This window comes from Panthera tigris, chromosome F3 (assembly GCF_018350195.1).
Source record: "Panthera tigris isolate Pti1 chromosome F3, P.tigris_Pti1_mat1.1, whole genome shotgun sequence".
NCBI lineage: Eukaryota > Metazoa > Chordata > Mammalia > Carnivora > Felidae > Panthera > Panthera tigris.
In genome coordinates, this window is record NC_056678.1 from 66,637,139 (window position 1) to 66,746,029 (window position 108,891).

The window sequence follows — 108,891 nt, forward strand, 5'->3', positions numbered from 1 at the left end:
TCTCCCTCTCTCTCTCTGCCCCTCCCCTGCTCATGTTCTGTCTGTCTCTGTCTCTCAAAAATACATAAAAAAATATTACAAAATTTAAAAAAATAATGATCTATTATCATTAATAGAATGATAGATAGAATAGAATAGAATATCTATTAATAGGCCATGTGACTGGACACCTACAGTTTTGGATAGTTCATGTTCTCCGGAACAATCCATTCTGTCTTTAGATTTTTTTTCATGATGAGTTGAAAAAATATATTTTCCTGCAGTTTCCATACGTAGGTCTTGTTACCTCTTTGGGAAGCTCACGGACCAGTTTTACTCTTAATGCCAGAGGCCTGTGCTTACCCTTCATCAACCCCAAGTCCTCCATCCTGGTCTTGAATTCCTTCTCAATCCTGGACACTGTGCTGGGAGGGAGGCAGATAAACACGTGAGAGGAACAGAGGGGGTCAGTGGTGGTGTTTACGGGTGTTTACAGATGTCTACAGGGAAGAGTAGCCGAACCCACCCCAATCCTGTTTTCTAGATCAATTACTTTTAGAAAATCAGCCCAAGACAACCCCAGCCATGTTGACAACCATGTCAGAATGCCAGTCCTTACCTTCTCTTCCCAGAAAGCACAGCCCAGTGACCCTCACCAGTGGGCTCTGTCTCACCTGTCCTGAAGCCAGACCTACGTAAGACGAGAGCACACGAAAGCCTTGTCCTCCAAAGACTGAGTGGGATGAATCTCCTGGAAAAATAATGCGTCCATCATCATGGTGGTGGATTCCCATAGACTTGGTGCCTCGTTAGCTCTTCAGATCTTCCTTTGATCACACAAACTCCGTGTGGACAGAGTACTTATGTCCTGCCAGTTTTTCCTCCTGGAGACCCCATGGCCTCTCTCCCCCAGCCATGTCCATACAAGGCAACGTGGACATAATGGGAAGGGCACGGGGTTCCTGATGGTTCTAAAGATTCCGTGATGTTCGCTGGAATGTAATCATTCATTCGGTCAGAGTCAACAATCACTTATTGTGTGTCAAGCTCTGGGCTGCCAAGGAGGAACAAGGCAGGCGATTTCCTGCTCTCGCAGAGACCGCTAGTAATGGGCACGCTCGTTACTTGTAGAGGGGCTTTTGCCTTGATGCTAAACCAGCAGAACAGGAGGCTCGCCCTTTGATGGCGTCCCCAGAGAGCATCTTCTGTGTTCTGAGGCGTGTCGTGGATGGATGACCTCCAGACGACGATCTACGTCCACACAGCTTTGGGCCTCCCCACCCCCTGCGCCCCAGCCCATCGTCCCCATCCGGATGAGCCTCTTACTGCTAACCTTTCCTCAATCTCCGAAACTCCCACCTTCGCTGCCACCCGATCCTGTGGCTCGGGTTTCATCGTTGCCCAGGTCTGCTTCTCCTCTAAGACCCTAAACGCCGCATTCCAAGTCTCCAGTGCCTTCCCATCCCGTGAACTTCCCAACACGGGCCTTCCCTGGCCTTCCTCAGAGACATCCCTTTTGCCGCGGCTCGTTTCTGTTCTCACTTTTTCCCAGCCCATTTCCCGGCCTCCTCTGCATCTTGCAAGACATTTGGGTCGTTCTGTCGGCCCGAACCCCGGCATGGTCACCTCCCAGCGTGTCTTCCCGATTAGCCTCCAAGTCCGGATCTGTTAGGCCCACACCCTCACCCCCACCCTCTGACTGCAGAGAGGGCCTCGCGGCCGGGCACAGGCTGCCTCTCACAGATGTGGGTGTCCAGCCACATGCTGAAAACAGTGCTCGCCCTCATGTGGGTCTCCTTCCTCTTTGTGATGGTTTCAGCTCTGACCACTTCTCAGAGGCCCCTGTCCAGTCCAGCCTCCCTGGTTCCCCAGAAGTGACGTATCCCCCATGATACACCCAAGGCACCGTGACTGTGACTGACGTGCTGTCCTTCACTCTCCAAGTGCTGACACTTATCGATATTTTCACCCTCTGTCACATTTTTCCCTTCCAGAAATCTGAGAATTACCTTACACCACCAACATTCAAAGAGCAAAGCCTTATAGACCCTATAATTAGTTACCTCTCGTAGCCCTCCCCTTGCTCAACAGCCCTCGCCGGCTCCCCCTGGACCGGAGCCTCCCTGGGGCCACACTTCCTGTGGCGCCTGACGCGGCAGTCAAAACACGAGTGCCACATGCATCACATCACAGGGCGGCTCTTTGCATCCTTGGGGCGATAACCTTCCTTTCCTTTCTTCACGTTCCTGACTCTGCTAGTAAAATATGTTGGCAGGAAAGCTTTCGTCTTTATTTTTCCTCCCTTCTCTTTCACCCGATGTCCCACATGATGGGGGAGAAATATCTCTGAGCCCGGAAGCCTGAGCTCCTTGCTGGTTGGTGGGCTCCTGGGCCACAGCAGGTCTTTTCTTCTCCAAGCGTAAACTCTGTAGGGCAGGTCTGCCTCCCAAAGGTGAAGGTAGATGCACAGGGTCTGGGATCCCGGTCACAACCTGACGGAGGGTCATCAACAGGAAAGCTGATGCTTTGAGGCTTTTCTGCATTCTGGGTCTGCTACTGCATCATTTCAAGATTTGGAGAGTGAGGGTGTGAGTAATTAGCATTTACGGACCCATTTGTGATAGACCCTCCACCACGTGTACCTTTCAACACCAGTATCCCTGGCACCCGACTGCCACGCGGGCTGAGACCCAGCCCTTCCAGACCAGCCTGTGTCGCTCAGGTAGGTGATTCTGTTCTGTCCACACATGCAGAGCAAAGCCTTTCCCGCTCCGGTTCTCCGGCCCCCTTGCCCTTCACCCCTGTGAAGTCCCTGATTAGCCCCAAGTGCAAGTGACCATGTCTTCCACTGTGCTCCCAAAGTGCCGTATACTTTGCTCCCTCAGGTGTTCACAGACCCTGTCGCAGCTGCACGACTGTGTCCCGCATCAGTGCCTTTCCTGCGCCTGTCACACTCATCCGGCTCTCTCGCTACTCAGAGCTCTTTACCGGATGCAGTGATAACCAAGCGAAGAAAGACAGGATGAAAGAGCAAAGCCCAAAGGAGCCAAGCTTTGTGCAGAGTGACGTGGACATTTCAGGGAAGCAGCGGCAGGAGTGACGCCGGCCTACGCAGCTGAGCGCTCCGTAGTCCAGCGTTGAACAGCTCTGGATGCGCGGCTGTGCTCGATAGCAAGGCGGGAGGCTGGGGAGACCAGGGATCTTGCTACTTAAGTGCTGTCTATCACATCCTGGTCCTAGGAGTGACTTGATTTCATGACCTCTTTTTTGCTCGGCTTCTGAAGATGGGCATAAACCAGGACAGGTAGAGAAGAGCAGATCCGTGTACTAAGCCCTCTGCTCTGTACCGGAATGGCTGGCTTGAAGGAAAAGGAGCCTCGGCTGCAGAGATAGATGCCTTGACTCTGAATCATGGAGCCTCCAAGGGCAAGTCTGGGTTCACTCTACTCTCCTTCTCTATTCTCCTGGTGCTTCCATCTGGGGCGAAGGAATCAAAGTTGGTCTGTCACCCCCACGAACCCCACACGGAGGTCAAGGGTTGCCTGATCTTAGCAGGTGAAATGGCCCTACTCTTGGTCCCCGCCTGCCCTCGCGGGAGCTGGTTGCCGTGGTTACGCAGTGAAGGGTCTGAAGCAGAGGTGGTTGGAGCTGAGATTAGAGCAGAACCAAGTCAGGGCAGCTTGGGGGTTTTGTAGTTTCCTTCTGTTTTCGCTATCTTTCTGCCAGTTCCGGCCACCTCCCTTCCTCTGGGGATACGCTGAGCTCAGCAAGCCCGGCTCCACCAGCTCTGCCCCCTGAGCCCATTGGCTTCTGGTCACCTGATAATGCTCTTGCTGCAGACAGGACCTCTGTCCTGCGGTGCACTTGTGCCCAGAACTCTCCGTTGCTGCCCTGGGGCCTCCTCGCAGCCTCGGATTCCAGCTCAGCCTCTCCCGTCTCCTGGCTCATGGCGCTACTCTTCTCCCTAATCCTCGGTGAGTATCTCGGGCCCTGCTGGCTGAGGCTTCAGACCCCCCCCCCCCCAGAACCCCCTGCCCAGCTGGTCCCACTCCCTCTCAAGGAGTGACTTCTGCTCTCCTGCCCCTTCTGTGTCCAACAGTGTTCTAAACCCAAAGCCACTCAGTCCACACCCAATTTAGAATCCACTGTGATCCCCAGAGGTTTTATTTTTTTTTCCTATTACTTTCTATTTGCCCTGACAAATTTATAATAGTCTATCATTTCCCCTGTTGCATAAATTTCCCCAAAGGCACTTTTTTTTTTTGAAAAAGACAAGTGAACCATGCGTAGCAGCAGGTGGGGGAAGAAAAGGAAGTAGAACCACAGGCAAACACCTTACACAGGCCACGCTGTCCAGTTTCCTCCAAAAAGTGTTCATGCGGGGTTTCCCAGTTTCTTATCATCCAGATTCATTTATAGTAAATGGGATTTTGGAGTCAAAGGGACCCGAGTTTCATTCTCGTCCTTTGATTTCTTGGCTGTCTGAATTGTTCAATTACCCTCTCTCTCTGGAATCTTGTTTTCATCTATGGAATGAGGAGAATATTATGTTCTCTAGAGGCCTGTGGGAGACTTTTCACGAATTAAGAAGCTTGGGGCATCCAACAATGCCTACTAGGTCCCTTCCCTAACTAATCACAGCCATTTTTAAGTTTTATTTATTCATTTGGAGAGAGAGAGGGAGAGATGGAGAGAGAGAGGGAGAGAGAGAGGGGATCCCAAGCAGCCTCTACTCAGATGCAGGGCTCAGACTCATGAGCCGCGAGATCATGACCTAAGCTGAAATCATGAGTTGGACGCCCAACTGCCTGAGCCACCAGGCATCCCAATCTTACCCACTTTGTCTTGTCTTGATGTTCTGGTGCATCACTGGAGCCTGCACTGGGCTCTCAACCGGGCATCGACGTGCTCTGTGCAGGATGCTGGCCACTCTCCTAAACTCCAGTGTGTCCCCGTATCACCCAAGAGCGGGCCAGCCCATCCCATGCATCCTACCCTGTCTTCCCGACTTTCCTTTGGCCCCACCTCCTTGGTGAAGCCTCTCCGGTCCGGTCCCCCGCAGTCGTCTACTCTGCCCCAGAGTTTTCAAGTCACTCTTGGGCTCTGTCACTTTCACACCTGCATGTCAGGGTCGACACGCTCAGTTTCCTCTCTGTGTGCACATGCTTCGTGCTCTTTACTGGAGATGTGGGGGGTTATGTGTGATACGATCTGGAGTTTTAGACAGCTGCAGACAAGCGGCCACATCCTGAAGGCCAAGGGCTTAGGATTGTTAAGAAACTACTTGGCAAATAGTTCAGAACAAGCCACTGAAATTCTTGGATCTGCCTGAAAGGCTCTAGACCAAAGATATTAACTCCTTCACAAACATTCCACAAGATGTGGGGAGGGAAAAACTGTTCTGCACTGCAGAATGCCTAGGGCCTCGGGGACCACAGGTGGACACAGGGTTCAGGACTCTTGGCAGCATTAGAAGGGAGCCCAATGCGTGGAGGATCCTGGCCCCCCAGAGGTCTTGCGGGAAGAAACCATGATGTCCTAAGACGTGCCGGTGCTTAAGGCTGGGGATTGGGAAGCAAATACAGAACTGCTTTCCGACCTGTTGAGCCCCCGGGGGCCAGCAAACAGCCTCCAAGCTAAGGATGGTGTTTACATTTTTCAACGGTGGGGAAAAAAATCCAAGAAGAATGATATTTTGTGCACCGAAGTCTGAATCTCAGAGTCTATGAACAAAGGTTGGTTGCAACATGGCCATGCTCTTTGTGCTCGTTCGGACACATGGCAACTCTCACGCTACAGTGACAAAGTTGAGTAGTGGTGACAGAGACCGTGTGTCTACAAAGCCCAGATTATTTGCGATCTGGCCCTTTACAGAAACAGTACGCTGGCTGTGGTCCCAATGCAGCGCCAGTGAACGTAGACGATCCCTCCCATTTCCCCCGCTCTGAGCTGCCGTGGTGGTGTCGCTGCCTTCTGCACCAGAGCCCATTCCAGGGACCTCTGACACCTCTTCCTGTGGAGCCCAGAGGCTGCACAACACCCCTGGGGCAGATCCAACGTTGCGTGTTCGGGGAACATGATGGGCTGTGGCAGACCGGTCTTTGTGGTTCCCAGCCACTGTCCGTGTGTCCTTGCAGGGGAAGGTCCCCACAGGACTGAGTCTGGAGGCTCTGTACCCACACTTTAGCTGCCCCACAAAGTCTAGCAAAAAATTTAGAGACAGTGGTGTTGTTTGAACAAAGCCTTGGAAATGGACTGTATGATCTCACTCAACTTCCTTCTTCTCTCCCCAGCCATTTGCACTGGACCTGGCATTTTAGGTAAGACTTTTTGAGGTCCTTGAGAGGCAGGGGGGTGGGGGACTCTAAGCTCCAGAGATGGAAAATTTGAAGCTTCCTGGGGCATGGAGAGAGGCTCTATTCGATACAGCCCTGGTAGATTTCCTTCCCAGTTTCTCAGTCCGCCCACTCAGTCTTATGTGGATGGCTTCCCACCTCCAGAACCTGGGAGGGATTCGGGTGGCATTTCCCGAAAGGGGATTCCCTCCCACTTGGCCTCTGTGGCCCAAGACTCTTGGGCACCTCCAAGCAGCAGATGGCCTTGTTTGGGGCTCGGAAGGCACCTCACCTCCTCGCGAGCATATCTGGGTGAGGAGCTTCCTCTTGCCCTGCTGGGCTCTACCACTGGCAGGACCCTGTGTCAGCCTGCATGGCTCCTTTGAACTAGAAATGCGTCAACTTGTATGCAGCCTGTGGCTCGACCGGCAGCAGGCGGACTGGATTTCAGCCTCCACCGGCCCCTCGAGTGAGGCAACATACGAGGGGAATGGGTCTCTCAAGGGGAAGACTGATGTTCCAGACTCTAGGGGGTTGGTCGTGGACTATCAGCTCCTTAGATATTACCCCATCCGTCTTCTTTGTCTTGACGGTAGAGGCTTCGCGAGAGAGGGGCAGCCACTAGCCTCTAGCCTCTTTACTAGAGAGGGGTCCCACATCTGCAGGGTGCAGTTCGATTCCTTCTGGAGTGCTGCCTGGGGTTCTCAGCCTGACGCTCAGATTACACGGGCCTTTTCCTGTGGCTTCCAGGGCTGTTCTTGCTGCTGGCACAGGGACCACTGCTCTCTAGCTTTCCATGGCCCGGGACATTCCCCCTCCACCCCAGGGTTCTTCTCTGGAGCCATCAGCCAACACAGTAGGTCGAGGACACTGCCGGGGATGCAGCTGCCTCGATGGTCCCCCAGCCCTTCTCCCTGGCTTTCAGATCTCTTCACAGTTGGGTTTCTTGGACACTAACGCTGTTTCTTTCTTACATATTTCTTCTTTCCTAGGAGGTGTTCTACACCTCCTTTCTGTGGAAAGGAAAACTCACTTAGAGCCAGAATTTTACAATTCAGAGTCAGATAATGTGTGCAGCTAGCATCCCAGAGGACACAATAATGCCTGTCTAAACGTTAATCTTGCAATGAAATGCTGTTTCTGGGTGACTCCTCTAGGGTTATCTTTATTTGTAGGCTGCAAACTTAGGTGTGCAAAAATGAAAACCTTGCTTAGTTGTTTTGTAGTTACATTTAAATCTCTGTCTCTAGCCTCCATGCCTCACATTGCTTCCCTCAAAAGACACATGGAGGAAAAGGAGAGACACAAAAGCAAATGAGCAAACCAAAGGTCAACTTCCAAAGGTCAACTTTGAAGTCAGCCAGCTCAGAGCTTTCCCACTCAGCCACATCTTCTGGGGTTGAATGCAGGTTCTAGAGGATTTGTGTGCCGCAGAGGCAGTGGGAGATCTGCTCCTTCGAGGTCATATTCCATTCCTGCAGGTGCCTGAGTCACCCACGTGTCCCACGTGGTCATAGGCGACAATGCTCGCATCCTGGTTGGTCACAGACCAGCAGGCACGTGCGGTCCCACCAGGTGCCCCAGACCTCTCTAAGGTCAACCGCCCCATCCCGTGGAAGCAAGGCTGACTCAGCTTTTCTGTGCCACGTTGTCACTCGGAGGCTGCAGGAGACCCGCTGGGGTTGCCTCAGATGTCTTAAATATAATGTCCTTGAGGACACAGTGTGGACAGTCTTGTTGGTCACTGTTCTTTGAGTTCATGAACATAGTATGTGCTCAATAAAAGTGTGTTGCCTGATGAACGCGTTTCTGTCCTCCCCACAGCCATCACTCTATGTCTATGTCTTGCTGGAAGAGGGAGAGGATTTCAGTTATTCTTTTCCACCCTCAGAGTTGTAGCCGGGAAGCAGAAACAGGTTCTGGATTCCTCAGAAATTATCTGGAGGCTCTGGGGAGGCTGCCTCCTACCCCGGCTGCTGGAACCCTCTGGACTAATGACCGAGGTTCAGATGTGCAAAGGCTTGGCCCTTTGCCTACTTCTCTCTGCATTCTTCTGAGCTGTGTTCTCGGACATGGGAAGATGTCATAGGGAGCAGCAAGGTAGGGGAGATCGTTGATGTTGGGAGAGAGAGAGAGTCAGGTTGTTCAGCCCAAATTATATCTAAACATCCTGCCTCATCTGGTGGCCATGGGGAAGGACAGGGTCAAGAAGAAAGAATGCAACAGGGAACACCTCTACGTTTGTGTTCTGACCTGGGGCTTCCACCGTCTGGCCACGTGAGCATGTGTTTGTAGGTGTCTTGCCGTGGAGTTTCTTGGCAGGGTAAATTAAAAGGGAGCAGAATCAGAGCTTAGGGATGAGGTCCTGAAGCTCCTCTCCCCCCGCCCCCGCTTCCCTTTTGAGCCCTCCTTTCCCATCCCCCAGCTTTCCAAACACCCTCTGTCAGTGATGGAAGTTTCCTGAGATGCCTGCATCCTCTCCGGGCTCCTCCGGATGCCCAGCCAGGCTCCCGTTCCTTTGCAGGGTCTTTGTCCAGAGTGCGGCTAGTGGGAGGTGACCACCGCTGTGAAGGTCGTGTGGAGGTGCAGCAGGATGACGAGTGGGTCACCGTGTGTGATGACTACTGGAACATGGACGCTGTGGCCGTGCTGTGCCGGGAGCTGGACTGTGGAGAGGCCAAGAAGACCATGAGTGGCACTGTATATGGACCAGTGACACCAAAGGACCAAAAAGTCTTCACCCACTTGTTCAGATGCAATGGGATCGAAGAAAGCCTGTCTCAGTGTAAGAAGGAAGATGCTATCAGATGCTCCCATACTGAGGATGCGGGAGCCGTGTGCGAGCGTGAGTACCACAGCCCCTCCGGCCAGTTCACCTGTCTGAGCCCACTGTGGACTCGACACGTGGCTAACTGGCTCCTCACCCTTCGCGTCTCACCTCTTCCTGATCGTGGGCCCTGCAGGTGAACACTACCCTCACTTAGTATTGCCCAGGCTCTTTGGTTGAGGTACAGCATTCACCTTAGTTTCAGCCTCCGTGAAGGGCTGCTTCTCCCCTTTGTGCACGTGCGTGCGCGCACACACACACACACACACACGAGCACGCACAGATCCATCCACCACTAAATGTTGGATCAAGAGTATAACCTGTGTCTGGATCTTGGCAGGAGGTATGGGGAAGAAAAGAGCTGGTGAAATACGACGTATGCTTCCCGGGTTTTGGTGCTAAAAAAAAAAAAAAAGTACAGGGGCACCTGGGTGGCTCAATTGATTAAGCGTCCAACTTCAGCTCCGGTCATGATTTCGTGGTTTGTGGGATCTAGCCCCGCATCGGGCTCTGTGCTGATGGCTCAGAGCCTGGAGCCTGCTTCGGATTCTGTGTCTCGCGCTCGCTCTCTGCCCCTCCCCCGCTCATGCTCTGTCTCTCTCTGTCTCGGAAATAAATAAACATTAGAAAAAAAGCAAAGTATGACGCATGCTCTTCCAGCTCTCAAGGAGTCCACCATCTGGAGCGTGGACGAGAGCCGTTCCTAGGAAACCCACACAAGCCTGGTGTATGTATGTATAGTTGCCGTATTTCTTCGCCCTCTCCACACACTTGCTTCCTGTGCGCTAACAGTCCCCTCTCTGTGTGCACTTCCCCCCCATTAGACTGTGGTTTGGTGGCGGTTAGGGTTAGGTTGCTCTGTGTCCTCTCTTTGTCACCCTGCAGACTGTAACCAGGGACACAACCACTCAGGCTGCCTAACGCTGGAATCTCGTTCCTATTTCTTGGAGAGGTGGAGGGTCAGGAGCGCTAACCCACGATACTTGGGTGATAAACACTGAAAACAAACCAAAAAGCTTTTGGTCTGGGACACAATGTGTAGGTGACTATTGCATTTATCTTGTAAAAATCTACGCAATGCCTCCGCTTGCCTCTTAGGAGGAACAAATGAGAATACGAACGTGAAAATAACTTGAAAAACTAAAAAATGTTACAGAAATAATTAACTCACTTGGAACTGAAAAATGACATTCACTCCATCGACTCACTTGTCCATCCTTTCCACAAGCACCCACGAGGCAACGCTGAGCACTCTAGATGCGTCGTACTAAGCGCCAAGAGCACAGGGACGTGTCCGTGGGGCTCTATTCTGGGAGGATCGTGTTGTTGGGTAAGCAGACACCTGCTCTTTGCTTCCCCACAGAGAGTGTGAGGCTGGCCGATGGCCCCGGGCGCTGCCAGGGCCGAGTGGAGGTGAAGTTCCGAGGGGAGTGGAGCTCTGTGTGCCAAGCAGGCTGGAGCTTTGCAGTCGCCAAGGTGGTGTGCCGGCAGCTGGGGTGTGGACGGGCCACCCTGACCCGGAGAGGCTGCAACAAAGCGACCCAGGGCCAAGGGGCCATCTGGCAGAGAAAGGCGTCATGCTCAGGACAAGAAGTGAGCCTTCAATATTGCCTTTCTGAAGTTTGGGAACACAACTGTACCCACAATGAGGACGTGTGGGTCGAATGTGAAGGTAATGCCTATGAGTCCAGAGGCAGGTTCAGTCATGAATTTAGGTCAATCGGATTCACTTTCACCGAGGCTCTCGGAGAACCCATCATCCATCAGATGACGGTAACAAAGTAACTTAGCTGTGCCGCCCATCAATTCTCTTGTTTTTAAAATGGAAACAATTGGAGAGTCTGGGTGGCTCAGCCGGTTAAGCGTCCAGCTTCGGTTACGATCTCACGGTTCTTGAACCGGAGCCCCATGTTCAGGTCTGTGCTGACGGCTTGGGACCCGGAGCGGTCAAATTCTGCGTCTCCCGCTCTCTCTGCTCCTCCCCTGTTCATGCTCTGTCTCTGTCTCTGTCTCTCTCTCAAAAATAAATAAAACATTAAAAAAGTTAAAATGGAGACAATAATATGTGCCCTTGTATACGGAGGTGCTTTAAGCCATCTTAAACACTATATTCATATGAACTATTATTATATTGAATTCTATTTAGTAGGAACAGGCACACCATTCCAGGTATTGTTGAGCTCTCCAATTTTTTAAAAACTAGTGGAAAGTCATTTAGTAACGTTCGATTTTTTTTCACGTTTTTGAAAAAATGTGTATTTTTGAGAGAGAGACAGAGTGAAAGTGGGGGACAGAGGATCCGAAGCAGGCTCTGCGCTGACCACAGTGAGCCTGACGCGGGGCTCAAACCCACGAACCTTGAGACCATGATTTGGGTCAAAGTCGGAGGCTTAACTGACTGAGCCACCCAGGTGCCCCTACTAACGTCACATTTTAATAAACTAGATGGGGAGGTGGGAAATCCTGGTGAAGGAAAGGGACCGGGGCCGCGGGGTCAGGTCCAGAGAAGGGGATGTATGCTTGGGAGCCGGGTGGAGAGTCTCGGGTGCTGATGGGATCTGAGTGCCGGCTCAGAGGAGCTTACCCATCATCCTCCCTGCCTCCCGCCCTCCCCCCTGTTCCTCCTGCACCTGCAGATCCCTTTGGCTTGAAGCTGGTAGGAGGACGCAGCCGCTGTGAGGGGAGGCTGGAGGTGCTGCATAAGGGCGAGTGGGGCTCTGTCTGCGACGACGGCTGGGGACAGGAAGCAGACCGGGTGGTGTGCAGGCAGCTGGGCTGCGGGGAGCCCCTGTCTCCACCTGTCAAAGTCCGGAGAAGGTTCGGCCCCGGGGCCGGCCGCATCTGGCTGGACGACGTCAACTGCTCGGGGAAGGAGCTGTCCCTGGAGCAGTGCCCACACAGGTCCTGGGGCTACCACAACTGTAACCACAGAGAGGACGTGGCTGTGGTCTGTGAAGGTCAGTCCTGGGTGGATGGGCCAGCGTGGCGGGAGGGAAGGACAGGGGGGCTCCCTCTGGGGGTGAGACCCCGGCTGCCACGCCGCTCCCCCACTTGACGCTTTCTTCCAGGGACACGAATGAGGTCTTCCAGCAGTAAATAGAAACAATAACGATACTGATTATTGATAAATCCCAAACCGTCTACCTATTGATGTGAGAGCAAGAGAGGTTTTAAAAACGGTTGGATCAACACCCTTAGATCAAACACGAAGAGAGTGAGGGTCAGAGAGGATAAGCAACTTTCCAGAATCATAAAAATCGCTTGGAAATGATAGAGCAGAACGAAAGTGCCGGGTCCTGACTCTGAACTCAGGGGTCATTGTCCCAGACGACCCCAACCCTCGCACCCTGACTTTAAACTATGGGAGCCTGTCCCACCTCCTTCTACCTGCGTGACTCCCTTATTTGAGGTGAACCCTTGGGAACGGGGCTGGGGTAGGGGGCTCTCTGGCAATGCCCGGGAGACAGACTCTTCTCAGACAGCTGGCAGACCAGCCCCGAGCTGCAGGCGTCTTTGGGGGAGGGAAGGAGGAAGCCGGAAAAATGCAGGCGAGGCCCCTGGGGTCCAAAGCTCCGCTTTGTGAGCAGGGTAGATATGCAGGCCTGCTCGGGTGAAACACCGCCGTGGGGCCAGGTAAGGGCCGACGGGGCCGAGCAAGGCGGTGACCTCTCTTTCCTCTCCGGGGACCCAGTCTTCTCTCTGAGCCTCTTAGAGCTTGCATGAAGCCTTCCTTCTGGATGCGCCCCCTTCTCACTGTACATGCTTCTTCTTTCTGCAGAATAGCAGCCTGGCCTACTTGATGCTTGACCCACAGGCCCCAAGCGCCCTTACTTCTCCTGGGCCTTGATCGGCCCGGCCTGAGCCCCCCAGCCACAGGCTGTACCCACAGCCCCGCTCTGCCCCCAGGAAGAGTCTGAACTCTGCCTACGCCTTGCTCCAGAGCCAAGCGCTCCCATGGTCGCCCGGAGTTACCGGGTGTTGCAGGCCCTCCGCCGGGGAAGATGGGCCCTCGTCCCCTTGCCCGCACAGCGGCCCCCCTGCCCCGGCTGGGGCCTGTCCTGCCTCCCCTCGCCCAGCCCGGCGCTCTTTGCAGCACGGGCTGTTGCCCCGCCCCATCTCTGTGCCTGCAAAGAACGTGAAGGGAGCAGGACAGTTACGTGGAACTTGGGGGGAAAGCTTAGAACCTTTTAAACTCTTTTTCTCACGCTTCGGACGACCACGACGATGCATTGCACCTCGCCGCCCTCCTGCTCCTTGGTGGCAACACGTCCTTTCAGCAGCAGAGCAGCGTCCTGGAATTCTAGACCCTTTCGTGGCACCTGGAAACCATGTTGCACCCCCTGAACGCCTGGAAGAAAACGGCTCTGGTGACCAGCCAGCGAAGTTGCGGCCGATCGAGCCGCTGCGCGCACACACGCGTCCTAACGGGTCCCAGGAGACGCGCTGGCTGTGCGGCTGCGACCAGAAGGAGGGAGAGGCCCGGGGCCGTGCCTCACGCCAGTCAGATGGTGCCTCTCATTTTAGCCTCTCACACGCTGGCACCTGCAAGTCTGAGGCGACGCGCGAGGCTGGTAAGGAGAGAATCGAGACTTGATTCTAAAACTCAAGCCTTAGACTCTGAGCACCTGTAATGTGCCTGCATTTACGCCGCCTAATAAAGTCGATCTCACGGTCTAAACGTCTCAACCGTTGGCTCCTGTGCAAGGTGCTTTTTTTTTCCGCCCCGGGGAAGCAGGTGCGTCAGCGACGGCCTTTGGGGCAGCAGAGACCCCGCCAGCACTTAGGACCCCGTGCCTTCTACAGCCCTACCCTCCTGCCTCTTCCCTAGGGTGGGGACAGGGAACAACCTGGTTCCAGAGCAGAGAAGAAAAGGCCTTATCACACATTTGGGGACCGACCCTGTGACTCAAAGAGACTTGCCTGCATTTGCTCAGCTCCCTTTATCAGATGAGGTCTTCCTGATTTCCCCCACAGACCAGTACCCTGTTCCCGTCACCCCATAGGAGCTGGAAACCTAGAGCTGCCTGCACCGAAAAGCTGTTGTATCCAACGTAGAGCAGAAAGGGTTGGAATTTCACAACAGGAACTCTGAATCTCCCTTAATTTCTGCATTAGAATTTCGTTTGTTTCCATGCCGGCCAAGTCCCCTGAGAACCCATCAGATCAAAGTAACAGCACTTGGAAGAGACGGGGTGGATCCCACCCGGAAGCAAGAGCTGGCAGGAGCCTAAGTGGTGTCACCGAAGGAGAGAATACGGAGGTGACGCTGGCCTGTTGGAAACGTCGGGGAGGAGGCCACCTCGATGTCCACAGCAGGCACGGATGAAATAGCGAGCCAGGGCCCGAGGAGATTCACGTGTGACAGTGACTGCCCGCGCTCAGACTCTGCTGTGTCCTCCGGGACACGTGGCTAGTCTCTCCCAGGTGCCTCTTATCAGAGGACACAGCGGCCAGCGCCCCCAGCCCAGCCCCGGCAAAGCAGTCTGCTCCCCTCGAGCTCTGCCTTCGGGGGGAATAGTGCCTGCGCAGGTCAGGGGTTGTGAGCTGGCTCACACCTTTTCCTCCAAGAGACCCTCCTGAGACCCGACCCCTCCTCACCCTTGTCAGGGCCCTTGCCAGGGCACTTCCTGGCCCACACATGCCCGTGTGCACCCCCTCATCTGGCCTGGGGCAGACGGGGCCCTCCGGGCCTGTGGGGCTGGGGACTGACCGTACCACCTGCACAGTCTCCCACATAGAGGGGTCCCGGGCCCCGAAAATCACCCTGAGGCAGCAGTTACAAGTCTGTGACAATCAGCACCCTCTTGCAGCCTGACAGGGTCCGGGGCCTCGCCAGCAAACAGGGCTCCCAGATCTGTCTTAGTAGGAGACACTGTGGGCAACCCTCTGGGCACTCGGGCAGGCGGGCCACTCTCCCGCCACTGTGCCTTCAGTGGACTATCGTCCCCTGGGAAGGTGACTTAGGGCTTGCAAGCTGCCATACGCCTCGTTCCCCAAGGACCACTCTTGTGGCCCTGCCTGTCCCACCCTCGACAGAGGGTCCCGATCACGGCACCCACACCTACACCCAGCCTGCGCAGCCAGCCGGGGCAGAGTCCCCAGTAGCAGGGGGCCACGCCCTGAAATCACCCTCAGGCAGCAGCTACAAATCGGCTGCAGTCAGTCAGTCCCCGCTGGGACCTGCCACCTCTTGGTCCCGGCTTCTCCAAGCAACCGGGGCTCCCAGCTGTCCCTTCTGTCGCGATGCAGCACGTGGCCGGTTCTCAGAACGGACAGGACGCCTTCCCACCGGGGCAGTTGACACAGCTCGCTTCCCCCGGGGCCGTCTCTCTCTGTCTGCCGGTTGGCGGTTGGAGACCCTGACGACGTGGGGAGGGCAGAGCCAGAGCGTGGAGGGGCCCGGACACCCAAATGGCCCGGTGGCATATGCACCTCATCGGGTCTCTGCTGATAAGAAACAAATATGGCTTGTGTTAAGCCGGGAACACCTTTGGGTGTCTCATTTACGGCCCTCAGCTGATTCCGGCTCCCACGGACATAAACAGTTTTTACAAAATCAACTGCATTGCTTCCGGGCTCACCAACACACTCTCTGACGTGACTTCGGCTTCCTCGGAAGCCTCTAGAACTTGGCGGTAATCAGGAGACGCGCGACCTGGCCCACTGGTAATTTCATAGTTAGTGTAAATTTGTAATCTTTTATTTTTGACAGTCTTCTGAGCCTTTTTGTTTGTAAACTATACCCAGCCTGTCCATTGCAGCCATCGTTGTGTGTGTGTTTTGGGACTTTTTAATTATTCATAAAATACTTGTTATCATTATTAATATTTTAATATTAATATTATTAATATTATTATTAGCAACTATTAATTAATATTCATCATTAATCGGGCCAAGAGAGAGGGAGGCACAGCGTCCGAAGCAGGCTCCAGGCTCCGAGCTATCAGCACAGAGCCTGACGCGAGGCTGGAACCCGAGAGCCGTGAGATCGTGACCTGAGCTGAAGTCAGATGTTTAACCAACTGAGCCACCCAGGCGCCCCTAGGACTTTATTATTTTTTCAAGAACAGTTTTAGGTTCCCAGCGGGATTGAGAGGAAGATACGGAGGGTTCCCATACACCCGCTGCCCCCACACATGCACGGCCTCCCCCGTTACAAACATCCCTCTTCAGCGAGTGTGTTAGTTACCACCAAACTGCTGTGACACATCGTGACACATCATTATCCCCCAATTCCATAGGTTACACCGGGGCTCACTCTTGGTGCTGTTCTAGGGTTCGGGCAAATTTATACACACGTATCCACCGTTATAACGTCACACAGAGGAAGTTTATCCCCCTACAAACCCTCCGGAGTCCTCTGTGTTTGCCTAGTCACCCCTCAGCCTCTGGCGACCACTGATCCTTTCACTGCCTCCATTGTTCTGCCTTTTCCAGGAAGTCATAGAATTGGAATCACACCCCACGGAGCCTTCTCAGACTGGCTTCTTTTACGAAGTGATATGCGCGTAAATGTCCTCCATGTGTTTTCACAGCTTGGTCGCTCATTTCTTCTTAGCGCTGAGCAATATTCCGCAGGCTGGATGCACACAGTTTAACCTACGGAAGGATATCTTGGTTGCTTCCAAGTCTGCAAACCCATGAACAGAGCTGCTTATATAAACATCCACACACAGACTTTACTGTGGACACGGTTTCAGCTCCTTTGGGTAAATACTAAGGAGCATTTTCAAACAACACCACCCTGTCCTCCTGGCCACAGTCCATCGGTACCATGAGTGGGCATCGGTCTGGAGCTGGAAGGATCACCCCTTCCTGAGAGATGGGAGCTGTCACTGAAGGAACATTGGTTTCTTCAGGTGGCTGGGTTTGTAGTAAGTTGTCCCAGGAGCAGTGGGAGGATCAGAGCACCAGAAGCCCTTCCACAGAGATGCACTGAAATGTAGGAAACAGAGGGGAACACAGAGGAGAGACAGAATCCGGACAGCACTTTCCGTTTCTGGTCCTTGTCTTTTCCCGTCTCATTCCTAGCGTTGCGCTCCGTGACAAAGCGCTGTATGCTTATCGTATACATTTTATGGATGTATATGTCCATCTACAAAAATATACGCTTAAATTTTGATCGACTTACCTCACTGGTTCTTGCACGGCTAACCAAAATAACCCTAACCAGTTTACGTGCTTAAAATTAATGCGGCGATAATTTGCGCATCTCGGGTGAGGTTCGTTAGGTAAGCTCGTGTGTTAGTAATGAGTCAATTCTCACCGCACTTGAAGCATCAAACCTGGGAAGGATCTGAAAAGACAGAGATGCCACAACAACAGGTGCAGGTGGCTGTGTGTCCCGGGGTGCTAGTGTTTCGTCCACGCCTGTGTGTCCCGGGGTGCCAGTGTTTCGTCCACACCTGTGTGTCCCGGGGTGCCAGTGTTTAGGCCACACCTGTGTGTCCCGGGGTGCCAGTGTTTCGTCCACGCCTGTGTGTCCCGGGGTGCCAGTGTTTCGTCCACGCCTGTGTGTCCCGGGGTGCCAGTGTTTCGTCCACACCTGTGTGTCCCAGGGTGCCAGTGTTTCGTCCACGCCTGTGTGTCCCGGGGTGTCAGTGTTTAGCCCACGCCTGTGTGTCCCGGGGTGCTAGTGTTTAGTCCACGCCTAAGGTCATGACCTCTCTGAGATCGTCAGAGCTGATGTCCCTCCAGCCATGTCCTGTCCAGCCTCCTCTCTCGGCCTCTTTCAGGCAATGGCCTGAAGCCATCCTGCTCTCGAGTGACACCAGCCTTCCTGCTGTGTCGGTGGGCGCTCAGTATACACGATGTGCAGTGACAGCCTGGAAGGAGCCTCCCAGGAGGAGAGAGGGCATCCTGACCTCAGTGGCCCTTCTACCGGACTCTGTCCCTGTGAGAACCTCCTCATGAGGTTGCCCCAGAGACACAGGAGGGGAGTCCCATCGGGGTCAGAAAAGCAGGGAGGAAAACACTGCAGATGGTCCCTGGTTGTCTGAGGACGAAAGAGGGACAGTCTGAAGATAGGAGCATAGAGACGACGTTTTGCTGAAGTCATAAAGCTTTGCCCGGGACAGGATGGTTGATGTCCGCTGAAGGTCAGTTAATTTCCGTAAGTAATTTCTAGTGGACACTTCCATTCCCCAAAGTGTCCTGGTTTCGCTGATAAATTTTGTGCTCATTTTGGCACCGAGGGATGGTTAGTACTTGAGAACTGCATTTGACACGACGGGGCCCATCAAGAGTGGGATGTCATTGCCCAAAGCTCAACACCCTCTTCCCCACAGAGCAAACTCCCAAGGACCCAGCAGGTAGATGAGCGAGTCTCATGCCTCGGCCACTTCCTCTCCGTGACCTCGTCTCCCTTCCCAAGGTCTTTCTCCCGCTGCTTCTTCAGCAGGACCAGCCGGTAACCTGTGGTGGGGAAGGTGGCCCAGACCATGAGGGTTCAGTGGAATTGGCCCACAGTTCGATTTGAATTCGCGACAGTGCTCTGAAAGTCGGGAGAATGACCTCCTCTTGTGATTTGCTCCCGACGCACGACCCCAGACCCAGCATGCTCCTCGGACATGCTACCGTTTCTACTCTTCCCTGAACTCAGGCTTTCCCTCTTAGGGTTTCTTTCCTTCTACCCTGAGGTGAGGGCATCACATCTTGTGGGGACTTGACGGGCAACGGCCCGGGTCCAGCTGTTCCCTGCAGGCTGGCCGTGGGCGGGATGAGAAGGCATCTTGTCATTGAGAGTCATGGTCGAGTCAACTCTGGCCGGTGGAAATGGAATGTAGAATGTAGAATTTTCTAGTAGCCATAGTGGAAGAAAGTAAGAGAGAAAGAAAGAAAGAAAGAAAGAAAGAAAGAAAGAAAGAAAGAAAGAAAGAAAGAAAGAAAGAAAGAAAGGAAGGAAGGAAGAGAGAGGGAGGGAGGGAGGAAGGAAAGAAAGAAAAAAGGAAACAGGTTGGGGGGGGACGCGCCTGGGTGGCTCAGTCAGTTAAGCATCTGACTCTTGATTTCAGCTCAGGTCATGACCTCACGGTTCGAAAGTTCAAGCTTGTGTTCAAGCTGACAGCACAGAACCTTCTGTCTCTCTCTCTCTCTGCCCCTCCCCCACTGTGCACACACACGCTCTCTCTCTCAAAATAAACATTAAAATTTTTTTTAAATAAACTTTTAAAAAATTGGTAGATTTTATAGAAAATTCCAAAATCCTGGCTTCTGTGAACAATCAGGTGATGGAACAGCATGTCCTTTTACCCTCAGGGCAATGACCTTCTGCTCCCCGAGGGGGGCGGTCCCTCCTCCAGCCCCTGGCGCCCCCGCTGGCCCAGCTCCCCGTCTGAAGGATCCCCACGCTCTTCGTGCAGGGTGTGCTCCGTTCCAATCTTCCCTCCCTCTGTCCCTTCAGCCTCCCACTGGGCCAGCACTCCCTCAAATTGTGTTCCAGAACCTCGGCAAAACGCCTCTCCGTTCCGTGACTTGGTGCGTGCGTGCACTCTTAGCCCTGTGTGCGTCCCTCCTCACCCGGGCTTCTGGAGACTCCCAGCCACCTCGGAGGCCGGCTTAGACCTCAGGGCACCTCTGGAGCGCCCCCTCTCCCGACACCGGCTCCCTCGGGCTCTCTGCTCTTATCTCTCCCCCAGGACTCCCGCAGTCACGGTTGTCGCAATGCCCTGTGTTCCGTTTGCCCGCGAATCTTTCTCGCCTGCCACACTGTGGGTTCTCGGTGCTTAAGGAACGTGCGGTTCTCACGTCCATATATACGTGCTCAGAACGCAGCCTAGTGTGTGGCACGTATCGCCGTTTTCAGGGGACGGGCAATGCTCCTTCATCCACCCAAGCGCAGGACGGACGGAGGGTAACGGGAGTCCCAGAGAGGGGAGCAAACTTGAGCTTTCCACCAGTAAAAATTGCTTCGGAGGAACTGGCTGTGCTCTGTGGCCTCAGTGGTTCTCATAAGTGACCACGACACTCGGCAGATTTCCCATCGTGGCCACAGGCAGTGTGGACGGCCCGGGCCTCTGCAGCAGGGACAGAGCCCGGCGTGTGTGGGGGGGGGGTGACCAAGGCGACCGCACAGAGGCCTGCTTCTCAAGGACAGAGCCCACGTGGCACCCAGCCACACAGGCTCAGCTGCTGCTCCTGAGTTTATCGGCCAGATAAGTCACATCCCCTTGATAATTTTCTCCCTGAGGTACAGTGAAGAAAGTCTCTCCCGTTTGCGGAAACACGGGGACCCTTGGAGGCGTACCCCTAGCGGTCCGTAAATAGGTGAGTGACACCACTTCGACGGTGAAATGATAAATGAAGGTGAGAACGCATGCTGGCGCCCGGCCACGAATCTGTCGTGGACCCGCGTCAGCCTCTCCTGCGGCTGTTGCCACGGCGATGTCGCCGGCTCCCCGCTGACGGTTACTTCTTGCCCAGCCGACTGAGGTTTTGCCGGGCTCAGCTGGGCTTGAGCTCGAATTCCCTGTGTCTTCTCATGCTGGAAAGCGGGTCAAAGGGCAACCAAGAGACACCGTGCGCCCACGGCCAGTGTCCGATCGCATGCGGCTGTGCCTCGCGCACTTACACCCGCCGGCCAGCGCAGAGCCGAGCCGGAGCCGGTGACACGGGGACGTCACTCCTCCCCAAAGATGCTTGAGTGGGTCACTTGATAATGAGAAAGCATATGCAATTCCTTTACGGGAAGGGAGCCAAGGGGCGCCTGGGTGACTCAGTGGGTGAAGCGTCCGACTCTTGATTTTGGCTCAGGTCACGATCTCCCAGTTCGTGGGTTCCAGGCCTGCGGGGGGCTCTGCGCTGACAGCTCGGAGCCTGCTTGGGGTTCTCTCTCTCTCTCTTTCTCTCTCTCTCTCTCCTCCTCTCTCTGCCCCTCCCCAGCTCTCTCCCTCTCAAAATAAATAAACACATTTAAAAAAAGGAGGGAGCCAATAGTTGCAAGCTATAATCTAGTCTGAACAGTGACGGCAAACAAGTGTCTTCACACTTCCCCCATTTTCCTCGTCCGGAAGGGATGGGAAGGAAGAGTCGTCCTTCCAACCACGTATCTGGGCCCCGTGGCCCAGCAGCTGACACAAGATTCACCGTCCCAGCCTGCCCTACAGAAGGCCAGCCCCCATTCTCTCAATACGGCGGGTGAGTGCTACAGATGTCTCCTTTCTGCCACGTGCCGGCCACCTCCGTGTCCTCCTCGCTGCTCCCTGGACCAGAGTGGGGGTCTCCTAGGAGAAGCACAGACACACCCCCCCCGGGAAAAGTCTTACCCTGATTTCGGAGCCCCCGTGACAAAGTTCTTCCCACATTCCTCTCCTTGCTGGAGGTGCTCCCTCTCGCTCACCGCCTCCACGTCAGACCTCGCCCCTGTTTACCGCATCAGAATCTTGGTGGGTTCAAATTTCATCATGGAACCGCATAGTTTATATGCGTATAATTCATACGAATGTACTTCTTGGTGTGTGTCTGTCAACGATGTTATAGAGACACAAGCGTGAAAGAGCTTAACGAATCATGTACAGCCTTCACCTGCAGAGGAGGGGAGAGAGATTTTTCTCCTGAAGGAATTGTGAAGGCACGCACCCCAGCACGGGCAAAGGGCATGTGTGCACACACACAACCTCACGCACTGGGCCGAGAGGACGCCACGTTCCTCAACGAGGGTGGAGCCTTGGTCCTGAAACTCTACACACAGGCTTTCCTGAGCCAGCAAACAGAGTTGGGGCGCACTGTCCCGTCTCTGGGATTCCAGGGGCCCTTCGGTCAGCCTCCGGCACTGTTCCCTCTTCCTCCAGGTGGCCCCTCGCTGGCCACCCTGATCACCTGCTTCTCTTCTCATGCCTCTTCCGACTCTATACTCAGACTTGGATGTCATCGCTCAATGGCGTCTTGCCATGTCCCCTAAGAGCTTTGCTCCCACACGTTGTTGGGTTCTTCTTAACCTTAGATACTCAAAGACTCAAGAGCTGTTGGAAATTAGGATGGTTTCTTCTCCTCTAACCATAATCTGAATTCCATGCAGGCTCTGGGTGCCCAGGACTGGATCCCCTGCGTGCTCGAGGCAGAGATGACGCTGACTTGGGGAAGGGGAGGAACACCACCACAAGTGCCAGGCCAGGAGCTAGTGGCGAATGTCCCCAAACACCCAGAAGCTTGTTTGCATATGCCTCTTTCCTGTGTTTCACTGACAGACATCCCCCCCACCCAGGCAGTAGTTTCCTGTGATTCTGTTTTCTTCTGTTTCTGGTTCACTGACCGCTACACCCTGCAAGTTTAAATATGGGAGCCGGCACCTTACAAATAGCCTGACTCTGTACAAATCATCATCCACAATGGTTCTCCGATGCTGCAGGGGACCCGGGTGACAGCCCATTGGTCTCTGGCTTGGACATTCGTGCCCAGAGCGGCCACAGTGCAGGCTGTTGAGAAACGAGAGTGTGTGTGGAGCAGACGTGGGCCAGGAGACATGCTTCCCAGTGAGGAAAACCCGCCATTGAACTTCCGCGGGACCGTGGTCTGAGGAAGGCTCATCGGGGTCAGAAATTGCCTCTGGGAAAGTTCCCTTGAGATACCCCCTGCGCTCCGGAGGGAGGCCCTGGTGTGCACCCTCTTCACGTCGTGGACAGTCAACCAAATACAGAAAGGAGCACCTTTGCTCATCTGGGACCCCACAGGACAGGAAATAGAGGAGGGCCGTCGGAGCACCCTGGTTCGTCTTCTATTTCTGTAAATGTGCTGCAGCGTGACTTCCGCAGCCCTCTGACAAGCTGCTGCCTCTCGACTCGGAGCTGGATTCTTCCTCCGATGAGAAAGCATCTCCAGTGACAGCCCCCGACCTGGTCCTCATGCTGCTGGGGCTCATGCTGTTGATGTGCGGTGAGTAGGGCGTCCGAGCAGGTGCGGGGCTCCGGCCCCAGTGCCTCCCGAGGCCTCTGCCTGCGCCCGCGGGTGCTGGGATCTCTGCCTCCAACCGGCAGCTCAGAGTCGGTCAGCAGGTGGTAAATACTGGGAAGGCAGGTGTTTGAAGGGAATGTTCATTTCGGTTTTTACCTCCTGGGAAGTGTTCGCTGGCTGTCTTTCCTTCCAGTGTGAATTCTGTCTGTCTGCGCTGTTGCTGACAGCCACGGGGATAATTCATACAACAAACTGGGCCTTCGTTCCTTGTCTTACTGTCAACACCTTTCCCTTTATCGTCTGTCCTTGGCCCCCTCATTCCTACCATCAAACCCTAGAATTTATCACCAACAACTGTTCGCTTTCAAAATCCTTGTTTTGGGCACCCCCCACCCCACCCCTGCCGAGTGGCCACTCTTCAACCCCCGGAGCGACTTTTCGTTGCCAGGTACTGTCCTCTGCCTCCTCCCCACCTTAGATTCTGGGGCGCAAGGCTCCCGGCCACACCTGCACCTCTCTCCTCGTGAGCAGCCCCCGATCAGCATACTTCTCTGCACACATCACACGAAAGGCACCGTCCCATTGACTCACGTCCCTTTCAAGGTAGGGCACGCGTCTCCAGTGGTCCTGGCAGGGCCGGTGACCTCCTACACCTGCTAGTCTGAGCCTCACGCCTGGACAACTACGTCCCAGCTTCTCCGCCTCCTCAAACTCCTCCCTTCTCACACTCAGCTTATGACCTTGCGGCCTATGTCGCTGAGGACATGAACACTATCAGAAGAGAAAGTCCTCGTCTGCCTGCGGCCGTGCTCGGATCTCCCCGACACCCCTCACACGCCCTCCTTCGGGACTGCCCTATTCCCGTCCCCACGCAGGGGCCCTCCCTCCTCACTGGGTCCCAGGCGCTCCTGCTCCCTCAGAACCTCCACTCTGCCATCAGCACGACTTTTCCTTCTGGGTGAGTCCCGTAAACATACAAACAGCATAACGTCTTTCCCCGGAAACCACGGAAATGCATCCTGACGGCCTCTGGCTGGCCTTTCGCAAAGTTTCTAGGCCGTTGCTGGGCTTTGCTTTATCTCCTGCCATCGTTTTGAGCTCATTTTTAACTGACGGGACAGTAAGATTCGCTTTTCTGGTACGCCGTCTAAGATTCTCCGGAAGGATTTGCAGCCACGTGACCACCAGCACGCTCACCACATTTCTAACACCTCAACCCCTTTGGCATCACACCTGCCCGGACCCTAAGCCCTGGGACCGTTGGCCGGTTCTCAGTGCTTGCAGGTCCCCCTCGCCCTGTCCTGGGCCGCGGCCGTCTGTCTTTCGTCCCCAGTGCTGTTCCCTCCGGGACCAGCAGCCACCTGCGCGTCGCCCCGGCCTGGACTCCGGGTCCCATCTCCTTGCACTCGGCCTCCCAGGGATGGTCCTCTGCTCCCTCTTCTGGAAACGCTTCTTCCCGTGGCCTCTGGGCCACCACGTTCTGCTGGTTTTCTTTCTAACTCAACCCCCGTTGTTTCCTGACCTTCCCAAGGTTTGACTTTCCCAAGGTTGCTGCCCAGACCTGGTTCTTCCCCACCCACCCCTACCTCGCTCACTTCCCAGCTGCACCGTTCAGGTGCTTTGTGGCCACTTTAACCTTGAACTCAGGCTAATTTTCCCCAGCGCTGGTCTCTCCTCTGAGCACCTTCCATGCAGTCAACGGCCGCCCAGCCTCAGCCGGCATCCTCAGGCTTCCAGACTGAGTTTCCACCCATGTCCTCCCTGCTTGTCCTGCAGGACGGTGGTCCGTTCTCCTCCCCGCATGCGTGAGAGTGATTTTACAAACGTAAGTTCAGTCAGAGCTGTCCACGGCTCCCAGCACACCTGGAATGAAATCCAGGCCTGGCACCACGTCCAGGAAGCCCTCCGTGACTGGCTCGGACTGCCTGTAGGTACCACAGCAGTGCCCATCGCTGCCCCTCCCTCAGCTGCAGGGGCACTGCCTTCTCCTCCCTCCACAGATGAGCTCACTCCTTCTCAGGTCCTCCGCATTTGCTCCTTCTCTGGCCGGGGTGCTGGTCCCGAACACTGGGAAGGCAGCTCTCTGATTTCGTTGTTTTCTACCCAACTGACAGCTATCTAAATAGTCAAGATCGTCCGATGATACTCTCTAACTTATTTCTCAGCTTTATCTTTTTCTTCAGTTTATTTACTTATTTTGAGAAGGAGAGCAGAGAGAGAGAGGGCACGAGTGAGTGGGGCAGGGGCAGAAAGAGAGGAAAAGAGAGAGTCCCAAGCAGGTGCCGTGCTGCCAGCCCAGAGCCCAACACGGGACTCGACCCCACTGAACGTGAGGCCGCGGCCTGAGCCAAAATCAAGGGTCAGACGCTTAACCGACGGAGCCACACAGGCGCCCCTGGGCTTTATCTTTCCTACACGCTGATCACTCTCTGAAATCAGATTGCATATTGGTTCTTTAATTGGCGCTCTCCCCCTGAACAGCAAAGACTTGGTCACATTCGCTCTGGCCACCCGCGTCCCACTCACAATGAGTGACGCACAGGAGGCCCTCAAAATGCTTTGTAGGACGGATGAATGAAAACCGTGATGGTCATGCCAGCCCCCGTTGACTCCACTCTCCTACCCGAGGAACGCATCATTCAAATAAGCATTTAAGCTAAAAAGAAAAACCAGACTAAATATGTCAGACCAAGTATGGGTTCAAATAGATAGTGATAATGAGGTAATATTTACTGAACGTGGAATAAATTCCAGGCATTTTACGGATGTCAACTTATTTAATCCTCATGAAAACTCTGTGAAGTAGGTCCAGTATAGCCTCCATTCTACAGAAAAGGAACATAGAGCACAGAGAGGGAAAGCATTTTCTCCGAGGTAACACAGCTAGTGGGGCAGGGCCAGGGTTCAGGCCCGTGCCTTCTGGCTGAGAGCCTGCATCTCCCCAGAATCTCCTGTCCTTGGTCATCATGTCATAATACTCTGGTCAAATCCTTGGGATATGAGCGAATCTTTGGGGAAATCAGAATTCCTTCTCTGGACCTGCTCTGCTGGGAAGTAGGTGAATAAAGGGCACAGTGTGTGTGTGTGTGTGTGTGTGTGTGTGTGTGTGTTGGTCAGGCCCCTGGCCGTTGTCACTGCGAGTTGGCCGGGCCGGGGCAGGGTCCTCTGGACTTTTGAGGGAGGGATAAGAAGGAGGTGCGGTCACCAACGAAGGTACTGAGTCCTAACAATGGATGGGGGCAGTGATCAGAAATGAATGCGGGAGAAGGAGCGGAGGCCAAGAAGGAAGCAGAGAGGAGAAGGAAGAGGCAGGAGTGAAGCGGAGAGGGAAGGTGGGGGAGGAGGGGGGGAGGGGGCAGTGCTGGGGGAGGTACACCCAAGTCCAGATCCGCACTGATCTCTCCCGAATTCTCTCCTAGCGCCGCCCTGCGAACTAACTGGTGAGTAGCTCTCTTCCCCTCCCCCTTTGCGGTCTGTGGGAATCTTGTCGCAGCCGTGGATGCTGTCTGACATCTGGTGACAGCGGCTCCCTCGGGGCCCCGCGGCCTGTGTTCAGACCAGTGTCTGCACCTGACACGAGCCTGCTCCGCTGGGGGTGGGGCGGTCTTGCTGTGACCTTCTCAAAACCACGGTCCTCTCCGCTCTCCGGAAGGGAGATGCTGTTTCACGGGGAAGTCACAGACTGCCGCAGATGGATGTGAGAAGACTGTCCACCCTCCCGGCCTCAGGGGCCCCAAGGCCCCCGTGTCTTCCCCGCTGGGTGCTCCCCCAGGAGCGCTGGAGGAGTCTCGGCCGCCACCCATCCGTGGCGACAATGACGGTGGATGCCGGGCCTCGGGCGAGCCACGCGTCACTCTGCCGCCTTCCTCCTGCAGTCCTGCTGTAGCCACAGCGGTCGGCCCGCACGACTTCTCTCCCAGACCCTGCTCGGTGCCACCGTTCACTCTGATCCTGATCCAAAGTCTTACCTTTACCAGAAGAGAAGAGGAAGTTTCCCCCAGAAGGAACCTTCCACTAACGTGTGTTTACATCCAGGAGGCGTCAGAACTGCTCTCCTCTATGCAAAGTACTGTCCACGGGGCTGGAAGGGGCCCTCTGCGTCCTCAAGAACACGGGCTGCACGTACAACCGGGGGGGAACAGGCCTCTGATGCCAACGGTCAGGGGTGTTCGGGACCAGCCCAACCTTCTGGACGGCTCTTCTGAGGTTCATCCAGGTGGAACGCAGGCCATGGGCTCATGGGCTCAATCCGAGCATAAGCAGAAATCCAAGGCCACACCCAGAAGAGACGAAACTCCCGCTACCAGGAATCTGCCAGGTGTTTCTGGGAACACCCGAGAATGATCTGGGGCAAGCTCTGAGCTCGAGGCTGAGCTCCAGCCCTCGCAAACGGCCCTGTCCGGGTCCTACTCCACGCCTGCCCTGCCCCATTCAGAAGCATAGGGCCCAGCTGCCTAGATGCCTTTTTTATTCCTTCCTCTGCTCAGCTCAAAAGCTGCCCTGTCCTCGGCCCACTGGGACTGCAGTTTTCCAAGGACAGAAAATGCCTCCCGGCGCACAGGTGTTCCGTCCAGGCCCCAGCACGGAGCAAACATTCTGGTACCGACGTCGGGAGCGAGTTTTTTTGAGTTCCCAGGCGAGGCATTCCGCGAGCCAGGCTTGAGGTGACAGGTGTTGGAAGGGCCACCGCCTCTCTGTGACCTAGATCACGTGGCATTTTTCGCTGGTGAGGGGAGACAGGCTTCTCTTAGGAAAACTCCTAAACTTTCCTGAAAAGCAGAGGCTCTGAGACTTCCACAAACAAATGTCGCAAGAGCCAGTGGGCTCAGGGATTCTGGGGTTTCCCGGGCGCTGACGCTGGGCAGAAGGAGGTGAGGGGAAGCAGGACCCAGCTTTGCCCACCCGCCATCCCCGTGGAGAAAAGCCTTACGGTCCAAGAGGGAGGCATCCCTGAGCTCAAGGTACGGAAATTGCTCTGCACAACCTTGCCTTCTACGGAGGTGTGCGCACGGTCCCAGAGCAAGGGAGCCCGGTGCGTGCGTGAGGCATTTTCCGGCAGGTGCGCCCCTGTTGCTTCCAGTGGGAAGGAGAGAATCCGTAAAGAAAGCATCGAGCGCCTCTCAACCTTTCCCTGACTGGCAGATCCCCCGGTGTCACGTTCCGTCCTTGGAAGAAATAGTGTGGCTCTGGGACGCCAGGGGAACGAAGCAGAAGAAAAACGACTGCCCTGATTTACAAGAATGAATGAAACCCACTCACTTTTCCTGAAGCGTCAGGCTTCACCGCCTCCAATCACAGTCGTCAGTGCCCTGCCCTGTCTCCGGAAGGGGTGTGTTTAGTTCGTGGCTAGAAATGTTGAAGCGTGAGAACCAAGTGGCAGGCAAGGGTTGTCTTATGGATGGAAGCGGTGCTGCGCGGGGGGGCGCCGGGGTGCGGGATGGGCTCTGCACCCCACTGGGTGGTTATCCGAGCCTGTTTCGGATGCTGAGAACACCAAGTGCCTCCACCCGGGGACTCTGAACCCCTGGGCCCTGGAACATATGTGTTTCGTCCCTCTCTCCAGCCCTGCTCCTGACCGCCACGCCCTCTCGGCCCGTGGAGGGAGGCTCAGTGACCCTGACCTGCAACGTTCTGGTCCCTTCACGGAGGCTGGACGGCCCCCTCCAGTTCTGCTTCTTCAGAGACAGCCGGGTCCTGTGGCCGGGCTGGAGCAGCTCCCCGGAGCTCCAGCTCCCCAAGGTGTGGAGGGAAGACTCAGGATCCTACTGGTGCGAAGAAAAGACCATGGCAGCCAGAGTCGCTCGGAGCCCGAGGGTCCAGATACAGGTGCAGAGTGAGTGCGGGGGCCTGCGGTGGGGGGCAGACACAGGCGGGGGCACGAGGCTGATCTCCCCCAACACTGGGGGCTCGGCTCCTGCAGGAAAGGAGGTGTACCGAGCTTCTCTCCTGGTCAGAGTCCCGGAGGGATCTTCCCTCATCCTTGCTAATCCCGCTCGAACGCGCAGAAGGGTATTTAGGAAGCCCTCACTGTGCTGGAGAGTGGGGCCCCCCGATTTCCAGGAGCCGCAGCTCCCGCGGCGCCCTCAACAGCCAGGGAGAGATGTGTGGCCATGGTGGGGGGCTGACGGGAGCCACAGAGAAGGGAGAAATCAGAGCCGCACGGAAAGGGGAAGCTATTGGAGGAGAGGTTGGGGTTTGGTTTTGAGAGAGAAAAAGAGAAGGGGGGTGTTTTGTGACTCTGAACCGTGCTGCCCCACGTCAGGGTGGACACGCCGACGTCCTCCCCCCATTCTCGGTCCGAGATGCATCCTCGGAGCTGGGAAGCGGGTGTCGATTACCTTCAGAAGGCCGGCTTTCCCGCCTTCGCTCACAGCCCAGCCCTGGTGAGGCTGGAGACACGCCGGGCAGCGGGCCGTGCTCCCGTCCTGTCGCGCCACGTAAGGGAGCCCTCCCGACGACGGGAGAGAGCGATTTTTGCCCGCTCCCCTGTGCAGACGGGAAATCGAGTCCCAGGGAAGTTAAGCCCTTGGATCAAGCACACACAGTAAGACCAGAACCAGCACCCAAACCCAGGCAGCTTGACCTTCGATCTGCACCATGGCCTCCTTACCGTTGTGCCTTGCAGAGTGAGGGTCCTGGGAGCCCCACTGTCCTGGGGCGGGAGGGGGTGCATGGTAACTGGATGGCCTTTGTCACACTGCCAGCATCCGCTGGATGGACCAAGGCAGACCCAAATCGGCAGAACCCCCCCACCTCAAAACGGCCCCCAACATTAGCCATTCAACCGCATGAACTGTTGACTTCACCCAAGGCCTTTGGGTTCAGGACAGTCACCCCTCCCGGGTCACATTGTGTCATTGTGTGTGTGTAGGAGTCCCCGTCTGTAATGTGAGCTTGGAGACACAGCCTCCCGGCGGGCAAGTGCAGAAGGGAGAGAGGCTGGCTCTCGTCTGCATGGTGGCCAGGGGCACAGGAGACATCACCTTCCTCTGGTACAAAGGGGCCCTGGGTTTGAACCTGGAAACAAAGACCCAGCGCTCTCTGGCAGCGAAGTATGAGATCCCGGCGGTGAGGGACAGTGACACGGACAAATACTACTGTGCGGCCGACAACGGCTACGGCCCAAGCCTCAGCGAGCTGGTGAGCGTCACCGTCAGAAGTAAGTTCTGCGACCCACCAGTGGCCCGCCAGCTGGGCTCCCCGTTCCCCTGGGGCACCCCAAGGGAGCTCAGCGGGGCTGGGCCTCCATGGGCTGGGATTACCAGTCCGTCCCCGTGTGGGGACCCTCTCTGACAGCCCCCCTGTCTCCCTCAGTTCCAGTGTCCCGCCCCGTCCTCACCATCAGGGGACCCGGGGCCCCGGCCGAAGTGGGGGACGTGGTCGAGCTTCGCTGCGAGGCCCAGAGGGGCTCTCCCCCCATCCTGTACCGGTTTTATCACAAGAATGTCACCCTGGGGAGGAGCTCAGCTCACGCTGGAAGAAGAGCGTCCTTCAACCTCTCTCTGACCGCAGAACATTCTGGAAACTACTCCTGCGAGGCCGACAACGGGCTGGGGGCCCGGCGCAGCGAGGCGGTGCCACTCAATGTCACAGGTACAGCCCAGGGCATAGAGCTGTCCTGGTCACTGCCTCTTTCCAGCATCCTGGGAGAGGTTGTGTTAATTTTACTTAAATTCAAGTTAGGTAACATACAGTGTAGTCTTGGCTTCAGGAGTAGAACCCAGTGATTCATGTCTCTTGTTTTTAATTGGTAGAATTATTTTTTTTTATGTTTATTTATTTTTGAGAGAGAGATTGAGAGAGAGAGAGAGAGAGAGAGAGAGAGAGAGAGAATGAGCGGGGGAGGGGAGAGAGAGAGGGAGAACAGAATCCGAAACAGGCTCCAGGCTCCGAGCTGTCAGCACAGAGCCCGACGCGGGGCTCCAACTCGCGAAACTTGAGATCATGACCTGAGCCGAAGTCGGACGCTTGACTGACTGAGCCACCCAAGCATCCCCAGTGATTCGTCTCTTACATATGACACCCAGTGCTCGTCCCAACAAGTGTCCTCCTTAATGCCCATCATCCATCTAGCCCATCCCCCCAGCCACCTCCCTCCATCAACCCTCAGTTTGTTCTCTGTAGTGAAGAGTCCCTTATGCTTTGCCTCCCTCCTGGGGGAGTTCTCCTGACCCCGCCAAGTTTCTGGCATCGTGCAACCAACGATGGGCGTCTGTGGGCGGTGCTGTCCTGGGAGGTGTATCTGAAGGGCACGGAGGCGACGAAGGCTTGAAGGCTGGTGCCTCTTCTCCTGTCATCAGTGTGAAGAGCTGTAGGCCCCTCGATACAGAAGTCAGTTCACTGTCCCCCCGCCCCATCCCTGGGAAGGGCAGACCTTGGCCTCAACCCACAGCCAGGATGTCTGCTCTCCAAAGGCCAGCCATCCAGCACAGCAGTTCATGCGCTGACCTCTCCCTCCAGTGCCCACGGAGGACAGGAAAGAACTTCTCGCCTCGGGAATCCTCGAGGGGATGCTTGGCGTCCTTGGTCCCGTCATTCTGGCCTTATTCTGCTGTGGGCTCCGGAAAAGACTAGGTTAGTATTTCAGAGACTGGTATTTTGTGACCGTGACCTTTGTTTTCACGGACACAGGCTGGGCCGGTGACGAGTACACGGAGGGATGGATATGCCCTGCTGGCCACCCTGCCCGCAGACCTGCTCCCAGCCCCCCGCACGGGAGCAGCACCCGTTAAACTGACACAGTGTCTTAGGTCAAGTTTTCCATCTGCTACGTGTTATCGGTTCAGGTCCCCCCAATATCTCGTGTTCGTCTGATCTAATATTTACACCAAAATGTAACTCTATGTAAACTAACTAGTCAGCGCCTGGAGGAGACACACGGTTAGCAATCCCAGCCCTGCTGACCATCTCCCAGGTAAAGTCAGTGCCTCGGTTCTTATCCCCCCTCCCCCGAGCATGGTCACGTGCCTTTCCCGCTTTCTGGAATGCTTGTCCACACATCCTCGTGTTCCACTCACTGCAGGATCCCTCCTGCTTTCCAGCTTAAGTGTCACTTTCTCCGAGAGGCTTCCGCTGGCCACAGCCCGTGTTCTCTCATTATTCTCCATCAGGGCAATAAGCTGGTTAGCCCCGCCGTGCTCACAACGGGTAATTACATATGTATTTGTGCATTTGATCTGGGACTCCTGTTCTCCGCCGAGCAAGATGGGGACAACGTGAGGTTTTCACTTGAATGCCCAGCTTTTCTTGCCTCTTGGGGCACGTCACCCCGTCTATAACGTGGCTGTGGCAGTGCCTGCTTCTCAGGACTTGTCATGACAACATTAGGGGGTGTGGTTGTTAAAACCCGAAGCAAACAATACAAGAGGTGGAGGTGTAAGGGTTCAGAGGTGGGGTTCAAGTCCTCGCTCTGGTGTGAACCGTCTTTGGGAAGCTCGTGTGACCATTCTGCACGGAACCTCCTCACCTGCAGGATGTAGGATCTGTGCAAGCGAGTGCCAGCTTGTCCTCTGGCACGCGGTGGCATTGTGAGGGGCACCGTAGCCCGGGGTGCAGTCCCCACACGAGGGCCACCTGAAAACAAGTGGTGAACAGATTCCCCCTTTGACATGTCTAATCATCTGCTTGACTTGTAGGAAGACGTCCCTCCGGGAACCCACACAGGTGAGGCTCTACTTTCCCTGTGTGCACGGGTGCGGCAGAAAAATCCGTCTTCCCGGTTTTGAGTTATCTTCTCTCCTGTGCTTGTTTCATGTTATTATAACCCACCCTGCGCACCCTCCCCCCGCCCCAGAGCTCTCCCCCTGGTAGCTGAGAACCTGCTTGCCACCCTTCTTCGTTGTACTTGAATTTAAATCCTTGCATCACTCTTCCTAATTTAGCTCCCTCGACAAACTACTTTGACACGTTTCACACATTCACCAATGAATTGATGCATTCAATCAATTCACTAGTATCTGAGGGTCTGTGAGTCGTTCCGATGAGGAAGGAAAACGGGATCCTAGGGTCTTAAAGTATCTCAGAGGCATTAAGATACGTGCACATTTCGGTAATTGAAGCCAGAGAGTGATAACCATTGCTGGTGAAGTTCTTTAGAAGTTTAGGGGGGTGGGGGGAGTTTTTTTTAAATCCTTGCATCTGGGGACATCAATGTTTAGTTGACATATTTTTATGCCATGTTGTTTTTATGCCGACAAAATACAGATATTTTCCCCCAGATCAGGGTAGCACTCTTTCAGGGGTACATGCACGCACAAGCCCACTTTCTTCTCTCCCTTCCTCAAGCTGCTTGTTCTGCCTAACAACCTGTTTTCTGTCAGGGGGGAATCAATATTGCTTCATTCAATATTCACTGAGCGCGTGTGATGTGAGGGGCACCGATGCGGGTGTGGGCGACACCACCGTGAGCCCTTCAGATGGGGGCCTGCGCTCACGGGCTGTGTGCCCCAGCACTACCCGCTGCACCCTGCTGGGTCAGGTCAGGGCGTGGGCGATGCAGCCGTGCCCGGGACTCTCCCCAGGAGTCAGTATTCCGCCCAGGACCCTCCCTAGCAGGCTTCGCTCCTTCAATGTCTTGCTCACAATCGTCGAGGGAGATGTGCGGGGCATCTGGGACGCCACCCCACGCAGATGACGTGTGTTTCTGTGTCTGCAGGAGCCCTCCGAGCCCTGTGCCATCAGCATCCAGCTACGTCAACTCACCTGCCCCGCTGCAGGGACAGTCTATGTACGAAAACGGTGAGGGTCCCGAATGACCTGGCCCGAGGAGCTCGAGTGAGCTGGGGAAGGGGCGACGGGGTGCCGTCTGCCAGCCCCACCTGTGTCTGCTGTGCCCCAGCCACCGCCTCCGTGAACAGGTGGCGGGTCTGTCCACGTGGCCACGGGGAGTCGGCATGGAGTGGGAAGAAAGGGCCGTGTCACAACGCCTCCTTTCTCCCCTTCCAGCGAATGTTGTACTCGGGGACGAGGTTTACTCTTTGGTGTACCACACGCAGCAGGAACGGCCACCAGCAGGTGAGACGCGAGGGAGTGAATTTGTCTCTGACTTTGTCCCTCCTGGAACCAAGGGGATAATCAGGGGCCGCGAGCGGCTTCGGTGCTACTGCTCTGCCTCCCTGAGCTCCTGCCTTGGGTCTGGGAGCCGCCCCGAGGAGAGCCCAGTGCCGGTGCCTGCTTAGTGCCCCCAGTCGGACGGCACACGGGGGTGGCGATGTCGGCCTGCGCTCCTCGAGGGGCCCCGTGCTCTCTCTGAGGCCCGGGCGTCTGCTCACCTGCCGTTGTCCCGTCCATACTTGGTGGCTCCAGAAATGCCAAGTGTGTAAATGCCCAGAGGGACCTACTCACCCGTCCGCCCCCACGAGGCTGCGATTGTCCTGGGAACGGCAAGGCAACCGTGTTTGTGAAAGGCAGAAAAGCAAGACCAAAAACCGAGGGCAACCAATAAACCACAAGTAGCGTAAAGAAGCATATAAAAATTTACATTTAAATATAAATGACATCTTACAGCGCACATCTTCTCTCCCACAGTACCGCCCCCGAGGACACGCGTCAAGGACCAGGTGAGTCAGAATCCCCATCGTACTTTCCCTCCTGCTCGTCTCTCTTTCTTCTGCCGACGGCTCCTCAAACTTTAAAATTTATGGCCACTTAGCAAAACCCAAATGCCTCCAGGGTCTGTCTCTTCCCTTATCTCCCCACACAGTGGGATAAAAACATTTGGTTGTAACAGTAAAGCGTCACTGTGCAAGGGAATTTTGGAGGCTTGCGTAGACGTTTCCTTTGGCCACAGACACATGGATGATTTGTAGTTACACTCTGGCACGCGCCAAGTCTAAACATGCCATTCCTTGAAAATCCTTGTTGTGAAATACTGTTCAACCACACACACACACACACACACACACGCACGCACGCACACACACACACGACTTTGTGTTGTGAGGTTAACCAAACAACCCGTGGAAAACTAAATTAATATTGAACAAAGCTAAACTGAGAGGGATTTGTGTCATTGAAACTCAGTGATCTGTCAACCTTGAATAATTGACGACATCACTGATAATACGGAAATACTCTCAGAAAATTGCGGGAATCCCAGCTCGGCGTGTGTACAAAGACAGTAGACGCTTTGTAGTTTTGTCGAGTGAGGTGGGGAAGCCAGATGTGTCACGACAGAACCCATGTCCTTGGGAAACTCCAGTGACACACTGAATTTAGTGCATGAGTGTAAAATCCTGAAATCCTGCAAAAAACGCCAGCCCGCGGAACTGCCTAGCAGTGGCCCCTCCGAACGGAAGAGGGGCTTACATGTTTGGATCCACGTGCATGGCCCACCGGGGGGATGGGACGCAGGCCCTTTGAAAATGCTCGCCCAGGGCCGCAGTCTTCCAAGAGGCTGTGCTGCATGTGCGTGGCACGTCATGATAGGACGTGCCCCGGCTGCCTGGGGAAGAGACAGGCCCCATGTGTGTTCCCTGCTCTGGTCCTGTCTATGTGCCTTTGCTTTTAGGATGCCTCAGCCATCTATTTTAGGCTGAAGAAGGCAAACGTTACAGATGAGGACTATGATGACGCTATGTAACGTTCCGGAAGATTCTGCCCTTTGGAAACCATCCATGACCCTAAGCCTCAGAACCAATACGTTCTTCACAGATCCTGGGGTAGTCAGCCCTCCAGTACTTCTGACCCAGGTGCTTTCCTCCCAAGACTATTCCTAAAACCAGCCGAGAGAACCAACATGAATGTGGGGGCGGGAAGGACCTTGTTACCAGGACCCCATACCTACTGGTTCTTCTAGGCACGGGTCGAATTGTGCTCTACCTTCTTATAAGAGGACACAAGGTGGGTGAAAGAGCTTGGGATCTTGGGGTGGAGGGACAGTGCAGCTCACTCAGCGGGCTGGGATGCAAGGTCAGTGACTCCACGGCGCTGCCGCACACGGAGATGGGTGTCGTCACCTCGTAAGTGTAGACGGACTCTGTACTGATCTCCAGAACAGACGTCCAGTCCTGCCACTTACGTGCAGCCTGCTTCTGCGTCAAATATGTCACTCGGTGCATTTGGGGTCACTGACACCAAATTAGAATTCAAACAAAGTTTTGTAAATACGTACTGTGGGTGCACTCAACTTTGGCGACATACTTTGTGTGCATAGGCCAGTCTAGATGCCGCCATATTTGTAATGAGATAGAATCTTGGTGAGTTTCACCACATCCAAAGTTCTGTGCTTGCTGCGGCTTCTAGAAGCTTTATGAATACAGTTTTTCTTCTTTTATTCACAAGCCTTTTAAAAATGTGACAATATAATTTGGAGTCTGTATTTTCATTTGAAAACAATTATTCACCACCTCTTACAAATTAAAACAATTTAAAAGTATACAATGTAAAAACTAAGGGTCTTCCCTGTATCTAACACCACAAACGGTGCTCGTTGCTTAAAAACTTAGCTGCACAGATATTTTTAATTCTTCATACAAACTCTTGTACATGCAAGTAAATATACAAATATTTAGAAATATGCCTACCTTTAAAAATTGCAGAATATTTTCAAGTCTTTACATAGACATCTACTATTTTAAAAGGCTATATATAGATAAATCATAATATATACTTTTTAGTTTTGCAAACTAGAAGTAACATAAAATTTGTCACAATGACCATTTTAAGTGTACCATTCAGTGCTGTGAAATACTATCATAGTATATTGTAGTCTTTTCAACCACTGATGGACATGGGGTGGTTTCCCAAATTTTTATATTATAAAAAAAATACTAAAATAAATGTCCTGGGGCACCTGGGTGGCTCGGTCGGTTGAGCATCTGACTTCAGGTCAGGTCACGATCTCCTCATTCATGAGTTTGAGCCCCACGTTGGGCTCTCTGGGTTGTCAGCACAGACTCCACTTTGGATCCTCTGTCCCCCCTCTCTCTGTACCTCCCTCCCTCACTCTCTCTCTCAAAAATAAACATTAAAAATAAAATAATAAAATAAAAGTCCTTGTACAAATATACTTCTCTGTTCCTGTTAATTCATCTGAAGGATAAGTTTGTAAATCAGGGATTAGGACATTTTAGGTTGTGCACATTTGATGTTTTTGTTAAATACTCTTAAACTGCTCTTTAGTAAGGCTGGATCAGTGCACACGTCGACCAACAATGCGTGAGATAATCGACCTGTGAGAGAAAAGCACCATTGTCATTTCAATTAAAAATTTTAAAACTACTAATGCAATTGAGCATTTTCCCCATAAAGGGACTGTTAATTTGTAGTTCTTCCAAAAGTTTCCAGTGCTGACCCTTCGCCTATTTTCTCAGTGTTCATTTACCTTTTTCTTATAGCTTTTGTAGGAACGATTTATAATTTGTATACAGTGAGGTGCACACATTTTATGTGCTTAGTTCAGTCAGTTGGACAAAAGCACGCACCCAACTAACCCAAAGTCTTGTCAAGATAGAAAATTTCTCCATCATTCCAGAAACTTCCCTCACATTCCCTCCCCTGCGATTATGTTATAAAAACATTTGTACATTTTAAAATGCTTTCATAATTTTGATATATATTCACACAGTGTATCATATGCATGTTTGGGGTGAGGTAAGAATCTGCCTTTTCCTATTCTGGTGTTTCATATTATATTTATATTATGACTTTACTTTTTGGAATTAAAAAAATCATATGAGCCAGAGATCTGTTTTTCCAAACAGGTATAAATTATCTACTATGATTGGTTAGGTCTATTCTCTTTCCTTTTATTTCCGTGCTACCTTAACACGCCTGACATGAAGTTCCTTTCTACTGCTTCTGCCTAGTGCTAATCTCAACGATCCAGAACGAAGTGAGGGTTCTGGAGGGAAGAGGGTGGGGGATGGGCTAGATGGGGGATGGGCACTGAGTAGGGCACTTGTTGGGATGAGCACTGGGTGTTGAATGTCAGCGATGCCTCACATCGGGTTCTGTGCTGTCAGCTCAGAGCCTAGAGCTTGCTTGGGATTCTATGTCTCCCCCTCTCTCTGCCCCTCCCCTGTTCACACTCTCTCTCTCTCTCTCTTAAAAATAAACATTAAAAAATATAAAACTCTCTTCATGCTTAAAACTGGAATAGCAATCATATCTGATACATCATGCTGCCTTGCTAATTATGTAAAACCATTTGGTTAAAATGCTTCAAGCTGTACACGGCACACATTAAACACTCAAAAAAATAAATTATTATTATTATTCCATCTCAAATTTCGCTTTTTATTATTTATGGCATTTTACTCTATGAGTGCCCTACTTTATTATTTTAACAAACTTGAAATAGTATAAATACATTTACTTTATTGTAATTCTTAGGTTATTCTTCTGCCTGAAGTTTTATGTAGTTAAGCCTGCATTTGTCACATTTCCTGAATCTTGGTCATTGTAACTTGGTGGGTTTTGTGACTGCAGATTGAGACACTTCCTGTGCATTATAGGAGTCTCATGTGGCCGGGGCTTCTCACTCTGTCCCTCAAAAGCCATTTTGTATGTGCTTCCTCCAAGCCCTGGGGGTGTCAGTGGCCCGGGACCACTTTTCATGATAATTCTTCCTGTGAAGCTTCCCAGAGCACCCACAGGAGTGGCCTCGTCTTGGGGTTTTGATATTTCAGGGGAAAGTCTATTTTCCCCCAGAGCTCATAGAAAGACCAGGTTACTGTCATCTCTGTGCTGGTGGGTGAAATTTTTCCCCACCAAACCACTCTTTTATTAAGAGGAAAGCCTTCTGATGGCCCAGATTTTATGTGTTTTAGTTTCAAGCTTCTGTCTTTCACAGGCCCATGATTTTGTCTCCTGGTTCCTCCTGGATGAAATGCTAAGTTCATAAAAATCATCTCATGTAATATTTTCTCCTCATGGCACCAGAAATGTCAATTTACATGTGTAATACTCTGTTTTCACTTCCTCTTTATCTTCTTATCTGTAATGGAGGAATTTCCCTTTTCTTTTACCTGTTTAATGATGCATTTAAAAAATTATGTAATATTTATCCATCACGGAATGAAGGAGTGAGTGAATGCACACTTCCTTGGACTGGTCAATCATCATCTCCTGGTGAGAAGGAGCTGTTAGCAGGGCACGTGAGATGAGCAAATCCCTTGGCAGGAAATCAGGACCAAAAGCCGGAAGTACAATCAAAGGGTCAGTGTATTCAATGTCCCAAGGGGGTCCCCTGTGGTCCAGAGTTCCCCTTGGTTGTTGGTCTTTCTGCCTGGAAAGTGACAAGTGACAACCATCCACCTTCTGGAAAGCCCACACATAGGCAATTAAAACAGAAAATAAAAGCTTCAAATTGAATTGTCTTTGATCCCCAGGGGCCCCTCCACACCTGCCACCCCTCCCCCACCCCAAGCAAACCCAGGCCACCAAGCAGGAGGGATTTTCACACACCGAGGAAGGTCTGCTCCCTGCTGCTCAGACATCTACCAACAGCCTCGCTGAGTCTCCCTGTGCCTCTGTCTCCTCTCAGACACCAAGATTAGGCTTGCCTCTACTCCCCATCATGGGAATGGCATAGCCTCATTCAAAAGGGGTTTATAATAGCTTCTATTGACCCTGAAGAAGATGATCTTCCTCATGAAGAAGAAAAGTTTGAGCTCTGAAAAGTCCAGTCTCCCAAAACAATCACTACCTGAACGGAGACTTACCCTGTCCTTCTCAGATTGCCTGGAGGAGACGCGTGGGTGACTGAGATTGCCTGGAGAAGACAAGTGGGTAATTCTGGGAGAAACTGGGTCTCTGGGACATCTTCACCTTCTAATCTGCCAGGAAGGTAACGGACGGCAGTTTCCAGGCATTGTGGGTCTGAATTCCCTGCCATGCTCTCTGGACTATGGAGGGCCCAGCAGAATTCTAGGAACTAATGAATTGCATTGTAGAGACTCTTCTGGGCAGAAGAGTCTGCCTAATGTCTGGAGAATGTCTATACAGACACCGTCTAGATCCCCACCAGCCAGCTCTGCTGCAACAAACATTAGCACCCCCAAAAGAATATATCTCTTACCCTGGATATAATATTTCTAAGTCAAACCCCATCCAACGAAGACGCCATGTTGTTCAAGATGATTATAGTGATGGTTGAAACGACTACCATAACTCCTACCACATGATGATGATGGCTGTGAGTTATGACCATGTCTCCCACCATGTGTACAACAATTCCTGTGATAAGAGATCGCATACGTGGTGACATTTCATTCGGTCATCGCGGCCTTGTGGCCCCAAGGTCAACCAAATACAACAGAGACCTCTGAAGTTATCCAGCTTCATTTTCTTATTGTGACTATCCTAGTAACTTCCTCAAATGGGAGATGGTATTTATTTTGTTCTGAGTTGTATTTCATGAAGACTCTGTCTCTGTCTCAATCCCTACACACCCGCCTTGGCATTGTACCTGACGTCCCTTCCAAGACACTGGACAGAGTTGACAGGGACACTGTTGCTCTGCGTCTGACAGAGAACCCTTGTGTATGCTGCAACCCTCGGAATCTCCAAGCCAAGAGTCTACCTGGTCTATCCGAGAGGATTTCGAGTCTTTATAGAACTCTGCCTCCCTGTGGCACCTGTGACTCCATCTTGCCAGTGGCCAAATATCCTCGCACAAGGATCTTTCTATCTCTCCTTTTGGCCAATGTCCCCCTCCCCCCCACGCCTCCCACCCAGTTTCATTTCCTCCACTGTAACCTTGAACATGAATTTACTTTGTTCTCCAATGAACCACTGAGCTTCTCACCTCTGGCTGCGGCCCCTAGTTTGCATCTGAGTTTAGATGTGCCTCTAGGTCATGGCCGCCCATATGCAAATGTCTGCCATCTGTCAGCTGTGAGAGCACCCAGAGGCCTATCATCTTAAGGACTTGCTGCCGCCCCAAGGGCCCCCCTACTTCACTGTGACAAGGCATATTTCTCTCCCCTGCATCACTCACTGGCACACAAACCACACCCCCTCCCGTTTGAAAATGCCGTGGAAAAGAGCTAATTCTCAACTCCAGAGGCCCCATTCCCATACAGGACAGAATGGAATCGCAAATATTTTGAAAAATCTGCTCAGAAGTCTGAAAAACCAATACCTATCACCAGTTCTTCCTCCACCTTTTGCAGACACCTTTTTCTGTATTTTCTTCCTTAATTCACTGTCGTCCTTCAGAATCCTGTGCCGTCCTGACTGGGCAGGACAAGGAGGAGCCACAGACCGTCTAGAAGCCCTTCCACAGGCAAGGGCTGGACGAGCAGCTCTGTCCCAGGGAGAGAAACACCTTCTTCCAAATACAAGTGGACCATTGGCCCTGCAGAAAGCTAAAGTAGCATTGCTTGATACACTTTGAGGCGAGAGAGGCCAAAAACACTGGGCCTTATTTTTTACGAATTTTTTAGAAATACATAAACAGCATATGTTTACTTTATATAATGTATATTATATATTAATATGTAATATTTATTTTAGATGATATATATTAACTATATAGTGTTTACTTGCTTTATTATATATTATAACATATAACATTTATTTTAATGTATATTATCTAAAATAAATGTTATATATTGGAATTACACATTACATAATTATAATATGTATTAATATACCATTAATGCATAATGTAAAATAAACATATGCTTATATATATTATATAAGAATACTAGAACACTAGATATATAGAAGACTAGAACATATAATGTTTTATATATATATACTAGAATATTTATTATATAGAACATAGAATATATATTATTCTATGAATTATGTTCTGTAAATATATAGAATCTATAGTAACATATTATATATCATAATATTCCATATATAATATTCTATATGTTCTATATACTAAATAATAATATATAATAACATATAATCTATCTTATATTCCATATTATATTCTAATTATATTCTATATATGTAGAATATAAATTATAATCTATATATTATATAAGAATACTAGAACACACTGATAAGCAAAATGTGGAGGATAAAAGCCACCTTTAATTACATTATTCAAATATGATTATACCAACTTTTGGTGTTTGTAGTCCCACACATTTTTATTGGACAAATGAGGGGATGATAATGTACAAGTAAATCGCATTCAGCAGCCCTTTTTCCTTAACAGTATATCATGAACGACTTTTATTGCTATTCAATATTGTACAAAATGATTTTAGTGGCTGCTCGGTAGTACACGGACATATAATTTATTTTTTTTACCTGCCTTTTTGGGCGTTTTCAGCACTTTTTTTCCACTGCTATAAGCAAAGCTTTGATGATACGATGTATGACATCACATACGACACCAACGTGTCCCAAAGGGAAACTATGTTTGTGGTCAGTGATAATGTTGAGTATTCACCTGAACAGATGACGTTTATGGTGAGTGACAATGGTGAATATTCACCTGAACAGAGGACGTTGAGCCTATGATCGCTTCACTGTCAGTCAGCCCACAGGTTACAAACAGCTATGATTTTGTGATTTAAAGTTTCAGGCTACATATAGTCCAAAAAGGCAACGTACACCTGCCTGTCCAGCCTGCCCGAGGGGACTGTTACACACAACACCTGTGGGGACCACCTCTGATGAGAATGGGAGTGACAACCGGCTTTGGGGATGCGTGCCCTGGAGGGTGTGGCTGCATCGGGAGCAGTATGGATTAGAAATAGGGAAGAAGACAACGTTTTCAATGATACCAGGACAAGCGGTTTGAATCTTAGCAACATCCCGTTCCGGAAGGCTGAAAAAATCTTTGCCCGAGAACCCCGCGTGGCTGCAGAAATGGCCCTACTATCCTAAGGATCATTGAGAAGCATGGTGTCACAGTAAGATGTGACAGCGTTTGAGAGCCAGACTGTGGAATGGGCCCTCCTGAGTTTGACTCCCAGCTGTCGCTACTGGAAAGTGGCCATGCTGATCTTGGTCAATTGCTTGCCTTCTCTGGGGCCTCAGTTTCCCCAGTCATGTAACTGGGATAGTGTGCACTTCAGAAGCTTGCTCAGGGCACCAAATAACTCTGTGAGCATAAAGCACTTACAGCCATGTCCAAGGCACCAGCAGACAGAAGTTAAGTGTAACAGTCATCAGCTTCAGGAGGAGGAGTTTCTTTGCATCTAGAGGGACCATCTGCATTGTCTCAGCGCCTATAGGAAAGAAGACAGCGGCCAGACACTGACAAGCCCTTCTACTTCCTTTTTTTGCTAATTGTATACAACTTACTTTGAAAAGCCGTTTCCATTCCCTGCACACAGACTCCAGCGGGTGGCCAAAGGGACGTCTCTTCTCGGATAGCTGACCCAGGTCCTCATGCTGCTGTGGTCACTGCTGGTCATCTTTGGTGAGTCCCATAATGTGCATCAGGACTGAGGTGGCAGCTGACGGGGTCTCCAGCCCCTGGACGCCCTAAGGGTTTATCAGAGCCCGGGGATCAGTGGAAATGCTCAGGTCTCTGCTTGCAGCTTAGATAGCAGAGTCCGAGGGGAAAGTCAGACGGTAACGCATCCTCGCCCTTAGTGTTCAAGGCTTATGATCTTAGATAATTAGTAATTAGGGATATGTTCTCATGAATCCAGTTTTCATAATTTCAACATTTACTACTCCTCCCTGAGAACTACTCACACACATCTCTCCAAGACTGGGTTCAGAGACGCGTGGACACTCTTTGCTGAGGCCCCTCCGTTAGCCGTCTGCTACCAGGGAAACAAGAGTCCTTTCTCCACATTCAGGAGGCGCTAACATTTGTTAATGAGTAAAAGGACTCTCACATAAAACGTGGCCAGGGAAAGGGAATCTGCTCAAGGTGGGTTCGGCTTTCAAAACTGTGTGCTGCTCTCCGCCTGTCGGTAAGCAAGGTTATGGCCGGTCCAGCCCTCGTGGGTCTTATTAAGAAGGCAAGATGCCCTTCGGCATAAATGGTCAGGAAGCTTTGAAAAACGACAGGTTTGTTACTTCCAGGGCCGGGCAGTTCCACGGCACCCCGGGACCGCACAGCGAGGTGGAGGGGAGAGACAGAGCCTGGGTCCGGGGTTCTGCTCGTCCTGGGGTGGAGGCTCACTCTTTGTTGGAGAATTAAAACGAATGAGTGGGAATTTGAAGCATGAGAAGACAATAAACCAAGTGGCCCACATGGTCAGTTACGGAAATCAACCGAGCCCCCAAGAACAGAAGAGCCTCAGAGTGGGGGGAGGGGACCGGCTCTTGGCCTGCAGCTTGTGGCCGTCACTGTCTTTGAAATGGGTGCCTTAGCATCAAAGCTTAAGTCAGGCACAAGGTCGGGCTTTACACAACAGAAAACCCCCGCCTTTCAGGGCTCACACTACTCACTCTGACTGGGCGTGTTTCCCTATGGACTCTTGGTGACTCGGGATGCCGTGTCATGGTGTAGTCGACACACCGGGTGTGGAGGTGGTCGACGGGGACGGGGGAAGGACAAGGAAAAGGAGAGAGTCGCTGGATACCCAGCGTCCATCCCTGGGACGTGCCTCGGGTGGTCCCTTCGGTCCAGGGATGGGTTTGCACCTGCCTTGTGGATGTGACATGAGCGGGGGGGGCCAGTTGAGGTTGGGGGGGTGGGATTGTTGGTGATAATGGAGTACAGGACAGAAAAGGGAGTGATGGGAACTTTGGGGGCACTCTAGCCGAGTGATAATAGATTTCTAAATTGTGGGGGCAAACGCTCGGGGCTAACCTCAGGTTTCTGATGTCCCCACAGCTCCAGTCGATGGAAAATCAGGTGAGTCACCTCTGGCCTGTTGTTCTCGGGGTCCGGGTGCCACGAGGTCCTGCAGAGTAGGACAAGGAGAGGCCTCAGAGACGTTCCGGTGTCACTGTTCCCCTGGGACAGCCTGCCCCGTGGCTGCTCTGCTTGGCCGGGTGAGGAGGGTGTGCCCGGCCTGCCCAGGCCCGCGTGCGCCGTGTGGCCGCAGCCCGCAGGGAGGGAGGCGTGTGGAAATGTGCAGGCTGGACACGGGCCCATGTGGGAGGATGGTTCTCCAGGCCCTGGGACCCCGGCTCCTCCACAAGGTCCGGCTGAAGGTCCTCACAGCTCTGGCTAAGAGCTTCTGCGTGGTCGGACGGTCCTGTGCCATCATGCTTCTCCGGCCGGGGCCACCACCGGTGGAAGGGGCTCTCGGGGCCCCAAGAAACCGTCCTGGGATGACAGACTCTCGTCTGTCTTCCCCCGACAGCATTCTCCCCGGGGAATTCTTCCAGTTTCTGGATGAAGTCTGTACCCGTGGTTTAAGAATCAGCTTGATTATAAGTCCCACAGCCGAGTCCCCGGGGGATCGGGTCCCTGTCACTGCAGGAAGGCAAACATCTCCAATTAATCTAATAGTTTCCGCAACCCACCTCGTCTGCCCTTCTAACTCCACGTCTTATAACCCAGATGGTCCCCCAGTGCCCAACAGGTAAATCTGGTTCTCCGCCTGGACAGCCAGTCACACGTCGTCCAAATTTCATCCAACTCCTGTGAAAGGGCTCGGGTTCTGGTTCCGCGTTTCAGGAGACGCTTCGTCTCTTACGTGACCGAATTCTGCCTCCTTCCACTGCACCTCCAGATTCTGCCAGTCCTGCTACAGTTGAACAGCGTTAGAAGATTTGTGTCGAGATATAGCTTAGTTTCTCACCTGGAGGTCGGAATCCTCAACTACAACCCTAAAATATAATGCAAATGCCCCAGACGCTGAACGCGGTCTGGTACGGAGAAACGGCCCCAGGGGACGCTTATTTTTGGCAATGACTTTTTTTCTCGTGAAAGTCAGTCACCTAAGAGCTGACCCTTGGATTAAAGGTCAGCTCCACCTTATTACTCATTGAAGGGATGGGGAAATTTTCTGGAAAATGCTCAAGGGGGCAATTTCTGAGGATTGAGACGCTGGATCCCATTCCAACAGCCAGTTGACTCCCCCGTGATCTGGGCCCCCTGGCGGTTTCCTCCACGGCAAGGCGAGAAGACAGGGCAGAATGTGAATTCAGAGCACAGTGCGGGGGGGCCCTTAAAGGCTGGATGAAAGCAGAGGGGGCAGGAAAGCAAAGTGTCCCCTGAGGACAATGGTCCCCCGGGTGACATCACCAATAGACAGAGCCGGGCAGGAGAAGCACCAGCAGGACGCTCCCGCATCCACGTAGAAAAAGAAGTTTACGCTGAGACCTCTGCAATGGGCTGAATGTTTGAGTCCCCACCCCCCAAATCGCATGTTGAAACCCTAATCCCCAGCGGATGGTATGTGGGGGTGGGGCCCTTGGGAGGTCATGAGGTCATGGAGGCGGGGTCCTGGTGATGGGATTAGTGCCTTCAGAAAAAGAGGCCTGCCGGAGAGCTGCGCGTGCAAACACACAAGAAGTCAGCAGTCTACAGCCTGGAAGAGGGACCCCACCAGAACCCAGCTGCGCCGGCACCTTGGTCCTGGACTTTTAGGCTCCCGAACCGGGAGAAAGAAATGTCTGTCATCGAGAAGACACCCAACGCGTAGTATTTTGCTACAGCAGCCCAAGCTGACTCAGAGACCCCCTCAGGACAAACATAGGAGGCGGCCCCGAGTAATTAAGGCGCGGGTTGGAACCTCCATCCTGCCGAAAGGGGAAGGGGCCACACGGACACCCTCTCGCTGCCCAACAGCAAAGAGACAGGTCAACATCTGCGTCCCCCTCACCCCTTCTCTTGCAGACTGGCTGACCCTCGTGGCTCCCTCTGCCGTCTTTGAAGGAGACAGAATAGATCTGACATGCCAGAAGAAAAACGACGGGTGGAAAGTCAAGAGGGTGTCATATTACAAGGACGGAGAAGAGTTACAGTTTTTAAGCAAACTCTCCAACTGTTCTATCCAAAGAGCAGTTTTGAGTGACAGTGGCACTTATCACTGTGCTGTTTCTCTTGTTTGGTCTATCTTTCCTTTCCAAAAGGAAAAAACCTCAAGAAGTGTAAGGATTGAAGTTCAAGGTACAGTCTTCCCTCCTGCGGGACAGGGGCTGGACGGGAGGGTAGCAGACAGAGCAGGGCAGGTCCTGGGAGGGGCACCTGACCCCCCACCCCCACCCCCGCACGCCGACCAGAGGGGGACCCGAGTCTTGTAGTCCGACAGCAGGAAGGGAGACCATGTGTTGGGTGACACGGCTGGTCTGAATGTCTTGTTTGCTGGGGTGGCTTTTCAGCAGGAACCTTGGACCTCACTGTGACCCTTCTTTCCAGAGCTATTTCCGCGCCCTGTGCTCACAGTCAGCCCCTTCCGGGCCATCGAGGGGAACCCAGTGACGCTGACCTGTGAGACCAAGCTTTCTCCACAGAGGTCAGATGCCCAGCTCCGATTTTGCTTCTTTAGAGATGGCAGAGCCCTGGGGTCCGGCTGGAGCAGCTCCCCAGAGCTCAGGGTCCCTGCCATGTGGAGTGGAGACTCAGGGTCCTACTGGTGCGAGGCAGAGACAGTGACTCCCAGCGTCAGAAAACAGAGCCTCCAGTCGCAGATTCACGTGCGGAGTAAGTGGCAGTGGGTCTGAGCACCGGGGGACAGGGGTCCTTCAGCCCCTCTCCGGACGCCTAGTCTTTCGGGAGCTTGTGCAGCTCCTGTCCCTCTGGAAAGTGGGAACTGAGCTAGAAAATGGGCATTTCGTAAAAGTGACAATCGGACAAAGCCCCCGTTGAAAAACGGAATCCAATGGAGCAAATACAAAGACTGAATTGGCTTTATCAAGCCATTCGTGAGTCAGCTGGACCCCGGCCAGCCTGTGGAGAGATGCTCAGAGATGCGCAAAGCGGAAGGTTTTTATAGGCAGGAGGTGGGGCCAGGGAGTGATGAGAAAATTTAAAAAGCATCGTTTCAGGTCCGGGACATCTTTGTGGGGAGGAAACTGCAGGGGTTTTTTTGGTTTTCGGTTTTCGTTTTATCATGCAGATGACCTCGTGTGGATCCAGGAATTTCAGACTGACTTTTAGAAGGTCACATTGCCAGGGCACCTGGGGGCCTCGGCGGGTTAAGCGTCTGACTCTTGATTTCGGCTCAGGTCATGATCTCACGGTCTTGTGAGTTCGAGCCCCCCATGGGCTCTGCACTGATGGTGTGGAGCCTGCTTGGGATTCTCCCTCTTTCTCTGCCCCTCCCCTCGCTTGCACTCTCTCTGTCTCTCTCAAAATACAGAAACTTAAAAAAAAAAACATTAGAAGGTCACATCCCTAGGATTGGCTGAAACCATAATTAAGTCTCAGTTGGCCGTCAGTGAAGGACAAATACTCCATTTGGGGCTTTTCTTCTTCTCTTTTAAACACTCCTTATAATCTTTCTCTTCTTTATTAAAGTAATGTCCTTCAGTCATGCCTTCAATGATCCCTGGGTGCCTTTGCATTTAGCAGTGGGCTGGGCACATGCTCCACAGTGGCTCTGTCTACAGCCCCACATGCTGGCTTTCAACCCAAGCTGGTTTATTAGAAGGCACCACGGTGCTCCAGTGAAGGCGGCTAAGCGAAGCATCAGAGAAAGCAGAAATCAGAGTGAACTAAGCAGTCGGAGGAGGGGTGGTGATTCGTGTTGAGCCTTGAAATTGGGAATAACGAAGGAATGGTCACAGATATTGTTAGTGGGAGCAGCGTCTCTTCCAAGGTAGGACTGATGCTACCGGGACCCCCTCACTCTGTGCTCAAGGCATTGGTCTGGACAGCGACTCCTCCCCCCCGCCCCAGAAATACTTCCTGTCTCGTGGAGCAGATGACACGTTCTTTAGTGACGCCCTGAAATTAGGTGGGACTGGGGTTGGGGCATGCAGTGTCTTATCCACATTCTTCAAGGGCACTCGCTGCGGATCCCCCACCTTTCTGTACTTACAGTGGATTACGGGGGCAACGCCCGTGCACCCACTTCTTGCGCCACCTGGTCCCAGAGTCCTCCGCGGTCAGGTTCTCACCTGCCATCTTCTGTCCGTCTAGGAGTGCCTGTCTCTAACGTAAGCTTAGAGATGCGGGCCCCCAGGGGCCAGGTGATCGAAGGAAGGAACCTGGTCCTGCTCTGCTCGGTGACCGAAGGCACAGGAAACATCACATTTTCCTGGCACAGAGAGGCCACAGGAACCAGCGTGGGGAAGAAGACCCAGCGTTCCCTGTCGGGGGAGCTGGAGGTCCCAGCCGTGCAGGAGCGCGATGCTGGCCGTTATTACTGCAGAGCGGACAACGGCCATGGCCCCATCCAGAGCAAGGTGCTGAGTATCCTTGTGAGAAGTGAGTTGCGCTCTGATTCAGCCCAGACAGAAATCCCAGAGCCAAGGCCACAGTCCTGGGGGTCCCGAGGAAGGGGCTGGAGGGTCCAGGGGTCGGTGCTATGCAACACCAACAGCAATGGAAGGATGGGTTACCCTTGCAAGTTAAACTGTGGATGTCTTTCTTTTCCTAGAAGGGAATTACAAAGGGGGCTGGACTGGCATTAGAAAAACACACGCTGAGAATTACACATGACCGTGTCTCCAGATAATTCCCCAGAATTGATTTTCTCCCAAATTCTTAAAGACGTTGTTGAGGGTCGGAGAGGCCAGGCCCGTTGCTGAGGTCCTAGTCTGGGGGTCTGTGTCCGCCACGTCCTCACAAACCCTGTCCACGGCTCCCTGTCTCCCTCAGTCCCAGCGTCCTGCCCAATCCTATCCATCACAGCACCCAGGGCCCAGGCCGTGGAGGGGGACGTGGTAGAGCTTCGCTGCGAGGTCCAGAGGGGCTCTCCCCCCATCCTGTACCGGTTTTATCACGAGGACGTCCCCCTGGGGAACAGCTCAGCCCCCTCTGGAGGAGGAGCGTCCTTCAACCTGTCTCTGACCGCAGAACATTCTGGAAACTACTCCTGCGAGGCCGACAATGGTCTCGGGGCCCAGCGCAGTGAGGTGGTGCCACTCAGCCTCTCAGGTGGGTTGATGGTCCCTGGATACAGGAGCATTATGACCAGTGGCTCTGCCCCATCCATCTTCATTGGTACCATATTGGGGTTTCGGAAGGTAGGTGGAGGTCTAGGTGGTGGGAGGTTGGAGAAGGTGGTCTCGGTGCCTGGCCGCCTCTTTTTCTCCACACTAACCTGGAAAGTGCACGTTACACTTAGATAACGTTGCGTGACCACCATTCCTGCATAGTATTGATGGGGATTCCAGCCTTTACCCTCTGAGGCTGACGCGCTGGTCTCTTCCCTCAGGGACCAGCAGCTACAGAGAAGAACATGTCACAGACAGAGCTCTCGGGCTGCTGGGTGTCCCTGCTTGTGTTGGTGCTGCTCTGCTGTTTTACTGCAGGTTCCACAAGACACCCGGTTGGTCATCTACTGTTTGTTTTCATTGTCCTTTATTGCTGTGAACTTTTCCATTACTGATAGAGATTGGACAGGAAAGGAGAATTGAGAAATTAAGAAATTAGGAAGGAAAGAGAGAGAGAGAGAAAGGAAAAGAAAAAAAGAAAGGAAGGGAGGAAGGGAGGGAGAGAGGAAGGGAGGGAGGGAGGAAAGGAAGAAGGAGGAAGGAAGGAAGGAAGGAGGGAAGGAAGCTCCCCAAATCTCATCAATTCTTTTTACACGTCACAGTTTTACATGGTGGCTTCTGCTTCAGAAGCAAGTGTGGTAGTGAGTCTGCAATGTCTTTTTCCAACTAATTTCAGACCCCAGTGTCACGCATGTCCACCACAATCTCATCAGGTCCCGTACCTAACACTTGCCCGGATGCAAGGGGAGAGGGCACAGTCTCCACTCCAAAGACAGCTCTAAATGTTAAAGAACTCGCAGCCATGTTTTTTAGATTTCCACACGAATCACCACCATGCCAGTCCCTGCCTTCCTCCCACCAGACTTCCGGAAGCAAGTGCCATGGGGGGCCAGCAGTTCCAGACCTAGGCCTCTCTCCTGGAGCATCTCCCCTCTCCAACCTGGCCTGGGAGGCTCTACCCTGTCCTGTCCCCTCTTCAACACCAGTACATAGACTTCCACCAGGATTTTGTCCAATATCTCCAGTTCTCAGAAAAAAGGCCAGTTCCATTTCCTCCACCATCCCTAGAAGCACGAGACCCCACCTTCCATAACCAACACTCCCATAAAGCCTCTGCCGTGTTAGCACGACCGTGCATTATCTTTGTAACGTTATTTTTAAGACCAAGAATTTAGGAAACTCCTCGAAGGGGTAGCTCATACTGATCCCTACCAGCATACTGCTAGCCAAAACACGTTGCCAATGACCAACTATTGCATCTGTTACGTATGACGAGTTTACACATATTATGTGTAATTATAAAAAAATCATTTGGAAGTGTGCATCATGGTCCAGGTTTAACAGTCTTGGGGAAGTTGAGTGGGCCGAGGTGCTCACATCCAGTAGAGGGCAGAGCTAAGATCCAGTGTCAACACTGGCCTGGTCAGAAAGCCTCAAGCCTGCACATAGAGACTCTTGACCTGAACAATTCTCCTCTTGCAAGTTTCCCCAGCTCCAGCGGTGTCATTTTTTTCTTTAAAATTTTAAAAAATATTTATTTTATTTTTGAGAGAGAGAGAGAGGGAGACACAGAATCTGAAGCAGGCTCCAGGCTCTGAGCTGTCAACACAGAGCTCAAGGTGGGGCTTGAACCCACGAGCTGTGATATCATGACCTGAGCTGAAGTCAGACGCTTCATCGAGTGAGCCACCCAGGCATCCTGAGGTGTCATTTATTAATCTGTAAGATACAGGACAAGCATAGACGACAACAGAGTCGCAAGATAAACTTTTTAAGCTCCTACAAAATGTTCCCTTAGACCTATCAACTACCACCGAGTGAGAGAAATTTTGGAAAGTCATCAGTCATTCCTTTTCCAGATGGTGAAAATGTAGCTCAGTTTTTTCAAGTTCAGCGGAAGTTATATTTTTAAACAGACCATCTAAGACTAAGGAATTGTGATATTGTTTTTTCTTTCGCTATGGTTTTTAACTGATAAACATATGTCTATGAAGAGGGAGGTTGTTTTTCTAAAATAATTTCTAATTCATCCACTGTGTTGAATTCTCCCACTCTTTCAAGTTATACACCAATATACTATTGTTTTTTTTTAATATAGAAACAATCTACAAAGCAATAAAACATTTACTTTCTCTTTTCCAATTTTTAAGCAATTTATTTTTCACATCTAATTATATGCCCAAGGGCCTCTGAAATGTTATGTTACGTGGATGCGCTTGTCTAGCCCTTGTTTTTGAGGGAAATTTTTCTAGTATTTCTCTGCTATATACTATATTCAAATACTCCTTCTAGAGAAGTTCCAGTTTTCTTATTTTATCAAGACTACTTCTCAGAAACAACTTTTAATTTTTGCTAATACCTTGTTAGTGCCTGTGAAGATAATAATATAATCTTTCTCTTTCATCTATTAAATCAATTAATTAAATTATACCAGAATACTTAATGTTGACTCATCTTTGCACTCCTGATAAAAACCCCAATTTTGATGGTGCATTTTTAAGAAAAACTAGCATTCTTTTGAAGTTTTCTTCCTTGATGGTAATGTGTGACATTTGCCAGCTTTGTCGTTATCGTGATCTTTTCCGGGTTTTGTACTCCATGTTACTCTATTTTTGCAAAAGGAAGCTCAACATTATCCTACTTTTTATATTTTTGTATGTTCTAGAATAGTTTACATAGCAGTCTAATTATCTGTTTTTTAAAGAGTTTACATGCTCCCCTATGGAACCTTCGCCTGGTGGGGCTTTGGGGGAGCAGGTCTTCTGGAACTTTCTCTGTTTCTGCTCTTGTAACCAATCTTGTGAGAGACGCTGCTAATGTTCACCCAGCCCTCCTTTACTTCCAGGCATGTGGACAGTCTGTGTTTCCCTGTCTCCTTGAAGTTCCATGTGGCCAGAGACAGGTCCGCAGAAGCAGTACATGTTGTTTCCTGTCAGAAGTATTTACGAGTGAGGCGCTGATGCCCCTTCTCCTTCCCGTGTGACGGTGACCAGGCACACACATGCTGAGCGGACAGTGTCTCCGGCTGGTGTGGCCTCTGGCAGCCTCAGTCCCTGAGTGACTGTGGTGACAGACACTCCCCCACCAGCAGACTTCTGACAGGTCTGCAGCACAAATGGGAAATTTGCAAACGCAAATCCCCCACAAGTTGAGCCTCGCTTGTTAATGCAGCAGAACACACCCCATCCTGACGCCACATTCTGTTCACGTTTCCTTTATCTTCTGGGGACTTTTCCTAGAAAAGTACCTGTTTTATCCAGGCTTCCAAATTTCCTTCCTTGGAACTGAATGAAGTCCTGTGCTTCCCTGTGATTCTTCTCGCTTCCCGTCCTCTGTTCTTTCTCGTTCACGTTCTTGAATGGCACAGCATATCCATCCTCTGGATTGCAAAGTGAAGCTCCTAGAATCATTTATTTCATCTACCAGTTTGCTTTCAAAATCTGAAATTTCTGCTTTTGTTAGTTGCAGCATTTTTCCCGTTGGTCCTATTCTCTAGAACAAATCAGATATTTAATGTATTTGCTTTCCTCTGTCTTATATATTTATCCATGCACTCAGCACCTTAAGACTTAATTCCCTTAAATGTACAAGTTATAGACACATCTAGGTTTCTTCATGGTTTTGTTGTGAATTATCTGCTCCACTAAGATCTAAGATTGTTGATATCATACTCACTTTATAGACTATTTTTGAAGTTTTCTTTGGAAGCCAAGATTTCATCGACTTTTGTTAATATTCAAAAGTGCTTAAGACGTCCATTTTAAATCCATTTTTAAAATAATGTATTCAGTAAGGAGTTGCTAGGATCACACACCCTGATTTCATACTGTTTGAAGATATGTGTGCCTTGCCTTATGGTTGAGTGACTGTTTGGCTTGGTAGAAAATCCTGAGGTCATTCTTCCTTTCCTTGAAGAAAATAAATTAGTTCCTCATTCTCTTTGGAGAATACACTTAGGTTAGCCTTCCAACACTGTCTCCTGAAATCCTGATAAAGTTGGAGCGCTGGCTGTATTATCAGGCGAGGTTTTTCATGTTTGCTGAGCTGCACTTAAACCAGAAGGGCTCTGGGTGGGATTACAAATGTTTGATGGGAGGCACAGTGGGCATACCCCCAAGTGCAATGCAACCCTTGAGACTAACTGTGTCCCTTGTAGTGGTCCCTGCTCCCATCCATGTGGACCTGTCCCCTCAGCTCTTAGGTGAAGGACCAGGAAAGAGTTTCTTGACACTGTAAAGACTCCCTCTGGTGACACAGCCCATACTTCCATGCTGAGACGCCATGTTTCTTGTTCTACATCTCCCCGAAAAGCTAAACGGTGCAAAGGAGGGCCCATTGGGTCCTATGAATGTCTACATCAAGCCTTACCCCAAGACCACTGCTTTAGACTTGGAGTTGCTAATATCAGAACATCTAAAAAGTGAGAACCCTCAAAGTCCAAATAAGGAAAGCAGTAAAGTCACCAGCAGTTAACATATATTTTTGCAACAATCAAAACAGCAATAAAAAAATCCAGAAACAGTGACCCATGCCCGTGGGGTTTGCCGTCTGAAGTGGTATGTCAAATCAGTGGGGAAAAAAGAATGGATTGTCCAACCGACAACCGACCACGTCGGAGGGAACAAGTAGTTATCAGGACACAATATAACTGGATCCCTACTCTGTGTCCTACATCCTGCCGGTAACAACATGTGATTAAGTTGGGTGAGAGTTTTAAGAGCTAAAGCCTCCTCCTCTAAAATGAATGTTCCTTCATCTGATTTTCAGGAAGACACTCTGTCACTAATGCACTCAGGTGAGAACTTTTCCTATTGAAACTGGGAACTCCAGAGACCTTCCTCATTCACAATTTTAAATACTTTCTGCTCCTTCTGCTTGCGCAAATTACACAGTATCTCTCTGTGACACTCACCCGTGTCTATTCACTACATTTCTGCTATCAGGGTGCTGTCTCAGGCCACAATTCTAGGTGTTATCTTCATAGGATTCGGTATTTCTTGTTTAATTTTTTTATTTTGAGAGAGTGAGCATGAATAGGGGAGGGGCAGAGGGGGGGTAGAGAGAGAGAGAGAGAGAGAGAGAAACAGAATCTCAAGCATACTCCAAGCTCAACGTGGAGCCCAACACAACCCTGGGATCATGACCTGAACCAAAACTAAGAGTTAGACACTCAACCAACTGAGCCACCCAGGCACACCAGGATTCGATATTTCTAAGTGAATTTCGTAATTCACATAACCAAGATTATTTATGGAGTACTTACAATGTATGAGCAAGTTTTTGTTAGATATTTAAAGGTGTGAAAGTATGCATAAAATGAGATTTATTTCCACAGGGGACATATTGTGTCATGGAGAATATAAGATGTGTACAATAAACAAAAGAGAGAGAAAGAAACTGATAAGAAAGACACAGATGAAGTTCTAAGGAGAGTTTATAGGAAAAAAAAAATTAAAGCAGGGGCAATATCATTATCTTACTTATAACTTTTGAAAAAGCTAAAGACGAGGAATAGAATATTTTTGCCAGATCAGAGTGGCCATCTTATTAAAGAAGTACATTGTGGGGGTGCCTGTTTGGCTTAGTCGTTAGGAAAGGACATTGTGATTATGTGGCCTGTCTCCGCCTGCCCCCCTGAAGTGACGCCTGAAAGACCACCCCTGAGAGTCTAGACAAAGGGCCACCAAATCACCAGAGCCAAGTGCTGTATCTTCCTGGCTTCTCCCCAGTCTCTCCCCAGCCTGCCTCCTCTCTGTTCTTGCTCTTTCCCTGGAAACTGTCATGTAGTGAGTTTCCTTTCTCTTAGAGGTGTTCCCAGTGCAAATTCTCAGGCGTCCACCCCCTCCAACCCATCCCCAGCCATCGAGGACCTGCAGCCAGATTATGTCAATGGTGAGTCTCCCCACTAGAAGGGGCTCCAGAGCTGCGGCTGGGAGGGAAGAAAGCAGGTGGAGAAAACCATGGGGTGGTCTGGACGCCCTGCCTCCAAGAGGCCCAGTCTCAATAAAGAAGCGACCCTCAGAATCATGCTGGGGTTGGGAGGACAGTCACGGAGCAGGGGACTGGGAAGGCACATATGAAGTTTGAACCCTTGTCCACGGACACCTGTGAACCATTGTCTTCTCCCTGCAGTGGACCCTGGAGATGGGGATGTGGTTTATTCCTTTGTCTGTAGCATCCAGCTACCAGAAGACTCAGGTGAGAAACTCCAGAGTGGTTCTTGTCAGATGCATCTTCCCAAGAAAGTGGGACCGGATGTGCAGTGGAGGCTTTAATACAATCCTTGCCCTTGATGTGAAATCTGCAGACCCAAGAGGGAGCAAGAGATATTTGCAGGAAGGTTCTTGTGGAGAAGCTGAATTAAAACACACACACACACACGCACACACACACACACACACACACACACACACACACACACACAAAAACAGATGGTCAGTTGAGAATAGACAATTAGGGAGGATCTGGGATACAAAAATCAAGTCAGGTAAGAGTGAGAATATCTTTTATTTTTTTATTTTCTTTTTTTAAAGTTGAGCATAATATGACCATTATCCATTTCAACAAGTCAAATTTCATTATTAATACTAACGAAAGTACTCAACTACTCAAATTTCAATCTTTCTTTGGGGACTTTACATACTTATTTATATCTTTATTTTTTAATTTATATCCAAATTAGTCAGCATATAGTGTGATACTGATTTCAGGAGTAGATTCCAGATTCCTCCCTTATACATAACACCCAGTTCTCATCCCAACAAGTGTCCTCCTTAACGCCCCTTGCCCATTTAGCCCATCCCCCCAGCCACAACCCTTCCAGCAACCCTCAGTTTGTTCTCTGTATTTAAGAGTCTCATGTTTTGTTCCCCTTCCTGCTTTTATATTATTTTACTTCTCTTTCCTTATGTTCATCTGTTCTGTATCTTAAATTCCACACATGAGTGAAGTCCTATGATAGTTGTCTTTCTCTGACTGCTAATTTCGCTTAGCATAATACCCTCTAGCTCCATCCACGTGGTTGAAGAGTGAGGATCCCTGAAGTATGGTAGCTAAAGCCCAGGGGGAATTGTCCCAGCTGAAGAGGGTCATTGCAGAGCCTCTTTTAAAGGACCTGCCATGTGGAGGTGACATGGAAGGTGTTACTGAACAAATCATCCTAATCTAGAGAATGTGCGTAGCCACGGGCAGCCTTGCAAGGATCGAGACAGTGGTTCTTTAGCTGTTCAGAGCCATGTCCTTCAGGCTGCAGCCACAGTGCCCTTGAAGCTGCAGTCTTCAAACATGGGCTTTGTGCTCCCAGCTACTTCTGTAGGAGCCAGTGGCCACCAGCAGCACAGCCGGTTTCCCTGCAGGTGTTGATGGGTGACCAAGGGCAGGGAGGAGATTCAGTCCCACACTGCCCACCTGCAGTGAAGGGAGAAAGAAGCAGCCACCATGCCCTCAAGCTGGTGTGACTCAGGATCTCCCCACCCCCCTTATCTGGGTCTTCTGGTTCCTTCTCTATGGAGCATGAACCACTGTGGTTGTTATCTGAAGAACATAGAGAGATGACGGGAAAGTGAGCCCTCACAGAATATTGTCAATAATCCACAGAAGTTGCATCAAAGAGAAGAAGGATTTTGTTCAGCAAGGGTTGGTGGAGGGCTTAGAGCATGGGTGGTCTTAGAAGGACTTCAGAGGGGACAACATTAAGGCATGGAGTTTACATCAGAGCGGAAGAAGCTGGAAACCTACACGTTAAGAACAGCCATCCTGTGCTCTGGTGCATCAAGTCTGGGAATGAGGTCTAAGTGGAAACCCAAGAGCTCAGTAATATTTTTTCCTCCACAGAAAACACCAGAAGGACAATTTTGGAGAACAAGGTAAGCTCGACTCCTGGAAGGTTCCCCATCTTGTCTCCCTCCACCGTGTTCCTTCTCTTCCTTCACCTGTGCATCTCTCCTAGGACCCCCACGTCATCTACTCTGGCGTGAAGGAGATGTAACACTTGGAGGAATGCGGGGCAGATCACCAACAAAGATGGAACAGCACTAAAGGCTACATAAAACCTTATAAAGACGCCCAACCCTCATGACCTCTCACAGACAGAATGTGCTCCAGGGGATGAGCAGGCTGCCATTTTTGTTATCATGTTCTTTCCCAATGTCTCCTTCTGTTCATTCAACATTGGTTGAAGTGTTATTGTACCCCAGATACCGTGCAGTGAGATTATCTCTGTTACCTGCTCTTAAGGTTCAATGTTCGAAGAGTTGAGAAAGAGAAATGAACAAGAGAGACGAGCTTTTGCCTACACCTACTCTGAGATGATGTGAACAGAATCCATTTCTGGGCTTTGCTTTCTCTTCCAAACTGGGACCTCATTGTCCTTTGTCTCCACAGACCTCTCAAGTTTTAAATGAATCCTCTCTTGCTTTTGTGAGAATGTAGGGTTGAGTTTGTGGGAGGGAACAGCATCTTGAATGAGCTTGCTTTATTTGTCCATTCTTGAATGTTTGGTTTGTACTCTGATTCACATTGATGTAGAAGCAACAAGGGTATTTACCTCTGTTTGAAATGGTCAGTGGCCGTTACATTCATTGTAACGTAATCAATTCACATTGATGTAAAAACAACAAGGGTATTTACATCTGTTTGAAATGGACAATGGCCATTACATTCATTGGCACCCTCATATAAGGGGTAAGAAGACCACAGCCCTTGGGACCCTTTGCCTGGGGCAGTGTCCCAACCCCATCCCCCACTAATCACATGGTCTTGAACCAACCACTTAACCTCCCTGTGCCTCCATTTCTTCACCTTTAAATGGGCAAAACCTACAGGTTATTATGAGGATTAAATGTTCATAAATCACCTGGAACAGTGTCTGGCATTGTTAGCACTAAAGAAGTATTCCTTAAATAAAATATGCATAATGATCACTTAGCCTCAAGCCCGGTACAAAGAAAGTTCAAAACGTTGAGATGAGAATCTCTAACAAAATAACTATCAAATACAACCAGAATCTTTACTGAAATACCTCCTCGGTTAGCATCTCTTATAATCCACTCCCTGAAAAAGGTAGGTCACCAACGGGAAGGACATAATTGACTGCAGGCTTGGGTTTGATCGTTAATCTACACAGAGATAATTTGGAATATTTCATAAGCCACACACATCAAATTTGAAGCGTATCAGACAAAAATAAATAACTAAGAATGGTTACAATGATTATTTCAATTTTATGCTGAGACAACGATGCAATCTTGGCAAGACCACCAAACTACTGAGCTCTGAGCATCAGGGACTGAGAATTAGCATGATCCCAACAATCTAATTGTGACAGGGTGAGGGTAATCTCAGTCTGACCGTTAACCCTGGTACCATTTTAGCAGTGATGAACCTCTCCTCGCTGTTCTTTACACCCAACTATCCCTGGAGGGTATACACAGCCTCGTGATTAATAGTAACTCTGGTGTGAAAACTTCTAGGGAACATACCAAGACTATATATAGGGACCTAGGTAATTTGATGTATCTCTGCTCAGCCTCCCACTAAGCCACTCTAAGTCACATTTATTCATTACAAGTTACTTATCTAGCTATTTCTGGCTTGCGAGAACCAGTGGGAAATTCTAGGCAGTCAGGTCAGGAATCCCTCCATGTTACCAGGGTCTGTTCCAATGGCTAAGTAGCCAGTGGCCACGCTGATCCATAGACGGGGACTGCCTGAGTAAGAGCTGACACTTAACGCTCCTCTGGTCCACACACTTCACACACATGCCTACGACCTGTTCTGCAACCTGAGGGGCTGACACTTGGAGCTGAAGGGAGCCACCAAAACCTATGGATTTTAATACATAAGGTAATAGATCTTCATTGTAGAAAAACTGGGAATACAGACAATGAAAAAGATAACCATTAAACTCACTCCTACTTCCATCACTCAGACAATTTTACTAGGGTTTCAAGATCCATCAGCCAGAATGTCTTCTATGGATGTGCTCTCATATACCTAAATAGGTGATTTTACTGATTTAGTTTTAAATGTTTATTTATTTTTGAGAGAGAACGTAAGAGCATGTGAATGGGGGGGGGGGCGGGAAGAGACGGGGAGAGGGGAGACACAGGATCCTAAGCGGGCTTTGCACTGTTAGCACAGAGCCTGAACCGTGAGATCTTGACCTGAGCCAAAGCCAGATGCTTAACTGACTGACCCGCCCAGACGCCCCCATAAATATGTGATTTTAAAGGAATCATTACTGTCATCGGTTTTTAGTCAAAAAAATTCTGTGATGTTTTCATACTAATAAATGATCAAAGATCTTTGTGGCATTGCTTTGTACGTGTGGATACATGGTAATTTGTTCTGTAAATTACTCGTTTGGGGTAATGACAGTCACTCACTGTGATAGACACTATTGCAGTGAATATCCTTGTTTCTAAGTCAACACTTTGGATAGTGTTACAGTTGAGAGAGATCAAAACCTAAGGCTCTATTCAGAGTCAGACCATAACCTGGCAGAATTTTTCCCGAGAGATCCCAGTGGTCGTGCGAAGGGCCCATCAGCGTCCCGGGCACCGCATCACAGAGCACAAGGGAAGCAACCTCGCTGAAAAGAGTAATCTTCGTCGCCCTTGCCTTCTAGGTGAGGAAGCCAGGATCAAACCCAGAGGGCCCTGGCTCACAGACCTCTTCTGTTTCACTAGCGTTTGGGTTTTGTTTCTTTTCCATTAAAAACTTCCCATTTGTGGACAAGATGGCTTCAGGCTCTTCTCTCTAATCCGCACCTTGGAAATACATAAACGGGCGGAAAGTAGGTGCCTAACAAAAGCTTACAGTAACGATCATAAATACACACTGCTGAGACAGGAAGAGGCAGATTGGAGGGCGGAGTGCTCTCTGGGTGAGACTTCTGCCCCCCAACACTGCGGTGAAGCGTTGACTCTAACACCCAACGGGTAGCCTTTCATGCATTTTTTTAATTCTTTTTTCTTAGTGACTTACAGGGTCTATTTTCAAACTACTATAAATACTTTATGAATAATATCTGGCAGTTTCCTAACCAATTGAGTATGTTCTGTTACATAATAAGCTCCCTCACGTCTTTCAGCAAGGAAAAAAACCCACCAAATTTGAATAAAGACATCACCCAGTGAATCAGGACACAATTAAAGTTTGCTTTACATCTTTTCTTGGGGGGAGGGGACACCACACTCCTTCTGTTCAATTAAGAGAACCAGTTTTACAGTCTTCAGATGTTCTTTTTATTTCATTTTTTTTTACACTTATGTTACACTTGGATTCCTAGGAAGCGGGTTCCCCGCAGCTCAGGCTTCTTTCCACGCGTTCTCACGAAGCGTGCTTCCCTGGAAAGAGCAGGCTGGCGGCTCCGTGGAACCCAAGTACCTTTCTCTTTGGCCTCCTGGTCTCCCTGGCCTTTTTCCCTCATGCACTTCAGGAAGCTGGCCCGGCTCTTTGAGGGCTTAATCCACTCAATACGCACGTTAATCCTCTTGGCGAGAAGCTTGCCCTTGACTGGTGTGTTTACAACCATTCGGACAGCATGCTGGGTGACACAGCAGACTCTTCCAGATTGGCCATGGGAACCTTTGTGGGGTGCTGCTGTTGGGGCATTTCCGTCATGGCCACAGTATCACCTTCCTGATGGACTCGCCCGTGGGCGGCCGAAGGGACCACCCCACGTTTTCTAAAAGGCCTGGAGAACATGTCGGGGGCGCCCTCTCCTCTTTCCCTTGGCGAGTTACTGGAAGACGGCAGTTCTGCTAGAATTTGGTTGCTCCAATAAACAATTGCTGAATAATAGAAAGAAAACAACCAAAAAGAATTTTCAAAATTCTGTTGTGTAAACTCAAGAGTCTGATAGCACGATTGAAGGGTGGGAGGGAGTTGTTTCGAAACATAGAAATGAGTGTTGTCGGTCATCCTTGTAAGTGAGTAACGGGCAGCAGAAAACGGAAAGAGAGCATGTGACTTTCGGGACAGCCTGCCCCCGAGGCCACGGCCACCACGGACAGGATGGCTGTGCCCCATGTGTGCTGGGCTTGGCAAATCCACCAGGCTGTCTTCAGCAAGGGCTATAAATAAAAAGGCTATTAATGCAATTTGACTTGGAAATGAAGTCTTAGAAAGGACTGAAATTTACCAGCCAAGGCTCAGCCGACCGTGAGACCATCACAGCCAAGGGCAGCGTAGTAGCAGGTGCAGGTGGACCAAACAAACAGAACACAACCACACACTGCCCACCGAGACTATCGGGGAAGATGAACTCACACGTGCAGGGAAGGTGGCTTCTGATTCGTGCTTCTCCACTCACGCTGGGGCGGCGGGGACAGCTGAACACAGGACAGGACACCAGCCGGAGCATGTGAGCCTGGGCTGCGATGAGAGTCTTCACCTCGCTGGGCTCCGGGGTGCTCGGTGCTGAGTTTGGGGGGCTGGTTGGCTGGCTAACAAACGAATCACGAAGCAGCAAAGTCCCAAGTGACCCAGAGCAACTTTGCTTGGCTTTAAGACTCGTGAAGTCCAGACACAGAAGTGAATAGCAAGGCGGAGTTTGGTGGCTCTATTTACCAGAAGGTGAAGCCGAACAAGCCGTTGGGTCTCCAGGTTAAAGATGCTTCATCTCAGCAGTGTTACCTTTCCAGAGGTACGGTTCCCAAAAATTCCAATCTCCCCCCCACACACACACACACAAAGAAGAAAAAGGTCCTTTCAGCTAGCTCTAGAGATCTGGGATAAAGATCAGAATTATAAAGATCAGGACGCAAAAAACTTGGGGGGCTGTCATGCCCTGTGGCATTATGGGGAGGGGGGGATGCCCATGTGAGAATGATGCTAAGGGACTGAGCTGAGATCGAGGTAGCCTTGTAAGGCTGACATCAAAAACCAAAGTCTAGGGTCTGTGAAGCTCCGGCAACCTGGGAAACCACCCTCCCTTTTGAGTGGGGACCTCAAAGACTGCCAGTCTTAGTAAGAGGGAATCGGAAGGAAGCGGGCCCTCCTACCGACGGGTGCCTGGTTTCAGGTCATCTGGTTAAATCCACGCTTGGACGTGGAGTAAGGTGGTCCCATACTGCTAGTGCCTCCAAAAGACCGATTTTTCCCAAAATGGATTTTAGCAGCTAAATATGCTTGGGAAAAAACAAAATCAACTGAGTCTTCAAATCAATTCTAGAAATTATTTTCCAAATGCAATAAGCACACAAAGACAGGCCCACAAGGAAACAAGACACCATGAGTCACACTTGGAAGAAGGAAGGAGACACAGGTCACGCCTGTGGTTGGCTGATCGGGACCGAAGTAGACAGAAGGCCCCAATAACCAATATATGGAATGAAGAACATGCCATGATTATATATTCTGGAGTTATTAAAACTTGCAACAAGGGCCACCTGGGTGGCTCAGTCAGTTAAGCATCTGACTCTTGGTTTCAGCTCAGGTCAGGATCTCACAGTTTGTGAGTTCGAGCCCCACGTAGGGTTCTATGCTGACAGTGTGGAGTCTGCTTGGGATTCTCTCTCCCCCATTCTCTCTCTGCCCCTCCCCTGCTCATACTCTCTCTCTCTCTCAAAATAAATAAATACACTTAAAAAATTAACACGAGAAGATAATACACAATCTTAGTAAAAATGAAACTTAGATGAAATGGACAGTTCCCAGAAAATTTTTTTTTTCCAGGAAGAAATATTGAAGACAAAACTGAAAAAGACACCATCTGAGAAAGAACACCTAAGTACTGCTGTAAATTACGAACAAAATTGAACCAGTGGTTTAAAACTCGCGACAAAGGAAACTCCAGGCCCAGGTAGTGTTGCTGACAACCCTACCAAGTGTTTTGAAAGAAATAATAGCAATTGACACAAACCCCCGCCAATATTCGAACCAGGGAATGTGCTCCGTGAGCGACTGTGTGAAGCAGGTGTAGTTTTTATCACATCTGTTGCCCTTTTCTAGAGGAGCTTGTATAGTTTTTTGCAGGTCTTTAGGGATCTCATTTCCCCTGTGGGGCCGACAGAGCTCTGGGAGTTCCCAGCTGCACTCACGACTGCTTCCCCAAGACCAGCCCGGCTCCTGTGGGTATCCTCATGGCCACGTAGCCTCGTGGCAGGCTGTGAAATTTTCCCAAAGACTCAGGGAAAAAACCATTAATTCAGTAATACCAATGTCATTTGGGCATCCCAGGGTGAAAATTCGCTTCTACTTCTATTTTCCATCCCCCAATTCAGCCCAATACACTGAATGGTTTCGGCAGTGAGGGGGTTCTGGGTTTCAGGGTTTCCGCAATGAGATTAAACAGTAACCTAAGATCCTCCAACAGTATAATTACATCGGATGCCACAGATTTTCCTGTACACTCCTTCCCTTGTCGGCATCCCTAGGAAGAAAGTGAGGTTCAAAGATCGGATCCCCCTGTAAGAAAAATTCCAGACACATTAAATCGAAATACAGTAAAACCTTGGATTTCGAGTAACGTGTTTCGAATACATTTTAACTTGATAAACGAGCGACGTCTTGCAATACGAGTTGTACACGATACCCCAGATCACACGATCCCAACTGAGCCAATGGGTCCTTGAAATTCGCTTTGATATACAAGTGCTTTGGATGACAAGCATGTTTCCAGAATACATTATGCCCCCGCACCCACAGTTAATGTCTCCAAAGCCCCTAACGCAGACCCACTCACATATGAGGAAGGAGGCCAGGTAAATTCTCGTTGGCACTGGTAGGATGCCAGTCGGTTAACCCAGAACCTTTGGACATAAACTCAGTGACGAGAAACCTTCCACCAAAAGGTTAATGTGGGCACCAAACACTTACTATTTTGGGAGCTGGTGGGAACCACTTACTCTGTGCCGTCCCCCTGGCTTTCACTTCCCCTCTGAGTAAGATATGACACTGTGGTTGTGGACCGAGGGGAGGTGTGAGTGACAGCGTCCACACCCTCCACCAAGCAGACGGGCTGCTGCCTGGGAGGGTCTGCACCAGCCTGAGGAGCCCGGGAGGGGTTTTTGCCTTGTGCCGCACACTCAGTCCAGGCGGAACACGCGTCTCAGCGGGTTCTGGAAACTAAACTGCCTCGTGTGTTTCTGAAGCGCATGCCTCGACCAGTCCAGTGAGACTCGATCGTTCCTACGTGTGCACCCCAAGAACCTGAACTTCCTCCCCCTTTTTTAACTTCCTACATTTGTTGGTCACGTCCTCAGAGGCACAGGCAAAGCCCTGCGTGCCCATTTATAATAACTATATGATCTTGACCCTTACCCACTGGTTCTTCAAATACGTTCACCCCTGAGCCTAGGGAATACCGCAGGAATTCAAGAGTGAGCCTCCAATTTGCATCGTGGGCCTTCACGCAGGGTGGAGTTTGGGGAGACTGATGCAGGAGACTTGCTAGGCCTGACATGAGCAATTTTTTTTTTTTAACGTTTATTTATTTTTGAGACAGAGAGAGACAGAGCATGAACAGGGGAGGGTCAGACAGAGGGAGACACAGAATCCGAAACAGGCTCCGGGCTCTGAGCTGTCAGCACAGGGGCCCGATGCGGGGCTCGAACTCACGGACCGCGAGATCGTGACCTGATCCGAAGTCCGCGCTCAACCGACTGAGCCACCCAGGCGCCCCTGACATGAGCAATTTGAAGCTAGATTGTTCCTGGTGTTTTGTAGCTCACAAGGAACCTTACAGCTCCAAAATATTCCGGTCACCAGGGCCTTAAAAAGCTTCACAGATTTCTAGTTTGACTGAAGCATGCCGTAGCGCTGAAGCTGTGAGTGCCCTGGAAAGTTACTCAGGCTACCCTGGCCTCTGCGGCGTCACCCCTGAGCCCCCCAAGGCTCCGCTGCCGGGCAGACCCCGTGGTCATCCCTGTGCCTCCTGCCCACAGGTAAAGCCCTGCCTCATTCGCTCCTGCTCAAAGGGATTTCCCCAACTCTCTTCAGGCCCCCGATGAGGCTATTGAACCCTTTCTTTACTGGTGTCCATGGGGTAGTCCTGCCCTGTAGAAGCATCCACTGGTCTATTTCATAAAAGCACCACAAGCCGATGTCACGTAGCAAGGTCACAAAGCCATATCATATGCCTCAAGGCTGTGGGCTCAGTAAACTTAGAAGGGAGGTTCAGTATGAGCCTCTTTCTTCTGCAAATGCCCTGCTCTCACTAAATCCCAACGCTGAAAGCCCACCTTGTGACTATGCCGCTCCTTTGTTTTTCTTCCTGTTCTATCTAAGCCTATGCTCCAACTTTTGTGTCTCGGAGAATTTGCTCTCAAAATTTTAGATTCCCTCCAGGGCAGGGGAAAGTCTGTGCCTGCACGGAGACTAGACCTCTAGTCTTGCGTCCAAGGCGGAAAGTGTGCGGCTGACTTGGCATGCCTCATTTATTACTCGCCCAGATTTACCAGGTGAATCATTTCACTTCTCCCGGGATGGAGCGAGCCGAGGAGACAGCCACGTGCACACACACGGCACGGAACCGGTGCCCCCGACGCAACGCTCACGAAGTTATTCACGCACGTCGGAAGTGATCCTGTCCGGTTAGGTCTGCCATAGGTAGCAACTAAAAGTACAAAACTTCTAGTTACATTTGAATTTCAGACACACAAGGACTGCTTTTTTGGTGTGAATTTATCCCAAATATTGTATAGGACACAGTGACAATAAAAATCATGCGTTTTTTGTGTGCAATTCAAATTTACTGGGGACCCTGTATCTGGCAACACTACACTTAATGGCATGCGTCGGGCTAGAAGCTGAGACTATAACATGCACACGATGTGTCCTCGCCTTACGGAGGGGAAGATCGGAAATCCAATATTTTTGGCACCACGTGGCAACAGCATCCAAAAGGCTGCTTTCCGAGCACCTCTTTCCAGGCACAGGAAACGATGGTTGGCAAGAATCAGCATCACCTCCGCCTCTGACCGTGGAATGAATTGTATTCGTTCACGTGTAGAGTAAGTCTCTCTCGAACACACTACATCTCAGAGCTACATTCAATCGACTCTTTCTTCTGTTGACAGTTGTGCCGGACAGAGAATTCAAAGCTGAGCCAGCGCCATTTCCCTCCCCAAAGGTGCTCACACTACTGGGGATATGGTCAAAGACACAAGACATTGTGCTGCACCGTCCAAGTGCACGCTCTGCAGAGGAAATCGGGGTGTTATTGAAGCACCCACGGTGAACACCCAGCTCAGATTCAGTAGGGAAGACCTCTCAGAAGAGGTGGCATCCATACTCTGTCTGATCAATAGTTTACAATAACCCCACACTACACGACAAATGGAGTGCAGGTTTAATAAATAGTTTAATGTAGTTTAGAGCGATGTAACTGATACCTCATCTCCAGACTATCGCAGGGACCTTTAACTGGGAGTGACTAAGGAAATATCCTTTAAAATTTTTTTAATGTTTCTTCATTTTTGAGAGACAGACAGAGACAGAACAGGAGCCGGCGAGGGGCAGAGAGAGAGGGAGACACAGAACCTGAAAGAGGCTCCAGGCTCCGAGCTGTCAGCACAGAGCCCGACGCAGGGCTCGAACTCACGGACTGTGAGATCATGACCTGAGCCGAAGTCGGAGCCACCCAGGCACCCCAGGCACCCCAGGAAACATCTTAATGTCTGAACTTCTTCAATTGTCAGCCTGCGCTTTGTCGTTCATTGGTCTTCCACTCATTCAGCAACCACTTGTTGACGAATCACCATATGCCAGAGCTCTGGACGTGGGCACTGAAAACACAGTGGGATTTGGGATATGAGCAAGATTGTAGCGCGGGGAGCCCTGCACGCTCCTTCTTCCCGCAAACACACCAACTCAGGAATGGCTCACAGACAAATTCCCTTTGTGAGAGAAATCAGAAACTAACAAAAGGCTTCTACGTCCCATGAGAACATGAACTGAGACCCACCAGAGCCAAAAGGGAGATTTGAGTCCAGAGGGACTCTGCCTCTGACACAGCAGCACGAGAGCAGGAAGAGAGTCCCTGCAACCCAGCTTCACCCAGGGGAGGTGGGGGTTGGCTCCTGCATTGGAGCCGCTGTTTCCTGCCTTTTGCCAGTCTGGAGCACCAATGGGTCCAGCCACTCAGGGAAGTGTGGGGAGTCTGCAGATGGCACTGGAAGGTGTCAGTGATCCTCCCCCCTGCTCAGCATATAGGAACAAGGCAAAAATCCCGGTTTTCAGCTTCCCCCCAGGGAGTCATAGAGTGCCCCAGAATCACTGATGGGCTGATTGGTAGGGGTTTCCTCCTGCATGGGGCCAGTCTGCGAAGACCTGGGAAGGTGTCTTCTTTGTCTAATGAACAGACACCTACCCAGAGAGTCAAGGAAAATGAAGAGCCAAAGACATGACAAACACAGTAACACTTTAAATTTCCACGGGGCGCCTGGGTGGCTCAGTCGGTTCGGCATCCGACTTTGGCTCAGGCATGATCTCGCGGCTTGTAAGTTCGAGCCCTGCATCGGGCTCTGTGCTGATGGCTCAGAGCCTGGAGCCTGCTTCGGATTCTGTGTCTCCCTCTCTCTCTGCCCCTAACCCACTCGCATTCTGTCTCTGTCTCTCTCAAAAATAAATCAACATTAAAAAATTTTTTTTTAATTTTAAGGGGCATCTTGGTGGCTTAGTCGGTTGAGCGTGCAACTTCGGCTCGGGTCATGATCCCGCAGCTTATGAGTTCGAGCCCTGCGTCGGGCTCTGTGCTGACGGCTCGGAGCCTGGCTCCTGCTTCGGATTCTGTGTCTCCCTCTCTCTCTGCCCCACCCCCACTCATGCCCTGTCTCTCTCTGTCTCTCAAAAATAAACATTAAAAGAATTTTTTTAATGTCCAGAAACAAATTCTAATAAAGTAGAATTATAGGATTTACCTGACAGAGAATTAAAAATAACCCCAGAAAGACACTCCCTGAGGTCCAGAGACCCATGCATGCACAAGCAAGAGCTACAACAAAGAGATAGAAACCATATAAAAGAACCACACAGGAATCACAGAACAGAAGAACACAACTGACCTGAAACATTCAGGGAAGCGACTGGACAGCAGACGAGACCCCGTGAAAGAAAGGGCCAGACAACCGAAGACAGGTTGACAGAAATACTTCAGTCAGGGGAGCCAAGGAGAAAAGGTGAAAAAGAGTGAAGAAAGGAAAGGGAGAGGCCCAAGAGGCTGAACAATGCACTATGAGAGTTTCAGAAGGGGGAAAGGGCCAGAAAGATAAGCAAATAATGGCTACAGATGCTGCAGGCCTGGGGAGGGAAACGGACAGTGAGAGATGCAGGTGGGGCTGAAACAGGAAATAATCAGGAGGGACCCTTGGACCCTGAGGTTGGGGAGGGCGTCTCTGAGGAGGGTCCGGGCCAGACACAGGGCCTGTGTGTGAGCCCACAGGGGGCGTCCCGCCTGCAGCTTGCAGTTGATCTTGGCGGATTTGGGTAACCGACCATTTAGACCACTTGTGTTTGTTCTTCACGCATTTACATTCCTGCTCTTATATTTTAAATTCACTGATAAAGAGTAAGCCCATGAAACCCTAAGTGCTCCCCCCACCCCCTGGACCCCAGTGAAAGCAGAGGAACCCCAGGCCTGTGACCTCGTTGTGTGGCTGCAGGCGCATGTAGTTTCCAGGACATGTAAATAACAAATCTTTTCTTTCCCCCACGTTTCCTGAGGGTTATTGCTGGAGGCATCTTGCCACAGCAAGAATCATGGGGGCGGGGGAGGGGGTCCAGCCACTGTCACCTGCATGAAACAGCTTCCTGTTTGTGTGCTTGTCCATTCACCCCCTCACCGTGCAGGTCTGGGTGGGACTTAGGGAACCCTCTGAAGAGGGTTATGTTTTTTGTTTCTTGAGTAATCTCTGCACCCAACGTGGAGCTGGAACTCACAACCCTGAGATCAAGAGTCACATACTCTACCGACTGAAGCCAGCAGGGCGCCCTGCTAAGCTGCAAATTTCCATTAGGTTTTTTAAAGTTGTTTTTTTTTTTTAATTTTGAGAGAGAGAGAGAGAGAGAACATGCATGAGTGGAGTCGAGGCAGAGAGAATCCCAAGCAGGCTCCGCCCTGTGGGTACCAAGCTGGATGCAGAGCTTGATCTCATGACCTTGAGATCATGACCTGAGCCGAAATCAAGTGTCGGACATTTGACCGACCGAGCTGCCCAGGTGCCCCCGCAAATTTCCATTATTTTCCTCTTCAGCAACTTCAGCCCGGTGTATGCAAAGGTCAAAAAGGGTTTTACATCTGCTTTGATGCCTTGACTCTGTGGGGCTCACACTCCGAAACGTACACACACAGCACACTCCCCACCTGTGTCTATATCGGTACCTCACGTGACACTCAAGTTTGTGTGAACGTAAGATAATGTAGGGGGTTTCCATCCGAAAAATGAGGACAGTGTCGTTTGAAATACTAGGAAATCTACAGCGTGGCATTTTCAGAGAAGCCGGGCACGGCCTCAGACAGTTTCCCTGGCAGACGTGAACCGGTGGAAGGAGGCCACCAGCATCTAAAACTTCACAGCGGCCAGCCCCGAACGACAGACAGGGAGGCGGCCACACTTATGTTCTGCGAACACAGGCAAGCTAGGATCACTTTGCTTCCTCTTCTTTAATTCTTGCAGACCTTACCTGAGTCCCGCTCTCCATACTTCCTTCACAGATGGGACAGAAGCCTGGCTTTTGGTGAGACTGTCTTCCCCTGCCCTCGGCCAGGCCCGGCCCCCATGCTTCTGTGGCTGCTGCTGATCCTGGGTGAGTAGAGCCCAGACTGGGCTGGGGGCCCGACGTTCCTAATGCCAGCCGGGACAACCCCGGGGTGGGGGGGGCCAAACCCCCGGGAGGCTTCTGTCTCCGCTCTCACCGGACTTCAGAGGCACAGCAAGAGGTGCAAAACGAGTAGAGCTGGTGCCCAGAAAGACCCACAGCGTCCGGAGACCCCCAGAGCAAGCCAAGTGTGGGACCCCAGGCCTCCCCCTTGTGTCCTCTCCCAGCTCCCGGGAAGCTGGGGCTTTCTCCCTGCCAAACCACACCTCGAAACGCGCAGATAAACAGTTAGGGCCCACACGGGCAAGGGAGGGAAGGTCTGCAGAGCAACATAGCTCCCTTCCTGAGAATTTAAGTCAACGTTTCATCAGAGGTTGAAGAAAGTAGGGGGATGGGGCCCAAGCAGCGAGGTGGGGTGGGGTGGGAGGGGCATTGGGGAGGTGTGGGATGCGGGCCAGGGAATGGGAGGAAGCGTCAGAGAAGCAGCCGTGGCCGTGGCCGGGCTGCGGGGAACGGTGGAGTCTAAGTGCAAAGGCAGGAGCCCCATCGCCCGGTGCTAACCTTTCACCTTGGCTCTCACACAGCTCCCGGACGACAGCCGGCAGGTCAGTCTTCCCTTCTCTCTTCCCCCTGCTCTCGGGGCACGGGTCCTCCCCCGTACATGGGGGCTGCGGGGAGTGGGTCAACGTCAGCGGTGACACCTGTGACCATGGCGGGCGCGCCGAGCCTCCTGTGGTCTCTCCAGCCTTCGGTTCTCTCCCCGCTCGCGTGAGTGAAAGAAGCATTTGCAGAGGCAGGAGGCTAATGCCCAGAACCTTCCACGTGTCTCCTCTCTTCCCTAAGGACCCCCTACCCCCACCCTGTATGTTCAAGCCAGAGCCACCATCGAGGGACAGAGAGATAAAGTGCTGCAGCCTGTGTGGCTGTCCCGCTTCAATTTCTGGTCCCGTTGGTCAGCTACAGTTTTATCCACAAAGATGATTGCGCAGGCAGCCCGTGCCCCTCCATTCCAATTCTTTATATCCCTCCGTTTTGTATTGTGTCTGACTTGGCTGGAGAGCGGACAGAAGTTGCCTTCCCCGTGAAATCTCAAGGGAAGCAAGGTTTAAAAATAACGAAAGTGGAAAAAATGTGTATTAATTATGAGCAACCAAGTAGGAAGTGGTTTGTCAGAGTCTAGAAAGTGCTTCCGAGGCTCATTCAGCCAGGCCCACCTGTGCCTTGGCAGGAATGTCGAGGACAAGAGCATCTCAGAATCAGCCCGCCCCCAGAGGCCAGCACCGTGTCTGCCCAGCTGCCCGTCACATCTCCTGAGCTTTTCTGAGCCCACACCAGGGACCTGAGACCTCTCCCCCGTGACACCCCCCTGCCCACCCCCAGGCTGGGCAAAGAGTAAGGAAGAGCAGACTGCGCCCCAAGCAGGTCCCTGGGTCCTGTCGGCTCCCCTCCCACTGGCAACCAGCCCTGGTCTCCACCCACGTCCCATTCACCTTCACCTGCCTGACCCTTTCTCTTTCCTGTTCAGGAGCACTTCCAAAAGCTTTACTTCTCCTCAAACCTCCATGGTCCACAGCCTTCGAAGGAGAGACAGTGACTCTCTTCTGTAAGGATCACCATTCTCTAGCCTGGGAATACGTATCTTGGTATCACAATGAGACTCCCTTGAGAAAACAATCCGGAAGACTCCAAATAAGCAAGTCTGGACATTACAGATGCAAGACCCAAAGATCTTCCCTCAGTGACCCCGTGCATGTGCAGTTTTTACCTGGTGAGGAAAGAAGGGGGTGGGTCTCTGAAATCAAGCCCCTGGGCGGCACGTCTGGAGCTTTGCAGCTTTGCAGGCTTTGCAGAAAGAAATAGATGGGATATGTCATGTTCGTTCACTCTTTGCAGACTGGCTGGTCCTCCAGGCCTCACACCCTGCCTTTGAAAGAGATAAAGTGGTTCTGAGATGCCGAGGGAAAGAAGAAGAAGATATTATGGAAAGGACTTACTACAAAAATGAAGAAAAAATTGGAAGTTCTTATAACTCAAACATCACAGTATATCCAGCCTTCAACGATGATAGCACATATCGTTGTACTGCTTCTGGGATGTATATTTTGGGGATGTCATGGACAGAAACTTCAAGACCTTTAAAGATCCAAGTTCAAGGTAATGGCTACACTCCCATGGGTAATAGGGCTTGGCAAGGGACCAGCATGTGGGATGGAAGAGGGGTGCTCAGCGGTGGGGATTTCATGAGCGGCCTCTTCCGAGCAGCCGTGGGAGGGAGACAAGAGGTGGCTCCACCCGCGTGGGTCCCTACCTCTGGTCCTGAGGGCACAGGTCCACCTCTCCAGGAGCTCGGAGCCTCACTGCCCCAGGAACTACATTTGTTCGTCTCTCTAGAGCTGTTTCCGAGTCCTGTGCTGACAGCCAGCCCCTCCTGGCCCATCGAGGGGAGCCCCGTGACCCTGACATGTGAGACCTGGCTTCCTCCACTGACATCGCACACTAGACTTCAGTTCTGTTTCTTCAAAGAGCACCGGGCTCTGGGGGCCGGCTGGAGCAACTCCCCGGAGCTCCAGATCCCCACCATGTGGAGTGAAGGCGCCGCCTCCTACTGGTGCCAAGCGAGGACGGTGATACCCAGGATCCTGAAAACAAGCCCACGATCCCAGATACGTGTCCATAGTGAGTGTCTGCGGGGTCGGTCTTGCCCCCTGCGATCACGAACGTGCCTGAGAGTAACAGCCAGGCATCCTGCCACCCTTTTCTCCTGTGCTTGGCATTGGCCTAACTTCCCCGCAGCATTCTCTTCCCTCTGAGTTAGGTGATAGTAGTTATTGATCATATGTGGGGTGCCCAGCCCTGTGGGGGCCACAGACACATACAGGATGTGTTTCCTTGTGGGTCAACAAGAACAAGAAGCTCTGATGACCGCACGCAGCGCATAGAAGCCCCTATGGTGCGTCCATGTGTTGGTCGAAAATTATTCCAAAATCATAAGAAAAGGGGAAGAGAAACACAAACCAGAATAGCCAGAGCAGGATGTGGGGAGAGACAGGTGAGGCTGGAGGGACCTGTGGAGACAGGTTTGGGCTCTGATCAAGTCACGTCAGAGCCCACGCAAGCTTCCCGTGTTCTCACTTGCTCTGCCGTCCGGTGATGCATCAGAGATGCCTTAGACATAAAGGTCCATAAAACTTGACTGTGGTCAACATTAGGTTTAAAAGAAGATCATAGGCACGTGCCCACATTTCCCGAGGGTGGGAATTGGTGTGCGGGGGACAGGCTTTGCTCCCTTTAATAATCACGTACACAATCAATTCCTCAATTCCTCCTTTAAAAGACCCCTGCCGGGCACCTGGGGGGCTCAGTCGGTTGAGCATCTGATTTCGGCTCAGGTCATGATCTCACGGTCCATGGGTTCCAGCCCCATGTCGGGCTCTGTGCTGACAGCTCAGAGCCTGGAGCCTGCTTCAGATTCTGTGTGTCCCTCTCTCTCTGCCCCTGCCCTGTTCTCACTCTGTCTTTCTCTCTCTCTCAAAGATAAATAAATTTTTTTAATTAAAACAAATAAATAAAAGACCCCTGCCTATTGCACCTGCTGCTATTGGCTTATTAACGGCAATACCAGCCTTCTCCTTGGCCCTGCAGCACCTGCCATGGAGACCCTGTCATGTCCTCCTCTGTCCTCCTAGGGGTCCCTGTGTCTGATGTGAATCTAGAGACGCAGCCCCCTGTGGGCCAGCTGATTGAAGGAGAAGACCTCGTCCTTATCTGCTCAGTAGCTGCGGGCACAGGGACTGTCACGTTCTCCTGGCACCGGGAGGGCTCGGAGAGGAGTTTGGGCAGGAAGACCCAGAACGCCCTGTCTGCAGAACTGCGGATAGCCTCCGTGAGGGAGCAGGATGCCGGGAGGTACTACTGTGCGGCCGACAACCTGGATGGCCCTGTCCTCAGTAAACGGATCCGAATCACACCGAGAGGTAAGTTCCTCATTCCTGTCACTTGGCCCCATTGCCAAACTGGGGTTTAGGCTCTCTGTCAGCCACGAGGATCTTCTGACGGAAGCAAGGAACGGAAGTTTGAAGATTTAATGGCCAACCAAGGAACAGCAAAGATGCAAAGTCAAAACAACTTGCTTCTTGTGGAGAAGACTGAATAGCAAGGAAAACAAATAAAAATTATCCAGGATTCCTCCCCATGGCTCAAGGAGCACGTCTACTTTTAGGGGCCTTGAGTGGAGCCATTAATCTACCACAGTGTCACAGTGTCAGGGACCTTCTCTGACGGCCCCCTGTCTCCCTCAGTTCCAGTGTCCCGCCCCGTCCTCACCATCTGGGGGCCCAGATCTCAGGCCGTGGAGGGGGACGTGGTGGAGCTTCGCTGCGAGGCCCAGAGGGGCTCTCCCCCCATCCTGTACCGGTTTTATCACGAGGACGTCCCCCTGGGGAGCAGCTCGGCCCCCTCTGGAGGAGAAGCATCCCTCAACCTCTCTCTGACTGCAGAACATTCTGGAAACTACTCCTGCGAGGCCAACAACAGCCTGAGAGTTCAGCGCAGTAAGATGGTGTCCCTCAGCATCACAGGTAAGCAGGATATGCTCTCAGCAGTCGCAGCTAAGAACAGATTATGTCTTCTCACAAACAGAGAGGCCCCTCTAGGCTTTTGGCTGGGGTGGCGTCCCAGCAAACTCCCCACTTCTGCCTCTGCCTGAGACCTCCTGGGACTCTTCCTTGTGACCACACATTCTGAAAGTCATTTCTTCTGTCATTGTCATTGACAGCCATGTATTCCACTCAGTCTTTCTACTGGAGGCTCACAGACTCTCCAAAATACCAAATGTATGATGGCTCAGCAGATAGAAAGCTTTATCTCCAAATCCCTTTGTCCAAGAACGAATGACGAGATTGGTCCTTGCCCACGTGCTCCTCCACTACTCCCATCCCATCCCGAATACTTCATGTCTGTCTGGATTACGAGACAGCGTGTCTCCTCACGGACACTCACGGGAACCAGACCTACAGAGCTTCCTCATGGCTTCCAGACTCTAAGAACCTCTGTGGCCTTCTGACTCCTTGAACGACAGGCTATTTCATCTGTTGTTCTCAGTATCCCCAAACAAAATTTTTCCTCGCCGGAGGATCCAAGGCATCTCACATCTCCCATTTTCAGTTAGCAAAGTGCTTGTCCACTTAGGGGAGACCCCTCATCCAAGCCAGGATTACTCTGAAGTGCCCAGCATTTGGGGGCTGGAGTGGAGCACTGGGGCATAGGAAAAATGGCAGGATAAAAGAGATATGGCAATGACTTCCAGTGACTCAAACCCTTACATTCTCTGGATTTTTCCATGACTCCACATCACTGGCAAAAGTGTTGGACATGCACCCCAAATGTTTGTTTATTAACTATATACATGCACAACTTTACTAACTTTAAATGCATGTTGTAAAAATGAGACTCAGAGAGATTAAAACTTCCAAAACATCAAGATCATAGAACTGATAAAGGGCAGAGACAGGACTCAAAGTTAGTTGGGTTCTCCTGATCCCAGGTCCATGTTCCTACCACTAAATCAGGCTGGATATTTCCTTTATTATCTAGTATGCATACTCAATACTGCAAATGAACTGTGTTTCCTCTTTCAGTTCCAGTGTCTCACCCTGTCCTCACCCTCAACCCTGATGTGGCCCAGGCTATGGTGGGAGATGTGTTAGAGCTTCGCTGTGAGGCCCAGAGGGGTTCTCCCCCGATCTTATACTGGTTTTATCATGAGGATGTCATCTTGGGGAACACCTCAGCCCCCTTTGGAGGCGGAGCATCTTTTAACCTCTCTCTGACCACAGAACATTCTGGAAACTACTCCTGTGGGGCTGACAATGGCCTGGGGGCTCAGAGCAGCGAGACGGTGTCACTTAACATCACAGGTGGGTTGGGGGTAGCTGGCCTCCAGGTTACAGTTAAGGTCAAGAAAATATTTTTCCCTATAGACTGTACAAATTCTACAAGCATCAAAGAGTTTTTGAACATGCACACAAGGCTTGGGACTTCCAGAGATTGGTGCTGATTTCATGGGGGAAGGATAAGGGAACTATTCAACCTTAGATGCTGACCCTCATGTGCTGTTATTTTGAAAATTACAAATTATCATGGAGATAATCAACCAAATGGAGAAATCAGAATCCGGGAGAAACCCTCCCTGAGAGATCTCTAGCCCCCACCGACATGTTGTCTAGATTAAAAACATTTGCCACTGGGACTCAAATATAGCTCTTCCCGTGTAGGGCTTTGCAAGAACAAAGTAACCCATATCACTGTGGGAGTCATCGGGTGCTTGCTAAGCATGCTTGGTCTCGCTGCTACGGCTGCTCTGGTGGGTCGCTTCAGAACCCAAAGGAAGTCAGGTGGGTGTCTATGTCTTGCCCTTTGGCACTGTGACTTTTGCCATCACTATGATAATTTGGATTTATGCGATGCATCCCATTAAGGTCATTATTCCCTTCCAAATACTAGACCCTCTGTTCTACTCACTGGCACTCTGTAGGCAAGTGACAAATAAGTTTCTCAATAAGGTTGCTACTCCATGTGTTTAATTTAAGATTTAAATCAGGTAGCAGAGTTTGCTTCCAATTAAAAATTACAACGGTATTTACCATTCCACCCCTGGTCCTAAGCTTACTGAGAACCAAAGGCATAAAAAAAGAAAAAAGTCTTCATTTGTAACAAAAAATAGACAACAAACCATAAACTCTGAGATATATCTGAATGCCAGTCACATATTGTGAAATTCAGATAAAATTAACACAGGTGCTGAGAATGAAATTAAAATTTCAGTTTCTTATTGTTGCTACTTGTATAGAAACACAACTGATTTTTGTATATGGGTCTTGTACCCTGCAACCTTGCTACATACATATTTATTAGTTCCAGTCTCTGTTTTGTAGATTCCATCAGATTTTCTACATAGATGATTCTGTCATCTGCAAATAAAGATAGTTCTCCTCCTTCCTTTCCAATCCAGGTTCCTTTAATTTCTTTTTTTGCCTTAATGCACTGGCTACAACCTCCCATACAATGTTGAATAGAAGTGGTGGACGAGAGCAGACATGCTTGACTTGTCCCTGATCTTTGGGGAAAGTATTTGGTCTCATCATTATGATAATATTAGCTGTGGATTCCTTCTAGATGTTCTTCATTAGGCTAAGGATGTCCCCACTATTTGTAATTTGCTGAGAGTTTTTATAGAAAAAATGTTTGTCAAATGACTTTTCTACATTGATTGAGACGATCATAGGATTTTCTTTTCTAGTCAATTGATATGGATTTTGAGTTTTGAATGTTAAACCATCCTTGCATTTCTCAAGTCAGCTTCACTTGGTCATGATTGTTGAATTTGATTTGGTAAAATTTTGTTAAGAATGTGTGCATCTATGGTCATGAAAGATATTGCCTGATAGCTTTATTTTCTTGTCATGCCTTTGTCTGAGTTGATGTCAAGGTAATGCCCACTGAGTTACTACTTCTAGTGTTTTTCATTCTTTTTCATATTTCCATATGGTATCATTTTCTTCCTGCCTGAAGTACTTCTTTCTTTTTCCTTGTTTATTTATTTTGAGACAGAGAGAGAGACTGATAGAAGGACAGACAGAATCCCAGGCAGGTTCTGCGCTGTCAGCACAGAGCCTGAGGCAGGACTAGAACTCACAAACCATGAGATCATGATTTGAGCCAAGGTCAAGAGTCAGACGCTCAACCAACTGAGCTACCTAGGCGCCCCACTGCCTGAAGTACTTCTTTTCACATTTATTACAGTATGGGTCTGTTGGGGAACCTGACGGATAGTGTTGCTAAAGTCTACTCTATCCTTACTGATTTTCTACTTGGTCTATCAACTACCAAAAGAGGGGTATTGAAATCGCCAACTATAATTGTGGATTAGCCATCTCTTCTTGCATTCTATTAGGTTTTGCCTCAGGTATTTGGAATGTCTTTTATTAGGTGCATAAGTGTTTATATTGTTTGTGTTTTTGATGAAATGACTACCTTATCCTTGTGAAATGGTAACTTTATCTCTGTTAGTATCATTTACTCTGAAATAGTCTTTGATATTAAGGTAAGTACTATTAACATGGTATTTCTCTATCCATCTTTTTACTTTTAATCTATTTGTGCCCTTATACTTAAAGCATTTTTTTATAGATAGCATAGAGTTAGTTCTTGCTTTCTAATCCAATACGTCAATCTCTACCTTTTAACTAAAGTGTTTAGACCATTTACATTAATGTGATTGTTGATAAGGTTAGATCTAAGTCTGTTATTTTGCTATTTGTTTTCCATTTGTCCCATCTGTTCTTTGTTTTCTTTTCTCTTTTTTTCTACCTTCTTTTCGAACAACTGAGTATTTTTTATGATTCCATTTTCTTCCTTTATTGGTTTATTAACTTTATAATTCTTTGTTTTGTTTACTTTATTGGTTGTTTTGGGTTTATAGTGTAGATATTTAACTTACCACAGTCTATCTTCAAGTGACATGGGATCATTTCACATATAGTATAAGAATATTACCATTGTGTCCTCCATTCCTTCCTTCCTAGCTACATTAACGTTATTTTTGTAAATAATCACTTACCTGTTAAGTAGACTTCAGTATAATTTAAGAATCCTACATATTGAATCAAGTAGTTACCACTTCCAATGTCCTTCATTCCTTTTTGTATCTCCATATTTCCATCTGGTATCATTTTCTTTCTGCCTAAGAGACTTCTTTTGACATTTCTAATAGTATGGGTCTGCTGGTGATGAATTATTTCAGCTTTTACATGTCTGTAAAAGCCTTTATTTTGTATTCCTTGTGAAAGACATTTTTGCTGGCACAGAATTATAGGTTGAGATTTTTTTCTTCTTTCCGTATTTCAACGATGTTGCTCTCCTGTCTTCTTGTTTCTACAAGAAATCTGCCATCCTTCTTTGTTCTTTGTTCTCCTGTGACTGCGTTTTTCCTCTCTACATGATTTTTCATGGATCAAGGACTTTTGAATTAATGGACTCTTTTATCCAATGCCTTGGGTGCCTGTAAAGTTTCAATACTTTGTCCTTTGGATTTACTAAAACCTTACTTTCTGTCTGCCACTCTGCTTGGCATAAAATGGCATTTCCTTTTCTATCAGGCCAAATGTTTCTGTTCTCCTTTTCTTAGGGCTCATACTGAAAATCAAGCAAACAAACAAATAAAATATCTGGATCTAACTTTAATGAAAAAGTTTACATATTTTTCTTAATGATGCTGGTCAAGCATTGTCCTTTTACCCTTCTTTTCATGTCAATCAATGAGCCTCTGTCCAGTTCTTTGTATGAAAAATAACACCAACACTTTATGACTGATATTTAAATTTTTTTAACGTTGATTTACTTTTGAGAGACAGAGAGAAAGCACGAACAGGAGAGGGGCAGGGAGAGGGAAACACAGAATCTGTGTGAGAGAGGGAGACACAGAATCTGAAGCAGGCTCCAGGCTCTGAGCTATCAGCACAGAGCCCGACACGGGGCTCGAACCCACGAACCCATGAGACCAAGACCTGAGCCAAAGTCGGACACTTAACCGACTGAGCCACCCAGGTGCCCCTTATGACTGATATCTTAAAGCTACCTAGTATTTTCATAAGTAACATTACCTATAAAACTACACGTGTATATCATTTTTTTAAATTTTTTTTAATGCTTATTTATTGAGAGACAGAGCATGAGCAGGGGAGGGGCAGAGAGAGACGCAGACACAGAATCCGAAGCAGGCTCCAGGCTCCAGCTGTCAGCACAGAGCCCGACGTGGGGCTCAAACTCGCGAACCGCAAGATCATGACCTGAGCCGAAGTCGGACGCCCAACTGACCGAGCCCCCCCCACAGGCGCCCCTCATTTTTCTTAATATATAAGGGGAATAAGAGCACTAACACCAACAGTACTCATCATAAAATGTGTCATTCATTGAGAGCCCACTAAATGAAATGTTATAGCTTGTCTACTTCTCCCAATCGTTCCATAACTACATTCAATCCAATCAATATTATTATCACCATATTAGAGTGAAAAATGAGGCTACTTCATAAGTGAAGTCATCTTTCCAAGTTCATGTATCTATTAAGCATCAGTTGGGGTTCACCTGGGGATCTCCCTAGCCCTTGACTCCATGTTCTCTCCACTGCACCCTGGTGACTTATGGAAGGCTGGTTACACATTCTACTTGCCCTACTTGTTCGATGTCATCACCTATGTGGGTGGCACTTATTAATTAGTAACATACTACAAGTGCAGACATTTAAACCTTACTGCCGAAGTTGATAGTGTTCAAAACACCAGCTGGTTCAGTCGAAGCAACAGCAAACAACACACGGGAGGCAAGATTAGCACTCATCGCTTCACGTGCTCCATGGGGACAGGAGCCCGAGAGTTTCTGACCTCCAGATCTAGAGGAGGTGTTGTTTTACATAGCGAGCTCAGTGAGACATTCTGACAGTCCACCAATCGGGGGTATCTGCCTTTCTCATTGCAAAATCTGGCTGACTGGCTGTGTTTCCCTCACAGCAAAGTCTTCCTTCTCATTATCCATCAGTCTTCTCAGGGAGGAGCTCAGCCCTTGCAAACTTTTCTAAAAGAGAAGAGCTCTGCTCCTTAAGCCTGAGTGTACCCAACCCGTTACCAAAGGCGACGACAAATGTAATGACTCTACGATTGAGCTGCCTGGATGAAAATTCCAGTAATGTTACTTGCCAAATACTTGCTATATGGCAAGTAAATTAACCTCTCCAAACCCTTTCTTTGTGGTCAATATAATAGTATCTACCATTGTGGTGCTGCTTAGTACTGTGCCCGGCCCCTAAATCTTCAGTGCTATTAGCTTGTGTTATGTAAATAGCCACCTTCTGGGTCTGTTTTCTGTTTTAAAAATGAAGAGATAAACTGACTTACAGATGCATCGTGGGACTTAGCTAACCTACCCGCAAGGGAGGACGTGGGCTGTTGACTGATGTGAACTGCAATTGCTCTAAGGAGGGAGACTTGAGCCGGGATCACGCACCTCCAGTTCAACTCAGGGTTTGCAGACATCAGTCAGTTATTCTTCATGAGTGTGTTTACTTGGGGCAATAACTCGTGGTCTGTAGGCCCGGTGAGACAGATAGAGAGCCACAGATAAATAGGCAAAGGTCAGAGATGGGAAATTGGGAGGAGTCTGGCATGGGGGCAGGCCAAACAGATTTCAATATTTCAGTGATGATGGAAAACTGCCGTATTTTCAAGGCCGATGGAGTAGCCTTCCAGATTACGTTTACATGGAATCACCTATTACAAAATTGTCAACTTGTCTTTTTTTTTTTAGTCCTCAAAGTGCATACTTCAACTTGCTCAGTTGTTTCACAAATCTTTACTGAATATCTTCGACATTCTAGCCACTGAGAATACCAAAGTAATTAAGACAGCTTGCAGCCTCAATTAACACACTCTTTCATGGTGGAGAGATCGAGGGAAACATACAAATGGGTAATTACCATCCAATACAGCCATTCTAATATGGCAGGGCTCTCCATGTGTGGAGAGAGAGGTCATTTCATACAGCTTGCTGGGACCAGGCAAAGTCCTGGAGGAAGAAAGATAAGTTGGAATCAGCCAAGTGAAAGAGAAAAAGGGGTGTGGAGAAAACAGTATGTACCCACAGTGGGTTGGGTCTGCCAGGGCCCCAGGGACACAGACTTCTGAGCTTGTTATGGGGGCCCTCCTGATTCACGCCGTGGGGCACTCTGTCTCACGGTCTCTGTCCCCCAGGGCCACAGACAGGACAGGAAAGAGGAAGTGAGGAAGCACCAGGCCCAGAGTTAAATACTAAGTTGTCTCTCTTGTGCTGCTTGGCCATACCTCCTTAGAGTGCATGCTGTTGTTACTCGGTATGATTCTGGACAACTATCTTTCAAGATCCCGCCTTCCTCACCTGTAATACGACGTGGAGGGTGGGGCCGGATATTCCTTAAGATCTACTGTAGCTGAGATCTAGAATGAATCTGATTCCCAGGAAAGGACATTCTAAAGTAGGGCACATTACCGACACAGCTCACCCGCCATCAGCGATCCTTTGTTTCTCTGGAGGAGTTTCGGCCACTGAAGCACCCAGGGGAGGTCTCGGCTTCTTGTGTTGACAACATCTGCATGATTTATTTACGCCCACAAGATAGGGGCACAGAATTATGTGCATTCAAAGATAGTTGACTGGACTTCTCATTAACCTTTTCAAATTCTCATGAAATCCATAAATGGGATTCGCGAAAGCCGCTTTCAGTCGTATTTGTGGATGCTACTCACTTAGACCTACGTGTCATTTGCTTACCCATGTTAATCTATTTCCTTAAATGTGTTCTGGCAGAGAGCTGACCACTGGCACCTTAATGGCACCCTCTTTCGGCTCACTTGGCGCCTCACTCTTTCCCCGGCTCAGTCCTCCAGTACGCAGTCACTCAGCACATCATTTTTGAGTGCTATCGGTGTTAAATTCAAAATATTAATCACGGAAGGAAATCAAATTGGGGGGAAAAAAACAACCTTTTTCCCGTAGAGCCTTCGGGCTACCTTATAGGAAAGGGAGATTATTGTAACACAAGCTGGAACATTGAAAGGGACCTTTTACAAAAAACCAAGGTCAGGTTCTATGGGAACGCAAAAGTCTTTGTGTGTCAACGTCTAAGCATTTAAAATTTTGAGAACAATAGGAAGTTAGGCAAATACTAGTGTTTCGTGTGTCGGAAAGACCTTGAGACGGTGCACTTTCGCCCTCTGACCTTGCCTCCGTCCACCTTTTCTGCAATGCTGCCTTGGGTTGCATCTGGCATCACGTGCCTTCTGGGTTTTCTTGAGGGAGCCACGCAGACTCTGGCAAGCAGCCGTGATTTTATTACGTGAACCGCGCTGGGCTCCTCCCGGACGCTGGCTTCCCTGAGACTCGGTATGATCCGCCAATGCTTCTGTCCCTTGTGCCTCTCCCCGTCTGTCACAGGGGCAATCCCAAGGAACATCGGGAGCGTTCCTGGCCCAGACCCTCCAGCACAGGCCCTCCACAGCCCACCCAGTCTGAGCCGGCCAGCCCTAATGGAGCTACAGCCCTTGTACAGCAACGGTGAGGGTTCCCCAAGGAGCTCAGGGCTCCAGGGACGAGCCAGGCTGGGAGGACAGACTGAGCGACAGCCCGTGGCCGAGCCACACGCCATTTAGTTTTAAAGTTTATTTGTTTGTTTTGGGAGAGAAAGAGCACACGAGTAGGGGAGACACAGAGAGAGAGAGAGAGGGAGAGAGAGAATCACAAGCAGGCTCCACACCGTCAGCCCAGAGCCCTACATGGGGACTCAATCTCATGGACCGTGAGATCATGACCTGAGTTGAAATCAAGAGTTGGGCACTTACCCGACTGAGTCACCCAGACACCGCAGAGTCACATTCAGTTTTAAAATGACATTCCCGGCACTGTGTCCGAGACAGTAGGCGGTTATGAACTTGGTGGCTGAGAAGAATCTAGAATGTGGGCTCTTGACTACAACTGGCTATGGTCTCCTCTCTCACAGTCAGTCCTGGCGATGACGACCTGGTTTATTCCCAGATCTGGATCAGACAGCACAGAGAACGAAGTCCAGGTGAGACCTCTTCGCGACACACAGAGGGGAGGCGGCAGCGTGCGAGCGGATCCGCAAGGGGCCTCTGGTCAGGCCACCCGAGTAGTGCGACTCGGAAGGCAGGCATCGTCTGTTCCTCTCGTGCTGCTGTTACAGGACTGCGTCCCTTCCCGCTTACCCGTATGCACTACCACCGGAACCCGATAAAGTCTCTGAGGACAGACGCTGTCATTTTTTACTAATGTATCAGTAGCATCTAGTTCAATGCTTAGAAAAGTGTGGGCCTCTTCAAATATTTTTTGAAAGGACGCATGGCCAGCAATTGCTGGCATAAGCCGCTCATAACCTAAGGTGTAGACGATCATCATTCTCCTAACTGGTCTCTTTATTCCTGATCTCCTCCCCGGGCCCCCAGCACTCAGTTTCCAGCACGATCCCTCTGAGATCCCATGGCCGATCACACCCTTCCTAGAGTAACTGCCTCAGCGGCTTTTCGTTCCAAAGCCAGACCCTTGCCTCCCGCCTCCTCGAAGCTCTGTTATTACTCTCACCTCGCAGACCCTTGCTGTTTTCCTTATCAAACTCGGCTGTCACATGCTTCGGTGCTCACGTGTCTTATTTGTCCTGGAAAATCCCTACCCCCACCTAGTGCACCCGGTGAGCCCTGCTCCCACGTCAAGACATAGTTCAGGTTTGACTGAGAAACTCACGGTGCCTCTGTCAGCCCTCCCTGTGTCCAGCCTCTGCAACAGCAACAGAGTTGAGTCTGTACCTCGGTCTTGGTGCGCATAATACTTGATGCGTTTCTTCCACGCCCGTTTTCCCCCCTAAAAATTATAGGCTCTTTGAGCATATGGGTTCATTTCTCTGCCCTTGTGGCTCACCAGTGCTTAATAGAAGGTCATTGTGGGGGCGCCCGGGTGGCTCAGTGGGTTGAGCGTCCGACTTCAGCTCAGGCCATGATCTCACAGCTCGTGAGTTCAAGCCCCACATTGGGCTCCGTGCTGACGGCTCAGAGTCTGGAGCCTGCTTCCAATTCTGTGTCTCTCTCTCTTTCTCAAAAATAAATAAACATTAAAAAGAATTTTTTTTAAAAAGGTCCTTGCCCACTGAGCATACTGGCTGAATAAATACAAGAAAGAGATCCTGAGGACCCCTTGGAAGGATAGAAGAGACGCACACACTGAGTTTTCTTAAGGCTTCACCGCGACTCTCCACTGGGAATTTGCCGTGTGGCCTTAGGATCCCAACCCCCTCTCCAGCCTCCTCCACTTTCCCCGTACAGACTAAACCACACGTGCCACCTTCCCCTAATCAGCGTGGCCATAGAGGCCCTGAGCGGGGGTGGGACGGGGGCAGGGACCCACTTTGCCGGAGCGATGAGCAGCGGAGAAAGAGAGAAACGCCGGGAAGCCACTCTGGGCATTTGGTGGGCAGGGGAAAGGCTTTATCAGTGTGTGGGGAAGGGATGCTCTGTCTGAGGCTGGGAGGAATCCAGCAGAGCCAACAGTCAACAGCTCAGGCAGCAGAGGAAAGACTTAAGTGCATCATGAGGGGCTTGTTAAGTTGTCACCCGCAGTCTAATACTTTTCTTTCCTCCTCCCACCCAACAGCACATTCACCAAGGACGCATCAGAAGGGTGAGGTAGGTCCCCTTTTCTGGCTCTCTCTCCCTTCTGCTCTTCCTCACCCGTCCTTGGGTACTTACTGTTTGTAGGTTTTCCACCAGGAACCTGCAATCGTCTATTCAGAGGTGAAGAGGGCAGACCCCTACGACCCTGCACGGCAGGACCGTGAGGAGGCCGCAGAAGGCTATGAGAACGTCCCGTGCACGTCGCTGGCCTTGGACCACTAGCCCCATACCCAGGGCGGCCCCCAGATGCCTTCTCCCCATTCTCTGCAACCACTCACCTTCCGTCTGGGAGGCTGGGTGAAAGATCCGTCCCACTGCTCCATGCCTGAGTCTGGGGGTTCTGTGGGAACAGAAGGGGCAGGATTTCAGTAAATGCTGCACGTTTTCACAGTAGAGACACATGTGAAGGCAGGGCAGTTGGGCCTTCGCCTCCTGGGCCCGAGGAGCAGAGGAGGAAGGAGGGATCGTCTAGCCGGGATCACGAGGGCACAATCAATGGCCACGTGTTCCAAGCATGATCAAAAGCCTTCAATGCACCATCTCTGAATAAACAGTTTGCTCCAAACACCTTGCTTCCTTTTTTAGGTAGACAGATGGTAAGTGATGATGCTGATGCTGATATTAATGAATAAGATTCGGGGGCACCTGGGTGACTGAGTCGGTTGAGGGTCCGCTTTCGGCTCAGGTCATGATCTCGCAGTCCGCGAGTTCGAGCCCCGCGTCGGGCTCTGTGCTGGCAGCTCAGAGCCTGGAGCCTACTTCGGATTCTGTGTCTCCCTCTCTCTCTGCCCCTCCCCTGCTCATGCTCTGTCTCTCTCTGTCTCAAAAATAAACGTTAAAAAAAATTTTTTTTAATGAATAAGATTCGGGGATGCCTGGGTGGCTCAGTCAGTTGAGCGTCCGACTTCAGCTCAGGTCATGATCTCACAGTCCGTGAGTTCAAGCCCCACGTCGGGCTTTGTGCTGACAGCTCAGACCCTGGAGCCTGCTTTGGCTTCTGTGTCTCCCTCTCTCTCCCTGCCCCTCCCCTGTGCACGCTCTGTCTCTGTCTCAAGAATAAATAAACATTAAAAAAATTAAAAAAAAAGATAGATGCAGGTATGGGACACACACCACAACCCACACAGAGTCTGTGGTCTTCAAGACCCTTCCTCTCTCACAACATCAAACTTCCCCCGTACCCATAACAGCTGAATTCCACCGTCTAATTGTTCAACATCCACTACTTGGAGGCTCCGGAGGCCTGACCACCAACCCCGGAAGCCCAGTGGAGCTGGCGACTCTCACGACTCAGCAGGCGAAGCCTAGTGCCGCCCCGGAGCCCGCATGGCCTGAGCCGGCAGAGGAGGGAGGGGGCACGGCAGTCCTGGGCCCACGGGAGACACCCTCCCTCTGCCCACCGGCTCCCGCTCGATTCTTCCAGGGCCTAGCAAGCACTGAATGTCTACCACTGAAGAAACATTGGACACGTGTGGGGGATAAGTTGGAGAATTCTCTGAGCTTGCACCAATGGGTTAACAAGGCTTGGGGCGGAAAGCTGCTTCCACAGGACGAAAGCGTCCGCGAACAGGTAGAGGCGGAAGGCCGCCACCGCAGGGCGAAAGCGCCCCACGTTAGCCAGCGAGAAAGATGGCTCGTTAAGCCTGAGGCGGCATGCCTCACTTATCTTAGTCCCTAGAAAAGTTAAGACAAACAGAAACGGTGCCTGCAGTAAAGGGCCGCCTGCTGGGCACCCAGATGTCCATCTGTCTTGACCCTAAGCCCTAACACCGCATACCTTCGAAACCCCTTCTCTCTCACACACGTGAGTTAACAATTACTGTTTTATCGTTTCTTTCTGCACATCCATCACGTATGTCAGCCTTCTGACCCTAATAAATACGGAGCGAGGACCCTTACTCGGGGTTCTTCTCTCCGCCCGGACATCAGCCTCTCTCGTTATCATTTCTGCGTCCGCTCTCTTGCTGGACGAGAGAGAACTCCGGACTCAAAGTCTGCAACAAAAAAAAGCATGCCATGGGTGCTTAAGTCTCTGGAGAAGGGGCAGAGTCGCTTGGAGTCCCTTGTGTTCATAAGGGATAGCTGGAGTTGTTAGCCTGTATCACCTGGGGTGACGCTGAACTGTTCGCAGCCACGAAAACAAGAGGCCTTAGCAAGCTAGCGCACTCACTGACGACGGATGTGTATGAACTGATACAACTTATGGGCAGCGTGGATTTTACACCCCCCCTTGTTTATGACGTTAAGTAAACAGCACAGTGACGTTTTGCAAACCTTTGAAATAACTCAAGAATAAAAAGTAATAAGTGTATTTCAGATGTTATTCTTTTCCCCCGCGGGCGTCAGAAGCTTGGGCAACAGGAAGTGTAACAGACAGCAAAATGCAGTCCAGTCTGAGGTTTCAATCTTAGCCTTAAGAAATCAGCTGGCGAGCTAATTTGCTGAGGGACAAAAGTGATGTCCTTCGTAAAGAAGAAATACATATTTAAAAAAAAATTTTTTAATGTTTATTTTTGAGAAAAAGACACAGCGTGCAAGCAGGGGAGGGACAGAGAGAGAGGGAGACACAGAATCCAAAGCAGGCTCCAGGCTCCAAGCTGTCAGCACAGAGCCCAACGTGGGCTTGAACTCATGAACCACGAGATCATGACCTGAGCCAAAATCAGACGCTTAACCGACTGAGCCACCCAGACGCCCCTCTTTTTTTTTTTAATTTTCTTTTTTAAGTTTTTTCTTAAGTAAGCTCTACACCCAACATGGGGCTTGAACTCATGACCCTGAGATCGAGTCACATGGCTCCACTGAGTGAGCCACCCAGGTGCCAGGAAATACATATTTTTATTATGAAAGAGGAACTTGATGTCTTACTTCCATATCATCAGATACAAAATGCTATCTAGAACGTATGCCTGGCCTTTAAAGAGAGCAAGAAATCCAGGTGAAATCTGTGTCTACGCTTCGATCTTGCTCTGAATGCCCCCCAACTTGGGGCTGCGGGAAGAATAAAGCCATATAAGGAAGGCAGGACATGCCATGAGGTGCCAGCTGTGGGAAACCCATCTAAAACAGTGGTGACAAAAGGGAGCATCAAGGCAGCATCCCGGGCCCAGTAAGAGTCACTCTGCAGGAGGGCATGTGCACAGTATGAGTACCCACCATGATGACAGCCACTCGAGCAGACAGGATCAGCGATGCCAGCGAGACATGAGGACGGCAGGGGGACAGAACAGTTCTGAGGGGATGCAGACCTTCCTTGCAGAACCCCTTGTCCAGGTCCTCAAACTGAGGACCAACAGTATCTGCGAGCAGCCAGGGAGACTCTGAGGAATGTTTAGGAGAACATCCAAGAGGAAATCATGCGTCCAAGCAGTCAAGAAGGTAACGTGGGAGATATCAAGATTTAAGACATTATTTTCGTTCTTTGCATTATATTGATTTTTTTTATTTACAAATGTCTTGAAGAGCAATTTATACACAATAAATCACACATACCTAAAGTATACAATTCGATGTTTTGACAGTTGTATACATCCACAAAACCACCACCGCAATCAAGATCCCAAACATCTCCCTCACTACGCAGGGCATCACGAGATGCTTCCTAGCACCGTAGATTAGAGCGTATTTTTCTAAAGTTTTACATAAATAGGATCGTATAGTATATACTCTTTTGCGCCTGGCTTCATTCCCCAAGCAAAAGAATTCTGAGATTCATTCACATTGTTTCAAATCGCCACAACACATTCCTTTTTGCTGCTGAATAATATTCCACTGTGTGGAATATTCCATTCATTGTCTGTTCATTCATTGTCCATTCATGTCTGTAAATGGACATTTGGACTGTTTTGTTCTTCATTATGAAAAATAAACCTGCCATGAAAATTCACGAACGAGTGTTTGTGTGGACGTGTTTCCGCGGCTCGTTTGTATACACCTGGGAGTCTAATTGCTGAGTCACATGGTAGGTAGATTCGTGTTTAACGTTCGAATACTCTTTTCCAAACAGCTATGCCATTTCATGCCCCCGTGAGAGCTGATAGTTATAGGTGTTCTGCTCCCTTGCCAACTCTTGGCCTTTGCAGTCTCTCGCTTGAGCCATCGCAAGGAGGATGTGCGGTAGTGTGGTGTGATGTCCTTGTGGCTTCCGTTTCCCTGGTGACCCGTGGTTCCGTTGTCTTCCCAAGTCCTTACTGGCCCTCTGCACATCTTCTCCGGAGAAGGGTCTGTCCACATCTACCCCTTCTTTGTTGGGTTCCTTGTCCTTTTATGATTGAATTGCAAGAGTTGTTTTTCCAAGTCTGGTCTGATTTGCAAGTTGCAAATATCTTCTCTATGTCTGTAGCTTGCTATTCATTTTCTTTTTTTTTTTTTTAACGTTTATTTATTTCTGAGACAGAGAAAGACAGAGCATGAACGGGGGAGGGGCAGAGAGAGAGGGAGACACAGAATCCGAAACAGGCTCCAGGCTCTGAGCAGTCAGCACAGAGCCCAACGCAGGGCTCGAACTCACGGACCACGAGATCATGACCTGAGCTGAAGTCGGATGCTTAACCGACTGAGCCACCCAGGCGCCCCTCATTTTCTTAACAGTGGTTTTTGAAGAACCAAAGTTTGTAGCTTTGATGAAGTCCCATTTATCAACTTTTTAATGTTAGGAGTCTACTTTGTGTTTCCTATCTGAGAAAGTATACCCCCGAGGTCAAAAGATTCTCTTCTATTTTTTTCCTAGAAATTTTATAGTTTTCGCATCTAATTCAGGCCTATGCACTATTTAAAGTTCATTTTTCGTGTGCGTAGAGCGCGGGGGAAATGTTCAGTTTCTTTCCTGCAAAATGCACTTGTTCCAGCCCTGTTTGCTGAGTAAGCATTCTTCTCTCTCTCCCTCCCTCCCTCCCTCCCTCTCTCTTTAACATTTTGTTTTATTTATTTTTGAGAAAGTAAAAGAGAGACAGAGAGAGAGAGGGAAAGAGAATACTGATCGGGAAGGTCAAGACCATACTGGAATCAGAAGGCAGCACGCTGTGGGAACCTGGCGGGAACCTGCCCCCGCAGCCAGCCAGACCCCGCACCTGCCGTCTGTGTCCCTGGACCGGCTGCCGGGGCTCCCTGCGCCTCCGCCTTCTGGTCCTGGTGAGGATTACAGGAGTTAATGGGTGCGAAGGGCTGGGAAATGTCTGGAACGTACCAAACCCTCAAATTTATTAACAACTGCTCATCTGTCTGCCTACGCATCTCGGTTCCCATTTTGTTTCTTTCACAGAATTTCCCACCATCTGAAATTCTCCTGTTTGTGTAACCGTCCGTTTGTGAGACCTCAGCCCTTCTTCGCAGGCTCCGCGGAGGGGGACAGGCTGCTGCGGGCCGTGTGTTGGTGCTGCGGCCTCGGGCTCCCTCCCGGCCCAGGGGGGGCGAGTGCGGGGAAGCTCGGCCATCGGATGGAGTCACCGGAATTCACTTGGGTTCGAATCAGACTGACGGAGAAGGTGACACATGAGACACCCGGAAACGCTGACCCCCGGAAGGGTCTCCTGCGTCACCTGCTTCCTGGAAGGGTCCTGGCCGCCTCATCGTGTACAGCAGGCCGCCTGCCCCTGATGCGAACACCACGTGCACGAACACCTGCGAAACCAGCCCCGCGTTTCTTCCTCAGCTCACCGCTGACACAGAGTTCTACACGAGGCCATAGGTTGGGCCGCGGGAGGAGAGGAAAGGCAGCAGAGGTCTGGCAACCCGCTCGTGTAACACATGTGCCAAATGAGCCCTGAGCCCAGGGTTTTGGTCTATATGACCTCCCCCTGCAGAGGGGCCCGTGCTGTGCGCGCTCAGCCTTGTGGTCACGGGAGACTCTGCTCATGATGAGAAGTCCGGATCGCCTCGTCCCTTGATGGCCCCTCCCCGAGCATTACATTCTAGTAAGACCCAGCGGCAAACTGGGTGCCTTTCCTCCAAAGGGAATATAGTTTGCTGCAGAATCCGAGGAGCCCATGCCCTAACTCTCTTGTCCTGGCTCCTCGGAGGCCCACGCGGTGCCCCTGCTTGTCGCGTCGGGGGATGCGAGATCTGCTGTTTCCCACGTGTCAGGTGGCTGAGCAGCTTCTGTGGCAATCGGTGCTTTTGCGGTAACCTCTGTTGCCCTGGGCCTCGCTCAAACCTGAAGGCCTCATGGGCTTCACGACGATTGGGGAAGACAGACGCACTTCAACGAGGACGATGTTGCCTCCAGAGTCCAAAGAAACCCGCCAGGCGTCGCACATCTTCTTGAGTGACAGAGGGGCGCAAGCGGTGGTGATTAGCCGGAGGATGTCCCGAAATGGGGGCCATAATATCATCTCACGTAATAGGGCCTCTGTGGGGCCAGAGCGGGATACTGGGCCCCGTACGTGGCTGAGCGGGTGCTCACACTTCCTCTGAGGATGACGACACGGGTGGTGATTAGGCTTGTGATGGTTGCCGTATTTGAAATTTGAGCAAGATTGCACAGACAAGGCCTTCCCAGCTCTTCCCCCTTCCCCCCGCCCTGACCATGGCCTGCCACCATCAGCAGAACCAGAAGGGACAGCGGTAACGTCAGACGTGGCAATGATAGGAGAGGAGCCACCTGTCTTCGAGAAAAGCCGCCATCAAATTCAAGAAGCCGGTTCACACCTGCTCAGCTGGCTGCCCTGCGTCTGAATCATTCCGCACGGAGCGTTATGGTCCACGGAGGCCCCACACTGTTTTACGGTTTTCTGCAAGAATTTGGTAGGAAGTGTCGTCGGTCCTAACCACCCCCCCCCCGCGTATGTTTGTGTGAGTGCGTGTGTGAAGCAGGGCTGTGGGGTGGAGGGGGGAGCAGTAGCAGGAGAGCCCTTGGCTGCTTGTGTCTGGAAACAGAGCCAGAGATCCCAAAGCCACGTGTGGAGTGAGTTTTGTGGAAAGGGACAACAGGGCCGGCAAGGGGAGGGTAGAGTGGGGACATCACTGGGACCTCAGCTCCCTCTTTCCCATCAGGTGGGAACAGGAGTCTGTCCCAGAGAGGTCCTGATGCCATCCTGAACCCCTCTCATGTCTGCGGGGGTGTCGGGACTGGAACGGTGACCCAGAGACCGAGCATCACAGGACTTCAGAATGGCCGCCACCCTTCTCTTACGTCTACTCTCCTGTGCCCGTGGGGACACTCTAGAGGCCGTGCAGGCTGCCAGTGGCAGAGGCTGGGGAGGAGCCATCAGCGTTCCCGGGGAGCAGAGGGGAGCTCCCCGCCTTCCGGAGCCTTCCGGAGTCACTCCTGCACAGCTTGCCCGGGAGGGCCCTGAACGTCACCTCAACCGTCGCCTCAACCGTCACCACGGCACGTCAGCCAGAGCTTCTCAAACGGGGTTCAGGAACCCTGGGTCGTGAGGACATTTCAAGGTGCCCGTGGGGACCACAGCTACAAAGAGCTCACCCTTCCCGACAAAGGCAGAGTTTGCAGAACGAACAGCTGCTTTAGCGGGCTCAACGGCTTGTTATGGCAGAGAAAGAAGGGAGAGGGTCAGTGACCGGGCGGGTCCCCACAGCAATGAGTCACCTGGGCTGGCCACCCCTAACTGAATCAAAATGTACAAGCTCGCTCTTTCATTCACACTTGCCACATTTCTGCACCCAAAAGCCACGTGTGGCCAGGGCCACCACACTGGGCAGCACAGGCGTGGAAACTTGCCGTGGCAGTAAGTGTCCCTGGACAGGCCTGCCGGGAGGCCAATCCACGTGCGGTCAGTGAGCTCGGGTGTTGGGGCAGCTGCGGGGTTCTGCCCAGCACCGGGGTCCCCTCCGCCAGACCCCGGGTCCCCCAGTCCCAGAGTCCCACCCCGTCCTCACCTTCAGGGCACCCGGGGCCCAGGCCGTGGAAGGGGACGTGGGATGTGGGGGAGGGTGGAGCTTTGCTGTGGGGCCCAGAGGGGCTCTTCCCCCTTCCTGTCCCGGTTTTATCACAAGGACGACCCCCTGAGGAACAGCTCGGCCCCCTCTGGAGGAGGAGCGTCCCTCAACCTCTCTCTGACCGCAGAACATTCTGGAAACTACTTCTGCGAGGCCGACAACGGCCTGGGGGTCCGGCGCAGCAAGGCGGCGCCCTCAGTGCTGTAGGTGGGCTAATTGAGCCTGGGCTCTCCTTCCGGAAGACAGACCCGAGGTGCCAGCCTCTGAGAAGGAGCATCGGGCTGTGGTTGGCTTGACGCTGGGTTTTCTCCGTGACTTGTGCTGACGTGGGGACAGGAGCCTGTGCACACAGGGCATCCGGCGGTGGTCTTTCTCCCCGGGGCTGTCCTGAAAGGAACACGCTGTGCACCAGCCACGGGACAGACAAGCGAATGTCCACACAACCTCTCCAAACCAGGGCAAGACCCCTGGGGACCCTCCCTGCCCCTCTGGGGGCTCCCGCCCGGGCCCCAGCCCCCAGAGCCTCCTCACAAGAGGACAAGAGCCACACTCTGGCTGCAGTGATGGGGATGCTGCTTGGGGTCCTGGCCGCTCTGTTCCCTCACCTACCGTTAAGTCCCCTGGGTAACTGAGATGCACAGCCCCTGGGCTAGTTTGGGAGAATTCGCAAAACTAGCAATAACAATGGCAAACACTGAGCACTTGCCATTGGCCAGATACTGTCACCGTCACTCGGCATGCACTAAACAAATCCAACCTCCGTTTGGGAGGTATTCTTGATGTTTTCCCCATTTCATAGATACAGAAACCAAAGCACAGGGACGTTGAACAACTTCCCTAAAGCGACCCAGCCAGCAGCTGGCTGGGGAAGCGTGGCCCCAGAGCTCGTGCCCTGTTGCACCCCATGCTACTCGTAAAGAGTACCCCGAGGCCCCCAGAAGCTAAGTGACTCTCTCGGGTTAATCAGCCAGTAGCCACATCACTCAGTTCTCCAGGCACCCGCTGGCCGTCCTCGGGAGGACAGGCCTCTCGAACATTTTTCATTCTTCCCGCTAACACGCATGAAGCGCCAACCGTCTGCCGGGCACCGGGCCAGGAGTGAGAGACACGACGGGACAGGCTGGGGCACCTCCGGCCAAGAAGCGCGTCGGCCAGCGGTCCGGTGATGTGTGGGTGCCCGTCCCGACCGCACACTCCTGGGCGAGGAGCCCGCCAGACCGTCTCCCGAGGTACTTGAAATGAGTGGACCCCTTTCGTGCAATCCGTCCCAGAGACACAGCTCGCCCACGGCTGACGCTAACGCTCCGCTGTGCCCGACGGGAGCTGGACCAGTGCCCTCAGCTGAGCCTCTGGGTCTAGTCCCCGTGTTGGGCTGGTTCATTTATCCCACATTTACTATGCATGCACTGTGTGCTAAGGATGCTGGGATTGTCTTGACTGAACAGTCAAAACAGAGCACTTGGGAAGGTCTCCAATGTGGGAATTGGAACACGAACATGCCGTGTTCTATATCCCTTGCCTTCTCTGGCACTGAGCAGGTGCTGTACCTCCTAGAGGGACCCCTTCTGTCACCTCTTCCCTCCATCCCTGTCTAACTCCTACGTCTTCATTTTCCAGCCCAGTGTCACCGTCTCTGAGAAGTCTCACTGACTGTCCTCCCGTCTCCACTTTTATTATTTATTTATTTATTTATTTTTAATGTTTATTTATTTTTGAGAGACACAGAGACAGAATGAGAGTGGGTCAGGGTCAGAGAGAGGGAGACACAGAATCTGAAACAGGCTCCAGGCTCTGAGCCGTCAGCACCGAGCCCGACGCGGGGCTCGAACTCACGAGCCACGAGATCATGACCTGAGCCAAAGTCGGACGCTCAACCGACAGAGCCACCCAGGCTCCCCCCGTCTCCCCTTTTAGAAATAATGATGAAACGTTGTAATTCTTAATGATCATAAGAGCTAATCTTGAACACAGCACTTACCGTGTGGCCCGTACTGTTCTAGCTGCTGGACATATGTCAGCTGATTGTACTCAGTATCGTTTGTGTATGAGGACATTAGGCACAGAGAGGGTAAGTAAGTTAGTCAAGGTCACACAGCTAGTAAGTGATAAAACCTAGCTTTGAACCCAGAAGTCGGGCTCCAGAATCAATACAAAGATGCCGTAGACTTAAGACACTATTTTATGACTATTTCAGGATACGAAAGAGAAACACTGCAGGAAATGTAAACTAAAATCCCATGTTGATAATAATCGATACGTATGCACATAACTGCATCCTCTTTTTTTCACGTTGGACGTTTGCGTGCAAGACTCCCTCTCACTCAGTGTGAATCTTCTTCTGAACCCCTTTGGTCAACAGCGATATACACCTGTACTTTTAGAGGTGATAACACAGTTTCGAGCGTATCAGAGAATGCCAAGCTTTGTTTAGAGTCAAAGTTTCGTTTATCTTGGTTAGACCATGTGTTATTGAAAGTTAAGCATCTTTTCTGGGACACGAGCCCCATATGATAGAAAGATACTCACACTATCTATATTTTTGAAGGAAATGACAATGAACAATGCTCTTGGGGAAAGTCTCCAACTGGGTGATTATTTTTCTCTGAACTTGACCTGGACCTCTCCAGCTTAGATTAGTCTTGGTCATGCCAGGCCTCGGGGGTGACTCCTGACAGACCCCACCTGAACTGCCCATGCACAGTGGATCAGGCAGCAGGCTCCCCGCCTTGAGGACGCTGTGTCTCTCTCAGTACTCGGTCCCCCGACACTGTCTACTTTTAGCCCCTTGCCGACCTTTCTCCACCTGCCCCTCCCGCCTCCATTCACTGTCCTGGGGACTGACCCACGTCTCTGTGCTTTCAGGAACCTTCCAGCCAAAGACCAGGAGCCCGTGTAGAGCCAGGGAGAGTGCCGCTGTTAGGAAGGGGCTCACCTCTGTGAGGTGAGGCTTGTAGGGATGCCTTTGACAGCCCAAGTCCTGCCTAGACTCACTTGGGGTGTCAAAGTGGGTATGCAGCCAGCGCCCTGTCCTTGGCCGCAGGCTCCTGTCTAAGCTTGTCCTTTCAGAGGCTCCGGCGTGTCTGGACGCGGCTGGTGCCCATTTCTAGAGCATCCACCAAGGACAGGAGGGTGCGGGCGGGCTTTGGGGCGGCACCCCTGTCTTTGCCAGAGCCGAGGGGAGGTGGCTGCAGGGCACACAGAGCCCTCCCGGCGGCGGCAGCTGCAGCCTTGGCATTGACTGCAAGGGAGAGAGTGTGGGTCTCTGTGACAGTTTCCTCCAGAGCTGGTGCTGTCGTGCCTCTGTCCTGTCTTGGGGGACAGGTGGAAGCTGTGGGACTGGGCTGTGAGAGGCCTGTGGTTTTCACGGCTCCTGATTCTCTCACGGCCATGGCCTCCCCAAAGGACACCTCAGAAGGAGGCTCCACATTCCCGGCTCTTCTCTTCCAGGGACTTGGTCTCCAACCGAAGTGTGGTTCAGTGCACCTGACACAGTGGGCCCTCAACAAACATCACCTTCCTTGCTCTCCAGGACGGCCTTCCTCCTCAGGACCCCTCCGTGGTCTGTTCCACGGTGAAGAGAGGGCAGCCTCGGCGGAGGCACAGAAAGTGAGACGTGCCCTGCAGGCGTGTCTGGCCTTGGATCAGGTGCCAGCTGGGACACCCAGGTGCTTCCCTCCTGGAGTCTTCAGCCGCTGCTTCAAGGAAAAGGAGAAATAGTCACTAGGAAGCTGACGAGGTGGCCGGTGGCTCCAAGAAGGCTCTGAGACCATCCAGTCCATGACCTGCTCATGACCCAGACCCACACCCTCAGGGACCAGGGCTTGCCAAGCCGACCAGCCCTTCCTTTATTCATCCCGTCACTCAGGACCAGCCCTTCTGCACCCTGAGGTGAAGCCAGGACAGCCAACACACAGAGGGGACACAGGCTGAGGGGATCCGGCTGAGTAGGAGCTGCCCACAAGCATCCATTCAATCCCGAGTTCTAGAAATTTCCCACAGTTGTGAAATAAGGCTTTCATATCAAGAAACACAAAAAATAATTGACACAAATGGGAATCCGTCCTTATAGGACAGTTCACCGCAACTCTTCCTAAAAGCAGACACCTGCCTCTTTCTTTTATGCCAGATATTGCAGAGTCCCTGGTCCCCCAAATACCACAGACTGTCTCTCTTCCCACCCCTCACCTCGGTCCCCACTTCCTACCATAGGCCACTACAGCCTCCTGGATTACAAGCAAAATGAAAATCCTTGGAGTGTTCCCAGAAACCTGTTTAGGCAAAGTAGACAAGACATAGATTTCTGAATTAAAAGGGGGAGTGGGGAGAATAAATCCTAAGAAAGAGGAATGCCGTGGCCCATCCACTCCTGGCAGCTACAGAAATAATAAAAATGTCACAGACAGACAAGATGGGGGAAAAAAAAAAACTAAATAAAAGAAGGAAGGAAGTCCTGACAAAGTACGTGGGTGAAATCGAGACGTGATGGTGAATTTTATGTGTCAATATGACCGGGCTTGGGACGCCCAGGAAATATTGATTCCAGGTGTGTCTGGAGACATTGCATCTGAATCAGTAGGTCGGGTAAAGAAGGGCCGCCCTCCCTGGTGTGGGCAGGTTCCGCCCACTCTGCGGAGGACAGAACAGAACAAGAAGGTGAAGAAGGGGCTGGAGGGGGCACATCCTCACTGCTGGTTCTTGGGTCTTGGACTTGGACCAGGACTCACACCGTTGGCTCCTGTGGTTCTCGGACCAGGACTCACATCGTTGGCTCCCGTGGTTTTCAGACCAGGACTCACACCATTGGCTCCCATGCTCTCGGACCAGGACTCACATCGTTGGCTCCCGTGGTTCTGGGACCAGGGCTCACACCGTTGGCTCCCATGGTTCTGGGACCAGGGCTCACACCTTTGGCTCCCGTGGTTCTCGGACATCCAACTTGCAGATGGCAGATTGTGAGACTTCTCCGTACAGAGAAACCCACAGTATGGGTTATGCTTCCATAATTGCACGACACAATCCCTCATAGCAAACCTCTTTTCTCTGGAGAACCCTGATGGATACAAGGCACAAAGAACAATCTAGAACAACAAAAAAGTAGACGTGTTTGGGACAAGAGCATCCGGACTCCACCCAGCAGCATAGCCTCTGTGTTTTGGAGCTGGCGAGCCTGACAGGCACCTACGAGGAGGTTACAAACCTGGAAAGATCCAAACACGAGATGACGGTGTGAGAATATGTGGTTGACACGTGGTTGGGAGAGATCACTGCAGAGACTCAACAAAAGCAGGAGCAGTTCGTGGGGTGTCTTTGGGGACAGACTCTTCCCCACTCTGTTTTTGAAAGACAGATAGATGTCCACTTTCTTGTGTCTTCTTCAATTTCTTTCATAAGCTTTCTGTAGTTTTTGGCGTATGGATTTTTCACCTCTTTGGTTATGTTTACTCCTAAGTATTTTATGGGTTTTGTGCGATTGTAAATGAGATCGATTCCTCGATTCCTCCTTCTGCTGCTTCATTATTGGTGTATAGAAATTCAATTGATTTCCGTGACTTCATTTTACATCCTGCGACTCTGCTGAATTCGTGGACCAGTTCTAGCAGTTTTTTTGGTGGAATCTTTTGGGTTTTCCATATGGAGTATCACGTTGTCTGTGCAGAGGGAAAGGAAGACCGGTGTGTCGGCACCACAAGCAAAGGACAAGACCTGGGCAGGAGTGCCGACCGCCCTGCACGCTCAATGGGCCACAAGCATCGTACCTGCAAATGGGAGCAGTCACCCCATCTAGCAGGGCCGTTGGAGGACTGAACGAGACCTTCTAAGAAATGCCTGTTGCAAAGAAGGCAAATAATCAATGGCAAATTTAATACTGGATCATTGTTACCATTTTCATTATAGGAAGTACCGTCCCTCTTAGACATCCCAACACCAACTCATCAGGAAGTCTCCAGTGAGTCCTAGCCATGTTGCTGCTGCTACATTCTCCATACTGGGTGTGCAAACCCAGCCACACACACGGGGCCCCGAGTGCCTTCATCTACACCCATCCAGTCTTCAGAGAGAATTTCAGTCAGGACTCTTGGTTCTGGCAACAGATACTGACCCTGGCTCTCATCTCAAAAAGGAGGTGCTTTCCTGGAAGTATATCAGGGGCTTGGAAAATGGGAGAATGAGACTCAGAAGATGGGTAGGAACAAATGGGGGCCAGAGTCCCAAACATCAGGAGCCACGGCAAGTGTCCTGCTACACAAAAGTGCCCCGTACGCTGCCCATCCACGCTCCTGGCCCCACAGCCACCAGCAAAGTCCTGGGGTAAAAGTCTTACTGGCTGAGCCCAGGTCACATGCCCACCCCACGGCAGCTCAGGAATGGGGGATGAAGAGTCTCCTTCCTGGCGCTTTTAAAACAGAGGCTGCAGGGGCGCCTGGGTGGCTCAGTCGGTTAAGCGTCCGACTTCGGCTCAGGTCACGATCTCATGGTCCATGAGTTCGAGCCCCGTGTCGGGCTCTGTGCTGACAGCTCAGAGCCTGGAGCCTGCTTCGGATTCTGTGTCTCCCTCTCTCTCTCTGCTCCTCCCCTGTTCATGCTCTGTCTCTCTCTGTCTCAAAAATAAATAAAAATTAAAAAAAAAAAAAAAGAGGCTGTACCACTCCCCACCAAGCATGTACATCAGGTGGGTCCATCTAAAGGGAGATCAAGTGCCAATGGGAAGGGTGTGTGGTACCCAAGATATCTCATAAATAAGTAAACAAGAATCTGCTGAAGACAGTAACTGAGAATCTGACCAACTGGCCCACAGCCCAACTTCCCCTCTTAAATTCCAGAGAACGCCCTTGCAGATACGATTCTTTAAACTTCTACTTTCTAAAGTTTCTTCATCTTAACCTCATGGGAACCCTCATTACCACAACTCTGACATCAGTTTCAGGGCACCAAGCTTCTCCAAGTCAGTGAGTGGTACCTTGTGTATTCCCACCTCTACCCCCAGACATTTGCATGAAATTGCCAAGGTCGGGCTGGTCCCAGCCCTGCAGGTGAGATTATTCGCCAACGGCCTGCCCCAGCACCCTGCCCCCCCCCCCACCCTCTATGAGCACACGGCCACACGCACTCCATTCCTTTCCTGCCTGGAAAACTTGGACATTAAAAGGACTTGAGTCTCAGAAGTTCTAGATTCTATATGTTCCAATTACAAATTTATTTCATTAACCAGTTCAAATATTTTCTTGACTTTCTACTTTCTAGTCTGAAATGGGAGATTTTTTTAATTAGAAATGTTTTGTGATTTTTATAAAACCAATACACCTACTGGGGTGACTTACTCTAATACAGGAGAATCAATTTCTTCTTGTTTCTTTCTTAATTTATACCATTGTTAAGTTCCACAGACGAACAATGACCCCAACCCAGCTCTTGCTCAACACATATGGTGAGAAAATTTTTTTTTTTAATTTTTGAGTTCTTCAAGGTAGGAACTCAACCCAATTGCCAAGAATTGGACAAGGAGACCCGCTTAGGGAATCCTCCAACTACCTGAACCTGAGAGGTGTCTTCGGGGACGGGCAAGAGCCCCGCATTCCGAAGTCACCAGATAGATGGGAAGGGAGACGAGACGGAGCCCTTGGACCCTGTCCTTCCCCCCTCAAGCAGAGCTCTGCCTTGGAAAATAGATGGTTTATGGCTCTTTATCTCTTTCGTGTGACATTTTTTCCCCCAGCCATGACCCATTCCACAGTTGAGAGAAGATGCAGGGGGGATCAGGACAGAAGGAGTTTAGAACTATTGGGCTCTGTAGGGAAAGAGCTTCTCTGTCAAAGACACAAGTGGCTTGCCGTGCTGAGGATGAGGATGCCCCAGGAGAAGGGGCTTCTGCTCTTCTTTCTTCTTCAGACCAAGTCTCCTTCAGAAGGCTTCCCTCATTGGCCTCCTGCCACTTCCGTCTTCTCTTTTCCTCCCGACTTACTCCACCACATGCTGATACAGAGCCTAGGACAGGACAGTGACAGGGTGGCCCTTTCCCATTTCGTGCCCTTTTGAAGAATACTGTTCTGTCATCCATCCGTTCATTGGCTTACCTGGTCTGTGTTTAGGCCACTGTGCTCCATACTATGTGTTGACCCTGGGGAGGCGGGATATATAAAATCTCACTGCACACATATTCCTCTGGTTCGTGTTGTCGACCCACCTGGCATTTATTGTTTAAATTAGTTGCAGTTAGGCGGTCAGGAGATTTCACACAACAATCTGTATTTGGGGCTTCTCTTAAAAAATTGGAAAATCAGCTAACAACAGATCTTCAGGCTTGGTGAGGATACCGTTGTTGAATATCCGGCTGCTTTCAAATGCAGGGTGTACAATCCAATCGACCACAGTCTCTACCAGTGTCTGTCGTCTCCCTGAATCTGAAGCTGGGTGACAAGCTGCCATTTATTCTTTCAAATATCCGATTATTTTACTTACAGTAGATTTAAGAGAAGAGTGGCTTTTTACCCATGTCTCTACCAAAAGTGGGGAAACAAAAGAGAGAATGAGAACTCGGAGTTTCAAGAAAAAAAGAGATCATTTCTTTCTGAAAGTAAAAAAAAAAAATAGTCCTAAATAAATATGCAAATAAAGCGTGCCTTTTGTCAATGAAATACAAATAAAGATACTATTATGAAATTAGTTATAGTAAGAATGATGGCAGGCTTGTGCTGAAGAATGGAATGAACTAAAAAACACAACTAAACTTGAAACAGGGCTTCTTTTTCGTGTTCTTCAATTCAATATTGGCCACTAGAGAAGGCAGCTATGTGTTTAATAAAAACCAAGAAGTTTCCCAAGCACAAACACCTTCATAGAGGGCAAATCTATAGAAGAATGTCTCCTGAGGGCAAAAAATATTACGTTTCCTGAAGAGAATCAAGCTGAGGCTGATGTTCAGGAAGTTGAACATATGGTTGGAACTGAAAGGCTAAGCATACAAAAATTTGAATTAATTCATGGCATTTTTCTATGGCAACTTGTAAGATTATAAGTATAAATAACACCACTTGGAATAACTGTATTCATTTCAACATCATTAAAATTAAGATGGGACTTTGGTCACGGCACCTACAGTGTACTGAGATAAGTCCTATCAGATACTAATCCTATGTAAGATACTAATCCTATATAACGAACCACCCTGGAACTTCTATTTATCTTGGGATTTTGCACTTGGGCGGCATGGGCCGGATTCAGTTAGACAGTTCTTATCGCCTGGGCAGTGCTGGGCTGATTTGTCTGGACTCTCTGACGTCAGCAGAAGGATGGCTTTGGGCTGTCTGGTTTGTGATGGCCTGACCTGGGGTGGCTGGGATCGTGGGGTCCTCTCCCATGGTCTTTTATCCTCAGCAAACTGGTCCAGGCTGGGTCCCATGACAGCTATTGTGAAGGCCGATCCTACAAAGCCTCTTGAGATAAACATGTGCAACTTGCACAGCTGCCCCTTCTATTGGCCAAAACAAGTCACAAGGCGAGACCACATTAAAGGCGTACAGAAGCAGATTCCCTCTTCGTGAGAGGAGCGGCAAAGTCACATTATAAGATCATTCATGCAGGGAAGGGAAGAATTTGTGGCCATTTTTGCAATCTGCTGTAAGTCCTGAAAAGTTGGATACAGCCCAGGCAAACATAGCCAACAGAACGCAGATCTGTTCCGACATCGGTCAGCGCTGGCACCACACTTGTAAAATGCCGGCCCCACAGCCTTTGATTTCACACTGCTTAAAATAGGCTGAGTCAGAATAAAACAGATGCCAGGGGCACCAATCTATGAGAAGCAATTAAACCAGAATAAATCAGTAAAATGTAAACTTGCCCCATTCCCATAAGGTAGAGAGCACCCTCAATGCAATGTTTTTAATGTTTAAAAGGATCTGAAGTGATGCGGGGCTCGAACTCATGAACAGCAAGATCATGACCTGAGCCAAAGTCAGACGCTTAACCAAATGAGCCCCCCAGGCGCCCCTCCAGTGTCATTTTTTTAAATCATGCCTCTCCAAATCCTTCCCTCTGTTGAAGTCTTGGTGATGTGCAGTTCCAGCTAAAAACGGGTAGTCACAGATGAAATTTGGAAGCCAAATGCAGTTTAATGTTGTTTGCCAGTGGATGGGTGGTTTTACTTTGGTGCTGTCAGAGAGCAAGGATTCTTGTCCCCTTCAAGGTCCTTCTGCCGGATGAAGAGTCCAATTGACATGAAACAGATTCACAGGGGAAAATCAAATCTAATAGCGTTTATATGGGGAATCCACGCAGACATGGAAATTCCGAAGACAGTCGGGCAAAATGAGGTCAGTATGTCACCCTGAACTAAGGAGAAGGGGGCAGGGGTCTGGGACTTCCGAGGGGAGGCAAGTAGTTCACAGGGCGACAAGGAGAACAGATGTTTGGTAATTAGATGTTTGCCCTGCCATACAGATGGGCCACTCAGATCGAATTTGTCTCTGCTCATAACCCTTATTCTGGGAAAGACCCCAGTTTAGAGTCTTCTGTGTGGTTAAGGGAGAAAAGTTTCTCTTGAGCCTGTAGGGTCTTGATTGCCTTCTGCTCAGAATAACCTTTATGCTAGAGTGGCCTACCTTGGAACAGCCTGCCCTCGGCCCCTATAGTATCTAAGTTTTGATTTTTATTTTATTCATGCATTCATTAGAGTAGAGTTGACACTCAATGTTACACTAGTTTCAGACGTACAACATACGCATCTAAATTTTAAATTCTCTAACATATTGATCTCCAGTGAATTTGGTTTGGGAAATCACAAAATTGGACTAAAAGTTACAGTTTAAAACAATTTTTATTTTGCTGATTTTTTTTTCAAAATGTTTTAGTCAACAGAGGTGAAATAGTAAAAAAAAAAAAAAATGGTTTCTGCTGTTGGAGAGGAAAAATTCTTATCCACCCTTCAAGATTCTTCTGACTGGTCTAAGAATTGAAATGACATGAGACAGATTAATGAGAGAAAATACACTTTCAGGACATCCATACGGGGAATCCACATAAAGGAGATCCCAAAGACGTTGGCCAAAATGAGGTATTTATGTCATTCTGAACTAAGGTGAACTAAGAGCTGGGCTTCAGAGGGAAGGAAAACCATGAACAGGAAGATGGAAAAGTCAATGTCGGATAAACAAATGTCTGGGGGCCGCCGGCAGCCATGGGACGAAGGGAGGAATTCTAACACAGGCTTCGCTCAGCTGCTTCTGCCAGGCTAGTTCGTAATATTCTACGGTTCTCGATGGTGATGCTTCTCTTCTTGGGGCAGGTCCTCCGTCTAAATTCTTAGGAGGGGAGGGTATCAGAGTTTCTTTCGGAGTCTTTAGGGCTTTGACTGTTTTCAGTTCGAAAAAATCTGCATGCCAAAGTGGCACATCTTGGGGCCACTCATTCTGACCCCCGTGCTACCTATAAACGAAATCAGTGACAAATCAAGCTGTATTATGACCCGCTAGTTTAGGTTCAAATATAAAATTCTTGGATCCTTTGGATTCCCTGCAGAACGTGACAACGTAAGGAAAGTAAGCTCCTGGCTGCTGGCCCCAAGCCCACAGGGTCCTCCTTGTCCCCCGCCCTCAGCTCCATGTTGCAGCACAATACATGTGGGCGAGCCCCCGTGTGCAGCCTTCTTCCACAGCCTGCAAACAGTGCCACCTTGGCCATCCCTCCGAAAAAGATAAGCAAATGTGACAAAATGTGAACAATTGCCGAATCTAGGTGAAGAACACACAGATATTTATTGTCTTGCTCTTGCCATTTTTCTAAAAGTTTTAATTAAAAAAAAAATGTAGGATAGACAGAGAACAAACCGAGGGTTGCTGGAGGGGTGGGGGTGGGGGGATGGGCTAGGTGGGGGATGGGCACTCAGGAGGGCACTTGTTCCGATGAGCACTGGGTGTTACATGAAAGTGATCAATCACCGGGTTCTACTCCTGAAGCCGATACTACGTATGTTAATGAATTTGAACTTAAATAGATTTTTTAAATATATAAAATTTGAAAATTAAAAAAAAAACTTTAACGTAGGGAAAAAATAGGGTTTTGTTTAAAAAAAAAAAATCTCAAAGTAGCAAAGTGGATCTGCCTTGACCTGTGCAAGTGACAGAGCAAACCCACAGCTGGGCCTCAGGCTACAGATCCAGAGTCTGTTCCGCACACTCTCCCACATCAGTGTGGGTGCGAGTCTGGGATAGGGTGCACTAAGGAGCTGTGATTCTGTTCTAATTTGGCCCAGTTTTGGAGCAAAAAGATCTGTGTGTTCACGGGGCCCCTGGGTGGCTCAGGCGGTTAAGCGTCCGACTTCAGCTCAGGTCACGATCTCGCAATTTGTGAGTTCGAGCCCTGCGTCGGGCTCTGTACTGATGGCTCAGAGCCTGGAACCTCTTTCCGATTCTGTGTCTCCCTCTCTCTCTGGCCCTCCCCCGTTCATGCTCCGTCTCTCTCTGTCTCAAAAATAAATCAACGTTAAAAAAAATTTAAAAAAAAAAAGATCTGTGTGTTCACGGGGCCCCTGGGTGACTCAGGCGGTTAAGCGTCCGACTTTAGCTCAGGTCACGATCTCGCAGTTTGTGAGTTCAAGCCCTGCGTCGGGCTCTGTACTAATGGCTCAGAGCCTGGAACCTGTTTCCGATTCTGTGTCTCCCTCTCTCTCTGGCCCTCCCCCGTTCATGCTCCGTCTCTCTCTGTCTCAAAAATAAATCAACGTTAAAAAAAATTAAAAAAAAAAAAGATCTGTGTGTTCACGAACACGGAGGAGTCTTGACTTAGAACTAGCAGCCGTCTTGGAAAATTTTCCAACACCGAAGACGAGTGTCTTTACCGTTGGAGATTAGAGCCACCCCTATCCGCATGTAGGGGGAGCGGGAGACTTCCAGACAGCTCTAGCCTCCAAAGAAGGGGGGCCGAGCACACTCACTGCCTTTTCTCTGATGGTCAAAGCTGATGCTCTAAGGACTTACTCCTCCATCACTAGCACGGCAGCCTCCGAACAGTGATGCAGAACCCATGGCTGCTGGTTTGGGAGCAGAGGCTATTCATAACGAGAACAGCACATTTATCTGCCAGTATTTTCCCTCCCATAAAGTACTCTCAAGATGACAGACTCCCTGTCTCTTACTTAAAAGGGCATAATGTTCCCCCAGGGGTGAAGAACACACCCAGCACCCAGATCTTGGTTTCTAAGTGCCATTTGCTTCTGAAAAGGGCCAGGGATCCTTGAGGAATGACATTCCAGACGAGCGTAGACTATCTTGTAGAGCCAGAGTGCCAGAAAGTCCAGAAGTGTTCAAAACAAAATAGAACAAAAGAAACGAGGGCACGTCAAAAGGTCATAGGGGCTAATCTGAAAGGGCCCCCAATGGCCAAAGCTGCAACATTTGGGGCAATGAAATAAATCAGGTAGCACTGGATTATTACCCAAAGTCCACAATAAACATATTTGAATCCATGGTGATAGAAACAAATGAATGAATGAGCACACACACAAACACACACACAAATAAACGAAAGATTTATTATTTTTTCACCTTTTAATGTTTATTTATTTTTGAGAGAGAGAGAGAGAGAGCACAATTGGGGGAGGGGCAGAGAAAGAGGGAGACACGGAATCCGAAGCAGGCTCCAGGCTCTGAGCTGTCAGCACAGAGCCTGACGCGGGCTCGAACTCACAGACCGCGAGATCATGACCTGAGCCGAGGTTAGACGCTTAACTGCCTTGAGTTACCCAGGCGCCCCAAAACTCCTTAAACTTTTAGACAGTGGTTATAAACCTGACTCATGCATTTGCACATCTTATAGCATGAATGTAAAATTTAATTTGCTCATTGAAATTCACTCATTTGACAGAACTGATGCCAGAGACAAGGGAACAAGAAGATAGGGATTCAACCGCCCCTCAGCTCTTAGTCGATAAGAACTGAGTTCTCCACTTATGTAAACTACTCTTTGTTGCTCGAATACCGTATTGATCATGAAGTGCTTTCCAGTTCATGGTCCTAAAGTGACAACAGTGACATTGAGCATTTGCACCGTGACCGGCACTGACTCACAAGCTCTACATCATTACTGCATCCCACGTGCATCAATATCAACATCCCCCAAAGCGGACGTTATTTTCACCCCCTTTGTAGCAATGCCGAGACTGAGGCCTGAGGAGGCGAACTCAGCACCTGACCAAGGTCACATAACTAATAAGAAACAGAGCCAGGATTCGAATCCAGGTTCTTCTCGTCTCAGCCTTCCTGAGACAAATGAAGGCAACTGAGACGGGGCACAAGATCAGGGGGCTAAGGTGACGAAGGACTGAATGCCACCTTGACATCCCGTATGTCCCCACGGTGCCTTATGTCTATGGCTGCCATGGCTCTTACAACATTTTATGTCTTTAAAAGAAGTGTCTTTAGGGGTGCCTGGGTGGCTCTGTCGGTGGAGCGTCTGACTTCGGCTCAGGTCATGATCTCGCGGTTCGTGAGTTCAAGCCCTGGGTCGGGCTCTGTGCCGACAGCTCAGAGCCTGGAGCCTGCTTCCGATTCTGTGTCTCCCTCTCTCTCTCTGCCCCTCCCCTGCTCATGCTCTGCCTCCCTCTGTCTCAAAAATAAGTAAAAACATTAAAAGAAGTGTCTTTTATTCATCTTATTCATCTTCCAAGGTCACGGACATTGCCCGGAGCACGAGTGATGTTCAGTACAAGCCCAAGTTAGAGAAAGGAGCTGTTGTAGGCACGTGGAATGTTGTGCTACAGCAATGTGGATCACTCATACTTTGTCCTCTGTCTGCTATCTGCCACTCACAGGAGGATCAAGGGTCACCGAGTCACAGATGTCTTGGGGATGAAGATGATGGTGATGGTGAGTGCCATCCACCTTGGTCCATTCTCACTGCTCAGTCCTGGAAAGACACCTCAACTTGGCTGTTACTTCCCCTGAGAATCCTCTCCCGGTTCCCCAGCCCTGGGTTAGATTTCCCTCCTTCTGGACCCTCACAGCGCTTTTCACTCTGT

At 50.5% G+C, this 108,891-nt stretch overlaps 3 protein-coding genes and 1 long non-coding RNA gene across 18 annotated transcripts in view; 3 read left to right on the forward strand and 1 right to left on the reverse strand.

Moving 5' to 3' along the window:
- Positions 1-1,188, reverse strand: part of LOC122235910 — an 8,885-nt gene extending 7,697 nt beyond the window's left edge. Inside the window, exons 1-2 of the long non-coding RNA XR_006214031.1 lie at positions 654-1,188; positions 343-404 (exon numbers count right to left, since the gene is read on the reverse strand). This is a non-coding gene — a long non-coding RNA (uncharacterized LOC122235910). The remainder of the gene's footprint in view (positions 1-342; positions 405-653) is intronic.
- Positions 1,189-3,798: 2,610 nt separating this feature from the next.
- CD5L (CD5 molecule like) lies at positions 3,799-13,827 on the forward strand. Its single transcript, XM_015538471.2, has 6 exons — positions 3,799-3,953; positions 6,273-6,299; positions 8,839-9,159; positions 10,505-10,813; positions 11,778-12,098; positions 12,920-13,827. The coding sequence occupies exons 1-6, from the start codon at positions 3,926-3,928 to the stop codon at positions 12,922-12,924; spliced, it is 1,011 nt and encodes a 336-aa protein (XP_015393957.2). The 5' UTR covers positions 3,799-3,925; the 3' UTR covers positions 12,925-13,827.
- An 8,628-nt stretch (positions 13,828-22,455) lies between these two features.
- FCRL1 (Fc receptor like 1) lies at positions 22,456-36,816 on the forward strand. Of its 7 annotated transcripts, none has more exons than XM_042976006.1 (11): positions 22,456-23,010; positions 26,448-26,468; positions 28,592-28,861; positions 29,900-30,187; positions 30,343-30,621; positions 31,443-31,602; positions 32,664-32,691; positions 33,683-33,765; positions 33,973-34,041; positions 34,555-34,586; positions 35,537-36,816. In XM_042976006.1, exons 1-11 carry the CDS (start codon positions 22,980-22,982, stop codon positions 35,557-35,559), a joined length of 1,284 nt encoding a protein of 427 aa, XP_042831940.1. In that variant the 5' UTR covers positions 22,456-22,979; the 3' UTR covers positions 35,560-36,816. The 7 variants fall into 7 exon arrangements, with proteins under 7 accessions (XP_042831940.1, XP_007084327.2, XP_042831938.1 ...); XM_007084265.3 differs by having other exon boundaries at positions 31,489-31,602; XM_042976004.1 differs by lacking the exon at positions 32,664-32,691.
- Positions 36,817-43,195: 6,379 nt separating this feature from the next.
- Positions 43,196-86,619, forward strand: LOC102954743 (Fc receptor-like protein 2). 9 transcript variants are annotated; one of them, XM_007084284.3, is made up of 14 exons: positions 70,101-70,537; positions 70,619-70,710; positions 71,307-71,327; positions 72,248-72,490; positions 72,616-72,876; positions 73,114-73,398; positions 74,409-74,696; positions 75,021-75,299; positions 76,359-76,637; positions 76,995-77,114; positions 83,743-83,862; positions 84,305-84,373; positions 85,966-85,997; positions 86,070-86,619. In XM_007084284.3, exons 1-14 carry the CDS (start codon positions 70,521-70,523, stop codon positions 86,205-86,207), a joined length of 2,244 nt encoding a protein of 747 aa, XP_007084346.2. In that variant the 5' UTR covers positions 70,101-70,520; the 3' UTR covers positions 86,208-86,619. The 9 variants fall into 9 exon arrangements, with proteins under 9 accessions (XP_042831935.1, XP_015393931.2, XP_007084346.2 ...); XM_015538465.2 differs by having other exon boundaries at positions 86,082-86,619; XM_042976001.1 differs by lacking the exons at positions 70,101-70,537; positions 70,619-70,710; positions 71,307-71,327; ... (2 more) ...; positions 73,114-73,398; positions 74,409-74,696 and adding exons at positions 43,196-43,363; positions 44,738-44,758; positions 46,694-46,966; ... (1 more) ...; positions 48,941-49,228; positions 49,622-49,900.
- The last annotated feature ends 22,272 nt before the right edge of the window (positions 86,620-108,891 follow it).

Coding starts and splice junctions, on each gene's coding strand:
- CD5L (XM_015538471.2), top strand. CDS start 3,926: ATGGCGCTACTCTTCTCCCTAATCCTCG. Junction 3,954..6,272: donor ACTCTTCTCCCTAATCCTCG/GTGAGTATCTCG, acceptor TTCTCTCCCCAG/CCATTTGCACTGGACCTGGC. Junction 9,160..10,504: donor TGCGGGAGCCGTGTGCGAGC/GTGAGTACCACA, acceptor GCTTCCCCACAG/AGAGTGTGAGGCTGGCCGAT.
- FCRL1 (XM_042976002.1), top strand. CDS start 22,980: ATGCTGCTGGGGCTCATGCTGTTGATGTGCG. Junction 23,011..26,447: donor GCTCATGCTGTTGATGTGCG/GTGAGTAGGGCG, acceptor ATTCTCTCCTAG/CGCCGCCCTGCGAACTAACT. Junction 31,603..32,663: donor TGGGCTCCGGAAAAGACTAG/GTTAGTATTTCA, acceptor CTTGACTTGTAG/GAAGACGTCCCTCCGGGAAC.
- LOC102954743 (XM_007084284.3), top strand. Junction 77,115..83,742: donor CAGAACCCAAAGGAAGTCAG/GTGGGTGTCTAT, acceptor CGTCTGTCACAG/GGGCAATCCCAAGGAACATC. Junction 84,374..85,965: donor GCACAGAGAACGAAGTCCAG/GTGAGACCTCTT, acceptor CCCACCCAACAG/CACATTCACCAAGGACGCAT.